The following is a 144,179-nucleotide window of genomic DNA, read 5'->3' on the forward strand; positions in this document are numbered from 1 at the left end:
TGTGAAGACTTATCGAAGTGTCTGAAATGTAACATTCCAACTTCCCCCTTAGTGTGTTTCTTGGGCAGCTTAGATAATGTCACTTCAGAAAAGAATATCGCCCATATGGTTTTCACTGCCCTATGCATAGCCAAGAAAACAGTCCTCATGAACTGGAAAAATAAAAATAACCTTAATTCTAACCAATATAGAAATTATCTATTAGATTACATTAGTCTTGATACAGCTTCTGCCACCACATCAGATCAATTGCTCTGGGCTCCTTTGATCAGCTCCATCACCTAGTGGGGGTGGGGGGTCATAGTTTGGTCCCGCCTTCACTGTTGTGATTGGTGTGGGGGTAGGGACAGGCTTAGGGCGTCGGGGGGTTCCCCGGAGGCATCTTCCTTGGGGGGCTCAACCCGGGGTAGCGGTCACGTCCGGTTAGGGGCTCTGTTGGCTCTCAGGTGACTGTTTCCTCGCGGCTGCGTGCAGCGGGGCTAGGGGAGGGTCTGTGCTGACGGACGTGGGTTACTGACCTGGTAGCCTGGCTGCCCCTGGGTGGGTCCGGGATGGGCGTGAGGTTCTGGGGGCGCTCCGTCTCTGGGCTGGGGCCCGGGCCGGGCCTCGGGGCTTGGGTCCTGGTTGGTGTGTTGCCGGGGTTGTGGGCGGGTGGGTGCATGGGGGCCCAGCCCTGGAGCAGGGTGCCGCCGGTGCATCGAGCCACCTGGGGGGCTCTTCAACTGGTGGGGAAGATTGTCACATCTTGCAGGAGCTTTCCTCTCCTCAGGGGCTCTCTCTGCAGGAGGGGGAGATACAGGAGAGGTGGAAGAAGATCTCAGCCTGGGTGTTTATTGTCTTATGTAGTCTGGAAGAAGAGTGGATGGTGGGGTGGGTGCAAATTTTCTCTGTGGTGGGGTTGGGTGGACTGTCCCGGGCTCTGTGGGGCCGGGAGGCGCTGCTGCGCTGGGCCCCGGTCTGGATGGGCCTGGGCCCCCTTTCCCTGGCGGGTCGCGGAGTATGGGGGTGCCTACTGGGGTAGGCGGGGGAGCTGGCCCCAGGGAGGGGTCACTTGGTGGTTGGTGGTTGGTGGTTCTTTGTGTCCGGGGATGGGCGTCCAGGTACACACCGGCTGACTCCTTGGCGGCCGCTTATCGGGGCCTAGGGCCTGGGGCTCGCTCGGGCCACTTCGGAGGTGGGGTGCCCCCGGCCTCTCGGCCTGGGGCTCGGTCACTCAGGCACGGCTGGCTGCCGGCGGAGCTCACGGGCGTGTCACTGCAACTCCCCCTGGCTTCTGCTCCGTGGCTGCTGAGTGAGCCCTCATCTGGGACTCTCCTCAGCTCTTTCTGGGACAGTGGCGCGGCTGCCCCTCTGTTGGTCTTCCTTGGTCTCTTGTGTTCTGGGGGCCTCTGGATGTCTGGAGTCTTGATCTCCTCCATACCTGCTTCATACCCTGGAGGACGGGGCTGTGGCCCCCCCACACCCTCTAGCAGATCATTACATGAAGGAACCTTATAAAAAAAAAAAAAAAAAAACAAGCGCGTCCATGCTCACAGGTGTACACACGGGTGATCACACCCACAAACTACACCCTTTTTGGCTCCTACCTCAAAGCACACTGTGTTCTGTTGATCTTATGTGCTGCACAATAATGTTTAATATTTAGTATTTACTGTCATATTCCCATATATCATTGTGATGTTGTTTATTCTATTACTCTTGTTCTCTTCTGCTTGTTTTCTTTTTTCTTTCTCAGCAGGTGACCCAGGTGATCGATATATGCATTTTTTTTTCTTCTTTTTTTTTTCTGCTCATTCTGTTGGTTTTTGTCTTTTGCCCTTCTCCCCTGTCCCTCTTCTCAGCTGTTTCTCTTTCCTTCTTTCTTTCTCCCCTTCTTTCCCCCAGTCAAGTCTGTCCCGTATTCAATAAGTGAAAATAAAATGAACAATAAAAGGTGAATCAAATGGACCATTACGGCAAGGCTGGGATGGTCAATTTGGTAAAGTAAATCCGTTGGGCATCTTTCTTTGCCTTTAGACAAAAATTCTGATGGCAAAAGAGCCAAACGGGACAGGCAAAAAAATAAAAAAATAAAAAAAATAAAAAAAAATAAACTGTGAAAACACTGGATGTTTTTCTGTTTTCATTCATATGTACCTTGAAACTTTTTGTTGTGTATTTTTCAAAGCTTCAACACTCAGTGAACAAGAGCTTGATTTGACGGGTTCTGCACAGAGGCTTCTAACAGTAACAAGGAGCTGAATCAAGAATCAGACAGCCAGGACCGGCAGCCACTGCACATGTCCATCACAGAGAAAATGGCAGCTGGCCCAAAAAGCCGCCGTCAAAACGCCAGCCAGTCCCCAAACATGCAACTGTCACGAGGAAAGAACTACAGCTGACAATTAGGAAGCTATCGTCATTCCCAAATCATTCTTATATGAGATTAGCCAGTGGTCCAGAAACAGAGGATGGATTTTAACCAATCATGTTCAATCATTATCGCTCACTGATGCTTCACAGAAACTTTAACCACCTGTCAATCCCGGAGATTTGGTCATCAACCACGACACCCTAGGGGCATCTGGCACATCCTCAGTGCTTCCTCCATGTGACTTTCAGGGAAACTGCAATGTCCCTGCACAGCGGGCAAACCAGCAGGGAGATGTATGATGTCATTTAATACCAGCCTGATCTCTGCACATCTGCATTAACTCACAGAAGATGTGAGAATTTGAACGAACAGCTTTATGTTGCTCAGCATGTTTTCTGTCTGGATTGATGATGCCCGATGCAGTGTTGTGTCAAAATACTGGATTTTATGGCGACAGTCAACATAAATCTCTACAGTGGAGTGCATCTGCAGCTACTGGTGACGGGTGCCACAGCACACAAGTTGTGGTAGGAGCAGCAAACTTCACAATATTCAAGCCAATCAAAGAAATGTTGATTTAGAGTTTTTAGTTTTCAGTTGTTGCTCATCTGCAAGCTGCTTTGGAATATACCTCCACCCCAGATCCTTCTGCTCACACTGTGCCAGACTTAATTAGTATCATATCTGTTGACAGCAATACCTTCCCTTTTCAGTATGTGAGTTTTGCCTATGCTCTCTGAGCCATAATATAAAATGCAATAAATCAAAATAGCTTTATGTATACAGAACTTCAACAGTAGCTCTGACGACAAAAGCCAGATCACTTTTGTTTGCGAGCTGAGACCTTGGAATAATCAGCAGAGCCCCCTTCACCAATCTAATTAAACACCCAGGCACAAAGGATTTATAAGTTATTTATTTATGGGATAAGCTCATTGAAAGCTTTAAAATTAATTTGTGACAGTTTAAAATCTTAGTGTACGTTTGTCACGGCAGGAGTTATGTGGTGATGTTTCTTGGTGCCAGTTGAAATCTAAACATCTGAATTAGCTGATGTCAGGCAAGTGAGCTTTGACTGATGATGTGGTGAAAATCCTTCCAGGTTGAATGAAGACTGATTGGATGACATTTAAATTTTTTTTATAAACATACAATTTTAAATTACTGGAGAGGAAAACAACAATTTTCTTTTGACTGTAGTAGTCCGGCATGAATACAAGACACACACTACAGTGAATCTTCAGATTCTAATTGATACTCTTTGACCACTACAAAATCTCTGCTCTAATAAAGGCTTTCGGTTGCTTCTGACCTTGTTGCATTGTAAGATCTTAAAATAAATAGAGCATGCAATGTTATGAAAATGTATGAGCTGAGCTGAGAACTTCTTGCATTGTTTTATTCAGAGAAAGTTTGTGAAGCCTGAAGAGGGAACCCTCTCACACAGGACACGAAAGAAAACGAACCTTCAAAGTAAAACTGCAAACAATCAAAAAGACATACTAAGAATGGAGACAAGGAAACACTCAAGGAACAAGGCACAAATCCTATGGAAGATACATTTAGGGAAACACTAAGGGCATTAAATCCACAGGAAATAACAATCTCAAACTGTGGTTTCATGCACTAGAAAACGTAAGATAAACGGTAATTCTAATTCAGTGAGTAGCTTCTGTACAACTGTAACAACCAAATAAATAACCTTGGGCTCTGTGAATAAGACACTTGAGAGTTTTTTTTTTCAAATACATCTTTTTAAATTAGTGAGTAAAAATGAACCTTTTAACAAAGAATCAGTGCCATCAATATTGAACTCGTCCCCTGCAGCTCTACTAAAGTGAAGAACAATTTATAGTAGTTAGTAATAGAAAGCCTCACCAGTGAGTTCACCATGATCGGTCGTTTGGAGTGGAGGTCGTTTGGAGTGGAGGGCCCACTCCTGAAGAAATTCTATGACTCTGTTGTGGCTTCTGCTATCTTTTATGGCGTGGTCTGCTGGGGCGGCAGCATCTCTGCTGGGGACAGGAAGAGACTGAACAGGGTGATCCGAAGGGCCAGCTCTGTTCTAGGATGCCCTCTGGACCCAGTGGAGGTGGTGAGTGACAGGAGAACGGCGGCTAAGCTGTCATCCCTGATGGACAACATCTCCCACCCCATGCAGCAGACTGTGACAGCACTGAGCAGCTCCTTCAGTGGGAGACTGCGGCACCCACGGTGTGGGACGGAGAGATTTCGCAGGTCTTTCCTCCCCACTGCTGTCAGACTCCATAATAAAGACTTTAACTGATCAAGCACACACATCCATACATATGCAATAATACTAAGTGCAATAATCCTTTCTGTCATCGTTGTATTTTTACTCAGTTGTATATAGTATTTGTATTCTATTTTTATCTTATTGTATATTTATTTTATTTTATTCTACTGTATATAGTATTTTATTTTATTCTATTCTGTACAGTTGTGTACTGTATTTATTCTTATTGTATTCTAATTTTTGCGTCATAACTTTTGCACTGTCCACTTCCTGCTGTGACAAAACAAATTTCCCACGTGTGGGACTAATAAAGGTTATCTTATCTTATCTTATCTTATCTTATGATCGGCAACTTTTTCCAAATAGTTTAATATTGAGTTTCAAACAGTGATACAACCTTTTGCAAGGTTAGAGGGTTAAATGAGGTTATATGAGCAAAATAGTGAGGACAGGCACAGGGTGTACCAAGCACACAGAAACAGTTGCAGGGCCTTTTACTGTAGAACGCCAAAACAAAAGCTTGCAAGCAGGAAAAATGAAATGATAAAGTAAAACTGAAACTGCTGGAACAAACAATGCAAAGGCAAAAACCAGGCTGGTGAGAACTGTTTGCTGTATAAGGCAGCAGGTGAAGTGGGTGTGGCAGATGACTACAATGAACGTGCAAACATGTGGTGGAGTGCTGCATGAGCTGAAAGTCAAGCTTACAGAGAAACTGTAGCACATGGTTGGTGTTATCTTACATATTTTTCTTATTGTCAGTAACTGTCATTATATAACAAGAGTGTCATGTAGATTTGGGACTTTCCAAGTCACAAATACAATGTCCTGAAAAGTTTCCATAATATTCAGAACACTGCTGGGAGCAATTCCAAGATAAGAAGATGATGCACTTGATATTTGGCAGCTCAATGAGGTGGTTTTTATTTCTTTTTGGACACTACAGCTCTATTGCATACACATTGGACTAACATAAAGTGGCAGGAGGTTTGTTACCAGGTATTGGTGTGTGATACAGAAGCTTTGTGAATGTGACATGTAAAGCGACATGAGTGCCTGTGTTACACCGCTGAAATGATGGGCCAACTCATCTCCCGTGCAACATATTTATTTTTACAGAAAACTGTGAAGACAGAAAAATGTCTGATTAATCAGTTCTTTCGGCGCGCTGCCTCTTCACCACTGACACTACTTCTAGTGTAGCTGACATTACTTTATACAAGTAACTTATACAGTTTCATATTGTGTATGATATAGTGTGTGAATGTGTGCGTGAATGGGTGGATGACTGGATATGTAAAGCGCTTTGGGGTCCTTAGGGACTAGTAAAGCGCTATATAAATACAGGCCATTTACCATATTCATATGTACCACTTCTGTAAACTGCTTAAATCACAAAAATACATTTTACTATACACATGAATAACATAGTGAACTCTCATTAGTTTTATCTTGTTTTTACTACTGTTTTAATCTATTTATGAACCTGTCTTATTAACTGTATTTATCCAACTCTATCCCTTTCAAATAAACATTTTTCTTAACATATTTTTACAGCATTCACTTTTCATGAACTAAACATAAAGCAATTCACATTTTCTCTTATTGTGCAAAATATATATCTTGTGGCTTTAACCCAAAAATACACCTGCAATGGACTCACAAGCTTTAGGTACAGTCTAACACTTGGGTCGGCACAGGCTAACAACTGGACCAACTTGGAAATTAGCTCTTTAGCTTAACATTCACCACAAACAAGACATTTATCATTAATCACCACTGCTGTCTGTCACGTTTAGAACCTCTGTTTTACATTATCAACCACCCAGCTTACCTGTAAAGACAGAAAAATGTCTGATTAATCAGTTCAGCTACCGATGCGTACAGGACTGAGCGCCCTCTGCTGGTGAAACTTAAACCACAGTAAAACTGACATTACAGTGGCCTTACTAAAAGAAAATGTCTCTGAGCATCAAATAAAATGGGGGGCTACTATTTTCATGTCTCTGTCTTTAACATAGTGCCACACCTGATTATCACTAAGAGTAAAAGAAGCACTGGATAAATGCAGTCCATTTATTTGCTAGAAGAATACATGAGTTATTGATTTGTGTCTTTTCATAGGATTTTGTTGACAGCCATATGCTTCAACTGAGAGGGCCTTTGACGTCAGAAAACCAGAGGCTATTAGGCATCTTCAGATCTCATTTACTAAGGTACTGAAATGATAAAACTAAAAAAATAACATTTTGTTACAAGAAACATTCAACACTCGTGTGAAAAATAAAGTATGCTCTGCTTCAAGTCTCAGGTTTTATGTGTCAGGACCAGTGTTGGTCAAGTTACTTGAAAAAAGTAATCAGTAACTAATTACTGATTACTCCCCCCAAAAAGTAATCCCGTTACTTTACTGATTACTTATTTTCAAAAGTAATTAATTACTTAGTTACTTAGTTACTTAGTTACTTTTTAAAAACACGATTTACAACCTGAAGAGGTGATAAAGTGATAGATCTTTCAGCCCAATTCTACTTTTTCTACATAATCCATCATACAAAATGTAATCAAATGGAAAAGTCTCTTTTTTTAACTTGTTTTATCAGTTTTAATCTTTTAACTTTATGCATCAAGCAAAACATTTAATTATATGCAACATTCTCTGACTTGAATAAATTAGTTTAACATTTAAACCTATTTTCTACACATTCCAGCACATAAAATAAAATATTTTTTGTGTTTTCACTCACTCTTTCAAACAGATGCAAGTAAAACACAGCAGAAAATAAATAAAGTCAAAGACTCAGCGGTCCTTTTGCTCTATTTTCACCTGTAAAGCAGGAGCAGGGTAGGCGGAGGGTTACCCTGGTGTAGGTGTGCTGCGGTCAGTTGAGGAATCCGCGCGAGTGTCTCTGTGAGTTTCCCATCACGTCGTAGCTACTCGGTGCTTGCTCGGAAGTTTAGGGTTTTTTTTCGCTGTAAAAAGAAGTTTTCTTCCCACGCACGATGGACGCTAATGTTTTTGTCACTTTTTATGGAATCAAACTCAAAGTAAGGTCAGTACTTCCACACTTTAAACGCTGCACGCTCATACTCTCTCCCGCACTCGATATATTATCCATTGTTGATCTGCACACAGCTGCTGTCACCAACGTCGCACTTGCTTACGTCACTGTCATGAGACATTCTCGCAAAAAAAATCACGGTTTTAGTAACGCAGTAACGCAGCGTTCCTACGGGAAAGTAACGGTAATCTAATTACCGATTTTGCAATAGTAATCCCTTACTTTACTCGTTACTTGAAAAAAGTAATCAGATTACAGTAACGCGTTACAAGTAACGCGTTACTGCCCATCTCTGGTCAGGATATAATAAAAACTGTCATCTGGTCCTTCAGGTTCTAAAATTACTTAAATGCAACCTCAGATGAACAACAACACATGACATATTACACCATGCCATTATTTCTTAACAAAAACGCAGTAGCTAAAATGCAGAAGTGTGAAAAACTAGCTTGTAGAAACACCTTTAGCAGCAATAAATTACAGTGATCACTTTCTGTATGACTTTTTCAGTCTCTCACATTATGGAGGGATTCTAGTCGACTACTTGTCACAATGTTTCTTCAGTTAAGTGAGGTTTGTTTATTGAGTTCATTAAGGCGCTTGTTTATGCACAGCTCTCCTAAGGTTCTTTCAGTCAGGTTGATGTTTGAACTTTGATGGGGCCACTGCAGCACCTTGAGTCTTTTTTTTTCAGCTCCAAAACAAGCCCAAATCATCACCCGTTGACCACTGTGTTTGACAGCTGGTATTAGGTGTTTGTGCTTATATGTTGATACGAACTGTGGCCAGAACCTCCAACTTGGTCTCATCGTTACAAAGATCATCATTGAAGTCATGTGGTTTATTCAAGTACAGCTTTGCAAACCTAAGTTGTGTTGCTATGTTCTTTTCAAGAGAAGAGCATTTCTCCTAGGAAGCCTTCCAACCAAGCCATCTTTATTTTTTCGTATTATTGTACTGTCATGGACTTTAAGAAGCCAAGTGAGGTTTGTAGAGTTGTGGGGTTTTTGCAGGTTCCCTGAGTATTGCAGAGTCTGACCTTGGGATAAATTTGCCAAGAAGGTTGCCGACTGTCTTGATTATTTTTCACTTAAGAATAATCTTGATGAGCAGCAACAATCATTGTTGTCTGTCCTGTTTTGTTGTTGTTGTTTTGCATTTTGTTGACACATACCTGAATACTCCAGACCTACAAACTGCAAAAACGTCTGATTTTAAAGAGGTGCGCACTCTCGCTGATGATCAGGTGCATTTGATTAGCAGCACCTGGCTGCTACTTTTCAGTCCTATGGAAGCTGTAGGGGTGTATTAAGTTTTACACCCTTTGCTTCCACTTTTGGATTATTTTGCATGAAACAACACTGTTAAATGTCACGTGTTACTATTCATCTGAGATTAAATTATTATAAATCCTATTTAATTATATGCACACAAAAGGTGTACTGTCTTTTTACATCACTCTATATAAATATCAAGTAAAACACACAGTTATGTATATATATATATATATATATATATATATATATATATATATATATATATATATATATATAAAATATGCTTATTTCACACTTTCTTATTTTGCAGAAAGTCTCTGCCTACCATTTCATATCTAGACTACAGTATTTTGAGACAAGTTAGACAGACTCCACAGGTCAGGGTTAGGAAAAAATGTCAGCAACAGTGTGAGAAAGATATAGAAAATAACCCGCTCTGCCCTATATTTAATGGCTCCTCTCTTTGACACGTTCTGTTTCTGAAACTCTTGACAGCTTGCACCAGCATCATCTTCATTTTGCCTTTTTTCTATTGCCTTTATTCTTTATCCATCTATATATCTATTATCTATCTATCTAGGTCTTACTTCTGTTCCATCGCTGTCTTTGTGTCTTCCACGCTGCTCTAATTGTTTTCCCACCTCACTCTCCGGGGATGTGTAGGCATGGCCTTGTTATCCCGGCTGATCGATGTGATTTATAGGTTTAGGGAGCGAGACATGCAAACTTTCTCATCTCCCGGGGATAAACCGGGGAAATCAATCACATGCTTTCACTTTGTGTGGGCCAATTCAGACCCGAAAACTACTTTCTCCAAAGACTATCAGGGAAGCTTTTCAAATCAAGCTCTTTTCTTATCCCAAATACTCAATTTAATAATCGTACTCTGAGCTGGGTTTTTTTTTCCTTTTTTATCCACATCTGCTAAAAATATATCTTTATTCGCTTATGACTGAAGCACATTTCTTTCCAAACGTACCATTTTGTGATTGTCTCTACAGTTCCGCTGATTAATATCCTCATGCAACTGTACTTTGTGCTAATTTGCTATGATGCAGTTGGCCTTCCTAACATTATCGCTCTGGCCCTCATGAGGACAGCAGAATGTAAAATACTGTAGCTGTGGAGAAATAAATCCACCAAGGTTGGATGATAACTGCTGTCATTTTTTAACAAACATTTTTTTTTCTTTAAGGAGCTCGGCTTCATTAGAGAAAAAAAAAGGAGCATCGCAACTGAGTCAGGCACACATCGACTGTAGATTTGCAGCTTGTTTTTTTTATCGATCTTACACATGACTCAGGCTGATAAAGGCTTCAGGATACAACAGCATTATCACATACTGTATTGGATTAAAGATGGTGGGATTTTTTTTCTTAAGTCTCTCTTGTCCTCGATAATGCATCACACTGAGTACCTGTCAGAAAGGTATGTCAGATAAGCCACTGGATCAATACCAAACAGTTAAGCATTCAGAATCAGCCTTTAGGCTCAGCAGAAGAGTTGTAATGTTTGATGCACGTACTAAAAAAAAGAAAACATCCCCATCAAACTCAGCAAACACTTTAAAGAATATTAGAAAATAGGAGGCAGAAGGATGAATATATGTCAGTCTGATTTCAATCTGCTGTATATTTTATTTTTGTCAATGCTTCTGCAGTAAAACACAGTAAATGTCTCAGTATGGCTTTGCTGAGAAGGAGGAGAGGTGCAGACACCAGCACATAACAGAGCGGGCATCAGAGACCAACAGCCATGATTAAGTCGGGCATTGCATAAAATTTGCCTCCAAATTTGCTTGCAGGCTGTGTGTGCTTAAATACTTGACATTTGCCAATTGGAAGTGTAGAATAACTTTGGCTTTGTGGCCTGCTTAAATTTTTTATCCAGGCTGATTATGCCTCAAATGAGGAGAAAATCTATAATATTCTTTTCACATTTTACTTTTGTGACCATTTGTAAATTTGAAAAATACCAAATATTGACATTCAAGCTTGTCAGAATATAGCCTATGGCTCATGTGTCTATATATAAGCCAGGTTTTAATAATAATAATAATAATAATGATAATAATTTTGGGAACTAAGCAGAGCCGAGACTTTAGTCCTTCCATAAGCAACAAGTACTTGTTTCAGTAATGCTGCTTTATTTGAGCTTTTCCAGGTTTAAAAGAGTGAAATCTAACAACCACACAGCATGAAACAGGAGACACAGTTAAGTGGAATTTATGGTCCAGTGAAGCCAGTGGGCTCGCCGTCCACTCCACTCCAGGGCCTGTCCACCTGCCTGGAGTGAGGTCTGTAGTCAGATGGAGCCAGTGTAGAAGTACGACCGGTCTTTGGGTCACTTTGCTCGAGGTGTAGTTGGTCGTGGAGAATATCGAAATTATAACACACAAAGAGAGCGAAACCGAGAGATAAAAACAATGAAAAGTGTCACTGCAGCTGCTTTCTGTACTCGTCGTGCTTTGCTTTGCTTTATGATCTTTTAAGATATTCAAAGGTGGTGGAGACCAAAATAGAGCAAAACCTAAAGTTTCTATGGGTTTCTGTGTGAACAGAAAATTAGATATTATAAGTTTATAAGATTCTGCTGCCCTGAAGTGAACAAAAATAAATTCTTCTTCAATAAATCAAACACTTTTTGTCATGGGGTATATCTGCTTTTTCAAAATGCTTTCACAATTAACTTTGGTTTTCAAGCCGTCTCCAGCTTGTCGTTTCTCTCTTTTGAGGCATCATTGATTCTCCAACATGCACTTTCACTTTGTTTGTTACATCTGCACGTTGGTGGTAATGGCTTGTTATAATAGCTTTTGATGCCATGCAATTGATCAGTCGAACTAGGATTTATGTCCTATTCAGATCAAGTGGGATGGATGGTAGAGACGGAAAGGATTTCCATGTTGTTTGTCTAAACATTATATACTATGTGTTGTGCACAGACAATACATCAGTTTGGATATACCAACAACAACAAATCTGATGTGAGGCACTCGCAGTGTTTGGTTTCAGGTATTTGCATTGCATTACATGCCACATTGGACACTTTGAAGGAAAAATTTGCTTTTTAACTTAAGGAAACAACATTTACAAGTCAAAACCTGCTGAAACTACCATGACTTCAATGTGCGGTATAAACTTCAGATAATGGTTCCAGGAAGTTATCCATAAAACATGTGGAAAGCAATGCATATAACACGTGAGCTGCAGCAGAACCCTGCAGTGTGTATGTAATTCATTTGCTCCTGCTAGAATTATGTGTCAGAACACCAGTAAGCTTAAATATTGTGAAAATTCCCAGACAATGTGAATAATGTTGATTATCTCTAGAGAATACCAAAGTCAACTTCCTTGTATTAATCTTGTTGTGGGAGAAAAAGTCAGGTTTAAAGGCCTGAAAGTGAAATTTTGATGACCAGACTACTGAGGGAAGCATCTGTGAAACAGGCGAGACTCATGGTGACAGTAGCCCAATGAGAGAAAAACTGATGACAGGGTGTTACAGGACCTAGAGGATTTTCTGCTACCATCTGGTTGACCAACATGACATGGAACACTGCAAATGTTTTGTCAGATGGTGCTGACATCTCATAGATACAACTCATAAGGTGTTCTCTGGCATCTGTCCCTCGACACAACAACCAAAGAAATGTCAAGAAACTGGTCCATTTAAAGGCTGGAGGGGTGGCATTGAAGTAATTTGCATGTTTTGGGTTTTACACTTTTCTTGCTGTTTTCACTTCCCTTTTACTGTCACAGTAAGGGTTAGGCATTAGGCACCAAAAAATTGCTGTAAGTTTTGAAAAGCATTTTGTTTTGTTTTTTTGTTCTCAAACATCCACCCATAGTGATTAAATGTGATGCTAAGAGCTCATTTTTTGTAAACATTGATTTGTGATGAGTTGGGCGTGAGAAATTTATCCCGGTATTACCAAAAACAACATTTAACACTTTAGGGAGGAGGGTGGGCTGGACTGCCAGTTACCACAGGCAATCAATAGGTATTGTTCATTGTCATGTTGGATACTCGTACTACAAGTTTCAAAGAATAAGGTCTCAGATGTATTTTGCCAATACATCTGCAGGAATATATAGTAGATTTGGCAGTGTGGTTCTATTCTGTGGTCTAGCATGGAGCACATGATGCAGGGAGTATGTTGACACCAATAATCCAATTAAACAATGTTAATTCTGTTAATCTGGATGCAATGGTTTCAGTAGGAGAAACATTTTATCACTTGTCCAAGTGACCTCTTCAGTCATCTAGCTTATGGTTACAATCAAAACCAGCACCATTGCATCACCCGTGCTTCTTAAATTGAAACCCATTGCAATACAACCAGCATAACATTGCATGAGGCAGGAAGAGTATCAAAGACCAGATGATGTATCAGAAACCAACAACACTGATGCTGATTAAGTCAGGTGGAGTATGAAAAGAAGAAGGTGAAGGTCAGGTGGGTTGCAAAGTGGCTTGTAGGCAAAGGAAGCTTAACTTGGCCAACCTTCTACATATACGAGCTGAATAAATTTCTGAGACTAGTTTTAGAGTTTGTTTTTTTACACTTGTGTCTATATAATCTCAAAGAGAAAATCCTTAATATGGTCATTCCCAAGCTCCCAAGGAGAAGTGGAGAGGAAGGTCAGCTTAAATAGAAAGGAGCTAAAAGGTCTGGCTTCAGGCAGTTAATCAGCCGATGAACTTCACCAAGGCTTAGTAGACAATAAATACGATAATAAATTATTGTTTTAAGCTGGGACTCGTGCAAAGCCACCCTAGTAGAGACAAAAATATAGACCTAAAAATAAGCAGGTCTCCTTTTTTGTTATACGTAGCTAGTATGGTAATACTGTTTTTGCTGTTGCAGAGAGAAAGAATAATCAAACAGCAAAAATCTAAAGTATAGGATCACGTGTACACATGATGCTTTAAGAACACCTTTAACAATACCTTCGTTTGTTAGTGGGAATGAAAGCTAGGAAGTGTATTTGCTGGAAAGCTAAGTGCAACACAAAGATTTAAAAAGTCCCTATAGATGACAAAAAGGGCAACAATTGCTGCAGCTGCTGCTGTTATTGCTGTGGTATTGGTATCTGAATCTAAAAGGAGGTGTGTTTTCAAGCGATGTATAATATGATGCAGAACGGGCCAATGCCATTCAAAGTACAGCAGCAGAATTGTCAGCGGGGTTAAGGAATTGAAGCTGCACTTATCTCCGGTGACTTGACATAAATTGATGTAAGACTTTAAATCCGGGACTTCTTCAGACTTTGATTCGGAGGCATATGACGAGCTCGGCTTTCATTTGACTCATCGGAAACGCTTCTGAGCCCGCGGGGACATGAGCGGTTTGATTTTTATCTGTTTTCCAATGACTCAATACCTTCAATTAAGCCCAATTAGACTTGTTTAAGGACAGTTAATTATTAATCAGCCAAGGGAGAAGCAAATATTTACTTATTCATCATACATATTTCTTGTTTTGTTCATGATTATTTGATTATGAGTCATGTGTGCTGCATTCTAATGTAACAGGCTGAAGTCTGCTGGGGATGTTCGAGCCGCAATCCTTTAACCAAGCTTCAGACGGTCTGTTGATAAAACCCAGTAAAGAGAAAAGACCACAAAGTTAATAGACTATCACTCCCCCTAAAAAGAACTGATTGTGCTGCTCAGGGGGGTCACATACACAGTGAGAGGGGTTGCAGCCAATGCGAGAACAAAAGAATAAAGTGGGGAAAAGTGAGTGGAGCGAAAGAGTGTATTTTGAGTCCTGCGGGTTAATTCAGTGCCTTTCAGCTACAATTGCCGTGTCTAAACATTCATGAGCCGTACAGGGATGGATGAAGGGAGAGAGGGAGGGAGAAATGAGGGGAATAGATGGAGCAACAGCACAGCGCTCAGACACAAGAGGGAGAGCTGTGTGTGAGCTCATCCACAGCGCTCTGAGCAGGTAGAGCGAGAACAGGACACAGAGAGAGAGCGTGCAGGAGGAGGAAAGTGAAAGAAGGAGAGAGAAAGGGAGTCTGTCTCCTCACCTGAAGATTACTTTGTCTCACACTTCATTCACCCCGAGTGCTGGAAGGAGCAGCGAGGTAGAAGCTGAGTTCATCAGGAGTTGCCAGCGCTTGCTCTCTGGTCTTTTTCTTTTCTTTTTTTTAAATCCCCTCTTGCCTGGTTTTCCCTGCGCAGGGGGTCAGCTGGACTTTTCTCTGCAAGAAAAAACCCACAGTGGAAAGACTGAGATAGAGAAACCAACACGTCGGGAGGGAAAGTGAGAAAATTGCAGTAAATCCCAGTGTCTGCGAAGGAAAAGAAGTTCAGAGAAGCTCCAAAAGGTAAGGATTTTAATTTATTCCTCTCTTTTCCAAATCGTCTAATAAAAACATAATTATCAGAACAACCTGTAACAAGGTAAGTCAAATCCTTGCATTTTAAGAGCTTGTGCAGAGTGTGTCTTTGTGCAGTGGGTGTGTATTACAGCCATCATTTACGGACTTCGAGGAGAAGCAGCAATGTGCACTTGCGGCGGCAGGAAGTTGACTCAGGAGGATGGGTTAATAATACAAGAAAAAGCAGAGGGACAGCTCGAAGTACAGTGACAGAAACAGGGGAAAAATACATGAGTGTGAAGGAGAGTTGAACTGAACGACTGAGAAAGAGAGAGGGGAATAGGAGGAGGAGGGATAGAGTGGAGTGGCGGGGGCTCGCTGGCAGCCAATTCAGTAACCAAGGCAGCTGACATGAGGGAGAGCCAACAGGGGGACAGTGGGATTTCTATTTTTCACCCTTGCTGAGATACGCCGGGGCTCTGCCAAGTCCCCTGCCTCATCCCCCATGGATAAAGATTCCATTGTGTGCTGCTGTGACTGAATTCATTAAGCATCTACATGTACTCTCCTCTGGCCGCACTACTCTCGTACGCTCCTTCCTCTCTCCAGCTTATACTCACTCTACACGACCGCTCCTCCTCTCTCGCTTTCATTGTAGTCTCAATTGGCCCAGCTCAACTTGTGTTGCATCAACAGTTGTATTTTTCCCCCCAATGCTCTGCAGTGGATGATACTGTGAACACAATTTTGCCAAGAATGACCCCAAAGTTTATTTAAGCCTGGCTTCAGGATGCCACATGGGGTCGCTCAATGTAGGTGGGGGGGTGTGGAGTGGGGGGCATGGGAGATTTATTAGATGGCAGCTTGGGAACTTTGCTGGCATTAATAACAAGAGGGGCTGTGAAATCCTGCTAAAACATGAAAGAATTTAACATTACAGTGGCTACCAATTATATCAGTAACACCTTTATACTACAGTGGATCACATAAGTGTGTTTTTGTGTTCCTTGGTCTTATTTAGCTCATGTCCACAAAACTGCTTTTGTTTGCTGTCATCAGTTTTTAGCTTATGTCTCAGGGCAAAAGCACCAAAACGCCACGTGATGAAAATAGCAGATTTACAAGAGCTTATAAATAGATGTAAATGAAAGCTAATGCTGTTCTGTTTTTTTTCTGGGTGTTTGCATTTGCTAACAAACAAATCAGTGTGTTGCTTGCAGCTCGTTTGTGCTGCCCCCAAGTGGACAAAAAGCTTGTTGCTGTAGGTTTCGGTTGGTGTTTTACGTTTTTTGTTTCGTTTTGCTCATTTGTGTGGTCAACTCACACACACACACAGAAAAAAACAAAACATTATTTGATAACTGACCTAAAGATTGCTATTGGTTGTCAAGTAATTGGTCCGAAAGAAAAAGATGAGTTTGCCTGCCAGCAAGCTCACGCTAAGGCTAACAAGAAGAAATTCATTAAATTTAGAGAAAAGGTAAAACAATGCACTGAATTAAAATTTATCTAATAAAAAATAGTCAATAACTGAGCTCAGAGCTGTTTTATCATCCCAGAATTGTTTATGGCAGCACATACATTGTGGGCTCTTTTTCTGCCAAGCATGCCATTTATTTTCTTCTACGCACTTAGGCTAGTCCCCCGGAGTTTATGTTAATTTCTCAAACTTTTATTCGACCCCATCTCTGACTTTAGGGAATCTTTAATTAGTTTCTAGAAGCAGTGACACTAGTGATTCTTGACAACATTAATTAAAAATTGTTTTTCTTAAAAAAAAGTCACAATTTATTCAAAAGGTCACGCTGAAAATGAAGGTACTGCTTCATTAAAAAGGAGAACGATTGAAGTAAGAGAAAACACAATTCAGATGTTGTTCACTTTTTGTGCATTAGCCTTTCCCTGCCTTTCTCTCCACACTGAAGACCATGTCATCACCCTTTAGGTAAAAGGCTAGTATAGCCTTTATGGGCTCCTTATTGTTTCCAAGATGTGAGGCGCTTCGCTTGTGGTGAAATCAATAGCCCAGTAAATTCTTAATTGAATGACTGCAGGGCTTGGAGCCTGATGGTGCTTTATGGGCTACCAGAAGGCGCCTTTGAGAACAGACAAAATAACAAGGACCCTGCTGGCATTGTTGTGGTCTGGGAAGCAACGTCATGTCAATCAGCCAGGCCTGGCAGGCAACAGCGGCTGTGGGACGGCGTTAGTGCTTGTACACCTGCCATGTTATGCTTGAGTTGAAGCGGGTGTCACTTTACCTCTAATTAGCTTTTCTTCCTTTGAAATACTTTTTATGGCTCATTTGATCATCACGCAGTACATTTCAGTGCTATTTGACACCGGGGAGCCGTGTCACAGGTACCGCTGCTGTGATCGAAGACAGAAAACCGCCTTTGGGTTTAAAATTTGGAACACGACCAGATATGTTTCGTGCACAGGAAACACCCGTGTGGTATTGTGTGGTGGTGCGGATCCTTTTGTCATCTGTCTGAGCTACGGATGGATTGTCTTGACCTCGGGGCGCTCGCTGCCACTTCAGCAGAAACAAAAGACTACGATGCACACTTTTGGCCAATTTGTTAAATGTCACACTCTTTTAACACTGCAGTTTTTCACCCATCAGTTTGTTAACTAGTTGGGATGAGACAGTTATATGCAATTTTTAATCAAGTCCAAATCTTCAAATATTTTCTTTATTCGGAATAAAAAAGCTGTTTGCTAATTGTTTTTTTATTATCCTCAACAACATCATCATCATCATCATATTGTAACAAAATAATTCCTCAAATCTGGGATAAATATAGTATTGTATAGTTGATGCATTAAGTAATAGCATGAAAACTGGTATTCTCTGAGCCATTCTTGCTCAATGGCGAAGAGCTCTTTTGGCAGAAGAGCTGCTCTGGTAGTCATAGAGTGCTGAAAAGCTTATTTCATGCGGGTCCTGCGTGAGCCAGTTTCTGCAGCTAGTATCCAGCATTAGTTCTCAGCTCTCTCACTCTCAGCTGCAATCGGCCAGCTAGAACAGGTATGAAAACGGGCAGAGCTCCATTTGCTTCTGGTGTTTATTGCTCATTGCTAGTCGTGCTGAATATCAGGTCATGAACAAAAGCTGCAAACTTCAGAGAAACTCTAGGCAGCAGAGTCTGTCACGACACCTCTCCTTCACATATTTAACACACTCCAGCGATGTGCACTAAGTTGCTGGGTGTTATCTTTGAAAGTGAATATTGCCCGTTTTTGTGGGCTGTTTACTGATCTGAACCCAAAAAAGGGAAAATACTAAAACTATTCATTTAAATGTGTTTTATGTTTTGAACCAAATATCCAGAAACCATAAAATGATGAAAACCGATTTGGTAAATGGTGTTAAAACAAGGCTCTTTACTTCATTCTTTAACGGCAGAAACAATAGAGCTCACACCGGTACATTCACATTTGATGCTTTAGGATATATTTGCTAACTTTGTGTTCATTGCACTTACCAGTACATAGCCTTATCCATACCAGCCAAGTGCAATAATATGCAAAAACTGGAAATATCCATAGAAAACAGGCTGATGAAAACCAGTTTCATTCAACAACCTCACACCGGCTGCGATTAAAAGAGAACATTTTATAACAAACTGTAGCAAAGAGCAGGACTACTTATGCTTTGGAATTTGCATTTTCTTTACAAAAACAGTCACAATTTACAGTTTAGACCCTGAACTCTAAAGTAGGCAAAGTTTCTCGATATTTTGTGTCCTCGTTAGCTCGATTGGCACCATGTAAGCAAAGAAATTATGTATTTCTTAAGCCACACTGGTGTGCCTTGACGCACCATTGGGAAGCCACTGCATGAGGGGGCACAGCTCAATTGGAGGTCAATCCATAGCAGGTGTAGCATCTTTTATGTAAGGGATATCATGACAGGAATGCAATAGGAGCTTGGTAGCACCCGCAGCATCCATACGACAAACAGCTACATGAATATATGTGTAAAATGTTAATGCTGTATATATAAAGTATACACATATAGCGTGACTACTCAATGGCACACAGGAAAGCCTGACTTATGTGGCAAACATTTATAATAAAACAACCACGATCAATACTGTAATTTACACCACACACACTTTTTTTAAAGCATACCACTCAACAGCACCGTTATCTGGAAAATCAACAATGATCCAATAACAAGCATACCGCAAAGTAAACAAACACGAGACAACAGCAGCTATGCACTGGCTGTTATGAAAGCCCGATTTAATAAATAGCCATCCATGAAATAGTCTCGAGCTCTACTGATTTGTCTCCCGAATATGATTTCTCATTTGTCCGGTCTCATATGTGCTCATTATCCTTTTCCCTTTATTTATAGGGTGAAAATGGCCACCTTCAAAGGTTGAGGCCTTGGTGGTGGATCTATTTACACCAGAGACTCAAGTTTAAGTCTTCAGATTTCACAGATGTTCACACTCCATTTGCATTGGGTTTTTTTTGTTTGTTTGTTTTTTAAAATATATTACAAAATAAAAATATGTCACTTGGTTAACTTTAGGCATTAAAAACTACAGGGTTAGGTTTAATATAGAAAAACTACCGTATTTTCCGCACTATAAGGAGCACTTAAAAGCCTTTAGTTTTCACAAAAATCGACAGTGCACCTTATGAATGAATTCTGGTTGTGCTTATTGACCTCGAACCAATTTCAGGTGGTACACGGCACTCAAAAATCTGTCAAAAACGTTTCAGTACGACTTTGGTAAGCTATGAAGCCGCACTGCTTGATGGATTGTCAGAACATTACGGCTACCGTAGTCAGGAGCCTCGCGGAGTAATCTGGGTCCAAAACTCCGTCTTCTTCAGGTCCCAAAGTCAAACAAACACTGCGGCATCACTGAGAGGTAAAAACTGCCTAAATTCTTTCATCTTTAACAAAATGATCAGTGTTGCTGCTTTACCAGGTGTAACAATTAAGTTTAACATTCAGGCATCCGTGAAAACAGGATTTATTAAATTTGACGGAGTTAGAAGTTAGCAGGAAGTTAGCTCGCTAGTTTCCACCTAAACATGATATAGCATGTTCTGACTGAGAGATTTCTGAAATAATTAAAACGTACAGCTTTGCTATCACTTCCAACATAAATGAAGACAGAAAACTAAACAGCAGTGACGTTTGTAGGGTTACGGAAGTTGGGCTAGCTGGTATATAATGATGTGCTACCTGATCGCTAGCTAACACAGCTTTGTTAGCATAATATAACCAGTGAAGCTGGAGGATGAATGCTAATGCTTGTTTCGCTTAATGCGCCTTATAGTCAAGTGCGCCTTATTGTCTGAACAATACAGTAGTTGGTTGAAAGTCACTAGGGTTGGTTTTGGCACAAAAAATTAGTCGGTTTGGCAATAAAAATGACATGGTTATGTTTAGGCACTGAAACTACCTGGTCAGATTTTGCAATGAAAACTACTTTTGTACAAGAAATTCCTCTGTTTATGCATTACAAGGACGTAGTAGATTTTGCAATTGGAAAAACTTTGCTATTTCTTTACGAAGGTCTTCTTTAAAACCTAACAAAGGTACTTTGGCTGTAATAATGTGGACTAAAAATGGCCCTTTTTTCGCTTCATTGAAAAATCCCAAATCGGCGTTCGGATAGATATTTACAGTTGCACCTAACTAAACCAAAATACAATTTGCACTGTTAAACATCCATCCATCCATTCTTTTCCACTTATCTTTATCAGGGTTGAACCCAGGCTGGAGCCTATCCCAGCGATCACAGGGTGAGAGGCGGGGTACACCTGGTCTGTCGCAAGGCTAACACAGAGAGAGAAACAACTATTTACACTCACATTCACACCATTGGCAATCTAGAATTACCAATATCACTTGACAAACTACATGAAAGTGGTTTTATTCATTGGCTTCTCTGAAATAAGATGTGGATATGTGGTTCTCTTTGATCACTCCACACTCTATGATCACTTCACATCCCCAGAGACTTTGGACAAGTTAAACTTGGTGCTCTTATTCAAGTTAACATTTCCAAGTTCAGTAACTGTCAGCTGACAGGTTGACAGTTGACAAGGTTGTGCTGACGTTGGAAATGTAACTTTGTTGTTGGCTACATGTACTGCTACAGTTTCACAAAGACGTTTTTGTTAGAGTTTCTGCTACAACCAGTTCTGCCCGGGGAGATGCTGTTACTGTTTTAGCCATGATTGCTGGAAGCAGTTGTGCATCTACACCTGCTTATGATTTCAAACAAATAAGCAAAAAAACTTTAGGACCTCTGTTCCTGCACCACATTAGCAGTCAGAACCTGCACATTGCCAGAAGCATCTGTTTAGCGGTTAAAGAAGAGGCACATAGTGAACAAATGGACTCAGGCAGCTAGAAAGTACAACTACAATTTAAACTGTCAGTGCCAACACAGCTAATATAGCTCTGCATCCTTAAAGAACACCTACAGCAAGTAATAAGTCCATTCCCATGGTATTCAGAGTTTTTAAATACAGAAAATATTCTCACTTTCCACCTCAGTGTATATACACTGCTATATTATCCATCGCTTTGTGCCACATGTGTGCACACAGCTGATAGTTTGGTTGTTCATTGGAACAAATTCTTCAATACCTGATCATGCACCAAAAGATGCAGGTTTTCATTTCACTGAGCTGGTCCTGCAGCTCCCTCCAAACTCAGATGGTGAATTATTCCATGCCCTCCTGAGTTAAAGAAAGCAATCATGTTTTTTTTTTCTTTCTTTTTTTTCTGGGACTGACTCTCAGGCAGTGGATCTATTTAAAATGAGAGTTGCTTACAGTAATAGACAGAAACACCTCATCTTGAAAAATTAATTTGAATTGATTCCCCGTAGTCTTTCCCCCCACTGGTCTGACAGGGTTTTGAGAAGGAAATTTTCAATATTCAAGGCCACATGTAAAAATCAATGTCTAAATGAAGCTGATCGGAGATATGAGCTTTCTCTCTCAGTGGTCCTCACTGGAGCCAGGAGGGAAAACTGAGCACATAAACTTTCCTTAACTGTTACATTGTAGAGCCCGTAGAGCTGTTTTCACAGAGTGCTTGATAGATATTAATCAAACATTTGAGCATTTGTGAACCATATCCAAAGCCCACATATTTAATTCAATTCAGTTCAGTTTTAATTATATAGCACCAAATCATAACAGCAGTGCCTCAAGGTGCTTTATATTAAGTTAGAGACCCTACAGTAATATGTGATGTTCAGTATGTGTGTTTCTGGCTTTAGCTAATATTAGTTGATATTAGTTAACAGTGTTGGTCAAGTTACTTGAAAAAGGTAATCAGTAACTAATTACTGATTACTTGCCCCAAAAAGTAATCCCTTTACTTTACTGGTTACTTATTTTCAAAAGTAATTAATTACTTAGTTACTTAGTTACTTTTTTAAAATGTGATTTACAACCTGAATAGGTAATAAAGCGATAGATCTTTCAGCCCAGTTCTACTTTTTCTGCCTAATCCATCATATAAAATGGAATCAAATGGAAAAGTATCATTTTAAAACTTGTTTTAATCTTTTAACTTTATGCATCAAGCAAAAATTAAATTGGATTACTGCCCATCTCTGTTAATATTAAATATGCATGTTTCTAACATTAGCTAAGTTTTGCTAATGATAGTCAAAATGTTTCTGGCAAAATGAACATAACGAAGAAGGGCAATCACTCAAAGTACACCTGACAGAATTGTAATTTAAATGGTGATTTTTGAAATAAAACAAAATGTGAGTAAAAAGAATCTCAACTTCTCAGCTTCTATGTCTATATTTTTATCAGTTCATTCTAATGATGTCTTCTGGAAAACAACATTTTGAGTGGTATTCAGGGTACTACAAATCCCTATGAAAATCCCTATGCAGCTTCCTTTTACCTTTAATTTCAAGGTGAGTGGCAGAATTGGGAAGATAATCATAATATTTCTAAGTCTAGTTAGAAAAACACTGGTGGGGGTTTCAGGCTTAGATCATGGAGTTTACAACACAGGCTGGTTTATGAAGAGCTCTCACAAGGGATAAGAGTCAACAGGATGATGTCAGACTGGCTTACTAATGCCAATAGAGGATTTGAGGAGACCATCACCACAATGAAATTTCACAAGTGTAATTCATGCAACAGGAAATGTGTTCACTGTAAAACCTGTTCAAACATCCTATCTGCTCAGTTATCACACTCTGGATTAGATCATCAGGAAACAAATAAAACACCTAAACTATAATCTACAATTTCATCAAAAGCAAACATCCCCTATTTAATTTTTTAACAATCCATCTTACAGGCATAGGGAAAAAATAAACAGCCAGTCGACCTTCAGAGAGGGCCAGAATGATCATCGCATTGCTTTAGGAACATAGTTCGACCTTGGTCCTGGCAGACAGTGATTACATTTTATTGGCCCCGAAAAAAGGAGCCCAATACTCACCAATGTACTCTGGCTGAATAAAATGGAGTGAGATGGCGAATGAATTATAGTCTCTGGAGTTGGTGTGCTCCAGTCAAATTTTTCTCATAGCAGTGGAGGGGATGAGCTACCATAAATCTGACCCAGACATCCATTAGGTTTCTGTACTCTGCAGTTCTCAGCATGGTGCTACTCTCTGTGAATTTCTGGTGCATTTTTCCCATACATGCAGTACGTAGTGTGCTCATATGGCTGTGCTCATTTTGCTAATGAATTACTTGAATTGTTCATTGACCACTTTTTGGATTCAATCCATAGACTCATTTTTACAGAGAGAGAGACTAAAGTAAAAGGAATCCACACTTGGATAATTTTCAAACACAGACCCGTAGAAGACTAAATGCTAACCAGAGTTAGAGCGAGATCTCTAACACTACAAACAGCATGATGCACCACCAATTAGCCAGCATTTGAAAATAGTAACTATTTACTGTGATTTGACACACAGCATGATCAAAACTGATCTAGTCTATTAAAAAAAAAAAAAAAAAAAAAGCAGGGGCATGTTTCACCAAAAAGCAGCAAGAGCAAATTCCTGCTCCTATCATAATGCTTCATTTCTCCAAAATGATTTAAAATGTACTAAAATGTACTGCAATACATGCAATACATTCGAACTTTCAAACATTCACTCAATATGATTTGGATTTTATCAAAAATACATTTAGATGCTGTGTGTATAATTTCCAATGGACTTTTAAAAGCAGGAGCTAAAAATTTCTAGATGACTTGGAGTAATAACCATAAAATAATGGCTTGGGTTTATACCAACTACTGAATGCCTGGCAACCTTGGGGTTAAACTGATCACCCACAAGATATGTTATTTATTTAAGAGTTATTTTTCTATATAGAGAACAAAACACAATAAAGATGTCAACCACAAACATAAAAAATTATGTAGCTTCCAGAGTGAATTCCTTAACCTAAAGGGTTAGAGAGCTGTGATTCTACAGAAACGTGATACTAAATCACATATCTAATTTAGTGAATACATAAATGTTTGTTGTATAACTGGAGATACCAAATTGCATTCACATTGTATTTTTAGCAAAAATTCTGTAAAAGTTCACAAGTTATTAGTGTGCTTTGAGTTGATATAGACGCCCAAAACTACTGAAGTCTTTCTTGGCTCATGGGTGAACTTTTCATTAAACACGAGAGGCAATAAAAAGAAGATTTATTTTCTGAGATACATTGTGCTGCAACTGAAGCTGTTTTCACCTTCTTTTCATGTCCAAGCTTGATGTGAAACTTGTTACTACAGTCCTAAGCATGAGAACATTTCTTTTTGCCCGTCATCTGTTCTCAACTTCACACGTGTGTGTGTGTGTGTGTGTGTGTGTGTGTGTGTGTGTGTGTGTGTGTGTGTGTGTGTGTGTGTGTGTGTGTGTGTGTGTATTTGAATCAGCGCCGATTGCTCATGAAATACGACCTCTGGAAAAGTTTCCTGTCCGCATTCTCCTCTTTGAACTCCAATCCATTATCTCCAGGTATCAAATCCATCCCAACAGGTGTAGTGTGGTAAATGATACGGGCTTGTGGCAGCTTGCCACAGATGCAAGGATGAAAGAGAGGATCGGGTGTCCGGTGTTGGATGCTCACAAGCACACATATACACAAGCATACCGTACACATTTCACAGGGCCCCTATATTGCATTTATCACCCGCATCATCTGTAGTTGTGAGACAAGCGTGTTTTCTTTTTTCTGCAGAATATGTACTCAAGGCTTAAAGATATATATTGTGTTGTATGATAGTTTGCTCTCTGATTGGCTAGAAAGCTTTTATCTGAACTTTCCTCGAACATTGTTTTTCCTTCATATCCCGAAGCTTCCGATCGATACAGCAAGGACCATGCAGACAAAGTCAGAAAACTAGACGCTCACATGTGTTTCTTTCCTGCTGTTTGCAAAGACGAGCTACTTGTTTGAGGTAGAACAATAAATCACTGGAAGTGAAATAGTTGTAGTTCATGCACTCTTCCCAAACTCTGCTATAGCAAATAATATCTGATCACAGTGTTGATCTGTAAGCAGCCCTCAGATATGTAGTCTGAAATTCTCCTGGCTGTGTCTCGTTAAAGCAATAGCTTTTGGGCTTTTAAGCTTTAATACATTTTTTAAAACACGGTGTATTAAATGCAGGCATCTAGCTGGTGAATGTAGTCAAGCATTTAGCAGACAAAGAGACAGATTATTTTTTTTATTTTAAGCCTCTAAATGCACAGCAGAAGACTTCTTTACATCCAGGTCCAGCTAAAATGGTAAGAAAAGATTTACAGAACAGTCCGTAAGAGGTCTGGGAGTCACTGTTAGGCATCATTTGAAGGTGAGACCTCCAACCTTCAATGTTTGTTGGAGGTCTTATTTTAAAAAGCCATGAATCTGAGGAAAAAGTTCCAACTAGAAGTAATAAAATAGTATTTTAACCCTTTCCTTGTAATTTAAGAGAAACAATTTCTCTTGTCTTCTAATCTCTGCCTTACTAGAGCTGCCTTTAAAAAACCTGGAACCTGTTCTTATGGTTGTCAGACAATTATTGATCATCATTAAGGGTATATGGGAGGTTGTCTAGTCTTTTTGAAAGAAAGAGTCAAATATTGCTGAACTCATTTGCACACGGCTAAATAAATGTTGATTCATTTTATGTAACAGGTGTTCTGACTGTACAACCAAGGGTCATTCTAATAATGATTTATAGCGTAGACAAAACAGGGGTCAGTTACATCTTCATGTGTTTTTGCTGGCATTGAAAAATTACATTAGATTTTATTTTACAGAGTGTATAGGTTGCAGTCTCTTTCATCTATAAAAGGTTGCTTCAGCTCATCGAGGTTTTTCGGTATTAATTTATGCACAGCTCCTTTAGGTCCCACCACAGTATTTCAGTTAAGTTTTCAGTTTATTAAGAACCTTGACTGAACCACTGCGCCACCCTTATTCTTTACTATTTCTGCCATTATGTTGAAGCTTGCCAATGGGCTTGGGATCACTGTCTGGTTGCATGGCAAAGTTTAAGCTGTTAGCCAGATGTCCTTACATTTGATCCTGTATGACTTCATGGTCAACTTAGTGAGTGCAATGTCCTATGGCTGCAAAAGAAATCACCCATCCACCAATTTACCCAACAGTTCGTATGTGGTGTTTGTGCTGATTTACTCTGTTTGGTTTTCTCCAACCATGTTGCTGTGCACTATAGCCAAACATCTCCACTCTGGTCTTGTCTGTCCAAAGTGCATTGCTAGATAAGTCTTGTGGTTTGTTCAGAATCAACTTTGCAAACCTAAGATGTGCTGCCATGTTCGTTCTCCCAGAAAGAATATGGCAGAGAGGACGCGTTCTCCTGGCAACCCAAACAACTTCTAATTGTGCTGTCATGAACTTTAGCTTTTCACAAGCTAACTGAGGCCTGTAAAATCTGAGATGTTGCTTTTGGTTTTTTACAGTTTCTCAGTGCATTGCAACCTCTGACCTTGGGTTGAATTTGCTGGAACATCCACTGCTAGTAACCCTGTGGTGTTAGCACACACCTGAATGCTTCAGACCTGTAAACTGTGAAAGCTTCTGATCTCACATAGGCATTCACGTTTGTTGATGATCAGTTAATCAGGTATATTTGATTAGCAGCACCTGGCTGCTACTTACCCTCTTAAATCCTGTGGAAGCATTAAGTGTGTACTTTACAGGTTTTTCACACTGCATCCACATTTTGCCTTAGTTTATGTTAAACAGTGACATGGTGTAATATGTCAAGTTGTTGCTCATCTTATTTTAAGATCTGCTGTGGAGATTATTTTTTTTATTATATTCTGATACGTAAAACCTTAGAACCAAAAGAGAGTGTACTTTCTTTTTCAAATGTACTTTATAAGCTGGTGCAATGTAAATGTTATGTTTGAGGCTGGCTGCCGAGCTTCAAATGAATTAGTTATAGCTCATTTATGCACCTCAGTTCGGCAGCTACATGGAGATTTTTTGGCATCAATAGGTCCCACCAGGTTCAAGAGGTGATTGTCGTTCTGCCTCTGTCCTGTCCTCCATATCCCATCTTCCATTTAATTTAGCTCCTCATCTTTTTAATGCAGCCTGGGGAACATGCCAGAATGATCTATGGGATAATCTGCCATTGCATTTAGCTGTCGAGTTTCCAGAAACTGTGCTTCACATATGTAAACAAACCAGGGTGATTAGGTCCGCTGGCAAGTTGTCCCTTATGGACATCCCTAATTCAGCCAGCAAAATGGCTGTTCCAGGCTGTTAATTTCTTTATTTACTTTCAGTCTCACTCTACGCACCAACACGGATGAGCCGTTTGATCTCACTCCACTCAAGTTAAAAAAAAAATCCCTACCCCTGAACCGCAGGCACACCGCTCCCCTGAAATCACTTCAACACCCATCCCCTCCCTCTCCCTCCTTCCCTCCTCCTGGTATCATTATTCTTCCCTTTGAAATCACATTACCTGTGTTCTCTTTGTGAGCTGAGGAGTGTATGCTAGTAGATGAGACAGAATGGAAAATGTAGAGGAGGAGTGAAGTGAGGAAATAACCACAGCTTGAGTTTTATATCACCCGTCTACAGGAATTCCCAGTCAAGTGGGTGGATCAGTTTCTCGTCTTCTTTTATTCAGGGTCTCATATGTCTCCTGAGGAGACTTATGTCTCGTGTGGTTGCCATGAAATCAAAAGTAAAGGAGAACTCTTTAACATTTCCCAGGAAGCATGGTTTTGATGTCTCACGGGTCAAAAATGTCTAGACATCTAGATTACATCTGGCCCGAATTCAGTTCAAAAGTGGATGTTTGGGGGTTGTTTTTAATACAGTATATATTGAATATATCAATATTTAACGGAAACATCACTTTGTTTTCATTACATGAAATCACCTTATGTAGTCGACATTGCTATCATGGCAGTGAACAGCTGCCTATTCAATCAGACACAACATTAGCAACATTATCATTAAGCTCACTGATTTTCTGCCATTTTAGTGGTAATTTTGGACATTTACTGGTTTAATTTTTAGTCAGTGAAAAAGCTGGTATACACAACACTGTACACCTGACATAGAAGATTAAGAAACTTTTATGCCAGATACAAACCTTACAACATACCCGGGCTTTGTTACATACACCTATCTAATCAGCCAACCACATGGCAGGAATTTAGTACATGAAGGCATGTACACGTGGTCGAGATCACCTCCTGAATTCCCACCTGAACACTGAAATGGAGATGAATGGCGATTTAGGTGAGTTTAATGTGGCATGGTCGTTGGTGCCATGGCTGGTCTTTTTCATAAACTGCTGATCTACTGGGTTTTACCCAAAGAACCATCTCCAGGGTTTATGAGAAAACGTGCACTGAGCTACAGTTCTGCAGGTGAAAATGCCTTGTTGATGCAAGCAGTCGTGACAGAGCACCCAGATTGCATTAAGCTGATAGGAAGCAAACTCAAATAACGCTCGTTACAACCAACGTATGCAGAAGAGCATATCTGAATGCAAAATACAAACTTTGAAGCAGATGGACCAAAGCTACAGAAGACGACAATAAGTGCGACTGCTGTCTGCTAAGAACAGGACATAGAGGCTACAATTCACACGAAAATTAGACAACAGAAGATTGTAAAACTGTTGCCTAGTCGGATGAGTCTTGATTTTTGCTGCAACGTTTACATGGAAGGGTCAGAATTTGGTATAAACAACATAAAAAGCATGGATCCCTCCTGCCTGATATCAGTCAGTGTTTCAAACTAGTGGTGGTGATGTGCTGATGCAGTCGTGTGGGAGATATTTTTTTGGCATCACTTTGGGCCCCTTAGTACCAACTGAGCCAATGCTGATTTTTATAATAATATTAATAAAAAATAATAATAATATTGGATGTAATTACTTTGTACACTTTCAAGGACAGAAGCACAGTGGTTTGGCATCCATTGTTCAGTGAAAAACTCTCATGGCCGTATGTTTGAGTAAGCGTCTGTCTTGTACAACAACCTACAACCACTTCATCAAGTGGAACCAGGATCCATGTTTGCAGTCTCTTCAGTTCTTAAGTCCTACCTTTAAATATTTGAAGAGCCAGACGCAAATTAAGAACAAGGAGATGAGAGGCTTTGCGGTGCACATGCAAGAATAGGACAGCATTCATAATGAATGTGCTTCGGCTCCCGCTCTTGATTTATTTCAAGGCAAACGAGCACGGCAAGTGAATAAACTTGTTTCACACGTTTAACATGCAATGTGAATAGCAATTATTTTTCCTGATCTGGAAATGCAAGGAGTGATGGTTATTTAAAAAAGAAGAATTAAACATTTCATTTGTCAGTGAAGAGTTCAGTAGATTCCAGGTGTGCAGTCTACTATAGTATTTTTGAACTCTTAGCCACTTTCCCCCTCTTCCTGCAGAGTATGTCAACTTGAGTTTGTCATTTCTGACATTTCCCAGAATATGTTTTTGAAAAGTGCCAGACAGCATGCTGCATGCAGTCGGGGGTTACATACAGTCAGGAAAAAAATGGGAGTCGTGTAGTGCGTTCATGTCTTGTAGCTGTATGGCACCATGGTCTGCTGAACCCACTGTTGTTTGAGAAATTGGTCTGTGTCTTACAATAGATTTTTCTCCGTATGATGCTTCAAATGGCTGTCAATAACTCTGAGGGTTGGGGTATTTTACAGATCACAACCCATTTATTTGGAGAATATATGTTAAAAAAAAAAAAGAATACAGCATCACAGATTTTAGGATGGACTTTTCCTGTGGATAACAACATGTCTTTTCAGAGATTAGACATGGAATTATCTGCCTGGCATGCTGGTTACATTTTTCAATCTCCGGTGGTCAAACCAACCAAAAACTAAAACAATAATAATAATAATTTCCCCCTTTTTGTGTTTGTTTTGTGATGGGAATTGAACGTGTCTATAATCATGAGAGAGCTGCTATTTTGAAAAGCAGCTCGCAGCCTTCAGAGACGTGTTTTATTGGCTCGGTGGACGCCCTAATCTGTCATTTCACCGACGACAGCTTTACACATTTGGCGTCGCTGGATGGATTTAATGTTTATTTGAGCCCCTGAAGTAAATTACTTCTCAAGGTTTATTTCCTTCTCCAACAATTACCCAGCTTCGTATGCAACACTTTCTTTGGTTGCACTGCAGCTCTGAAACTATAATCTGCAACTGTACATGATGATCTGTATTCAAAAACACAAGGAATAGAGTGTGTGTGAAAGAGAGAGACTGCAAAATGTGCCAAGAAAAAGTGAGGAACGTTAAGATGGTGTGAGTCAGGAAGAGACAGCAAGACAGAGACAGACATATGTAAACAAAGCAAGCAGAGAAAAAGCGAGGTGGACGCCTGCTGAGTGTTGGACTGTGGAATTGTCTCCTCAGCTGCTGGCTAAGTCTGTCATCTGTTCAATAGTTGACTCAACATCTGGTGAATCCTGCATAAATACAGCTCTCTGAGCCACCGACAGAGAGGCAGCGAAGGATATTTAAAAGCTTATACACTCGACTGTGTGTTGTAAAGCACCTACACAGAACAGCAGAAGCCAATGATGGAGTATTTTCAGTGCATCATAGTCAATTCTGGTGGAAGTAATGCATTATAAAGCTGTAATCTCATTACTCCTTTCTGTAACACAGTAATGCAGGATATTAAAGCTCTAATTTTAGTTATCACATTACATTTACTGATCCTATCGACAGGTCGTGACTCAAATTACACCCACAGCATTGTAAATAATTGTGAAATATCATACCTGTTTAAGTCTTATTCGTTTATGGGAGTCTTTGTTCTCGCCCCTGCATTACAACAAGGAGCACAGAAGTAGAGGATACATGCAGGAAAAATGAGAGGCTAATAGCCAGAGAAACAGATTTAACTTTGTTTTATTGGCTCAATGTGCATTTTGCAGGACTTAAGGACGCTAAATGAGTGAGTGGAGCTTTATGACTTTTTCCGGCTCCTGGTTCATCTGAGATCCAAGTCTGTTTTAGTCCTGGGTTCATTTGTTGAGTTTAAACCATGGATGCTTAGAAACGATGGACAAAGATATCGTAGCATGATCTGGCATAGCAGTTTCACCAGTGAAGGCAGTTCTGACTGAACGTCTTCTTGTTTGTCATCTTTTTTGACACTAATGGGGACAAAATTTTGAAGCAAAGAAAATCATGTTATATCCAATTAGATGTGAGACTAGCAAGTATTACTGTAAACTGTTTTCCAAGGTCACATATCAACAGAATATGAATGGAAATTGAAACAGGACAGTTTTCCCACAGACTTCCACAGCACTGTGCAGAAGTCTTGAGTCACACCTCATTTCTTTAAATTTTGTTTCGTGGTCTTAAGCTACAGTTTTTGAGGTTTTCTGAAGGTCTTTCAAAGTTTTTCTTGGGACATTAAAGGACCCGTCCCGTCTCAGCAACAAACTGTCCCAACTTCTGCAACAGCCAGAAGGTTCCGCACCATCCAGGCTAAAACAAAGAGGCTCAAGAGGAGCTTCTACCCTCAGGCCATCCGAGCCCTAAACTAAAACATGTTTTAGGGCTCAAAACATTTGTACATAATTCACTTACTGTATATAATGTTCTCTTTTTTGCAGAGTCGAGGAGCATTTCAGGACAGATTTCACTGCGTGTTGTACTCGTATAACTATGCATGTGACAAATAAAGAATCTTGAATCTTTTAACCCAGAACAGACAAGCAAGGAAACCAATTCCAAATTCTCTAGTGAGCTTGACAAAGAAGGCAGCTGGACTTTTTTAGGTTTGTGAAGTTCTTTCACAAAATATAAGAAATCAAATTCACTTAACCTGCATTCTCTTTAATTAATGCATTCAGGTTTAAGGCCCAACCCATCATCCTATATGGGATATAGCCACCCATTGGCTTGTCCCTACAAAGCAGAACACCAAACAAATGTTTTATGCCATCTTGGCATTGTGAAATCCAATGCAATAAGCAAGGAGTGAATCAGATTGAGAAACACTGCAGGGGAACACTGCAGACCCTTTGGCTAACAACCTAACAGTCAAGAGTCATAAGCCTTTTAGCAATTACAATCCACACCACAGTTATTTTGACCTGAAAGTAGTGTTCACAGAGATCACAGAAGACGAGATGGCAGGGCCATTTCCTTACAGACGTCTGTATAACTGTAAGTTTTTGGCAACCAAGCCCTTTCAGCTTGCAAGCAGGAAGCTTCAGCAGGCTTTAACAGCTTTCAACCATCACATTATAATTTATCTAGGAATTGCACTCTTCAGTTAATAATTACTTTTTTGTTTGATAAAAGGGTGGCCAATAAATCTGGAGCCAAAGTGAAATCAAAACAATCCACAAATTCGCACTTTAAGTGAGCGAGCAGGCTGTGTTTCATTCAGCCATCAGGGCCATCCTCAATGCATTAGGCTGTCATTCTATTTCTGGGCAGTGGGTAGAGAGAGATGTCCTATATCAGCGCCTGTTCAGGCTGGCTTTATGGGAGACCTCCTCCTCTTGCAGTTCAAGTCAATTGTCAACATGATTTATGGAGATGTGAGCTATCTCTAGACTGGCTCCTCAATCTTCCCCCTGACGAATTGGTACCGTTGGCCCATGCAACTGCCGTTTGTTTTCCTCACTGGCCAATTTTCATCCAAGCTGACAAATTAAATCTGCCATGTTTTTGAGGAAGCTATTTTCCCCTCCCTCCTCCCGTTTTCCATATATGACCTGCTCCACAATTACCAGAGATATGAGATTGACACCAGCGTATAAACTTTCCAGAGCAGTTTAGGAGTCTAACATGAGTAATATCCGCACTTTTAATGGAGGTATAGTGTCATAACGTTTAATGGGAAGGAACGTGGCTAGGATGACATGCATCTCTCAAAGACACGCACCACTTATTGTCCCAATCATCTCATATGGCTCACCAACACCAGTACTGCCTGATTAATGCGACTGGCTTTTATGAGCAGGATAAAAGGCTCTGCATATTACCCAGGCAATTATAATACCTGGGAAAGTCTACTAAAAACAATGGAAAGCTCATGCAATCAACTAAGTGACAGTAACTTTTTAAAAAGTTTGGCTATTTAAGTTTATAATTGACTCCTCTCCACGACCACTAAAAAGGAAATGAGAGTCCAGTGAGCAATCAGCCGTATCTTTATCCTGAACCTTTGTTGCCCTGCTCTGCCCTGACCTGCCTGCAGATTAAGGGAAATTAACAGCCAGTGGCAAGGTGGCTGAAAGGTTGGAGAGAGCTGAAAAGCCAGCAGGTTTGACCCCTGCATCTACAGCCAATGAGAGTCCCCAAAAGTAAATGTCAATATTGCTAAGAGGTTTTAATCCAGACCCAAGTAAACAACATGCTACTCAGTAGTTTAGTAGTGTAAGGGTATGTTCTCAATAGTGTAGCTACATAACCATGTGGCATTTGTGTGGCTTAAGGGGATCATAACGGTATTCATCCAACATTTTTCTCTAAGTTTGTAGTTTCATGGTGGCACTGTACTGTATGTAAATATTCATGTGATCACGGTGGCATCACCTGTTAGTAAAGCCCCTTTGGTTACCTTTGAGGTATCTTGAAACAGATGAATACCGCTCTAAGCCTAGGCCGACCCTAAAACACATCTTGTTTATTGTCCTTTTTGAATCTAAATTTGACCATAGCTTATAAAATAGACATCTTGTTATGTTTAACAAGTAGCTAAAGTTTCCATAGACTTCCATTTTACCAGTTGTGAAACTAGAGCAGTCGACGTATTCTTCTATATCGTTTTCAATGGTGAATCCACAGATTATCCACTGGTTTGTGAAGTCTTTGCTGTTTTGAAACCAGATATGATGATCTGTCACTTCTGACTGGCTAAAGCCTTGTCAGTCACGAATCTTGAGCCAATGAGGATACCAGGAATAGTCCTATTTTCTGAAACTTGAAATTACCAAAATTAGTAAATTGCACTTATTTCTTCCAAAATGAGACACTGGGGCAATAAACTCAACAGGAAATGTTTACAGAGGTCAAGTCTGAAGACATGCTTAAGTATTTTTGCAATCACAATTTAAAAGAATGCAGGGTTCAGGCTATTCTGCATTGGCTTCACTTTTCAAAAAGTTTACACATGAGGTGTTTGGAAAAGTAACCAACTGATCCAATCAAAATCAGGCAGTATGGATCTATGACTCGTATATAACATTTAACAAATATTAGGAAATTGTTTTGTGTGTCTGAAAGAAAAATATATCAGCCAGTATATCAGTTTTTTAAAAAATAACCGTATATATGTTTCAAAAGTACTATATCAGTCGGGGTCTAAAATAAGTACACAAGCAAAAAGACAACATTCACGAGACATTCTTGAGAAATGTGTTAAAAAGACCCCCATGCTTACTTTTATACTACAGCTGATTAAAAAGCTATTTTGTGTTTTGTTTTGGGGGGGTTTTTCTGAACACCCGTTATTCAGGAGAAGAATGGAGTGCCCCCACCAATGGATCTTGGTGGGTGTAACAACCAATGTAGTGACTGACTCTTTTTAGGGATTTTATTAATGTCAGCACAGGAACTTAAAAACAAAGAAACTCCACAATAATAACTTTTGATTTTTTCAATGAAAATGTGTTTAAAGTGTGCAATATATAGAAATTGTTACCTATTCCATGCATAAATGAAATAATATAATTTATTATCATAGCAAAAAACTAATGCAAATATTAAGAACATTTAAATGATACTGCAAGCTCTATGTTTATGTTTTGCTGTTGAAGACATTTACTCAGGGGAAAAGCTGTTTTTCATTCTTCAGTGTGAAAAGCATCTCTTATGAAAACAATGTATGATTCCTGCACAGGCAGAATTATTAAAAATGACTGTTCACTTTGCTCAAAGCCTGCAGATCCACCAGCAAATACTGTCAGACTTAACCAAACAAGATGCTAACTGTCAAAATTTAGGATATTTTGTATGTTACTGCTCACTCCTTCCACTTCTGCATGAGGCACAAACAACACGCACGCATTACGCACAATCCCACTCAGGAGCACCACCATCCACAGCGCCAACTGAGAGGGAAAGGTGGGGCGGCAGTGCTTTCTGATTTAGTCCGCACAATGTGGAGGAGTGATTTTCTCTGAGGCACATTTGTTGCTTCTTTTAACCCTGCGAGGGGGATACACACCCTCCCAAATAAACCCAAGCCCTCCTCCTTCCTTGCTCCAACCTCCTTGCTGCTAAGAAGATTGCCTGAGTTTTTCCCGGTGTGATTGGGGCGATAACCACTAATGGATTTGGAGCCCCGGGCACATTAAAGAGGAGAAGTGTTGGTGAATCTTGTTTTAACTTCAATAAGAAGGAAGCACTGGTAAAAATGTTAATTCAGTGCTGTAAGGTCAATATGATCAAAGCAAGATTTTAAAAAGGTCTTATGGTTTTGCATCTGAGGATCTCTTTTATTTGTGATTTATATCTTCTGTACAAATCCCTTGAATCTTCAGGATAAACAATAGTTAAGCGAGGGAAAACATGAAGATATACAGCCATAAATCTGCATATGCACACGCCGAAGACAACAAATGTGTACAAACACTGGCATGCTTGCACAGTACTATCTGTGTGCAGGCGTATTTCAGCTTGCCCTGGGGTTGGGGAACCCTCATTGTCATGTTTAACAAATGTGCCGTCAAAGATGCACTTTAAAGATGGGACATGTCACAAGGGGCATGAGAGAAGCCCGCTCGCCTGGAGGTAACAGAGACGAGCGGTCTGGAACAGAAGGAAAGGGAGGAGGAAGTAAACACAACAGGCGGCAGCAACAATCCTTGACATTTCGCTATGAGCACATGTCTTAGTTTCTGCAGAATAAATCATCTAAACAGCTGAGGAACGATAAAGATCCTGCAAGGTGGCGAGAGAGAACTTTGGGTTTGGGGTCATGGAGGAAGTAGGTCATTTTACATAGGTCTAAACAGGACAAAACCAGCAAATGCCATGTTAAGGTGATTAATTGGTATTAAACTTGTAATATCTTTGGTTTATGTAAGGCAAAAAAACATAAATTAATTAAGAAATATCTGAAAATTAAAGAAAACTATTCAGAACAAAATGTAAAACTCCTCAAAACTAGAGAAAGCAGCTTGACTCCAAATTCTAGTTATTTTAAACTACAGTAAATAAACCAAAAATAAAGCAGATTTTTGTCTGTGCCTTCTATAATTGTTTGGAAAAGATTGAAGTTTATGGTTGGGATTATACAGCAATCTGAGACTGTGGAAAAGCAGGAAATATATTATCATGTTATTAGTGTTATTTGCATGAGTCTGTGCTGTCATTGTTTCTTTGAATTCAGTGGTAATTTTTCCCTCCCTATCTATTTGTGACCACATCTATCAATCTATCAAGTCAATTTTACTGACAACCACTGTCATCTCAAGTACTTCATACTGTAAGGTCAAGGCCCACAAGACTAGAAAGAAAACCCCAACAATCAGACAATCCCCTATGAGCAATTGGTTGGTGAAAGTGGGAGGGAAGAACTCCCTTTCTATAGGAAAAGACCTGCAACCGAACAAGGCTCAGGTTCCAATATCTCATTGTTGTGATGGGTTGTGAATGAGGGGAAAAACGAGAGAAAAAAGGAGGGCAGTGAGACAAGGACAAAAGACAAACAACATGAGAGAGAAGGCAGAAATTAATGACACACAGTAGTGGCAAATAAGTCCTCAGTGCATGACGGGAAGTCCTCCAGCAGCCAGATGCTATAGCAGTATAACTGAGGGATGGGTCAGGGTCACCTGATCCAGCCCAATCCAATATTGAAAAACTGCTTTACACTGCCGTTCTCTCAGATAACGCTGGCATCACTGACATAAGGAGCTGTTAGGTGTTGTTGCCTTGAAATTCACCGCAATCCTGGATGCTGAATCCTGATAATCCTTTTCCATTACATGAGAAAATTTGGAGGTGGGCATTACCTTTTGTCTGTTACAATATGTCATCATACTTCATTACCTGAACCGCGCTAGTATTGGGTTACACCCCTTTTGCTTTCAGAACTGCCTCACTTCTTTGTGACATAAATTCAACAAGGTGCTGGAAACATTCCTCAGAGATTTGGTCCATATTGACATGATAGCATCACACAGTTGCTGCAGATTTGTTGGCTGCACATCTGTGATGCAAATCTCCCAGGGGCCTAAAGTGTGCCAAGAAAATATCCTTCACACAATTACACCACCGCCGTCAGCCTAAACTGTTGGTACAAGGCAGGATGGATTCATGTTTTCATGTTGTTCTGACCCCATAATCCAAATGATAGATAGATAGATAGATAGATAGATAGATAGATAGATAGATAGATAGTAGTTGATGGAAGTAGGCGTGGTCTTCTTTTGTTGTTGCCCATTTGCTTCAAGGTACAGTGTGTTCTGCATTCTGATATGCTCTTCTTCATACTTGTTGCTACAAGTGGTTATTTGGATGTTCTTCTCTGACCTCTGGCATCAACAAGGCACTTTTACTAGGAGAACTGATGCTCATGGGATATTTTCTCTGTAAACCAATGATATGGTTCTGTGGGAAAATCCCAGTAGATCAGCTGTTTCTGAAATACTCAGACCAACCCACATTCAAAGTCACTTAAATGACCTTTCTTTCTCATTCTGATGCTCAGTTTGAACTTCAGCAGGTCGTCTTGACCATGTCTACATGCTTCAATGCACCGAGTTTCTGTAATGCTATTGGCTCAAACCTATATAAAGCTGGCATAGAAACACACTTGGACTCTGTTAAAAATAGTAATTCAGATTAAAAAAAATTCAATCGATGACAAATACACAATAAAAACACTGGATTTTATTCATTCCATTGTCTTTAATCTGAATCCACAATTCCCTCAAATATCTCCTCATATTGCCTCAAGACAAGTTTCTGAGTAAATATTTTCCTCCTCGGTCCATCCCTCACACAGTGAGATCTCCAAACTTTCCAGCCTCGACTCCTCTGCTGATGTGAGGCTCAGGCTTTGAGTAAAATTAGCATAATTTAGAGCGATTGTGCCTTCCCCACAAACTTCTTCCCAACGTGCTCCAGCGAGCCCCCTCTCGCCCTGGCTTGCTCTGATCCGACGTGTATACAAAGCACAATGTTTCGGAGGCTTGTTTTTCTTGTTCTTGAGCTCCACAGAGGAAAAAAAGATGAAGAGGAGGCAGGGCAGATGTCAGAAACTTATCCAAACATCATTGATTTCCATGGGTTCTTGCTGGAGCTGGCACAGGTTGGTTTCCCGATCCGATGCCGAGGTATTTGACAGAACAACCAGGAAACCTGTCAGGATGATTAAAAATGATATGAAGGTGCAAAAAGCTGTCCGCCCACACCTTTCCAGCTTGCTAACACATATTTCCGTTCAGTCCAAAAGCCTTTAACAAGAGAGAGGTACTTTGATGCAGGACTCTCTGGAGTGTTTGTACACGTGAAGAAGAAGAAAAGGAAAGAAGCAGGCATAGGCCAGAGGAAAGAAATAATTGGCCACACTGGTCGTGTGTCCAGCTCTAGACCCTGTGTTGACTACACTCCTGCTTCTGTAAGTGTTTGACCTATCTGCCCGTTTGAAAAGCTCTATCTAGGTATATGTGCACCTACTGAAGCATGAAAGCCCTCAGAGGCAGCGTGTTAGACAGCCTGAATGGAGAGAGGTGCAAAGGGGGCATACGAATAGGATAACAGGAGGAGACCTGTCGAAGAAAATACCCATCTGGACAAACAGTTCAATCTAGCAGCAAACTTTTCCAAAAACAAGTGAAATAATCAGACGCTCGAATGAGATAATATCACTGCTTCATGGTTCGAGGAGAATCAAATGATGCAATCTTGACGCCACAGTGATATAATGTCACTTGTTTCCAGAAAACAACTGGTGCTGCATTTAAAAGCAGTCTCAACCCCCTGACTGATTGTTTTACTCCTTTTTTAAAAAAGGATGCAGGCTCTGCTGTCTGATTTCACTAAATGACCCTAAATGAACCAACAAGTGCTTTGCCAGGTGTTGAGATCAGCGACTCCCCACCAGCCTCCTTGTATTTTGAAGTGTTCAACAAAAGAGGCAGGTGCTTTTGTGCTGCAACAGATGTCAACGACATTTTATTTGCAAGCCAAAAAAACAAATGAGACAAATGCTGTTTTACAGCTGCCTCCATGATCACAGATTTTTGCTGTAATTCTGCTGCATCTCTGCTTTAATTATAGACTATATTAATCTGTCAAGGAGTCGACATGCATTTGGTCACTGGAAGATGGAAATTGAAGTTAAAAGCATGTTTTTAAAGGAATTTAAATGTTAAAAAAGGGGGGTCTGTTATGCTTTATTTTCTCTCATAGATACCCCGTTAAGATGGTGGACATTCGTATTAAACACAAAGTAAATTTCCAACAATGAGCTCGCTGAATGTGTGAGAGATCCCTGACTTCAGACTGCTCCAAACAGCTTTTTTTAAACTCATGAATCCGTATGATCAAAGAGAAAGGACTTCCTTATTTGATCTGAAGCACATTCTATCCTCCCACCTACTAGAGCCAATGATACCATATTACACAGATTCTTAACTCAGAGAAGACACTTAACCTGTGGAAGATATATTGTGAAATATTGCGAAAAATTGAGAATTCTGCAAATCATGTTCCGAAAGGTAAACGCTGTCAATATTTGTAATGTTAATTAGACAAAGTGTGTTCGTCTCACCTCGGCCATTTTTATTGCTCCAAAATAGGATCATAAAGCACACAGGCTGGCCAATAATGTCAGTAAAACCTGTCATAAATGTTGCATGCACCTGGCAAACTGAACTGTTTGTATTGCAGTCTAGCCCAAGTTAACTGAATGCGAGCATGTGGGAATATTGGACTGTAACAGGCATTCTGAACGTGAGAAAGCAAGTCACCAGTGCTCTGAGATAATGAGCTGTTGCACATGAACCCCGCAGCCCGTGACGTCGTCCAGGTGTTGCAAGTTAATGCAACCCTTTCTTCTGTTCGCAAACATTCCTCGACTTTAAGCTTCACTTCTCTGTGAGCCTCGGTACTGTGAAAAAACACTGTAACTGTCTGACATACCTGGGCTTTTGTGTTTTTTAAAAAAACAAGAAAACCCACCATGTCTTTGCACACGAAGGACGTGAGGTGTACGTGATATTGTGCTATCTTCTTTGCTGGTACTGAATTAGGAGATGTGTCCAGTGTTAGTTAGATTTTTGGTTGAGCTGATTTAACATTAGCTTAGCTGAGCCTTATCTCAGGGCAGTGGTGTTCATAGTATTCACAGAGTAGTCTACTTTCAGATGGCACTCCTTCGTCCCATCCCATCCGCTGTTGACTTCACTAGGAAAAGAAGAAAAAAACCTCACAGTGCCAAAGTGAGATGGGTCTCACTTCTTACTTATCTTCACGCCCTCATCCAGGAACACTGACTTCATTTTATATTGCTGAGCATATTTCAGTTTTTAAATTAAATACTTTATTTTTCTGTAATTTTTGCTCATTTGAATACAGCATAGCTGCACTGATTTATTTCTATTGCTATTTCCATGTGTTCCTGTTACTATTATTTAGTAGCAGCGCATTAAGAATCAATCATGTTCACCTTACATCCCAGACAAGTCACGTCTGCTGCTTTTAGAAGTCATTGCCGACAAGGATCAGAGAACATATTGCAGCATTTAAGCACAGAGCGTTCTTTTATTCATCGGCTATCCCTTCAGCCTTGCTTCATTTCGGATGTGCTGAGAAGGGGATTGAGACCCAATATTGGCTCACCCCACCCTCCCTCTACAGTACTTACAGAAGGACAAGAGACATGGCAGGAGGTTGAGGATTGGAAGATTCAGCTGCTGTGTAGCATTAGGACTCACATTCCCAAATAGATTAGAAACAGCATCTGAGGTACACAACAGGCCTCTCAGGGATCGGAAATACCTGGCGTGAAGAGCTGCACTTCAACATTCGAGTGTGTCCGAGAGCTACAGCTGCATATGAGCCTCGTGACCTGTGGCAGATGTGGAATTGGACGTAATGAGGGATGAGAACAACTCAGTGCAGACTGGCTGATGGGCTCGGGGGGGGGGGGTCAGAGTGAAGGATAGCAACCAGAGAAGCAAACGCGTCTCTCAGAGCTCATCAAAACACCAAGTTTCGGATGAGAGATGGAGTATCCTGCTGTTTTTTAACATGGTGACTGTAGTCGTTATACGGATGAGTAGAGCGGGAGGTGGACAGAGGACTAAATGAGGAGTGAAGATGTAATCATGGTTGGACAGCTGTGGAGGATCTGAAGAGGTAGATGACTCTACAGCTGTGCTGTTACAGTACTTCAGCTTCATTTTTTTGAGGTGTGTAGCCAGAGACTGTCAACAACCTTCTCTCAGAGGCAGAGAAAAGTGGTTCTTTGCAAAGTTTAGTTAAAACCACAAAGACAAGATGGGAGCTCCTGTATGACTGGATGAAAGGTGCATGCTGTCTCAAATTGTATGAACATGTTTTGATTTTTCCTGATCCTAATGGCTTCACTGATCACTCAATTTTACACTATATACCAATTTATCAAGTTCGCGCCGAGATAGCAGTGTTATTCACGAGTAGAGATGTTCAAATTGCAGTATTGTCTTTCAGTCTTCCATGTTGTCTTCCCTGCCAGCTGCCTGCACCAGTACCAGTGAGCTCTAATTACATTACTGATAAAACTTAATGTGATGTAGAGATGTTTGAAAAGTGCTCCAACTCATTCCTGAATGTAAACACAGACAAACTAGTCAGAGTATCTCATGACAGAGACGCATGAGCAGGATTATCTGAGAATGATGCAGCAAAATGTTGTTGAGTGAGTGGTTTCTTCACTTACTGTGGATAAGTGCAGGAAACATTTTAACTTTTAATTTGTTTAACTATTTTTTTTCCCCAAATGCTCCAAAAGGTTTCTTTTGTTTTTTGTTTTTGGTGTAAATGTAAAGTTTGCAACTATAGAAAGAAATAATAGCCATGTACTCACATTCCTTATGTTAGTAAGCTCTGTGATGATTAATATAACCAGTAGTATGAATATAACCAGAATCTACTGGTGCTAGCATGCCTACAGGCTGGACGTTTAAGCTTTAATCTGTTTGAACTTTTAGACACAGTCGTAAAGTTTGCATAAGCTTACTCGGGCATATCGGCAAATACAAATAATGAAAATGAGGCAGACAGTAAAGTTGTAGATTTTCACAGCTGTGCTTTGACCCCACCCTATGGGGAAAAAACACCATTAAGGTGGGGTTTTGCTAGTAATACCTCATTTCATTTGATTTAAAAAAATATTATTTTTATTCATCATATAGTGAACGACAATATTAACGTTCAGGTATTTGTGTTATATTTGTTTTATTTTAGGAGTATAACATCCGGTCCACTCCTAAACATGTGCTGTGGTAAACCTAAATGTAATTTGCCCTTCCGGTCACATGGAAGTGGTGTTTTACGTCACCAAAAACTGAGCTTTTAAAAATGTCTTCCAAGGTGAAGAAACTCAGTCTCAGCCAACTCAATTTCTGCTTTTAGATATGTACGAGGAAAAACAACATTTTATCTTAGAAAGTCAGATGTGCGAGTCTCTATCTACATTTGAGACAAACTGTGCCCTTGTATTGTTTGATGGCTTCTGATTGGCCAACAGCTATATGGTTGGAGTAACATAGCAAAAAGCACCTCCCATGGTGTGCTAAACAGGTACAGGCTATATGGCTGGGATTTAATGTAGACAGAGATATTTTTGAAAAGGAAAAGTGGTCAATTTTAAAACATATCCATGCACTTGTAGATTTATCTTTAGGTGCATGTAAATGAGTAAATGAGGAAGGTTGCTGCTTGTGCAGATCAGCCAGGTAACCTCAGATGAACTGAACATAAAGTTCAGAGGGTGGACAACTCAACCAAACAGGCGAAAAGAGAAATATGCAGTGGATTTCAGGCCTGAAGAGCACAGCTGAGGAGGTGAAGGGCTCCACACTGGGGTAGAGCCCAGTGGAAAGTCAAAAAAGAGAGACTGGCTGCAGGTAGACAGCGTGAAATGTTTAGAATAATTAATTTATTAAAATGAGTTCCTTAATTTGTTGGAGCCAACTGTGTGGTGAATTTTAAAGGAAGACTCTTCAATTTGTTCAAGTGAGCACTTTGATTTTTATGCCTTGTTTATTTTTGTTTCACTGAACTTAACTTTTCCATATTTTTGCTGTGTTGCTTGTTGAAACCTTTGATATGCTTTGCTTTTACACCTCTGAAACGAATCTAAAATTTGATGAAAATTAGCAACTTTAAATGGTAAATGGCCTGGTAGGTATTTAGTGCTTTTCTACTCTGATTGAGCACTAAAAGCCCTTTGTGTAAGAGCTTTAAAGCACACAATCACACTCTGATGGATGCATTTGGGCAACTTGGGGTTCAGCATCTCAGCTGAGGACACTTTGACAGGGAGACTAGAGGAGCTGGGGATCAAATAATTGACTTTCTGATTAGCAGATAACCCACGTCCTCATGAGTCACAGCAGAGATTTCCTTTCTTGAAACCTCTTTCTGCTATTGGTGCAGAAGGGAGTCAAAATGATAAGGGGGTAGTAAAACACGCTGTTGGGCTTAGGGGACATGCACAGTTTCATATCTGAAGGGTGGGACATCATAATAAAGTTTAAAAGTAAGAATTAAGATTTGAAGGGAAGCAGAAACAGGAAGTCTTTGGCACCCTATGAGCCTGCTCTGTGCCAGCTCTCACTCGCTTCAGGCTCTATTACAGCCTTGACCAACTCCTTCTGTCAGGCCAGATCCAACCATAATCCCTCTGTGGCACACTGAAGCCAGGAGCTTGGGGCTGGGAGCATGTTTAACATCTCGAGTTCTCTTATTCCACTATGGGGAAAGCCGTCTTGGCATGACTGCGCTCCAAGATCAACACAAGGTTGACGGCCATCTGGTCTACAGCGCTGCAAATCCTCAAATGGCAAATACCACCCACAGCTTGGGCTCTGTCTCCCCAACAAACACAGCAGCAGCAGTAGCAGCTCCAACAATCAGTCAGTCAGGCCGGCGGCCTCAGACCAAACGAGGGAGATTAGATCAAACAAACGCTCCCGTGTGTGGGAAGGTGGCACGTCTCTTTAAACAGAGAGGTGATTGGCTTTGTGTTCTTTTATTTATAGCAGCGTTTATCTGAGGGAGGAATAGACTCAGTGAAGGCCGCGAGGCTCAGTCATCCAAGGGGACAGGGTTTGTGAGGCAGTCAAGGCTCTCCACACCACATGGAAAGGGGCTGTGGGCACAAGGGTACTATTATCCTCCTTCGTCGACATGCCCTCTCTGGATAATCATTTCTACGAGCGCCACTATAAATCACTTTTAGTGCAATGGAAACATCTATTGTGATTGCCTGCCCTTCTATTGGCAAATGTCATCATCATAATAATACCTGGGAGGGTTGGCTTTACTGTGATTATGAGCACCATGCTGATGCGGGTAGGTGCGACACCAAATAAGTGAAGAACATCCTCAGGGGGCAGATGACTTTTATACAGCAGTGACACGCTCATGTGTTCAGTATGAAAAGTTCTGTCGAGTACAAACAGAAGGTAATCCTCAATCATCTGCTTTTACTCAGTCACTGGGATTAAGTTTTGTCACGTTGAGAACATCATTTTACTTTTATGGCTCTGTCACAGTAAATCAGCCACTTAGTGATAAGAAAAGCTTTGGGTCTTTTTAGAGGTTATGAAATAAAACACATTAAATTTTATATAAATTGTATTCAGATAAAATTTTATTATGGCTGTGGTAAGGTGTGAGTAGGGACTGATTGAACCCAAAATTTAACCTTTAACCTCCTAAGACCCGAACTCTTCCACAGCATGCATTTTTAATTTCTCTTTGATATTTGGGCTGATTGGGACCCGATAAATGTAAAAACAAAGAATTACCAGATTTTTTTTTTGCCTGATTTTTGTTCTAAGAAAAGTTAGAGGCACATATGAGGATATTCGTTTAAAATTTCGATAGAACAGTAGCAGTATAATGTCCTCATAAGTGGATATCAGGCCCCTGTAGAGCAAAATTGAGTATTTTGGTCTAAATAACCCAAAATGTGATGTTCACATATGTGGACGCCAGGTCCTAGGAGGTTAAGCGTGTAAAATGAAGCCACAGGAGATGAAAAAGAAAAGCTGCAGTTCCATTAATGTCCACATGAGGCTGTCTCTAAATTTGAGTCGATCTCCATAGACGCCAGAGTTAAACTGCCAAACTTTACAGGTAAAAAAAAATCGTATTTACAGCCTGCAACAAAAAGCAAATGTGCCTATTGTGACCACTTTTATCTTTCTTAAAACGCAACAAATTATATTTTCTTGTATTTATTAATTTTTGGTGCCATTTTTGTCCGATGTCTCGACATACAGAGCTGTAGCTATCCCCCCAGGTCCTGACAGCATTTTTAATCAACAAAAAGCAGACTGCTGGATGGTTGAACTGTCAAAGCACTTTTTTAGGTTTAATTAGCAGGCATCTGTTAGTGTGCATTGCATTTGCACAGTTTATGAATAATAATAACAATAATAATTCTGGCTCCAAATAACAAACAATGGCCAAACATAACCCTAACACAATAATGTGTTCACACCAAACATGAAACAAAGGAATTCAATCCCATTAAAAATTGCATGGCACCACCACCTGAAACTGTCAAGCAGATTATATGGATTGTTCAGTCTTTTAAGTTTTCAGTGGCGAGAACAAGCTTACATAATACACATAATTGAAATACCGCAAGACACTGACATAATTAACGAGCTAACCATGCTAACGCGTTGACGCTGTGCAGCCCTCGCACGGGGCGATCCGCGTTAACTCGCTGACGGAGATTTTCCGCATTAATGCGGTTATGGCGTTAACGTCATTTTGACGAGATTAACGCTGACAGCACTAATCCCAACACTAACCGAAAGCCAAGAATTTAAGAAGAACAAAGAACCCCAACCAAAATCGGCCAGTTACCGTGGCACGGACTGCCGGTGGGATGAGGATTTCAGTCAAAAGCTGAAATCAACTACAGAAACATATTTTCAGAAGCAGTCATACAACTTTACTGGCTTTTAGTCAAGCCCTCCTCTGTTTCCCTGATCTGTCAAAGTGCAAACCTGAAAAAGACAGCAATAGCAAAGCTTGTCCTCTATTTTCAACTGTTGGTCTGACCAGGCGAAGGCTGACAAGTTTTTTCAACACAACAGGAAATGTTTAACTTGCATGAACAGTTTGCTTTACCTCACTGGAAAGACTGTAAATAATCACACCTTCATGTTTAGTGTGAACTCACCGTAGGGCTTCAAAACTAATCCAAAGCCATCTTTTGTATACATTCTTTGATTGCACCTACTCACCAGAGTCCCTTCTGCTAATGTACAGCAGCATAACTCGGACAAACCACACACAGAACATAGTGAACCAATACTTTTAATTGCAAGTATTTTTCAAGTATGATTATAATTAACACATGTTGTGTTGATTCTTATAAAATAGCATAGGAAAAAAATATTTATACTTTTATGTAAGTAGAGGATAGAATGTGAAGACTGCAATTACAGATTTGAATGTTTTAAATAAACATAGCATCTGTTTCCCAGTATGGAAGTATTGGATAGTTATGTTGCATTTTTTACATTTTGGCAATTAGTTTACCAGAAATCTAAGAGAAGATCAGTTAAACTGCATGGCAAAGAAAAATTGTCCTTAAGGCCTTGTTGCTGCTTTTTCTAGTGCTTTAACTGCATTGAATGACCTTCTGCAGGAGATAGTGTGCTCCTTTCATGGAGATAACCAGCTGTCATTAATGCCTGGATGGGAGACTCAACCCGTGCATTGGTTCATATGTGATTTATTTTTTTTTGTTTCCTCTCTGGTCAGTGCCTCTGACCTGCACTTGCCTGTTAAATTGCTTAGAATTAGCATGTACGACAGAACTGGGACACATAAAAGCTGCTATTTGCTTAAGTCCAATGTGCCGCGTCAAACAGGCAAATCTTATGAGCAGCATGCAAAGAAAAAGAGAGAGAAATATCTAAGTTTGAAACCAGCTCCCAACAGTCTTTTGTAAACAGTATCTTCCAGGACCCTGATGTCAAACATTACCAAGCACAGAACTAACAAAAGGAGTTCTGTTGTTTGGGATCTGGGATGCATCAACTGCGTTATGTGTCAGCTACCAGTGTAGTTTCCTGCTCCCCTATCATCCTCCCCCCCAAACCCATTACACCTATCTTATCGCATTTTCCACTCCCAAAGCTTTGCAGTCACATTTTCTTTACTTGCCTTCCTAAAATTAAGGATCTTGCCTGCCTGCCAGGTTAGCTGCTCGTAGATCAATCCCCTGCCTGTTTAGTTAATTGTCGGCAATTGTGAACTGTGTGTAATTCATCCCTCGACGTAATCCATCAGCTGATCGATCGTATTGACGCACAGGAGTCTTCCTGTTTCGACGTGTGTTTATCACAGCGGTGTGGAGAACACGTGTGGAGAGAGGCTGATGGATGTTTGTCATGTTGATGAATATGAAACAAAGCACTGAAGCAAGGCATACGTTAACATGACTGTGACTTGTGCTCACTGTAATATTATCAATTAAGTTTAGTTTAATTGTTTTTTCTAGGACACTTAATCACACTGAGGCTTATATAAAATATAGATTTTTTTTTTTATCTGCTGACTCAAAATCTTCAATCAAAATCCATGTTAGAAAAGCAATGGACAAACAAATAATTGAAAAAGTATATGCTTTCATTATTTCATATATGAAAAATATTCATATTCACTCATTCTGAATGCCTGATTGTGATTCTTTGCTGTTTTCCTTTTTTTTAGACACCCTGAAGTCACCTGAAGTCGGTTAAGGTTCACATTTCGGACGGCGCCATCTTGAGCTTGACATCTTGAAACCAGGGACACGGCAGACTCATAAGGTAAGGTCGCCACTCCTTAAAACAGCCTTCTTTATTGTCTGTGTTACTCTAAATTGAAAAATAATTTCCAAAATGCACACCGTGATGTGTTAAATAAGGACTGGAATTCATGATTGAGACCATAAATATATTTGTTTAAGTGTGAACGAATGAACATGATAACTGCCATGGTACAGTAATAAAACAGAATACTTTTAATGACGAGTATTTCCAATGCCAGCTACTAAGAGCAGCAATGTTTAAACATATAGTCAAATATTTGCGCACATCCTTAGTTAAAATTGCAACTGATGAAAAAGAGTGGTTCGTGTGCAATAGTAACCAGACCAGCATTATTTGTTGACCTAAGCTAAGAACTTGGGAAGGGATACTTTTATTTTGTGGAACAAGGAATATTATTTATCTGAAAAAAGTCACCATAACAACTGATCACTAAATGAAAATCTGTAGATACCAATTAAGGGGCTTTTTAAATAAAAATATTGTTTGTAATCAGTGATGGGAATAACAGCGTTACAAGTAACGGCGTTACTTTTTTCAGTAACGAGTAATCTAACTAATTACTATTCCTATCGTTACAACGCCGTTACAGTTACTAACAAGAAAATCCGTTACTATTTTACAACAAACAGACGGTTGAAGCTGTGTTCAGTTTACCGCATCTTATCTCAGTTGCAAGGAAGTAGCTGTAAGTAATCTGGACGCTACAGCTTTAAGCAGCTGTGCACTCCCGTGGACGGTAATCACGATCACTGTCTAGCACAACACCTGGAGCTAAGGAGGCAAAACAATGGCATGAGTGCTGCTGTTTGACTGAGGAAGAGTAAAGTAGTTGTGGTAAGCCAATCACATGACCACTTAAAGACAAAGCAACAAGGTGATATATACCAGTTTTTAAATTGTGTTGATAAGCCACGTAAAACCAGAGTCATGATAAACAATATATATGCGGCGTTTTTTCCTGAATAGTTTTGTCACGTTTACTGTCTAAGGACAGCGCAGCGAGACCTCTCTGCTTATGAGCTAAAAGACAAAAAAAAACAGGGGAAGTTTTAGGAGTGACAGAGAGAGAGAGAGAAAGACAGTAGAAAAAGAGAGAGAGCAAGTTTTGAGATGTGTGATTTAGCATGTTTGGAGTGTGTAGTTAATGTGTTGTCTTGTGTAGTTAGTGTGTAGTGTTGTGGATAGTTTTGTGTTGTGTGTCAGAACAATGAGGCGACTGCTGTCTCCAGGTAGAAACAGGAGTGATACACCTGCTGCTGTCAGACCTGCAGGTATCAGGCTGTGATGTTCTCCTTTATAGTGGACAGGAATTATTTTTTTGGAGTGGCACAAATAATTTGTGTGGCATCTTATTGAATGCAGAACAGCTGATTGTTCTGTAAATAGTTTGAAATGGTTATTTAAAAAATCAACGTAAACATGTTTGTGGTTCTTACAGTAAAAAATATAACTTTTCTACTCTGATTTTATGTTTTTTGTCTGATTTTAGATCAACTGTGTTAGTACAGTATGTCAAAATGAAAACATGACTGTAAATTCAGACACGTTAGATTGTGCTGAAAAGAATGATACCAAACAAGGCAAAGGAAATAGTTTTTAAAGGTAAAATGTTGAGGTAAAATCAAAAGTAGTTAAAAATGGCCAATTATACCCTGGACCCCAGAGGGTTAAACGTTTTTTTAAAGTAACGCAATAGTTACTTATCAAGTAATTACTTTTAGAATCTTGTAACTCAGTTACTAACTCAGTTACTAGTTAGTTCTTCAAAAAAGTAACTATAATTAATTACTTTTTCAAAGTAACTTGCCCAATACTGTTTGTAATAACGTTGAACAAGAAATTTGAATACATCACTTTAGGTTTTGGGAAAGTGAGGACAAGCTATACAAGTTTACAACTGATACTTTAGCAGCAAGTTGATTTTAAAATTCACAACTGTAACAGCACCTGGTTTTCTTTCATGCGGAACGGGTATCGAGACAAATTTGAATTGGATGATCAAGGACAACCAAAGGCCAGTTTTTACAAGTGGTGTCACAAAGCATTTATAATGAATTCTAAGCACCTCAAATGCAGGGTCTGTTCAGTGAATGGGTTTCACAATTCTTAAGTTTAAAATGCTCACACTCTCACATGTGACAGCATCTGTTGTGCCAGTGATACACACAAGCCCACAGCAACAGCTCACGGTGTGAGCAAGGTGATGCCATGCATGCATAAAAACGGAATTGAATAGATTTCCCTGCATTTGCAGCACTGTAATAAAGTATTTATTTAGTATTTTTCTTGATTTCTTTTATTTTTTTTTTTACCTTTTTTGTCACACTTGTCGCACGTTACAGCGAATAAAACAAGCTTTATATCAGACAAATAAATAAATATATATTTATAGTTTTTTTGTTCATTTCTCAATGATGATTTCATTTATTATTGAGAAAGGGGTTATCCAAACCTGGTTATAAAATGGCCAGCTTCCCCCTCCGGTTAAATCATGAATTCTTTCTAATAACCACATGTTTTAAAAAAAAAAGCTATCATATCAAAGTTTCACCCTCGAAATTCTTCCAGTTGTGACAACCCAATTATTTTCTGACATCTCATAAAAAGAGCACAAAACAGCAATTAACAGAACTAATAAATTTTGATTACTCGATAAGAAAGATGAATATTAGTTGCAAAACTAATCCAGCAGTCCTATTGTATCTTGCTAATGAAAGAAACCTGAGCTCACCTCTCTTGACAGACACACTGTGCTACAGAAAACCTGAAACTGTTCCAAAAATCATTGTGTGAGTAATGAACAGGATAAGGCCTGAGACTCGTTTTTTGATGGAGATGAATTACCGAGAATGAAAGAAAGAAGACAACGAAGGGGAAAAAACCACTACAAAAGCAGCAGAAACACCGACTGACAACCCAGACTCGGCGCTCAGATCTCAGAGTCCAAGTCTCTGACAACACTGATGGCAGTGTCTGCACTGGGTGACAGGCCCGATCCATTTGGCGCAGCGCGTGAAGACACAAACACAAGCTGTCTAAAGAGAGTAAGGTAGACTTCAATTAGCTAAAAGGTGATAAAACATAATTAATTCAATCACCCACTCAGAGGACAGGGAGGGTAGAGGAGAGAGAGAGGCTGAGAGGAAAGCAAAAACCTGGAGGGATGCATTCGCACGGGCACGTTAATGGGAAACTGCACTTACTTTCTTTCAAAGCCCTTTCTACCTATTTATCCACTACTCAATAAGGAGCTTGCATCTGATTCTGTGTGGTTTCACAATACAGCCATTAAACACACAGTCGTTCAGCAGCGCTTGTGCATGCAGATAAAAAAGAGAAGGGATCCATGTTAATATAACTCATACTTAGACACCTTTATTCATTAACAGTAACCCGGATCATGATAAATGACTAACAGAGGGGACGAGTGCATATGTATGCCTGCCTGCGTCGTCCTAAAGCTGCCCGAGAGACCATTAACACCTCGACCAGTCCAGCTTTCTGTATCAGGGTCAAGTAGGCTGCGATTAGTCCACCACAACATGCACCGCACCTCCTCGAAAAGAGCCTGAAAAACAGGTTTCAATAAAAGCAAGAGCATCAGATTCCTTCTTGTCAGCCTGGTGTGAAATATACACCAGGAAAATTAGTAGTTTGTGTGTGAAGGTAGATGACAGTGAGAGACGGAGATCAGAGAAGTGAGAGTGAATCCGTGAGGGGAAGTAGATGTTCATTTCATGAAGTATATTCCTGAGAAATGGCGTACTGGTGAAAGTCGACTCCACTTCCCCAAGGCACACCGGTCTCCCACAAGAGGAAGGTGTGAGGAAGGAGAACAATAGCTCCTCAAAGGCAGAGTCAGGTTTCAGCACAATTGCTGCCCGCAGTTATACAAGGCCGTTACATCCTGTCTCCCATGACAACCAAGCCCCAAGCTCCGGGGATTGGCCTCGCCGGTCTTACCTGACCACAGCAGGTAGTCGCTACTAGAGATGAGCTGATGACACAAACAAGCTCCTATTAACAAAACATTTAGCTTTCATTAGTTTGACATTTAAAGTCCTCATACTTCCATAATTTAGCTGCCAGTGGCAGCAGTTTCTTATCAGCATGTTTTGATCCTTTGTAGGTCTCCACAAATCAATATTAATTAAATAAATATTTCATACTCACAGTGAATCAAATAACAAATGTTAAGAAAGGGCTAGTGTGCAGTTGATGAACCCAGAGAAAATTAGGCTATCAGACAGTCTCTGAATTTAACATTGAGAACAAAGTAATTTGATTCCTAAATAAAAACATTAAAGATGCAAAGGAAAACTGCTGTTACCCGTTAGCCCAGTCTAACAGCAAATCATGAAACAATCTGTTCTCGTTCAGTAAGTAATATAATATCATGTACTTTATTGTGTCCTAAGATGAATTTGTTGTGCTGTTACAGAAGTTGCTTTAACACAGAGTCAGTAAACATGGAAAGAAAAGAGAAATTTCAAAGTGCTTTAATTTTGCAAGTTCACCTGCAACAATCGAAACATGAACTGTTTGGAAAAGCGGATTTCAAAATCAGAGAACATCAGGGATAATTATCAAGGAGCACAGAGAAGGAAGACACAGCTTACCAAGGTGACCTGACAATGACTGAGACAGTGTTTAAAAAAGGTATACAAAGCACAGCTGAAGACAACGTAATGAGACGGGTGGAAGGTAAACTTAACACAAGACACAGAGAACAATAGCTACCAAAATAAAACAGAAAGTAAGACACAACTGAAACAAGATTAACTTGAGACAGGAGACACCAAAAGACAAAAATCACAGAGACTGGAACAGAATGGAACAAAAAAGGGAGCAAACTAAGTACTACCTGAAAGTCACAGTAACAGAAGTCTTAACAAGACTAGAAAATAAACCATAAAGAACCCATGAAATACAGAAGATATACAACCACGAGTGAGTAAAAACAACTCTGTTAATAGAAAACTAAATACTGACTAATTAGGACACTCATGTAGTTCTTTATGTTTGAAAAACCCACAAAAAAAGAAAACCTTAATACAAGGCCCAGGGACTAACAAAAAAGCCTCTGTAAGAGCACAAAACGAATTCAAGGAGGCAAAATACCGCACATGTATTGTCACATGGACACAAAAAGCATGCGCTACAATACAATACAAAGTTTTATATGGGTAATGTTTTGTCTAGAAAACTAGTATTATGTGTTACATCCTACAGAGAAACAAGATCTACAAGAAGATTGGGAAAAATACAAGCCGCATAATCCAGACACAAAAATACTCGACTTTCAGAAACGGTGTATTTATAATCTGCTGCTCTTTAGAGCTGATGACTCAGTCTGTTGGCTCAGTTCTAAGGACTTTGAAAATATTTGTCTCTGTCCAATGCCCCTAACTGTCTGCTGCAGCTTTATAAAAGCATAATTAACCTTGTTAGCCATGTCCAAAACCTACAAGCTTACACGAAATCTGCTATTCTGTCTTGTTAAAGTACTAGCAAATGGCACAGATAACCACCTGAATCCACCTTGCCACCTTCAATTTGCAGATGTGGGACTAAAAAGAACATAGAAGTGCTCACGTTGGCATTGTAAATCGTAACAGCTGTGAACTTACTAAATCAATAGTTCATTTGTATTCGCGCACACGTGTTAGCATAAGAGAACTGAGTTCACTTGTTACAGTGTGGTTATCTGTATTTTGGGGGTTTTTTTGTGAAAGCAAATTTTCCTCTGGGATTGTAGATGTTGTCTTTGATATGAGAGCAATTAGATGAAAAAGAAAAATTGAATAAAAATTGAATTGGGTCTTGTGTGGATTGATTTTATGTCACTAATGATTAAATCTTAATATCTAGCGGACTCGTAGATCATTTTAAACTCACTTGACGCAGATTAATGGTGAGGCTTGTTTGATTTTTCTTTTTTTTTGGTGCGACTGAAATAACATGTAAACTGACATCCACTAGATTTACTTTCGACCTGATGGCAGATTACAGCATCGCAGTCCAATGTAATGTAGCTGGCATACAGGACGGCACGCTATAATCCCGTTACAAGCTGGTTTGTTGTTGTTTGTATAAACCCCTTATAATCTTAATATCTGCCGGTCCTGCCATCATAATAAATAGCTCCTATCAAACTGTATCACTTTCTAAAGCTGCTTTGTCTGTTATGAGAATTTTGAAGCCGTAATAAATGGAGATAAGGCGGGCCACATGACAAAAATCCCCATAAATTTGTTTTAGGGACAATTTATATAATGATATGGATGGTTTCCAAAGACGACACACAGCTTTTGTTTCCTTTTGTGCGCCAGTGGATAATGTCGCTCATCAAGAAAAAGACCTGTAAGAAAAGCGAGGAAGCATTATAGTTAAAAAGAGACACAAACAATGAGACAGAGAGCAGAAGGGAAACACAGAGCAGCTTCTGTCTCAATGTGGATAATTACATTTCTACCTTTCTCTGGCAGTTGCATAGCCTTAATGCTCGTAATTAATTTCATTATTTTTGGCCCTGGCTGTTGAGTGCAGATTAGTTCTCTCTGAGTTGTGGGGATAAACACACAGTAATTGCTTATTACTCTCAGAGCCCACATTAGATTATACTAAAGCCAATGAATTAGAAAATATCCAATCACCTTTAGCTAAAATTCAAAACCCGCTTCTGTTATTGCCGGCGCTTGTTTTCATTTGTCCAATACATCCTTCACTGTGTGTGGATCAACCTGTAACGATGCTCCAGGCCCAGATACTCTGAATTACTTCTGTATTTGTTCTTTTAATGTCATCTTTTCCTGGCTTTCCCAAATTTACTGCAAGATTACTCACTTAGAGACTTTCTGCATAGGTCTATATGAGCAAGAATATAGTAGAAATACAGGTTTTGATGGTTTTTTGAAACACTGTTCTCTCGTATAGAGCAGCAGTGTTGGCAAAGATGAAAAGCCTTACTCAAAGTGGACCTCTGTGGTTGTTGCTTATCAGCAGCTCCCAACTGAGATTTTACCAGCTGGACTCGAATTGAGTGCCTACTGCTTTTAATAGTGGCTCCCTGGCATTTGTTTAATATTCACCGGGCTTGTAAAATAAGTTACTCTGTGTTTGTCACTAATTCTTCAGAGAAAACTTTAGGAGGTATTAATAGTGTGAGAGCCAGAGAAGCTTTTTTTTAATCATCCGACTAATTAATTCTCACCAAAGTTCTCGTTAAGTTAAAAATGAATTTATGATTAACCACTTTACACCCACACATCTGTTTTCACTTATGTTGTTTTCCCTTATGTTGCTCTTCCCTGATTAGATCTCACAACTTCAGCATTCCTGTGAGTTTTCTTACACTTCAGAGCAAAACTGGTGGGACTGACAGGGCCATCAGAGCTGTTATTTGTTAATGAAAAGCAAGAGGTGATGGAGATCCTCCAGATCCTCCACTGGTATCCACCGGAGCCAGGTTGAAACCCATGTTGGTGCCATTCCTTTGGACATTCAGAGCCTGGACATGCCACCTGAAAATCCCACCTGGGCTAGCACGTGCAACTTTACACAATGCTATAACAATATGTATTAACAATTAAAAACATGTGGCCCAGCAAGCCATATATTATTATCATTACCTCCTTTATTTAAACAAGTACTCTCATTGTGATCGAGAACTTAAAAGACACCTATACAAATACACATATACAAAAATTGAGACAAACAGCTACATAACAAAAGGACACATATACACAAATGTTTGAATAGCTGCAGATGAACTAATGCAACCTTTAAAATGTTCCAGTGAAGTCAAAGAATACAGCATCACAGCTGTTTCATTTATAGGCAGCACGTTATTTAAATCCAGTTTTTCCCATTTCAGTATGAACAAGAGGTACAGCTAATGTTAAAATGTCCTACAAACTGACATAGTAAGTACTGTATTTAAATTCAAGCAAGGAGTGGAGGTAAGCAGGGAATCTTTGCAGCGAAGGCTTGAAAATAAGCATCATACAATGCTGCTCTTTTCAAGTTACCAGGCGGAACCATCTTTCTTATTCATATAAGATGCAAAGGTGACTAAGAAAAGAATCGCCAGTGATGAATCGTAACGCACTGTGATGCACAGAATCAAACGGCTTCAAGGTGGATATAGAAGCACGAATATAAACAATATCACTCAATATGAGCTCAAGTGCAGACTAAATCGTGGCTTGTACAATGATCTTACGACTAGTGAATGACAAACAGGATTGGGTTCTACATAAAAATCCAGTCTTCATCTTTAGTTTTCTTGAGATTACGCCCACACATGAACAAAGATCAGGCAGCTACGTCATTAACATTATGACACTTTTATTCTAAACTACTGCGTAATCCAAAAGCACATAGTTCTTCTTATAAAAAACAAAAAGACTTAGTTTCGAACATTTTTACCGTCACTACTGCTCACTCTCCTTTTCACTCTCCTAAGAGCCCTAGCTGATATTCCTGGCACTTCCCTCCCTCTTGGTGCGTAGTGGGGAATATTTCATAATTTTATTTTTGTTTTTCTATTTATACACAACTTTTGAAGAAAGTACTTTTTGCATAATTGTTTAAATTAGGTTTTAGACACTCTAAAGCTTTAAGTACTATATTTTTTTTTAAGTATATTTTTGGGGGCTTTTTGCCTTTTTTTTGATAGCGCAGCAGTGACTAGATCAGAAAGCGGGGAGAAAGAGGGAAGACAGCACAGGGCCTTGGGTTTGAGATTAACCCAGGCTGGTGGATATTTTCCAGGGAAGGTTTGCTGTGGTTCAACCTCAGCCAATGACAAGCTGTTGGTAGTTTCGAAAGAATCAGATCACAATAGAAGCAACTGGAGGGTGCCTGAGCTCCCCCTTAGAGACAAGGTGACGAGTTTGGTTGTTCAGTAAGATAAAGTCACAACTTTTAAACATTAAAAACACCAAGTTGACGTAACTTACTTATTGCCTCCTAAGTGAGGTGTTTTGAGGAGGTCTCAAAGAGACCTCAAGATTATGCCTCTACAGCTGGAACACCTAAGTGTCCTCCCACAAGAGCTGCTGGAGCTGGCTAGGGAGAAGGAAGTCTGGGTATCTTTGCTTGAATTGCCGGCCTCATGACATGACAAAAATGGAGGGATGTTGCCAGTCAATAACAAACTTTGCTTAAAGCTACGTGTTCTGCAGAAAGCTTTATAGCTCTATAGTGCAAAAAGTGGACGTGGAATAAAATACACAAATGAAGCGTGAGTAATTATATCGGTGATGCAAACACGGTTAAACACAGAAATGGAAGGATAAAAGTGATGTGAAGCAACTAAAACCACTGGAGTTAAATACAGGTGTAGGGATCCAAAGTTAAAATTTATCCATAGGAACAAAAGCTAGTAGCAATCCAAAGCAACTCTTTTCTAAATTTCAAAAAGTATCCTAAAATATAACTTTGCAGTCACTAGTGTGGCAACACTTGGACATATCTCTGACTCAGAGCTCAATATGTGGTTACAGAAATGTGCTTATCTGTCACGAACAGGAGAAAATCTACCTGAGAAGCACATCAGAGCACAGGCTGTTATGAATGGGTCATAACTCCTGTAACAAGATCTCTGCAGAGAAACCTTGTGTTCCATCAGGCAGGGTGAGAGTTTGACGGGGACTGAGGACAGGACTTCTGACAGTGCTTCTTTTGATGAAGCCAGTTTTCAGTGTGACTCAGTGAAAAACCAACATAACGAGATCTAGTAGTTAGGAGGGTAGGTGAGACAGACACCCAATGGAAAAGAGAGGAAAGATGAATCACTGTGGCAACAGAAAAAAATGGTGCTTCAAAGAATATTCACGCGCCTGCTCTCGAGGTCCTCATTTCTGCATCGTCGTGCTTTGTTTGTTCACTTAGGAGCTACTCGCCAGAGATTTTTTTTCCCTGCTCAAGGGTTCTTCAGGGGACTAGAGCAAGATTTTAATGATAGAGGGTGTCCTGTGGTGTGTGCTTGTTAATCTGATGTTGTCTTATGATGATGTGCTGATGACCACAGTTCTAGTCACAACCCTAAAAGGATATTCTGATAGCATAGGTCTAGGTTTAGGATAATCATAGATGGTGACTTAGGTTAAAGTCCAGTTTACTTCACCCTGTTTATTTCCCATTATTGAGTTGACTGTGAACACCTGCAGACATATAAGACCAATTCAAGATGGTTTACCAGCAGCTTATAAACTTTCATGAACAGCCTTTTCTTTCTTAATTCTCTTTTTATAGAGACATTTTCTCCCACGTTCTGTCTTTTAGAGAAAAAGGATTTATAATAACTGGGAATTGCAGTGAGACCAGGTGTACCCTGTCTATCATCTATAAGTTTATAGTGGCATAAAATACAGATGCTATTTATTATTTAAATGCTCAAAATCAAGGAGTGGACAGCTGAGGACAAACACGGGGGTTCTGTGAGTTGTCTGTCTACCCAACACCTGACAAGGAGCCACAGTTAGCTTTTATCAGTAAGCAGCTGGACTGTCCTTGAGGTCTTTTGTGGAGACAAAACAGAAGGCACCAAAACAGTCAGGTCATCATGCTTCACGCAGGTTCCACAAGGACTGAGATGTCAACTCCACCTCCCGAAAAATCTAATCTAACTTTGTACTCTCCATCACCTTTGTGAAAAAAGTAAGTCGTAAGTTAGTAACTAGAAGGCAAACTGTTTATGGTCGATCCATATGCATACAATTACACAGTGACCAAAAAAATCAATAAGCACAAGCAGTAATATATGGAAACATAGAAGGCAAACAGATTATCTGACAACTGATGAGGGAAGACGTAAGACTATTTAGAGACAGAGCTGATGAGACATAGGGCAAACCACAGAGTACTTCAGTTGAAGACAACTGGACTTGGAAGTCTTTCTTTCTTCTCCAGAACTGAAGGAACCTTTTATGGGATTGCTCCCATGGAAACAAACCAGCTACTTTAGTATTGGAACTGCCAACATGATTCAGAGACTACTCTCCAACTGGTCAAGGAATATACATTTCTCTGAAGAAATGTGTGTGACGGGTTTCTATAATTTACTACAAAAAACATGACTGAAATTGCACTTGAAAAAAGGGGATTAAATATGTAGCTAAAGTTCTTGGTTTCCTCTAGATTATTAGGGAGAAGTCTAATCTCAGTTCATTTTGAGTTGTATGGAGTTTTAAAGGTTTAAAGTTTGCAAGGTTTTGCATCAGCCACAATACAAAGCAGATAAATGTATTTTTAAAAGGTGCTCATTAGTTAGTTATAGCATCTAGCATGGCTGCATTAATCTGCTACAAGGCCCCAGGGGCAAAGACGAGGTGCTGGTTCTCTCATTAACTGCCCATTACTCCCACTCCGTGCGCAATGTTTTTCAGTAATGGAATACCCCCTGACCCAAGGTTGATGGTCTCTAAACTTGATTTTTGACACGGAGATCTGCTTAAATATGTCAGCTGATACTGCACTTTAAACCTGAAAGTTGATCTTACAGCACAGGTGAACACGTCGGCTAATAGTGGGTTGATTACATATCAAGCGCAGAATGGGCCCCATTATCGTTCATTCGTAAGGAGTCGTGTTTGAGTCCAACATTCACTCTTCTTTTATCACTATCAGATTATAGAACTCCTAAGGGGGATATCTCTCTCTTTAGCTGATAAATGCTCAAATATCTTCAATCTGTTTGGATGCAAGTTTGCTAGCAGTCACTTTAGCAATAGGCATAGTTGTTGAATCTCACTGATGTGACCTTATTAGTAGTTTTTCATTTACAAAAATGAACTGGGAAAGTCTCATACTCCTGGTTTCTTCTTTAATGTTTGTGTTATTCCATATCTTTGTTACTTTCTTCTTCTTCTTTCTTTGCACTTCTGGGTTTTTTTTGTTTTGTTTTGTTTTTTTACTTTTTCAACTTTTTGTCCATCTCCTGTGACTTGACTTGTTTTCTTTGGGTGCAGTTGAATGCTCGGTTTTGCTTAGGAAGAGTTAGTGAAGTTATCATGGATTTTTGAGTTTCAGTATCCAGCCATAATCACAACTGTATGATATCTAAAAGAAGACTTATTTGGCTTTTGGAATATGTTCTGCAAAGTCTTGACACACAGGATACCAATGATTGACATATGACCTGGTAGTAATTATATTAGAGGGTTACCAACCCAAGTTAGTCTGGAATGAACGATCAGCTTCAAAGCTCTGAGTGTAGATGCAGAGCGAGACCACATTTTCTTATGTATGTAACCCAAACAAATTAAACAAAAGAGATTTTTTGGAGCAAGTAGAAGTTAAAGTTGAGAGAGAATTGGGTACTTACAAATGGTGGGAGTTTTTTCTTCTTTCCCCATTGTTGCCTTTCCCACTGTTTGTACCCCCGTGCTCATAGGGGCTCATATGATTGTTGAGGTTTCCTCTGTATTTTGTCGGGTCTTTACCTGACAATATAAAGTCCCTTAAGGCACATGTTGTTGTGATTTGGTGCTATATAAATAAAATTTAATTGAAAATTGAATTACAAATAAGCAAGATAATTTCCACTGTTAGCTCCAGCCGATTTTCTTTGTTGGCAGGCTGACCTGTGCTGTTTCTGCTGCTGCTGCTCTGGGGTTTACTAATCCTTGTGGATTCTACAATATATATACTGCATGATGTATGCAGGTGTTACATGAGCAATCACATCTAGTTTCCAGCCCCTGCAGTTCCCAGTAAAAACTAGTATAAAGGTGGACCTTGGCAAGCGTTACTAAAGAACATTGCCAACTTAAATTCAAATTAATGTCCCCTAACAGAGCCCTTCCAGAAGCTACTCTTGTTACTCAGCACCCATACTAAAATGCATTTAAAGCACTAAATTAACTTGCTTTCAGCGGGACATAAAATCTGCATGTGCAGGCCTATCTAGTCAAATCTGATATAAAACGCTTAAAAGTTTGCTGCGAATTAAAGTAACCCCGACCCCTATTAACCTTTAGTTCTCCTTGGAAAATACAGCAACTGTGTCTTTGTTGTGTGCTGAGCTAGCTAGATTCTGAGGTTCTGTGACCACAACTTTCGTTATATTTGCGTCTGCTGACACATGACAGGGATGAGAAGTTAAAAAATGATGTGCAGAGTGTGCAGGTAGGGCCTGGGGTGACATTATTTCCTCCATGGCTCGCTTGACAATGTTTTGTATTAAACTGTCTATCAGATTTAATTACTCATTAACTGAAGGTGATGTTCTGGATCGCTGCAGTCCACTTTAAACCCTCAATCCAGATACAAATACTTGTACAGAATGCATGGAGGCATGTTTAAAAGCCAGACTAAATTTCTTCTGAAGGACTGGAGGAGTTCTGGGCGGCAGCAGCCTGGCCCTGCCACTAAAGGTAATAGGGTCAGACAGCTGCATATTAGCCGCGGATCATCTGCTTTGACACAGCCTTGGATCTAACTGGCGGCAGCAACCCAGATCCCATACCTGTCCCAGCAGGCATATCCCAGAACTCGCTGCATATACAGGGGACTCAGTTGCATGCCTTTTCCTCCCCAGCTTCCCAGGTACACTTCACGCCTCGTGGATTCTCCGTGCGGGCCTCATCTTCGAAGACATCCACACTCTCTTCTTGCGAAGGTTGGCAGATACATGCAAAATGCACCGAAGCAGATGAGTTGCAGAATGTGCTTGCTCTGATATACAGCACCTTCTCTCCAACCACGTGTTTTGTTAGAGGTCCATAAGTCCCGAGGAGATAGGAGGTCTGGCCATTTATTTCACAGACACTAGAGCAGATCAGACTGAGAGAGCTCCCTCTCCCCACGGCCCCTCATTTGAACAAGACAAACACAAAGCCTGTAATTAAAGATGTAACAAAAGCTCTGTCAATTGTTTTTCCTCTCATCTCCGCTGGCGTGTCGCCTTGCATTACGGCACAAAGCTTAGTCTGGCGTGCTCCGGGACTGAAGGCTGCTACGCAAGGTTCAGCTGTCCTCATATCCACTTGACTTAAAAAAAATAGCCCAGTGCCCCTTTGAAACAAGAAACACACATTCATTTGTGTTCTTCTTTTGTTTTAAGCTTCATAATATCAGGGATGGAGATAATGAAATCCTTTGGAGCTCACAGTGATTTATATTGCATGACTGAGCAGTTTGGGATTTGTTGTCTCGCTCAAGGACACTTTGAAAGCACGCATGGTTGTTGATGGACGTATGCTGGCTGTAGAGGGAATTGAACCTATGAGCAAACTTGAGTTTGTTTTTCTGCTTAAAATATTTCTTGACGACAGCTGCTCTGAAAGCAGAGATAATCTAATTGATTACTGGACAGAGTCGAAGATCTGCAGTGGTTGTTGAAGTAACAAAAGATACAAAGGGGACAACAAAGACACAATAACTTGCATGTTTCGTAGGAGACCACTTGGCTTTGATGGAAGGTGCATCATCTCTTACTGTCACTGTCTGTCAAAGGTGTTCATTTGCAATTGGATTTGGAAGGATAGTGTTACTGAACTCCTATAAATCATCTTCACAAAGCACTTATTAAATTAGGATAAAATTCAATGCACTATCCATTGCCAGCTCACATCTCTTACAACATATTAGACAATTCTGAACACCAAATAAATTAAAAACCTAACTACTTCTGTCCTTTTACTCCTGGAACTACACCTGCATGTAATTTCATTGTCACTGCAGCAAGGTGAAAACACTGGAATTCAGCAAAGATTCAACTTTTATTTGCAGAATGTGCAACAGAAAATTACGTTTAATAAGTCCAGTGCATCAGAGTCCAATAAGGGAATTCAAACGCCACAAAGGAATTTGACCAGGAGCAGACGTTGTGACAAAGACAGCACTACATAAACACTGACGATGAACTGGGGATTACACACAGAACAAGACAAAACCTTGTGGTGAAGTCAGCTAGGAAGCAATCCTTTAAAGTAGGATATAACAAGTGTTGTAACTACCCTAGAAAACAAAGGAGTGAAAGAAACCCAAGATAAACTCTTAGGACAGGGTCTTTGATTGATTGATTGATAATACTTTATTCATCCTGAGGGAAATTGGGTTAAGGCTGCCAGCCTTGCCAGCGCCATCTTACCCTTCCGACCATACATACATTACACAAACATCACATGGGGAAGACAGGTCAGAGGGGTATAACAATGGAAAATGCACAACACGAGGAAAGACGGGGAGAAAAAAGAACTCCCCCCAGACTCAGCTCCAACAGGGGGATCAGTTTGAGAACAGAAAAAAACACCTCAGCACATGAATCATCACATCTCACAACATAGAAGACATAAGCTTCGAAGGCATTTGGAGGGGATGGGGGAGTGAGTTTAGGTCTGTGTCAGTGTACATACATATGTGTGTGTGTGTGTGTGTGTGTGTGTTTTGTGTTCAACCGAGAGAAAGTGTCCCTTCACCCGGTTAAGCACAAGTCAACAATCTTCGATCAACGCGGATGGCCTTGAAGGAGGAACAAAGAGTTCTGACAACAATCCTGTTATCATGGAGAATTTTGTTGTTCCAGCCAGCTTCGACCTTGGCAGGCCTTCAGCTGGTGCCAGTGGGATAGCCGCATGAGTGAAGATGGTGAATGTTTGGGTTTAGTGCGAACAACTGCATCCAATTTTTCCAGTTGGACTAATGTCCATCACTGGTCACCAAGTCTCTCAATTCCCGTTGTTCTTCTCTAAGATCTTATCCATATTGCTTTCAAAACACAGTCTGAGTACTCACAGCCCTGCCAATCGTCTATCATGTCAGCCAGCCTTATGAGATTTTGAACAGCTGTAGCCGCTTCTTGTTCTAAGCCAGGTCCGAGCCAGCTCCAGTCAACCAGAACTCTGTTATCGTGGTTCCGAAATGGTAGATGTCGTTCAATGTCTTCCATCGAGAGTGTCGCCAGACACACGACGCAACCGAGCATCGAGTACCCGGCAGCAAACGTCTCCGCAGGACAATCGGGCTCTCCCAAGCCCAGGAGGGTGTCAATTCCGTTATGAGACCAGTTGATCAAATCCATAATTCTTCTTTAGGTTTTAGAGAACAAGACTGAGAAACTCTTTGAGGGTTAGAGAATAAGCGAGACTATACAAAAGACATGAGAAGCCAAGCAAGATAAAGATAAGGGAGAGGGAGATGGAGAAAAGTGCGACCGCCTCCATCAAGAGCCAAGAGAGAAAAAAGTAATCTTTGTAATCTTTATACTGCAGAAAAAACTGTCTAGACTAGAGCATGTCATTATAGCAAACCTACAGCTCACTAAAGGGTCAAAGTTCTCACTGCCAGAGTTTAGGTTTGTCATCACCCTTACCTTCTGCCCATTGTCTATCCTCTTTACTATCCTAAAATCCCCAAATAATTCTCAAAAAAAAAGCATCTCTATGAATGAATATCTGCATATATGGTGGAATCAAAGGGAAATGGCCAAGAATTTTAGTTCCCTAAGTTTTCTGATTCCACTTGTAGTCTTTCAATTTGCATTCTTGCAAAAAGAAAAGTGTATTATGAGTGTGAATGTTTTCATCAGAAGCAAATCTCAAAACCACTTGTGTCATCTGATAGTAATTTAGGTTTTTATTAGCTCTTTCATATTTATCTCCATTACTAAGCAAACAGGACGTCTAGAACCTAGATGCCCTGAAAAACGCCGCTGCTGCCATGAGTAGGCAGACTAGCTGATGGGCTTCCTGACTGCTTGATTATAAACACAGATGAGTTTTGGAGTTCTTTGAGATTAGATTCGATTGATGCTCCACTGCAGAATAAAGTGCAAAACTTTGATGTGCTTTCTGTGATGCATTTTCTTGATCTGTTTATAGGTAATGAAATTTACCATTACTGAAATAGGTTTAGGAGATGGTTCATGCACTGGGTCACTTTTCCAATGAACTTTAAAGTCCCCTGACACGATTCTGCTCCTAATAGGCCATGTCACACTGACTCCCTGACTTCAGCATCTCTACTAAATTCGAAGATGTCAATTTGGTGAATGTGGAGGTATCATATTATCCCATTTTGTGCACGGGGGATGAATTCTGGATTAATTTTCCTACAGATAATGCCAAGATCAGTCCCAGAAGTGTCACGTTTAAAAAAAACTCATTCATGGCAGCAGCCAAAGTGATGGCAATTAATTCTGACTTTAGGAGCGTAGGCCTGGTTTCTTCCACGTTCGTCAATACCAAATGTTTCCACATCTCAGGATAGTTTTTGTCAGCTCCGTAAATGAGGTATTAAAATTCTTCTTTGCTTTCCGTGGCTGTCTATCCAGCACAAAAAAGACTGTTCTTTAGAAATAACTGATGGTGACGTCTCAGCTACGCCTCCAGATTCAGCAGCCCAGATTCCTACTTCAGTGTAGAGCTGAGCACAGCAGTAGAGTCATTAGAAGAGTCAGAGAGAGATGATTTCAGATCAGTCTGTCACCAACCTCTGGGCTGTCAACCGGGCATGGAGTTAATGGGAACATTATTAAATCAGCTAGAAAAACAGGTGCCAGATTTTTCCACAAATCAAGCAGCACTTCAAACCTTTGTTTTCCTGTGCTCCTTCACTTTTGCCTGTTCACTCCATTTCCATTTTCTCTTTGTAAGAATCAGTGTAACTATACAGTAAATTCATTATTCAGTATGCACTAGACGAAAACCTTTTACTACAACTTGAAACAGACTGCCAAAAACATATTAATTTGTCTTGAAAACACTGAAATAGAAAGAAACTGGCAGCTTTCTTGCCAGTTCAGTTCATTAGTTATTTATATGGCACCAATTCACAACAATAGTCAAGTCAGGGCTTTTTAAAGGGTAAGCTTAAGCCCTACGTTATAGATAGAAACCCAGCAATCCAATAATCCGCTATAAGAAGCACCTAGATCAAAATACATAAAACTACACTGAAAAATGAAATAGTCCTGATTAAATTTGTCCTTGTATAACTTTTTTTCTTTTTTAGCCAAAGTAGCTTCTCAAGCAATGAAAATGTTATCCTTTCAGACATTTAGCCCACAACCTTCAGACATTCATGTTTCCCAGAGGGTGAACCCTAACGAGTGCTGTAATCCTAAAACATTTTCCCTAAAGCCACCGTGAGGTTGACATTTGCCATGAATAGAAAGGTCAACTTTCTAATAGATAACCATGACATCTGGTGCAGGCATTCATGTTCCCCTGAGGGTGAACCCTAATGATTTTGGTTATTAGTGATTTCCCAATCACACAATTATAGGTTTCAGGTTTGAAGAGAAATGCCTCAGCAACTGTTAAGTGACTTGCTATGATATCTGCTTCAGACATTCATGTTCCCCAGAGGATAAATTTGAGTGACTATTGTTTTGTCTGATTTTGTTTTACTTGATAACCATAAAATGTTATATCTATTCATGTCCCTTTCCGGATTAGGGTTGTTTTGTTAATTTGAGAATAAACATCCAAATTTTAGGATGATTTAGTTATGATTACGAGTATAAAAACAATTTTACTACAGACAGTAAAAATAGTGGATGTAGCGTAAAAAACAGGAAGTCATTAGCAAAGGTGAGGGTAGAATCCTTGATTTTTCAGTCAGATTCACCCCTTTTATCGTCACATTGTGCATCCATTCAAATATAGTTTAACTATAGCATGTATCCCAATCTACAATTGCGTCGCTACCCCTTTATGGCAAGCAGTGATATTCTCTGATTCCATTGTTAGTCGCTTCAGTCACTCACTTCATAGTTGAGTTCAGCTTAGGGCTTGCCCACTTTGTGCTATTCAGCTAAATTTTAGGGTCTCTTAGTAGGCTACCTAATTAACGAAATTTTTAGCTCATCCAGCCAAATGGCTGATGAGCACTTATGATGTTGAGGCATCATTTCTCCGTCCACAATTCACAAAACATTACTTCTCCCACAGGATTGGTAAGAATTTCACACTTATACACAATGATCATCTAATGGGTCTTCAAAGTCGCATTTGTTACTTTCATGGGCACTTTCTCATGTTCCAGGTAATTGCTACTTCTTATACATTATTGGTCAGACTTTAGTGAAACAAGATGAATTTGTACCGGATTTGACTGTGTGGGTGCTTCCTTGACTTCTCAGTGGATTTTAATTCCTATTCGTTTGTGCAATACTGCCAACCCATGACAACAAAATCCATCACTTTCTTTCTGTACATCACAGATTACATTAACCTGTGACTTGAGTTGGACTGTGAGTCAGACATTTCTGGTATTTTTAGCCTGAGCATGTCAGCATGCTCACATTAGTGTTACCTTTAAGCTCCAAATGTGACTGTTGTAAACTGGTAGCTCATTTACAATTTTGAAAACGTATCTGTATGAGGGTTTTTGACTTCACTATATGCAAGCTGAAATGATTATCCCTTAATTTATAGCTGATTATTATATTCAGCTCCCTGATGCATCACTATTTACTGTTATCTGTGCTTTACCTCTTTCTGTGTCTTGTTATTCCCCCCTTTTCGTGCAGGAAGTTTGACACTAATGCCGTTTGGCGTACACTGCAAGGCTGCACAGAGGCTGGTTGTTGCTTATGAAGCTACACGAAACCAGACACACATATAAAATATGCGAGTACCTTTTTATTCCGTAGCAACTTGAAAAGTCACCAAAATGGGATTGTTCAACTTAATTGTTAAGTGCACTGATGAAAAAGTCATGTTCTTTGGTAAAAGGGTTCACTGCTGCAGCCCAAGAATCTCTGACCTCCAGACAGTCTCTTTGCTAGAATAAAGCAGCAGGCACAGCTCGGGTTTTTTGGGTCGTAGACCTTCTGAGATGAACGGGTCCTTTGAAGCTTTTAGTTGCCAGGTGACAGGGGTAAAAAATGTTATGCTGTGACAGACCTCACGAGTTAGACTTCAGCGAGGACTTCATAACCAACCTAATTGTTTTCATTTTTTCCGACTAACGAGGAGTCAGCCAAGACTGGGCAGCACGAGTTTTAGAAGATGATTCTCTGTTCTTCTTTTTGGATTCATCACATTTATTTTGCCGAAAAACTTTTCATGCACAAAGCTTTGAAAGGAATCACTATGATAAGCAGAGTTTGTTTCAAGGCGGAAGAAAGTGGCGGATGGTGTTGTTTAAACCCCCGCTGAACTATTTCTTTTTCTCTGATTAGTGGATCAGTGTGGAACTACAAACACACAGAAACCTACAAAAGAAGGCATTTGTCATGTGTGTCGCTGCCTCTGGCATACCTAACATGTAATGGAGCGCGCACACCTAATTGTTATTTTGTTTACTCTAGGAAGGGGAGATCAGGACTCAGACTCAGTCAAACATGCTTATATCAGCGTCGTGAGAATTTCTTAACCAGAGATGTGTGTCTATTACTTCCACTAAGTCCTGAAGAAAATATTTTTTATGCTTATGCAAAAGTTACCAGATGCTGCCAGCGTGTGATTTAAAATACTGTTGAACAGGATGCTATTTTTCATTTGGAGAAGCATGTATTCCTTTCTTCTTTCTATATTCATTTTGTTGGCTTCGTGTAAATAATTAAGCAGGAGTAGCATTGCAGACTGGATACATTCATAATTCAGGCATTTCATGTTTTGCACGCATTCGCGTTTGTTGCTTGCATCAGTCACAACGCATGTGCTCATCCTTAATTCCTACTTCAAAAAGTTGCTCCAGTCTTTCAAATTCAGCCTCGCAGACAGGGTCACAGGGACAGAGCGCAGAGTAGGGGTTATGGGGAATGACAGAACTAGGAGGGGTAAATATCAGAGCAAGACACACTGTTCCTGAGGTTTGTGGTCCTGCTGCTTCGAGGCCCCCATGTCTCCTCAGCTCCTGTCAGCTCATCAAGGCCAAGTCGCTGCCTATTCCCGCTGGAATACCTCATCAAACAGCCCGGGGAGCCTTTTATCCCAAACAGAATGCCGCCTCTTGTCACAGCGGAGTCTCTGCAACAAGGCGTACACGGATGGTGAAGTTTAACACGGTGGAGTGAAAGTCAATACCCTGCTGAGGTGGCGTAGCTCAGACACGAGAGGGGGAAATGGTGAAAAGGTCACCGGGAAAATGGGATCTGGAAAGAGGCAGCTTATCTGAGACAATAGCACGAGAAGCAGGAAGCCAGATGAAGCCAGGCAGGCAGGCACTTAATGTCACGGTTCACTCTTTCAACCCCGTGCCAGTTCTGATGCCTCACAATTAAGGCCAAACATCTTATTTTTGTCTTTTCTACCAATTACTGTAAAGGTTACCGCATCTTGGCTTGCGTACACAAATCCTCCTTCACATGTGTGTGTGTGTCTCTCTCTACAAAGACACAATGACTTCCCCGTCTAATTTCCCTTTGTTTCGACCCGTAGCCAAAATCAGACATGAAAAGGCTTGACTGTGCACCCCAAAGACACAGAAGAGCTCTTTGTACTCAGGCTTGTTCTGCTCCATGCCATTTCTAATCTCGGGCAGAAGGGAAGAGAGCTGCTCCTCTTATCTTAGATGACATGGAGGCTTTGCTCCCTCTCTCTGGAGCTCTCTCATCTTGTTCTTCTGAAACCTAACCCTCTTTCATGCTTTCTCCTTGTGGTGGTTGTGGTGGCAAAGCGATACGCTGAGTGAGACTGGCTGAATTTTGTTTAGGTTATTCCGTCTGAAAGCTGTTACATGATAAGTGAGAGTAAAGAAGCCGGGTTTTACCTTCCCGGGATGGTTTTTTTTCCATCACTTCTTTGGACCTTAGCTTTGTCATTATTTTTTAATCGGCTCTCTGAAGCATGGCAGTATTGAGAGCCGTTTGAATGTGGAAGACTAGGGTTTATCAAGTGTAGGTTTCTCTACTTTCCCTTCTAGAAGGGTGGCCTTGTGAATGTCTGTCTCCCAGCCAACCGAAGGCTTTTTCTGAGAAACAATATTTGGGCTATCTGAAAAGTTGTTTTCAGAACTCTTCAGCTTACACAAAAGATAGTGCTGTGTGGATGCAGTCGGAGAGATGGATGCAGCCAATTTCTCCTGGAGAGCACTTTTACTAAAGCAACAAAAAGAACCCCCTATGGCTCCAACCCTTTCACTAATAGATCACTATTAAAACCAAACAGTAATTTTTAACTTAGAGAAATTTGGTTTTATTTATTTATTTATTTTGGTTGTTTTGTGTCATCACAATGTGGTGTTCAATTGCAGTCAACCTAATCACTATCCCGTGAGTGCTCATAATATCTCCTTGTATTATCTAATATATTTAGTTGTTTTCTTGTTTGCACAATAATTACAGAAACATGAAGTGCGACATGTGACTGCGTGGTAAATACATGAGAGATGGCGCCTGCAGACCAGCCATTAGATACAAAGTGATGCGCAGCAAGCAAACAGCTTCCTGTGTGGACGGGGCTTTACGTTGCATACCTTTAATACTTGATCGAATTTAAACTGGATGAATAAGAAAATCAGCCCAGAAAGTTTTTTTTACAGTGGAATATTAGCTAGCATAGGTGTCAGGGGTTGACTCACTTTTGAAAGCAGCTCCTGGTGGCCAATTGATGAACTGCATTTTATAATTTTGGGGGTTGTCACTCATTGCAACATCAGTCAGGTGATTGTAAAATGTTGTAATCAAGAACAAAGCTAGTGTGACTGTTTCATGTCATTGTGTGTAAGACAAACAAAAGGCAAGCAACAAAAGGAGGAATCAATAATGCAGCTTTGTTTTGAGTTGCTTCTCTAAAGATTGGCGAAAGACTGAAAAACAATCAATAAAGCGATTAGTGGTGTGGTACCAAAACCTTTAACTTCTCTGCAAGTCTAACAACCATGACATCCGCTTTCCTCACGGACGCCTCCGTTTGTTGTAAGTTGTGGCAAAAGGTGCACTGAGGTGACATAACACGTCACGGCTTTTAAAAACGTTTAGAGAAGGCGTACTTTATCCGATGCATGAAAAGCAGCGTATCCTTATAACATCCCGCATATCACAACAGAACCAAAGTCTGGCAACATGCAGAACATAGCTGTATCCAATCTATTTAAACAGCAGGTCTGGGCCATTGTGACGGGTGCCCAAAGGGACCTGTTCTCCAGACGTCCACCAACACAGACAGAGGCCCTTCCATAAGTCCTATAGGTTCAATTTGTTCTGCCAATTATTATCCTCTGCTCTGCCACAGTGATGGAAGGTGTTGTTCAGTGTGCCTGAATGCCACCCTCTCCAACAAAGAGGGAGCCCCTGCCTTTTTTCCGGGGGTCCAGTCAAGCATTCGCTAACAGATTGGCCGGGGCGCTAACCAGTCAGGTCTTCAAAGAGACAAAGACGACGGGGAGGGCAGCAAAGGAGGGGAGAGGGGTCGGTGGTGAAGAAGAATGACCTGCCAAATGAGAAAGAAGACATATTGAAAGGGACAGAGTGGGAGAGAGAAAAAACATATTGAACCGATGGAGAAGTGCAACCTTTTGACCATCTGGCTCGGTGGGTGACAACAGCCTTCATCTGTATTTTTAGAGCTGTACAACACACCAAATTACTCTGTCAGGAAGATTAAGGAGAGTCAAAGGGCTGTCGAGTGGAAAAAAAAAGAGCAAAGTTGTCCCAGAGGGAACAGTGGATAAACTTTGCTCCATCACTTTACTTTGTCTGTAAATACAATATGTAAACAGTTCAAACTGTGTAATGAAAGAGGAAAATAGGAAGCCAAGCAGCTGCCTAGAACACTTTCTGTGCAATATATTCTCATTTCTGTTTAAACATGGTTGAGTACATCTCCAATATGATTTCACTTTCGCTGTCCTCCTCCTGAGGAGAAATATGCAAGAGACCCGACTCCGAGAACCTCTGCATTAATTCCATGATTGCTTAAATGAAACGCTGCTATTTTCTCTCTGTCGGCGCTAAACAGGGATCAGATCTCCGTGACCATGACTAATCTTCCGCTGCGCTTATTGTGTGTATTGGTGTGCGCCCGATTTTTTTCTGGCTCTTTTTGCCAATTTGGAAAACTAATTGCTTTGATTCTGACCGCGCGAGCAGCGGAATATAATGCAGTGTAAAGCTTCATCTTTCATGCCCATAAATCCCTCTACAGATCCAGCGGTGTACAACACCGGCTCATTAAAATGCATTAGGGCAGGTTTGCCGGCATTTTCCTCTTTGTCCTCCATCCTTTTTCTGCTTCTAGTCGGTGATCTTGCACCCCTGGCAGTTGCCACACTCAGCCCATGTTGTTCCACTCCACACTGGCCACTTTATTCACTTGCAAATACCCCGAAATGAAATGGGTTGCACGCCCCTCCACAGCATACTATCTACCACCTACCTCATGCCTCTCTCGTCTCATTCCTTCATCCTTTGCTTGCTTGATTTTGCACCCCCCCCCCCCCGCTGTAATTTCACCCCTGTCCTGCTCTCAGAGCCCCCACCGCTCCCATCCTCTTTCTCCACCTCTTCTCTACCCACTGACCAAGGTTGTAGATTGCTGGATTACGCTGGAGCCGGGGGGAGGTCGTCCCACTGATTGTAAAGAGAGGGACAATTGGTCCTTTAGTCTGATTGGGTTCCCAGATAAGCAACACCCGGGATGAGAGTGTGCAGACAGGCATGAGAGGCAGAAAGCAGTGGAGACGGAGTACACAGGCAGCACCAGAAGATCTATATTTATTTATATATACGGATGGAGAGAAGGGAAACTTTACAAAGAGGCCAGTGAGAGACGGAGTGTGGACTCGGGGTGACTTTAGGGAAGCTGATTCACTGCAGGCAAAAGCTCTCACAACTTTTACAAGGCAAATTTAGCAAGCGCGCAGGGAAAAGAAGAACAAAGAGATAAAAGGAGGAGAAAAACGAGCAGAAGGAGGAATAAAGTTAAAAAGGTAAGGCATAGATTTTAGTGTGTGCGTGTGTGTGTGTATGTGTGTGTGACTTTCACCGGTCACGTTTTGAACTGTGCCAGTAACACTTTCAAGCTGTAAACAGGGTACAGTTAGGGATGGTGTAGGTGCCACTGGGGATTCCTCAGCGATAACTGCACCCTCCGATCAATAGTTGGAATTTCTTTTGGTATGCATTAATTAATAGGGAGTGCTTAGAGAAACACGCATGTGGCTGTCAAAAGTAGGTCGTGGTGAGTATTTTTTTAGCAGAGGAGGGGGCACAACAAACTTTCCGTAGCTCCAATTCTCAGCACGTCTGTGCTGTCGCTGCTTCAAACAAGTCATGCCGAAGGAGAGGAATGCCTATCTGCTTTTAAAGGACCACTGTTTGGCATTCAGACCTCATTCGACAGCCTGAGTCGAGGTTCTAGTTTCTCAAGATGCGGGCTTTTTTTCCCTCCCCACTATCAAACCCATTAAGCTATCGCCTCTCTTGTAAGGCCCACAAATAAGATACTAGATTGGCAGGTGCGTCCTCGCAGGAGCTGACCGGCTTTTCTTGCCATTATCAGAAGCAGGATTCTCTGAAAGATGAGCATCGAGCGCTGGAATCCAAATTCACAACACCGTTCAGGTTTCTCAAATTACATTTCCAGCACAGGAAATGGGCCTAACGAGGAGCGGGGGCTTCTCCAGCTGCTAATTTGAAAGGATCCGTCCCCAAGACGCCGCGGTTTAATTTGTGACACTGATTGCAAACTTTTCCAGATGACGCTTATGAACTGTGACATCATTTCCATGCACCAGTGCCCGGGATGAATGCCAGTTTGTGTGATTTAATTTCTCAATAAATGACAAGGCTCCTTTTATGGCCTCTACTGAGCGATGAATGAACTGAATGTGCATCGAAGGAGGAGATAGAGGCTAAAACTACAGTAGAGATGGAATGAAAGAGCCTTACGGAAAGTTAAAAATAAGCTGGAGCGGTACAGTAGCACAGATGTTCAAAAAGAGGGAAGAATGATGAAAGGGTGAATGGATTAGTTTTGTTACCAAGCTTCTGAAGCTCAGCCAGAACACAAAGAGAAGCAGAGTGTGGAGGGAGGGAGGAGTAATTAAAAACACCTTACAGTAAATGAGCTGCAGGGAGGGAGACGCTCGTTGCGGCGCAGCGGTGGCGGCGTGCACAGCTGCACGGGCCGAGCATCCCACAATTAAAGAAGTGGGTTCAAAGCCGGGCCCACGCCAGCATCTGTGTCCTGAGGGGGTCCAAGGTTGGAGGAAGGAAGGCGAATACAGGGTAGCAGCCTGATGGGCACACACACACACAGGCATGCTGTGAACTTATATTCATACCAGCACACAAACAACTGTGTGATCTTGAGAGAGTTCGGCCAGATTGCACACACCCCCCCTCTCTTAGCTCGATGCTGCCTTTGAAGGCTCACCCTGTGAGCCAGCTCAGGAAACTGGGTCTTTGCTCCAGGCAGTGACGGTATAGAAACCACAAGAAGTGGTCAGCTTTATCCACACACATACAAACCACACCAGAGGCCACGCTGAAGTAAAGGCCTGTTTATTAAAAGTTAGCGCACGCAGCAGCCGAGTCTCCGTTTAATTACACGTAAATCAGTAAATAAACATTCAGAAATATACAAAAAACGACACTTCTATAGGGAATACAGCCCGTCACGCTCGGCCCTGGAAGTGAAATTAGATTCAGAAAGCCCTTCTGCATTTTGTAACAGCAGCCGCTCGGCTTATTGTGTTCGGCTTAGTGAAAGACACTTTCTCATGCCGGTTCTGCATCTCAAAAAAGTGCATCAAGGCAGCAACCTCGCCTGGGTCGGCGATATTCAGACCTTCCACATGACCATCGCTCTTCACCATGCAAAATCAATTGTGGTTAACAAATTGGCCGTGACGTTTTGCCCTGCCGGGGTGGGTGGATCCCTTTTTCATGGGTCCACCCAGTTTTTAAGAACCTTTTTCCACAGTCTGGGAGGCCTCTTTTTAAAGCTGAGGTGAGTGGAGCAAAGACATGGCCACTGTGAAATTAACACTTAATAATGCTCCACATAACACTTGAACAGGGTGAACCCATACTAATGTGCCACACACTGAGCTGGCCCCTGGTAACCTCACAAAGTAAAGGGTTTGAAGAATTGAAACGTTTCTGGAAAGTATTTAATAGCATTTAAAATCAAATTAGCCACATCTTTTTTATTATCGACGAATAACTGGCCTATAAAATAAATAAATATATGAAAATGAAAAAGATGACTTTCGAAATGTTTTTAATATTGCTTGTTTTTTACATAATGTAAAGTTTAGATCCCAAAAACAAGTTAACTTTTTGGAACTTTCCCTCAAAAATAATGAGGTTCCAAACTTGGAATGTCATGCTGTCCGAGCTTTGCTACAGGCATAACCAACTATGTGCTAACTTAGTGACTAAATAGTAGCTTTGTTGTACTTAGTTGTGTAGTATGTTCTATTTTGACAGGGTTGAGTCAAAGTGAACACAGTGTGTTGTGTACTTGCCAGAAGAAACTTTTGCAAACATTTGACTGTGACCGTCACGCTCGGTACTACCTTTTATAAGCTTTTGCAGCTTGTTGTGTCTCTCTGAACACTATATTATTCTATATATCAATATAGATGAACATTTAATACAAAACAACACGAAACAACACATGTAATGTGCAGTCTGTAATTCCTGAAACTACTTGTAGGTAATGAAGCATGCAATTTGGTATGGTTGCTATGGGCTCAGCATCTGCAAGCCTCTAGCGCAAATTTTGTCATGCACAGTATCCGTGTCAGAAAAGCTATGCAGATGCTTGATTTTTGTTCTGTAAACTTTTCACTGCTGCGATTTCCAGAGGGTGGGCCACGGCCCCCTGGAGTACTGTGAAGGTACTGCAGATGGGCAAAGAGTGGCCATTTACAATAAATATGTATTGTTTAAAGTCTGTTCACTGAAAAAAAGAAGCTTTTAGTCTATATGCAGAAGTGCAGAGGTAGTTTTTAGACAACGTTTTTTCCACCTAGATCGTTTAACTGATTGTTAACTGGTAAAAAAAGAAAGAAAGAAAAAGGACACTGAGTTACCTCCAACAGCAGTGTACCATTCAGTTTATATGCTCTTAAAAGAGTAGCATGAAGTAAAAATGTAACTTATTTAATCCTATTCATTCATTTTGAGAAACCTCTGTGCACAGGAAAATAAAAACGAATGTCAAGAGGATGCCAAAGCAACAGGTGTATAGAAATGTTGAACAATCAGAAACCTGCAAATAATAACCCTATGAAGTCTGACATCATGAAAGGAGTTAAAGACGCACGCGTTTGAGGCAGCGAGACAACCTTCAGTTTCAGCTTCGTTACTGAAACTTTACAGAGTTCTCAGTGACCTAAAAGGCGGCTTACATGCGGACGAAAAGACAAAACATGGAAAAGACTATGGTTTAGCTAAATACCAAATACATATGGACACGGCCTGTAAGGTAAAACTCTGAGGAATCAAATAAATTCTTCTATTAAAGATTTCTTGTGGAATCCTAAAAGACTTTTGACTAGAAAGAACTTAACTTGGGAAATAAAGCTATGTCCTCTTCACCTGCTTCTGTTAATTTTCTCTGGGGTCTTCCTCTTTTCCTGCTCCATGGCAGCTCCATCTTTAACTTCCTTTGTGTAATAAATCCACTATCCCTTCTCTGGACATAACCAAACCATCTCAGCCTTGCCTCTCTAACTCTGCCTTCAAACAGCTCAACCTAAGCTGTCCCTCTGAAAAGTGTGTTGATTCAAACCGGATTGAAACAGCATTGATGGAAGCTAGCAGTTCAATGGTCAGGCCTCAGAAGCATTCCTTCACAGTAAGTCTGTGATTAGACTAGTTTTCAATTACAGCTAGTGCAGTTCCTCCATATCTCTTCTTACCTCTCAGATTTATCTGGTACAAATTTACATGCACTGTATTTCAGGTGTTTTCTGCCTGCTGACACTGAAACCTTTGCACAAGTACCCAAAATGACCCTAAAAGTGTCTCCAAAAGCCTCTCGTAACTAACTTTCGGGACTTCTTAACTTTATGATGGCTCAGTCGGGTTTATGAGCACAAGTTCCACCAGTTAGTTCACCTGGATGGAGGTGCTTTCTGAGTGTATTCAAGCAGCAGTGACTCAGTATGAACAGGTGGAGGTACAGATTCTGTCCGTCAGTCATACCGCAGCAGTTTGTTTTCCTCCATTGGAAGAAATCACTCACCTCACTCCCTCACGCAGGAACAGTTTGATATAGTCTGTTGTTGTCAGATCGCAGCTAATGGAGCAGCAGGTGGACTCTGAGTACGATGATACGACAATATGGTCTATCATTTTCTCACACCAGCTGCTCCCTCTGACAATCACTGTCACTCATTTTCTTCCTCCAACCCTTCCTTCCAATGCTTTCTTTCATTTTAAGACAAACACTGGACAAATTGGATGTTTCTGTAGCTTCTTTTCTATTTTGATTTGTTATTTTTCTTTTGAATACAAAGGCAGATTTTTCCACTTGGAGGAATGCTTCAGCCCGGTGGGAAAATACCTCTTTGCCTTAAGTCTTGCAAAGCTTTTTCATATGATTGCTCTGCCGCCCTCCGCCTAGCTCCTCATCCCCTCAACCCTTCATCTTCCCATCCCCTTCTATCCGCTGTTCACACCAGCTGCCGTTTTGCTTAAACAGGTGAAATGCCATAAGATTAACAGAACAGAGATGTGAAGAATGTTTTGCCAGCACAATTGCGTAGCATGTCACCTCATTAGGCACGACAAAATGGAGCAAAATGCCCGGGTGCAAGCTGCGACCTTTGAGGGGAGGAGCCGAAAGGGGAGGAAGGTCTGGGAGCTAATTTGACTTCATAATGGCAACCAGTCGGCTTGAATAGGCAGAAAAGAGAGGAGCAGCGAGGTCAAGTGTCAGTCGTCCTGCCAAGCGGCCCTCGCGGGGATTGTCTTAACACACACACACACACACACACAGCTCAGCCTCCCGCTGACAATGCAGCCACGCCTCCCACCCTTCCCTGCCTTTTGTGCCTCTTCAACAATGATTAACTGAGTTTGGCGATTCAGGGACTCCACGGCAGCACAATGCACTCTCTCTTACAAAACATAATGGAGTCAACCAATGAGTCAAACAGTCTCTCTTTCTTCCGTTGCTGCAAACTTTCTGCTAACAGCCTCCTCTCTTCTTGCTTTTCTTTTCCTTTTATCCCCTCCCCTCCTCGCTCCCTTTTTCTACTTTCAGACCTTAAATCTGCCTATTTTCCCCTGAGCTCATTAATGCAGGAAGATGCGGGCAGATGCAGCCGTCCTCCTAATACATAAAACCAGGATGCAGATGGGAAGAGGCAGCGTAGGTGCCATGCGCTGCATGTGAAAAGGTATTGATTAACTCAGATCAATACCTTAAAAAGCATCTCCTGCAAAAATTCACAGACGTGACCTCGCTGATCTTAAGGATTCCTGTGATGCTCGTATCAAAAAGAGCAACATGGAGGAAGATGGTATTTAGAGGCATGAAATCCTGCAACCAGGCAGCACCATAGGGGCATTCAAAACCTGCGATATGGAAGGAAGAAGAAAAAAAAACGTACACAGCACACTTGTAATGAACGGTGTGCAGTGCTGAAGGGAGCTTGTTGAACACGGTGTGAGTAGAGCTGAGCAGGGGTGTTAACAGAAACACTACAATCTCAGAACATCACACCCCCGGGTCTTTTACAGGAGGTGTGAAGGAGCTCACCTCTCCTCATGACAGGAAGAGGAGGAAGGAAGAGAAAGAGTGTGCTTACACTTGCTGATGTTTTGTGTCCCGAGCTGGAGGGAAAGAAGCTGGAGCTGGTGCTTCATTATTTCTGTTATCTCCTCCAGGCTCCAAAACCTTACATTGCTTTAACATTTTTAGGGGAAGTTTGGGCAATGTAATATGAAATGTGCAGGCTTTTGTATGACTATATAATATGAGATAAAAGATGAAATGCCTGCATATAAAAGATGGAATTAGCCACCATTAGCAACAAATTAGCTTTTTAGGTGACTCCATCTTGGGTTTTTGTAGCCAAAAATAACCTTGTTTGTAAGAGAGGGTGGAGTGCTACAGCTACTGTATCACACAAACACAGATACCTGCTAATTGCTGCTAAGAAACAAAAATAAAGAAGTACGATTGATGGACAGATAAATGGATTAACCGTGCAGTTCCTGAGTCCTTTTCCTTAGTTGGATGCTGTGTAGCTAAGAGTGCTAATCAGTATTAATTGAAGCACAGATTAAGTTAACGATAGAAAGCAGTAGTCTTTGTTCAATAACAAATGACAAAACAAATTTCCCACGTGTGGGACTAATAAAGGTTATCTTATCTTATCTTATAATTACAATAACAATGAAGTGGAAAATGAAGCCAGCGACAGAAACTGCAGTTCTAGTGTTTGCCCAACTGCAAAGTAAACTAAACTTCTGAATAGCATGAGTAGGGTGAAACTTTTTCTCACTCATCCACCTGCATGAGTGTAGCTGCTGTTACTGACAGGAATCCTGGCATCTGCTTGGGCCCATCCACTAATATTGTACTGGACCTCTCCACGGTGTGTTTGTGCTGTTGGTGCCTTTTCGACCATTTTATGTGACTAATATTGCGGCTTGCTGTGTCGTGCAGACCATCCAAGAGGTCTGTGCATTAACTGAAATGAAACGTTTATGGAGGTTGCTTTGTAGAGGAAGCTGATAAATTAGGCTGACTAATTTTTGCTGCCAGCCTCAAGTGGCCATAAGAGGAACTACAGTTTTAGTGACTTCATCTTGTTGTCATGACTATTAAAGCTGGTTGGCTGTTGGCCTAGCTTGGTACTGGTTGCCTTACTATTAAAATTTAAAAATGCACCTGCCAGTGCTTCTGATGCTCCCTACTTTATATAATACATTCAAGTAGAAATGACAAACAGTGGTTTGGAAGTTACATTAGTCTGTTCAGTTCCTGAATTTTGTACACCTACGGACAGATTTGATGTACTTAAATGACCCATAAAAACCACAAAAGGTCATCTTCATTCTAAGGCAATCCTCACTAGAGATGTTATAGTTACACATACCTGTGACATCAACAGTCTTTTTGTTTTCATTTTATAACTTTTAAAAAGAAAAAATACAGCACAACGTTTATTTGGTTTACCTAAAAGCAACAAAAAAAAATCTGAAGAACATGTACCCATTCTCCTCATTTCTTTTCAACTCCACATTGCCAGTACAAGAGGAACCCTCTCATTCAGCCGTTATAAGGCTCACACAGATACACAGCTCATCATAAATCTACAAAAGCTCAGTAGTAGAGAAATAATCTGGAGTCAGTGGAAATGTCATTGTTGTATCCCGTGGCACTGTTGGAGACCTGTGGATGACACATATTAACAGAAATGAATGTGTCCAGAATCTGAGACTCATCTGTGCTCTTCCTTTTTTCTCTTCCAGCAGCCACAAAGACGAGACCCAGGAAATAGCTCCACTTGTCAAGAAAAAGGGAAAAGTCTTTTCAAATACTACTCCGTGTTTCACGATGGGAGACCGAGTGCATCTTCCAGCAGTTGCGTGGACCTTGCTCCCCGTGGCTCTTGGCATTTTGACCCTTCTGCCTCATAGCCTTCTGGGTACGCCGGCAGAGGAGGAACATGTAGGGAGCTCAGCACTGCTGCAACGGGCAAAGCGAAGCTGGGTGTGGAATCAGTTCTTTGTCCTGGAGGAGTATACTGGACTGGAACCACTTTATATTGGAAAGGTCAGTCTTCACTATAAGTTGCACTTTACATGTGGAGGTATAAGATGCAAAGAGTGTGGGTTTCTAGCCTTGCAGAGAACATGGTTTCTAAGTAACCTTTGAACTGATAGGTGCTGCAAAGTGAATTTAACTCCAACTCCTTCAAACAGAGCAAACTAAAAGATCTATAGGGGAGCTCTACTGCTGGAGGTCATCGGCAGCTTGGCTAGAGCTGAGCACATGAATACAAAAAGAGAAGATCATGGGTGGGCAAAGGCAAGCTTCAATAAACACAAGAAGAAGAAAAAAGAAAAAGAAATTCCAAATTTAATCCCTGGATGCACTGAGTTCTTCTGAGAGACAGCCTCTCTTCTGTCCACTTTGAACCAGAGCCAGACAGCAGTGATTGAGTTAATTGACTCGAACCGAAGCTTCAGTCGGTCTCCGTTTCTCAGAAGTGGACGGCACATCTGCAGCACCGCTGACATGCTCTCACAAGAGCAGAGGAGAGGTGCTCACAATGGAGCACTTTGATTGCTCGCTTGCTAAAGTGAATTGAACATTTGATCAATAGTTGTAATTCTAGTCATCATCGGCAGAGAGAAGCATCATTTCTGCAAGCTCAAACTTAAAAAAAAAATGCCATTATATCACTAAAAAAGATTTCTCTGGAAAGAGAGAAAGCAAAAAAATAATTTAGTGTCAAGTGCCTGCACAAATCTGAGTCGATTTAGGAGCCATTTCACTGAGTATTACTCTCACAGTATAGAAATTGTCTGCAGGAGCACATGTTTTCTTTTAGTTTCAACAAATACAGAAGTAATAATGTATCTAAATTTAAACAAAATGCTCAAGCCTGCTATTTTTTCTTACTGTGAAGCCAATTTTAACCAATTTACGAGCAACAAACAAGTATTATCAGTGCAGCTAACACCACAGACACTATGAAAGATGGATGTGAAGCCAGTGCTTATTGAAGTCTTTCTTTTTTCTGAACTCAACCACCAGGTTTGGGTCATTCTGAGTAAAATATTAACTCAATTGTGGAAGTTTTGGTCTTTCTGAGAATGCTGATTGGCTAATGACTTGTGATTGATGAATCACTCACTTATCACAGCTGGTTTCAAAACACCAAGAAAATGCTTTTTGCTATTCCTGAATAGCTAAAAGTATAAAGCCCCGATTTCAGAACTACCACTCCCTCAATATCCCTCATCAGCTTTTAAAGCACTGCAGTATTAACTGCTCATCCTCAGAAATCACCCTTTGGGAGTGATGCAAACCTGCTTTAATTAGTCTTCTGGAATAATTTCACTACCACCGCTTGGGAATACTGAGGAAAATGTCAGATTCCTAAAAGCCATGTGCTTATGCAGACAGAGAGATCTGCAGGAAAAATATTACTTCCACTTAAATATGGCGTGAAAAATTTCCATACCGTGTTTCTCCTCATCTCTAATTTTTTCACACTGAATGGATAAAGTGATTCTAACAGGCTGAGCTACAACCCAAAGGGCCACTCAAGTCCGGGGCAAAGCAGAAGATGTATTGCAGCCTCCGTCCTTAGTTTGCTTCTCCTCAGTTCTCCCTACCTCTGCTGAGGAACTTTGTATTCAGAGCCGCTGGGTTGTTGGAGGTTTGGGGGTTTGGGCCAAAGCTGAGAAGGAGCAGGTAATTGATAGCCCGAGTGTCAAACTTGCTACTTTCAAAGGCTTTGAAGGAAAGGAGGCACTGGAGCCGGAGAAGGTGGATAAGCAGAGGAAAGCTGAGCCTGTGATATATCACTACCAGACACAGGGCTAAAGTCCACAATGAGGTGCTGATTAGGAAATCTATTCTGGGCTGAGCTGGGCTTTGCAGGAGAGCGTGCAGGTGGGCATGTTGTCGGCAGTGATAGGAAAAGCTGTATTGTCTGCTTCTCGGCAATGAAAGATATTGTAAAAACTACTAGTGCATTATCACTGGCATAACAAGTAGCAAAACTTTTAGCCGTTCAACCACCTCGGCTCGGCCCCAGATGAGAAAAACAGCCAAAGGAAGTGTGTCTTGAAAGGAGTGTTTGCAGATTTAGTGCTGTGTTGTGGCCTGGCTGCACACCTGTTGATTATATATGAGACAGACTGGGGGGCATTTAATTTCACTCCGCTAGTGTGATGGCAGCAAGCACTCATCATACGCAGAGGCCCTTTAAGTACAAAGTAAAGTCTGATTGCAGATCAACAGGATGACATTTGCTCTTAGAGGCTACAAAAGGCTTCTGATTGCACTGCAGGGTCTCGGGCAACAGGCTGTAAGCTGTGATTACATGTCTACTTCCAGCAACAATATTAAGAACAACACATAAGCACACACCATCCCTGGAGGTCAAGAATTTTACAATTTTGGGGGACTCAAATCAGTTTGACAGTAATGCATTAATTTATCATAAGGACATTTCATGTTTTTCCAGATTATTTAGACTACAACGTAAAAACCATTAACAATGAGCCCTGGTGAGGTCAAAATTAGTTAATTGCTAATCACATTACATCAAATTACATCAGGAAAAGCTTAGATCCATGTGCCAAAATCATCACATACCCACTGATCTGAAGTGGGCCAGACTGGGAACTCTATTGGTACATATCCTACATATCGCAGAAAACATTCAGTGAAAAGAAGTTTAACTACAAATTGTAGTGCAGCGCAAACCCACCAGCATAGCTCGACATGCTTGTCAACACAACAAATTACAGGACAATGTTAATTTGCAAAAAAGTGCTGAATTTATATATCTATTTGTTTATTTGTTTTCTTTTTTGTTTTTCTTTTACTGTGACAAAAACTGGAAATTTTCTGTTATTTAATGTAATACGAACAATATTAAGCAATTTAACTACAACCAAAGTACTTTGATGCAGTACAACGAGCAACGTGAGGTCTTTGCCAGTGAGACATTCTGGCCCCACCCGGGTCTTAGGTTTGACACCCCTGGCTGAAGCCGTGGAGTAACCTCTGGGGCTGAAAAAAGATGAAAAAAAAACTGATAAAGCGACATCACTTGAATTATGTTCTTCTGATTTTATTTTACCTACTTTTGATTCAGAGCGTATCTTATATTCCATTACTGACGAGAGAAGAGGGAGTAAAACGGAGCAGGTGGTCAAATGAAAGCTGTTAATGAAGAATCATCTTCAGCAAGCAAATCATCAGAAGATCAAAATGAATCCCTGACAAAGGCAAAGATACTTTAATTCATCTTGTTCTCTTGAATCAAAGGTTTGAGTGCGCTGCAGCAGATTTTAGATAACAAATTACTTACCCAAATTTGACAATATCCATGAAGCATCACCTTAACCATTGTCAACAATGCCAGCATATGCATTGATTTTTTTTTTAACCTACTCAACCTACTTGCTATTCAAACCGTCTCTTTGTTAGGGCCAGTCAATAAGACTAAAGCTGTTTACAGGGGGAGGGGCTTAAATGGCTTGTTTCAGACAGAGAATCCAAAGCCCCTGACAGAGCCCTTCTAATAAAAGCCCCAAATAAAAATATGGAGCTGGAAAGGAGCACAACAAGTCCACTTTAAGAAAGTTACCCTGTAGCTGTGTTGTGCACACTGAATCTTGGCTACTCTTACACTCCTAACAGTCAGGTTGCAAAAATGTGAAATAGCAAATTTTCATCACATACTTTACTGTTCTTTGATAACTTGACTAATTCCCTAAATAGGGAGCCACGTTGTTCCAGGCATGTACTACAGCCTCTTTTCTTGTGTATCCTCATTTCTGGGTGTGTGGTTTTTTTCTGCAGCAACTATAACACATGTTTAGTTGGACTGAGATCATGAGGTTGACTTGGACGTTGCTTCATTTGTCCCAGTAAAGCTGTTTGTTTGTCATTTCTGTATGCTTAGGATCGCTGTGCTGTTGCATTTTTCTAAAATTGGAAGATACGACCTAATTATCATTCCCAAAACATGTCAATGCCCTAATACTTTTGGACTGCACCATTTGTCTGTTGTACTGTCAACTTATGACTGGTCTTTCATGCTGGTCATGAGAATTTCACTTTTAACTAACAACTCTGAACCCCGCACAGCTCCACTCAGACATGGACAAAGGTGATGGCTCCATTAAGTACATCCTCACGGGGGAAGGGGCGGGCACCACGTTCACCATCGATGACAGCACGGGGGACATCCACGCAATCCAGAGGCTGGACCGAGAGGTGAAGGCTCAGTACATACTCCGTGCACAGGCCCGCAACCGCCTCACGGACAGGCCCCTAGAGCCCGAGTCCGAGTTCATCGTCAAGATCCAGGACATCAACGACAACGAGCCGAGATTTCTAGATGGCCCATACCAGGCGACTGTGCCTGAGATGTCCAAAATAGGTAAGCAGAAGGAAAAGGAAAGGCGGGCGCATGGTAGGAGACAGAAACAAAAATGTTCTCTGTGCATGTTTGTCCATGTTTGCAGCCATGGCGAACAATAACAAAGTGCATAAAAGCCCTTCAGAGTTGACGCTGTTGCTTGTTCTTACAGCCTCGTTTCCATCTGCTTCATTCACAATTCATAAAGATACTTTTAAAGTAAATAAGCACAGTTAGTTTGTGTCTACAGATGGAGAAATCTCCACCTAAGAGAATGCTTCCTATTTATAACTGCATCATCTCCCGCTAACCTCTGCTTCCAGGAACATCTGTGATCCAGCTGACCGCTACAGATGCTGACGACCCCACATATGGCAACAGCGCACGTGTGGTCTACAGCATACTGGAGGGCCAGCCTTATTTCTCTGTAGATGCCAAGACTGGTACGAAGCTGCAAAACCACTCATTGCATGCAGAAGCTGGAAATTTCAAGCTTCACCAGCTACTAACTATTTTATGAGCTCCATATGAATTTGTAATTACTCGGAATGATGTCAGATGACCCGATAAAGTCCACAAACTTCCTTAAGATTTATTAACAGGCACCTACCACCTCTTTTTTAACACTATATCACACTGATTTTGTCTGATTTTAGCAGTCCACACCCCTGTGTATACCAAACCGACTTTGAATGTAGGAAGCTCAGCATGGTTCCTGTTGTTGCTATGAGACTACCGAACACTTGTCTGAAACGCGACGCAACTTGCCACGTCTCTAAATCCTGGCACCCGACAAAAAAAGAGCTCAAAGTGTGACTTTTCTGTTGAAAATGAGGACAGAATAAGACAGACGGCGCCTCATAGCATGGAGAGCAAACGCTTGGAGAAATATAAAATTAAATACTATGTATTTTGCAGTATACTTTTAACCATCTTGCTGGTTTCTTCTCACCTGCTTTCTCTTTTTTATCTCTTTCCAAGCAGCAGTTGAGTCCCAGTTACCAGCTTATATTTTGAGTATTTTCTTCTGAGATGATGAATCCATCAATGGTGACAGAAACATACAATTATTTATTTTTTAAGTCATTTTATTAGTAAAGGACTATTTGAAGTTTTTGAGAAACCTGCTTTAACCCACATCCTGTTAGCCTAGCTTAGCATAAAGACTGGATCAAGAAACAAACAGCATACTTGGCTTTGTATTATGTATTTCTTGCAAATGCTTTTGATCACACAGCTTGACCTTCTTCATTTCAATCAGTACCAGAAGTAATTAAAAATAATTATTAGTATACAGTAGATAATAAAAGGAAGTGTTGCACCCTGTACTTAAAGCTAAATGATATAGGCTACTACATTTGACAAAAGTCAGGGCCCCAAACTTATGTGTGGCGTACTCCCTTTGGTTGTAGCGAAGATTTAAAAAAAAAAGAAGCAGTTTTTGGTTTACGGGCAAAAACTGAGTCACTCCCCCGAGACTCTCACATTAAAATGTCTGGCTTTATAGCAGAAATAAATACGTTTACAGCTTGCTACAACCTGTCTGTATATTTAGGATAATTGTGCTGTTGTCTTGATTTAAAACTGCAACCTAAGCACCTGGGTTTTTTCAGGCTTTAAGTTTTCTATTATTGCTGTGGCGACCTTGACTTGCAGCTGGAAGCCACAGCTTCACTTTCTCTAATTTGAGTCACTGAACTAGATTTTGTGTCTTTTTTTAGTGATGTTAGTGCCTTTTACCAACTAATATTCCATTATGTTGCATCCAGTTAACTAATTAAATGTTGTCAAGTATGCAACTACACCATTTTAACACTCCTAGTGTCACACATACATTCATACAGTGTTTTTATCTAGACATAACATTACACACATGAAGCACTGGGGTAACTAGCTGGTTCAGCATCTTACTCAATGGTGCTTCAGACCATTGATGGGAGGAGCCAAGTATCCAACCATCCAACCAGCCACAGCTGCCCCCAAAAGACAGGAAGAATAATGCACGAATACTAACTGCAGATAAGAAACAGAGTACAGCAACATGGAGACTAACCAGGGACCTCAGGATGACAACAGACGATCCCAAAAAGGGAGACAGGAATATTTACACACTGAGGGTGTTTAAAAAAGTGGAGACATTTTTGGTAGTGCACTTCCACCTTTGTGTATTTATCATTTTCCTGTTTCAACATGACAGTGCTTCAGTGCGTGAAGCCAGCGTACAGCATGGTGTGGAAAAAAACTGGACTTGTTCAGACAAAGCTCTGACTTTGACCATCTAACAGCTTTGGGATGAACTAAATTATCAACCCACAAGCGTGAGAGACCTCTCCAATACTCTTGGGTCTGAATTAGATCAAACTACTGCAGCCAGGTATCTTTTCAAAGAAGAAGAATAAAGATTATTGGTTGGCCAGCGTGTTTTAAAAAATAACAGCATATAAAAATAAGGTAAACATAACTTGTAAAAGAGGAAGATTTCTTTAAACCTGTAGCTTTCTAGGATGTGGTTAAAGGATTTACTACCATGTCCAAAAATCCATTAGTACCTCTGGCCAGTGTTTAACACAGCTGTCCCATTTCTTTGTCAGCACAGAATCTGTTGCCAAACCGCTGAGGGTGCACTGCCCATCAACAGCCAGTCAGACTACTGCTACCGCTGCTGCTGTAGGTCGGCTCTGCAGCCATCAATCAGCCTCACTGCCTCGACTATAGGCACAGCTTTTATTGGTGCTGCCACAATGTACAACTTAAACACAGACAGCCTTGGAGCTGCCCGCAACTTGAACTCCTTTTCTGATTCTGTAGCACAAAACTTTTACCTTGCATGAATTGTGCTGCAGATTTAAAATAAAAGCAATTGAAAAAAGCACGCAAATGTGATTCAGAGAAATTAGGCTGTAAGCCAATAGTGAGGTTGCAGGGTTGAGGTTGGTTACGTGCACTTTAACTGTGCAGCTATGCAAAAAAATACCTTATTTAATCCTCTAGAAGCAACAATTTCTTACTTTTCTTTGCTCTCATTTTCAGTTCGAACTAAAGTAAATGTGATTATTTCCACTTCTTGATTAGGACACTGAGTGATAACTTCATTAGGAACACCTGTGCATCTGTGTAATTATGTGCTCATCTGATCACGCAATCATGTGTTTGCAGATCAAAACATTAAAGTCTGCAGATAAGTCCGAATGCTTACTTAATCTAAACATAAAACATCAGAATCAGGAGTAATGTGGTTTTTCTCCAACTGCTGATATTGTGAGATTTCCACCACAGCTGCTTCTGGAGTTCAGTTAGGTGAGAGGTCAGCTGGCAGACCGGTTGGAGCTGGCAGACAGTAGCATAGATAACCAATCTTCACGTCCGTGCTGAGAAAGAAAGCATTTGAGTCAGAGGTGGACAGGCTACAACAGCAAAGGACCACATTGAGTCTGACTGAGGCAGCAGAGGTCACAGACTCACTAAAACTGGACAAAAATGTATCTTGGTCTGATTAGTCTCCTTTTTGTCCTAAAGCTGCAGATAGCAGGCTCAAATCTATGGTCAGAGATGATGTTTTCAGTACCACAGTTGACCTTTTCTAGAAGCAAGTCACGTTAAGTCAGGTACTGCAAAATTATTTTGAAGTCCACTAAATATGAAGCCACAAAGTTTGATTCTTTTGACTCAAAATAGAATCTAAAAAGGACATTATTACATCTTCATGACCACCACCACATTGTTGTTATTTTTTTTTTCAAAGTCATGGTAGTCTTAGGTGCTTGAAGGCAACTCTTTTTTTAGGTCCTTGAAAATGATATCATCGATCAGTCGCCTACAGATATATTTTGAGATCCCATCTGTTTCAACTCCCATTCACATCTAGATGCATCTGACCCTAATAACTCTCATGATAACAGCATAAGTCAAACCTCAGGTCTACTTCCAAGGTGACAACTCCACCAGGGTTTAACTGGCTGAGAATCCCATCAGCTGTTAAAACCTAAAACCTCTTGGATGAGAAATTGGCAAATTGTATGAGTGCAACACCTATACCTGCTAATTAGTGCTAATTAACTAGATTTTCTCACCCAAACTGAAACAAAAGCTTCTTGGGCAGGCTGTTTTTAGCAGCGGCCAATATTATTTGTCAGGTAATTCAATTAGGCGGTTCAGAGGTCCAGTTCGTTGACTCCCATTAGCAGAGGTGAAGTCTACCAACTACCAAAGACAGAATAAACAGGAACATAGGAACATGATGCGTCTCACTGGTTGGTGAAGTCACGCTATACATAAATCAAAATCAATTAGCAAGTGAACGAGTGAGCATCACCAGGATAACAGTCCTTTCTGACCAATTTTTAATTTGGCTACATCGTATGTACTGTCTATGGCAAATACCTGTGCATTCATCTGCTTGTGCCAGACCCCTAACTCATCCAGGTTGATGATTCAAAACGTAGTGCCCTTTGTAGAGAAACTATCCGTAAAGGCCAGAAAAAAATTTTTATATCAGGCTATAAAGATGTTTTTGAAAGCTGCAGCTTTTTGCACATCTGTGCTAACTTGGTCAGTGTCTGCTTGTCCCACAAAAGCTCTGGACAAATGCAATCTAAAGTCATGGTATGGCTACAACAGCAAAGCAAAAAGAATGCTTATCAACATTTCTACCACATTAACAAGTAGATATGTCTGCTGCTGCACAATTAAAATTGTCCCAAACCTCTGCTCTGTGCATGTCTCAGTGCAACAAGATGATTGGCTTTCATATTTCTCAGCTTGGGCGTTGATTGACTCTTTGTGGTCTGGGACATTTGCCTGTAGATTTTGATTCATTATTATCTGAATACCATGTCTCCCCTTAAACGTTCCTGGTCATTCGCATGGTTTACAATCTCCTAATGACTGCTCTCAGCATGATAATGCACCATGTCACAAAGCCAAAAAAGTAATTTGAACCTGGTTTCATTAACATGACAATGAGATTATTGGGCTTAAGTGGCATCCACTGTAACGATGCACAGATTGCACATATGTCCGCAGGCACAGTGGTTAATCTGCATAAAAATTAACATTCTGAAAAACAGAGGATGGTTTGTGAGATGCATCATTAATGAGGAAAATATTAATTATGATTTCTAAAAAAAACATTTTTCATTTTTCATCAGGCATAAACTAGACTGCCATTCTGCTAGCTTGCACAATTTATAATTTAAAAACAGTGTACAGTTGCCATAACATCATATCATACTAACATATTGGATATCCAAATGAGAAATAACAGTAATGTGTGTTTGGGTGGGGGACTCTAAATTAGAGAAACTAATTAGTTGTGGTGTGTGGTGCGAGGATGATTTATGCATGCATGTGTATTAGGATGACACTGGACTCCTCTCAAGCCCCCCAGGCACCAGCAGATCACCTTTTGTATGTAGCAGAATGCACATTTACTGTCGACTTTATTTGGTACACCTTGCTAGCGATGGGTTTGAACTCTTTTTGCCTTCATGACTTGCGTAAATCTTCATGCACAGATTCAACGAGATGCTGGAAAAATCCCTCATGAACAGACAGAGATCAATATAAAATCAGTTGATCATCAAGGTTTTACGTTCATTTCAGGACACCATCCTTTGGCTGTTTCACCTCAGTCTGTGTCAACTGACCTTTAATTTGCCTCTCTGTTTTTAGGCGTGGTCCGTGTGTCCCTGGCAGACATGGACCGCGAGACCAGAGAAAACTACACTGTGGTCATCCAGGCGAAGGACATGGGCGGGCAGCTGGGGGGGCTAGCCGGCACCACTACTGTCAACATCACGCTCAGCGACATCAACGACAACCCGCCCATGTTTGACCAAAGTAAGCAACCCTCTGCAGATGTTTTTCTTAGTTTTATTGATTTTCTACCTGAACCCATATCAGCCTCGAGGAGGAGCAACATGTACTTTGTCTCAGCAGCTATGAAACAGCAGCGTGTGATATACTGCAGGAAAACTTCGAAAAGAAAAAGAAAAAGCCTCTGAGTATATACAAACTGTGCAGCTTTGAGCTATGACTCCCTGAGGTAATGAGGGCTGAAACAAAGCATTACTTTAAATGTCAGAAGATATTCTTCCAGTGAGCTGATTTGTCCAACCAGCAGTCCACAAATTAGCTCTTAATTTTTATCAGACAAATGACTGAACTAAAAGGAAAAACAAACAACCATTTAACTTCTACTGCAGTAAACACTTTTTTTAATCTTCATAAGAAGTCCTCTTTTCAAAGTTAAGTTTTGGAGTCTCTGGAGAAAGCTCAGATGTCGTTCTTTAGGAAGACCTTATCATGCAGTTTTGTATATTTTTATGGTTCAGCATAATACTGATACTGTTTTATTATTTTTGGTAAGAAGTAGGATTAAGTCTCGATTTTGAGCCAGTTGGTGTTTTTGCTTTCTGGAAGCTTGGCCTTAAAATGATGCTGACTTTACACTGAACTCTGCCTTGTGCATTATAGTACAGCCTGAGCGTGCTGCAGCTGAGACAGGCCAGGAACCCAAACTCAGAGCCCTGAAATGGCCCTGAGATCACTGTTTAGTTTCAGGGTTGACACCTCACTCGTGGTGTGCTTTGTGTATTTTTAAAACTGCCCCCAATAAGAACTGTGCAAAACTATTCATCTCTACATCTATCCACTTCATTTCTCTGGAGAACCCAAGCCATTAGCCCCTCTGTCCACTTCTAGCCACCAATCCCCAGTCATTTACCCTCTGGCCTCCTCCCTCCCTCCCTCTTCTCCTTCTTCCCAGCCACCAGACGCCCCATGCTGTCTCTTTCAATATACCAATTTCTACTTCTCTCATTAGGTCAGGGGTTTGTCTAACTGTCTGCGGTCATCTCGGCTTGGCCGACCGGTGGCTTCGCTCTTAGACAAAGAAAACACCCAGCGCCCACTTCCTCCTCCATCACCAGTCCCCAAACCAATTAACGCCATCACTCTGATGGAACTTTGATCGGTTGTGAAGAGCTTCAGGGATTCCCCGTCCGACAAACACAATGTGCAAGCGTTTCGCTTTAAGGCTGCGGGGAGCTCCACAAATTGGGCAGCTGTCACCTCTTCTTTGAGGTTAAACGGTAGATGAAATTCAAGCCGACCCATGAGACAGTAGATAACCCAATTGTGAGGCGTTCATGGAGCCATTTATTTCATCCGGCTTGAGATGTGGTTTGGAGACAAGAGGAGCCGAAGAGGTTTGGCTCCCTCTAGAGGACTGAAAAGTGAACCCGTTTGATTACACTCATGTTAATCTGTGTCTTCAGGGCTGTACCAGATGAGCATTCCTGAGTCGGCTCCTGTGGGGTCGGTGGTGGGACGCATCTGGGCGAAGGACAGGGACATTGGGGTCAATGCTGAGATGAAGTACAGCATCATCGATGGGGATGGAAGGGACACCTTTGACATCAGCACCGACCCTACAAACCTCTTTGGCATCATCACAGTGAAAAAGGTACAGACTAAAGATCTGTGATAGAGATAAAGATGATATTATGATATAGATATTAACTATCCAATTTCTTTTTTTTTTTTTTTAAAAGAAACAGTCCATTTTTTATCATTTACAAAAGGCTGAAAGCCTTCTTTGTCCTACACTCAAAAGTCCCTTCAGGAATCTATCAATTTAATTTCACCTTGAGTGAGGGAAAGATCACATTCTTTTTGCAGCATCTCTTCAGTAAATTCAGCACTGAAATAAATACTTAATATTTATTTTTTTATTTTGAGCTGGACAGTTCCTAGCAGATAGGCCCAGCGTTTGCTGATTTTACCATGAAATACCAGCAGTTTAACCTTTTAATCTCAATCAACGTCTTAACCCCAGAGTTCTTTTTTAAAGGTTTAAAATCTTTTTGTGTGTTACCCCATCAGCCGCTAAACTTTGAGATCAAGCCAAGCTACACTCTAAAGGTGGAGGGAGCCAACACCCACTTGGATCCGGCCTTTCGCCACCGCGGGCCCTTCAAGGACGTCACCATCGTGCACGTGAGCATAGAGGACGTGGACGAGCCCCCGCTGTTCGACTCGCCGGCATACTACGTCGAGCTGCCAGAGGACGCAGAGATCGGGACTATGGTGAAGACCGTGTCAGCGAGGGATCCGGATGCTGCCAACAACACTGTGAGGTGAGGATGACAAATAAACCACTCCAGATTTTGTGTGCTTCAGTAGTTTTGCAGTTTTACTGCAAACATGCTTACTGTGCAAGAGTTTAGTCTACATTTTAAGCATTTAAATAGGTCAATAAATACCCTTGATACGACAAAAAAAAACACCTCAAAGGCAAAGTTTCTATTTTTTGTGATAATGCTCCAGTTATGTGCTTCGTATGGTTTGATTTAGCAGAATTTCTGTGCAGATGTGTGACAGAAACAATCTGCTGAAAGTCCTCTTTGTTGTTTCTACTGGCTTCAGATTTTATGCACCAACACTGTAATATATGTAGATACAAGATGCTTGATATAAGGTGTGGCCTTATCTGGATGTGATGCTAGCAGTCACTGTCTAAACATGGACTGCACAATCTGTATCTGAGGATTTTTTCTCCATTCTTGGATAAGTGTAGCCTTCAGTGGGTGCAAAGGTCACTGATTGAGCCTGATGAAGGCATCAACCCAACATGTTCAGAGACACAGGGACTAAATGGTGGCTAGAGAAGTCTGTATATGGCACAAGCTTAGGTTGGAATGCCTCATCTCGGTAGCTCAGATTCCACCAGAAACAATCAGATCAGGTATGGTGCTCTCATGGATATGCATGCCAACATCCTGCATGCCAACAGCCCAGCCTCGATCAGCTTCTGAGACCACTGGCTTCAGAAGCAGTAAACTGAACCAATTCTGAGATGCATCAATGAGTTAATTTGTGTTCGGCAAACAAATTATCCATCCCACCATTGACTAAAACCAGTCAACTGGAACCAAGACAGACTCACAGAATGTGTTTGGGTTCTCTCAGAGATTAAACTTATGCACTGAGAGGTGAATTTAAAACAGAAGTTAAAAAAAAATTCCCACTCTTCACCTTTAAATATGGATATTTTTTAAGCAACTCTTCTATAAGCTTGGAAACTTATAAACCAAAATGTATTTAAAATATGTCGGTAATTTTCATTAATTTCATCACAATTTTACAAGCGTTGTCAATTCATTAATTTAATAATGTAATACCTGCAGTCTATCTGGAGCATCATATTTAGTTAAATCTGCATTTTCATTAGTTTAAAGTAAAATAAGAGTAAAGTAACCTGTTTACCAGCAGGGGGCAGCATCACAACACAACTCACAGCTGGCTGCAGCTGCAGGCTGATATGACTGAGCTCCCATTTATCCACATGTATGTTCAGAGCAGGACAGCTGACACGAGATAGAGGACTAATCTGTGTAACAACCAAAGACCACGCAGAAGTAGAGACGCTGACGACGTATGTCATTTATTTCAGTCTGGTTTGTGCTCAGGTAGAACAGATGTTGCGTGGTGCGTTGATCGTCCAGACTGCACCTTTCATAAACTAATTAGACATAAAGCCTTTTAATTAGGCTATTAATCATCTGAAGGAATGAGCGGCTGCGGGGGTGACTGAGTGCTTCACACAAGCTGCACCTCGTCCCAGCTTTCCCTTTTTTCCACCTCGATCAGGGTGAAAAGTAAAGATGTAGATGACTCCTGTGTGTGTTTGCTGCTCACTTCATCCATCTGCACGGACACTCAGCAGTTTAACCCGAGTGCTGTGTCAGGGTTTTCGTCCTCTTTCACTCATAGATATTGACTTCTATTGTTTCCCCCTTCACTGACAGGTAACACGTCATGCAAGTCTTAAGTCATCCCCCATTTCTTCATATTTTGCTAGTGAGATGAGGAAATAGGTGATTTATTTAAACATGTCCAAATGTACATGGACATACATGTGCATACCTGCAACACATGCAAAACAAAACACAGAAAATATTTACAGAAACAGTTTTGAGGATCCTAATGAGCTTGAGAGTCGATTTCTGGTAGGAGCACCTTTATTTTTCAACACAGCCTGAACTGTCTTAGGAAAGCTTCCTTATCATTTATTTAAGTAGTCTTTAGGAACAATTCTCCAACCTTCTTGAAGGAAAAGCTCATCTTTGGATGTTAGCTACCTTCAGATGACCCCAAACTTCTTCTGTAATGTGGAGGTCCGAGCTCTGAGGAGGACAATCTACGACTGATTGTGTTTTTCTACCCGGGTATGATTTTACTGCACTGGCAATGTGTTTGAAATCATTGTCATGCTGAAAGATTTAGCCATTACTAATGAGATAGATTCCAGATGGTGTTACATGTTGGATACAAATCTGACTGTACTTCTTTGTGTTCATAATTTGATCAATTTTGACAATTTCTCCTGTCTGTAAAGTGGGCTCAAACCACCGTGTTTTACAGATGGCTGTGAATGTGTATGAATGTTAGATAGAAAGCACTTAAGGACAGAAAAAAGTGTCTGTATGAATAGGTGAATGTGGCAATGAGCCATTTCTTCCTTTGTCCTTCATTTTCACAATCTTTTAAGGACACTGCCATGCTTAGATATATCAGGTTTTCAGCTAAAAGCTCTTCAAGAATCATCTTGTTGGTAGAAAAATTCTATTTGACAGTTTGACATCTTTCATACATTCAACTAAAGAAATGGGGAAATATGTTTATGCGTTTTTGCAACAGGCTGGTAGTGAAAAAGTGGCTAAGGAGGTGGTGGTTCTTTGCTAAGTGCTCTGTTATGTGTAGATGCAACACTGGTTCATCCCTTCAGTTAGATGCCTTTTTATCCTTGAATGACTCATAGGTCAGGATTATATGGTTTTAAAATATTCTTGCAAGGACTGGACAGAAAACAAGTGAAAAAGCAGCCAATGTCCAAAGAAAAGCCTGGAGAACTATTGTTCAGGACACATTAAAAAATACTCTCTTGGCCTAGAGAATGTGTTTTATTTTTGGTTTTTTTAAATGAACCTCATAGCAGAAAACAGATTTTTTTCTCCCCCCCATTTCCCTAAAAACAGCCCTTTTGTTTGCTGTTGAAGACTGAGGCTTCTTAAAATCACAAGATGCAGCCAACGCTCATCAATGAGGTTACCATGTACTGCTGCGACTGAAGTGGCTGCGGTATTCTGGAAGTTCTTAGTACAAGTTCAAATGCATCATTCTTTACTGACTCACTGTTATAAAAGCCTGCTATTTATTGACAGTAAAAGTTGTTTTTCTTATTATGGCCTAGTAATGAGGACCAGGAGACTTCTCGCACATGTCTGTCTATGATCAGTAAAAGCTGAGCTTGTTCACTTGAAGTTCTGAAGCTGTTGAAGAAGCTTGTCTCCAAAGAAAAGAACAGAACAAACAGTCCATCTTCTTTTTAATCAGCTTCTTTTTAACACTTCAAAACAGGAAAGAAAAATTTGTGAAACTTCACAATCATTGGTTAATGATTTGTGTTCAACTCTAACACTGGATAATCCTCCTTAATGACTTTTAGAGTAAGAATTTGAAAATGAGCTCAATGTTTTATTTTATATGGGCTGACACAAGTGGCCGAGTTTATAAAGTAATCCTCGTTTACTGATGTGACAGAGAGACTAGCAAAAGTAACTCTAAGACTATTTTTTTGCTATGGGAGATCTACAGGTAGTCATCCAAGGTTTTGATGATTAATAAAAGACCCAATCACGACCATCAGCAGAAAACTGATTTCTAATATCTGGAAGCAACAGGATTCAGAGCAGCTGAAGTTGCAGTCTGAAAATGTCGTGTCACTAAAATCTTCAGGGCTGGACGAGCGTCAGTGAGAGATTTTCAAAAAGCGAGTTTTGGCAATGGGAGCTGCAGATAACTGAGGAATCGGCTGTTGCAGCAACAGCAACATCAGATGGCAGATAACAACAAGCAGCAGGTGACCTTCAGTGTCTCTGTCTGCCTCATCTGTCATCTCTCCGTCCTTTCTGCGCTGCAGCGTGACTGGCAGATACATCTGTATGCACTCACCTCACACTTTTTCACCTGCTTTTTCACACACACTGCCCCCTCCCCCCCTCCTCAGGACTGTGGACCAGTGATATTAATAGAGATCCTTCAGGGAGATCCTCGCCAGCGGCAGACATGCCAATCACGACCGTTTCCTGTCGGCAGTCAGTCAAAAACGCGCACAGCGAGCAAGTCTGCAAGCACAGTCTGCTGCTAATGCCTCAGTGTGCCAGCAACAGACTTTTATTAAACATTTGATATCTGCATCTGGTGATGATCACAACAGCATGTGTGTTAATTAGTCATTTAAAGGCAAAAATATTTCTTCCTTCAGTATGTTGCCTGTGTCAGTATGATGTGATGCATTTAATGCGCTTCTACGAGACAAATAAAACTGGTCATATTTATTAAAAGAGAAGACTTAACCAGGGCAAGTTCAGACTAAAATATCAGGATTTGCAGCAGTGAAAAACAAAGCATATGACAGGTTACATGAGGAGGAACTGTGGTACTACATGAAGAAGTTATGAGTGGGAGAGAAAGTGGTGCTAGACATGAACATGGACAACGAGAGAGTGATAAGATGTGCAGTACGAGTGACAGATGGGTTCAAGGTGGGGGTAGGATTACATATATAGATATCTGGTCTGAGCCCCTTATTGTTTGACAGGTTGACAGATAAGGTCAGATACAAGTCTACGGTGAAGACTGGTGTTTGCAGATGACACTGTGATCTGTAGTGAAAGTAAGAGAGCTGCAGAGGTGGAGGTATGGTCTGGAGAAAAGAGGAATGAATGTCAATGGAAGCAAGACACAATACATGTGTGTGATGTACAGTTAGTGAAGGTACCCGAGTTTAAAAACCTCTGGTAAATGTAGCCGCTAAGACTGGTGGACCTAAATCTTCACCACCACGTCTGGTATACATACAAGCGAAAAAGGGGAGTGGGTGGGTCAGCGCTCAGGGCACAGAAACTAAGCTGGCTTCAAACACCATTTATTTCCATAATAAAAAAAACACAGCCAGAGTCACAAATACAAGACAAAATTCCCCATATACAATAAAAGTAGTGTTGCAACCCGCTAAAAACCCTGCCGGCAGAAATAACTATACAATATTAAAACAAGGCTAAAACATGTTTTCCATATACTAAAATTACTCTCCCATAGTCCCATAATCCCACAGTCCAGCCACACATGGGCGAATGGTCCTTATATGAAGGAGACAGGAGAGGAACTTCTCTTCCAGTATGGTAAAACTCGTCAGCAACAGACCAGGGAGGGGGCTCCTATCGCAGACCTGTCTCCTCCTGACAGCGCGTCGCCGCACAGTCCCGCCCCACTCCACACCTGAACACGGCCTCCCTCGTCTCACCGTCAGATGCAGGCAGAGGGGCATCCCTGCCCTGTCGTGCATTGCAGCCATCGCCACCCACTGTTGCCGTTCCTGCCGTTAGGACTGGATCGCCGAACAACTCGCGGCGCCCCACAGTCAGGCAGCAGTTCGTTCCACACACGTGCGGGGTTGCACGCGTTCCTTTTTCGCCTCCTCACCCTTCGTGCGTCACTCCTCTCTCCTTTGTCTCTGCGCTCACCATCCCCTTTAACAGGTCAACCTGGCGGCTGATAGGCCACCTTGGGGAACGCCCCCACCTCACAGGTGCCTACAATTATCTGTTTAGTCCACAGTGGGTTAAAGGAACATGGTACAACATTAACACCAATATAAATATGAGGATAAAACCATGCAGTATAAATATCAATAAACAAACATGCAATATAAATATCACTATAAAATCATGCAAATAAAATCAACACTATGTACCAATACACAGATTGATAAAACATAAAAACACAAATTTCCGCTGTGTAACATAAACAATCCAAAACAATGGACGATGCACAAAAGTGATGAAGGAGAGGGTGCTGGCAGGGTGGTGTGGGTGGAAATGAGTGTCAGGAGTGATTTCTGACTAAAGGTTAGCAGCAAGAGTGAAACAAGCAGATAGAAGGTCGAGCTGGAGGTGGCAGAGCTGAAGATGCTAAAACTTTTATTTGGAGGATGTTGAAGATGGAGCTGCCAGACAGGAGGAAAAGAAGAAGGCCTCGGAGGAGGTTCGTGGATGCAGTGAAGGAGAAGATGTGTTATATCTGCGTGAATGCATTGCTCTCAAATCAAATTATAAAAGTTCAAAATAGCACAAAAGTGGGTTTTTCATAAGCTATTATTGATCATCTGTGCATGCTAGTCTTGCCTCAGCATATGAGAGATTTTCTGCTCAATAAGTGCTGTCTAGTATTCACTGCTCCAATATAACTGCAGAAGAAAATCTTACGTCACTGACGCTCTGTTATACCATCATTTTAACGTTCCTTTAAGGAATTTAACAGAATACAGTTTACTTTCCTTTTTTTCCTTATGTTTGGAAAAAATGAAAGTGCAACAACATGCAAGTTATCATCAGATCACAGATTTACACACATATGCTTGTTTCCTGGTTGAAACACACATTTGCGGCTCTTCCAGGTGAGAGGAGAGCATGGCAGTGACAGGTGAGCTCCATCTCTGTGTGAATAAACTGGTTTATGCTCCACAGCCTGGAAGAGGATGCGCTCTTCATCCCTCTCCTCCTGTGTGTGTGAGTGTGGCCGGTTGTTGTTGTTGTTGCTGCGTGTCTCTCTCAAAAGAGCGTTTCTGGAAAATGGCCCACGGTGGCAGGAAACGAGCCAGGGCGGCACTCTGCAGGTCTCCATGTCCCAACATGTTGGAAGTTTGGCAGAGGATGCAGATACTCTGATTAAGTCTTATCTGGAGCCTCTTCTCATAGTTCCCTCAGGAGTTTCCAGCCTGCATCTTATCACACACATCCACGCGTGGGTCACGCACTGGATTATGTGTGCTTGCATGCATTACCCTATGAACCACTTAAAATTACACAATGGTGCATTTTATTTATCATTGTTGTCATTATGTCATCATCTTGTGTCACCAGGTACTCCATCGACAGATCCAGTGACCCCGACAAGTACTTCTACATCGAAATCACCTCCGGGTCACTGATGACGGTGCGCTCGCTAGACCGAGAGGAAGTCGGCTGGCACAACATCACCATCCTCGCCATGGAGATGAGTACGTCTTATACACATGCAAATAAAGACACATCTGGCTGTAACTGAGTTCTGCTTTTGCTGCTTTTATGCCATTACAGTGTAGTCTCTATTTAAAGACTAAAGTAGTTTTTGAACAGCATGTGCATCCATAGGTGGTATGGGAGCACTACGTGACACAGATTAGTGCTAACATTTCAAAAATATAGAAATCAATCATGCATACAGTTATCATAACCTGTAAAACTGCAGCTCAAATTTAAATAACTGTTTGAATTTAAGGACTTAACAGCAGAAAACTGTGAGATTCATTCAGCGGCTTTATGCAGAAAACAGAAACAAACAGGTGGATGGAGTAAACTTGAATGAACGCAGACTGACTGATTTTTGAGAACAGCTCTTGCAGAGTTATGTAACGCTGAGCAGGAGATGCCCCGCAGAGCCGCACACAGCTGGTAGCCCCGAAAGTCACCTTCACCCCTCCTCCCTTTGCTTTGTTTGTCTGTTTGTGCCTTTGTTTGGTAGACACACCTTAAAGGAGATGGTAATTGAATTAATGACTAATTAAAGAACTTCCCGCATGGTGGCTAATTAAAGATGTGACGGAGACGGAAAGGGCACAGAGAGGAAGAGGGAAAAAATTTCAATGTACCGGAACAAAGCAAAGCTGACGATAAAAAACTTTCTCTCTACTTCACAGTCCTTATTTTCACTTCATACTTTAAAAATGAGTAGCTTTTTATATGTTGCTGTAAATTCAAGAGCAAAAATAACGAGGAACTCACATGAAATTGTAACTTTATAGTTGTGATATAAGTATTTTTAGACCTGTGGACATAAGATTACTGAGATTGAGCCATGTTTGTGAAAGGTATGTGTGTTATGATGTGTCAACAATTTTACATTAGCTTCTTAATGACAAACTTGTGTTACTTGTAATAATGTAATTGAGTCCAAAAACTGCTAAATGTCCTAAATTAAACACAAAAAGCAGTCGGACACTAACAATACTAGTAATTAAAAAGGTGATTATGTGAGAACTGAAAGCATTAAGTGAAATTTTTTTTAAGAATTTTCACAATGTGTTTAGGATAGAGTCAACACTTTGTTACCAAAAGTGATAATTAATTTGGAGATTGTGTCAGAACTTTAATTTGTTACACAGTGTAGTTCAATTTGAACTAAACTAATTCGTAGATTATTAATTTACCAAATCTTCAACTTCAGCAAAGTTGGAGCACGCTCACTGCAGTGAATATTAAAGCACAGTAAGACCACGTGGAGCTTTGACCTCGAGAGCTAATCTCACACCTCTGATGGATGGATCATGTGATGAAAACTGAGAAAGTAGTTACTTTGCACTAATTGTGTTTTCACAGCTTATTACACAGCTGGTTAGGGTATGCAAATGGCAGGCTGTAATGGGGAATAACAGGACTGTAATCTGTGAGGATCCTGCTGAGCTCCTCCGTAAATCTTTTACAGCAAACATGCTGCACCTTAGGATTTCTCAGAGTCATTTATCTCCGTCCATCAGCCTCTGACCAGTTTGCGTTTCCCTGCAGATAACCCCACACAGATCGCAAGTGTGTCGGTGGCTGTGAGGGTCCTGGATGTGAATGATAATCCTCCGTCGCTGATGCACTACCTGGAGGCGTATGTGTGTGAAAATGCCAAAGCAGGGCAGGTACGGAGACACCAGTTTGCATCAGTGTTTGGAATAAGTCCCTGTAAGTCATTAATGATGATAAAATACTTGTATAATTTATATTCTGGTGCTCTTAGAGTAAAATCTGAGACACATTTTATACCACCCTTACCTGTACTCCAGAAAAACACATTTTTCTCCACTACATAACATCTGTTCGACTATCATTTCTTGCTGAAAGTGAAATAAGCCATTAGCAGATTTTAAATATGACTTTCATGTCTCTAATCCAGCTGATCCAGACTGTGACAGCAGTAGATCCAGACGAGCCGCTTGGTGGGCAGCACTTCTACTACAGCTTGGCTCCAGAGGCCGTCAACAACCCTAACTTCACCCTGAAAGATAACCAAGGTACACGTTCGGTCACGGTTCTGTGTCATGCACGAGTTTTCCATGCAGGCTAATTTGATTTCTAGTGAGTTGGACCAGTAAAATAAGATCGCTGTTTCTCCTTATCTATGGAAGAGCAGCATCCACAGTAAAATATGTAGTATGGAAGTATGCAGCCCAGCAGTAAATATTCATGGTTTTTACATTTTAATGCAGTCGTGGTAAAAAGCAAGTACAGCTTCCTTCTGTTCTAAGGTCTTATGAATCAGGACATAATTAAAAATAATCTGCAAGTCAAAATTTTTAAATTATTATTAAAATACAACCTCAAATGAACTGCAGCATGTGTGTTTTTTTTAACAAAAACTACACTGTATCACCGCTTCTTTTTTCGGCCAGTCTGTTGTAGAGTTGCTGCTGTATTTGGGATCATTGTCCTGTTGCATGATTCAGTTTCGATGAAGCTGCCAGACATATGGTCTCAAAACTGGCTCTAGAATACTTGGAAGTGGAGGCAGATACTCTGGAGTTCATGGTCAAGTCAAGTACTGTAAGGTGGCCAGGTCCTGTGCCTGTGCCAAATCATCACCCCTTCACCACTTGGTATGGGGCGTTAGTGCTGGCATGCTGTGATTGGTACTTGCTGTACATTATAGCCAAACATCTCCACTTTGGTCTTTTCTGTCCAGAGGACATTAATGCAGAAGTCTCGTGGTTTGTTCAGATGCAATTTTGCAAACCTAAGCCATGCTGCCATGTTGTTTTTTAGAGAGAACAGGCCTATACCTGGCAACCCTGGCAAACTAACCATCTTCCGTCTTCTCCTAGTTGTAACAGAATTTTAACATATAGCATGTTAACTGACACCTGTACAAATTGTTAAAAACCCATCTCAATTTCTTTGAGCATTGCACAGTCTGACCTTGGGTTGAGTTTGCTGGGATGTCCACTCCTGGCAACTTCCACTTATGAAGAATCTCTCATTGCAGAATGACTTCAGATTGTTTGAAAAAGATTGTGTAACTTTTCCAGACTAATGTCCAGCGATAGTTGCTTCTATAAGATCATTGCAGATGTCTTTCCTCTTTGGGTATACTTAGTATTCACCACACATGCTGTGTTTTGGCTTCATTTTTCCTAAATCAGTTATGCAAATATGAAGTGTCATTTGTATTTATCAAATTTTAGAACTTGCTAAGGACTTTTAATTCCTTTCATTAAAACACACAATTCACATTCTTATGGATCTTCATGTTCTTGATATTGTTAAAGATGATTCTTCTCAAATATCTTCATTTACTTAATAAAAAATATAATGAAGGATTCAGTGTTTCTCCATTATAATTACATTCTAGGGGCGTGGGGAAGGGAATGCAAAGCAGAATTATATTTATAGTAATTTAGAACAATCAGATAATTTTGCTAACTTTTTCTCCCTCAGGCTAGACAGAAATATTGCACTAAAGGATATTTTAATACATAATTTTAACTACAGTAACAGCTGTAGAAACCGTGGGAGATGATCAAATGTATGTGAGGCTATTAACTCATTCACTGCCAGCGATTGGCAGTGAATGAGTTAAACCCATTGACTCATTCACTGCAATTGACGGCTATAGACGTCAATGGCAGTGAATGAGTTAAAACTCTTTTTTCCTGCTATATATTGACAGTAAAGATCAGTGTCTTGAAATAAGCCTCTGTGAGTAATAGGTGTGATATTTAGTAGCTTCAGTCGACATTTCCTCTTCACAGCTGTGCTCGTCTTCAATTCTCACCACCATCCCATGACTCCTCCGCGTGTTCAGTTACCCTGAACGCAGCACATACATGAAACCCTGCTGCTATCAGCTACCTCACACTAAGCATCTTATTGTTGTATTTCTGAACACTAACTTGATCTTTTTGTGACCTCTGTGTTCGCTTCCAGACAACACAGCGTGGATCCTGACACGCCGTGGCGGTTGGTCACAGCAAGACCAGACCGTCTTCTATTTGCCCATTTTCATCTCGGACAGTGAGCAGCCGGTTCAGAGTAGCACCAGCACGCTGACTATACGTGTGTGTAGCTGCGACCAGGAGGGCAACGTCATGTCATGCAACGCTGAGGCCTACAGCCTGCCCGCCAGCCTCAGCAGGGGGGCTCTGATCGCCATCCTGGCCTGCATTTTCGTCTTGCTGGGTGAGCTGCTGTTACGATGATGTGCAAATAACCGTGTCAGCTAAAAGCTCACAAAGCCTAAGTTTAGGTGACACACATAAGTGCTGCTGCCCTACATGGTTTATTATTCTTACATATTAAAGGGAACGAACGTTTGAGTTTTAATATAAAGAGAGTGCCAAAAACTGCAGTTCCTGCAATGGCCACTTGAGGCTGGCTCCATGAGACAAGAACCAATGCCCTTAGACTTCCATGCTAACATGCCAAATTTTAAGCATATTTACAGTCTGCTACAAAACAAGATTTTATTATCTATAGTGAATTCAGATTAATGACCTAAACCTACCTGAAATTAAAGGACAAAGCACTGAGAATCTGTAGTAAAACCTTCCACTATACTTACCCTGAAGTGTCCTGTGTAACAAGTGAGATTTAAAGGGATAAGGGTTAGGCATGTTTAATATTTGTGAATATTTATAAAATGTTGCGTTTGGTCTCCATTTTGTGGTTTTATCCTTGAGTCCTGCAATCGCTGTTTTAAAAAAGAAAAACATTGGTGAAACAGTTGTCCCTGATTTGTCCAATCATGCTCTGCACAAACTGTGAATGTCATGTTGGAAACCCAGCACGACGAGAACCTTTTTCTGCACCGAAATCTTCACGGTTCGTCTCATTTTGGACGCCTGTCTGATTGACAGGTCAAACGTGAAGTGCACAAATGCAGAAAGACATCATGCAGCTGCCGTAAACTGCTGGAATATGTGGCTGGAAAACATTTTCCAAGTCAGACCACATTTTAATCTCCTGTTGTAGGATGTGAAAGAACCAGCTGAGGGCGAGCCTCAGGGGTAGGAGCGGGCCGTGATTAAAATCACTGCCGCACTTTGTTTTACACCCTGACCTTTCAGCGAGTCGGTGTGCTACTTTAAATATTTGTGATACCCCCTCTGAAGAAGGTAATCAACCCTGAAGCTGAACTTAAAAAGCAAAGTGCGCAAAATATGCAGCCTGCCGAGAGATCTTAGATCACCCAAGACGTGACACAACACAACAGCCGAAGGCTAAAAAGTCTGTTTGCAAAAAAGGAGGCATCTCCCAGTGTGACATCAGCATTGTAGGATTAAATATGGATTTATTTTCTCACCCTCGCAGAAAGTCTAGCATTCATTAGCACCAGCTGCCCTGTAGCATCACACTTTCAGTTCCCCAGGGGACGATACGGACCCGCTTTATCTCTCCCTGCAGACCTGTAGCTGCGGGTAGGAGGGCTCAGCAGGTTGACTCGCTCTGCTGCTCTGACAGGCAGCAGTAAATTTTCTTAAAACATCCTTGCTCGCCTTCTTGTGAATTTTATTTTTTTCCTCGTAGATGCAGTAATTTTGGTTTTGATGGCACAAGCGTTTCTTCTTGAACACTGTTGATGTATTTGAGCTGAAGGGTTATGAAATAGTGTTTTCTAAAAATATCTTTATTTGAGCTTTGTATCAGTTGGTAATGTTTTTATACTTGCTCCTATTCCCAGAGTTAGTTAATTATTCATAGATATGAATAAGTAAGTTGAGTCCTTATTATAAAAGTTAAAAATCTATGCACTCCTTCAAATATTCCAAAGCCATCCAGCGGCCCCATTGGAGCCTTTCTGGACCCCCGGCCTTATGTTTGAAAACCCCGGTCTTGACCTTTTGCCATGAGCTATAATAGACTGTATATAAAAGATGGGAGTCTATAGAGCCACTAGAACTTCAATTGTTGGTTTGTAGCTGCAGAGGTCGAGGCTTGGTTTTACATTTTAACATTAAAACACCAAGAATTTTAAAAATGAATAACCGTGTCTGTCACAGCATTTACTTAAACCACTGATTCCTTATGGCCTCTATACTCATTCATTTTTTCCCTTTATAACAGTGATGATCCTGCTCATGCTTTCCCTGCGGACCCATCGTAAGAAGCCCTACCTGTGTGACGAGGAGGAGAACGTGCATGAAAACATCGTGCGCTATGATGATGAAGGCGGTGGCGAAGAAGACACCGAGGCCTTCGACATCGCCGCCATGTGGAACCCTCGTGAGGCGCACCACCATCCGGGCAAGATGAGACAGGACATGCTGCCGGAGATCGAAAGCCTGTCCCGATACGTCCCTCAGGCATGTGTCATGGGCGGCGGCAGCGGGGACAGCAATGTTCACGGATACGTGCTGGCGAAGCTCCTGGAAGCCGACATGGACCCGTGCGCCCCGCCTTACGACTCCCTGCAGACGTACGCTTACGAGGGGGAAGGCTCTGTCGCGGAGTCCCTCAGCTCGTTGCAATCTGGAACCTCAAACACCGACCATGAGTACGACTACCTGAATGACTGGGGGCCTCGCTTTAAAAAACTTGCTGAGATGTACGGCGTGCTGGAGACAAACAGTCCTCCACTGTGGTAGGACGACGGGGCCTTTTCCTTTACAAACGGACGTATGAAAAGATTTTTTTTTTTAAAAGACACAGAAACAACCAAGAAGTGACAACAACAAAGCTGAGATGTACTCATGGCCACATCCATGACTGTTAGAAATCAAAATCCTGCCGAAGCCTCTATTCTCCACAGCCTTGAAGGCCTGCAGCAGGTTTTAAATCTACCCCAGAGACGGGCTTCACAGGCAGGCCGAATCTGGCAGCCTCTTGGGGGCCAAGCTGAGGAACGGCTTCAAAGCACACGCCAACTTCAACTGCCTGACCCAGCCACAGGCAGAGCCCCTTCGATTCAAGACGCCGAGCAATTTATGCCAGAGATGGGCTTGAAGAATCAAAGCGAGGAGTCGTTGCTGCAGTCGTGTTTTTGTTCCATCCGTGGCAGGTCTTAATTTATTTCTTTGTTCCACTTGCTGTATTTATATGTTCTGCTAAGTTATTTGGGTCCTTCAAGCCGAGACTGTACTTTAAGCCTCTGCCATGCGAGGAAATCTTCAAAAGATCACGCATACGTTGTAACATACATGATGTAACTGCCTTTGTTTTCAATCCGTGTGAGAAGCTGCATCTCTAAATGTCATATGACGTGCTGCGGAGACGGCGATGTCGTAGTCCCATGTGGGGTTTCAGAGTTAATATGTTTACTGTATTATTGTTTTTGTACCATTTTTAAGCTCTTTCTATTGTAACTCCAAAACATAAAGCAGGTATCCATTCATTAGGATGAGAGGGAAGCATTTTATTAAAAAAATGAAATAAAATCTTGGATTTGTCTTAGTGGATGTTTAAATCTCATCTGAGACATGTGGCACAGCGGAAAGGACTACATGTGGACAAACGCCCGACCGAGTCGCCTTTCATTTTGGATCCACCGCCGTGCCAGCCGGAGTCTGGTGGCAACGAGGCTTGATCTGTCCTGTTAGAGATACCGTGTTGCTTTTCTGTCCCCACACAAATGTGGCTTAATCCTCCGATCCTGTGGACTACAGAGACATTGAGAACCTGCATCAAGTGCCAACTGTAAAAAGGACAAATGAAAGACATTTTAGAAGAAGGAAAGAATTAAAAAAAAAACGTAAATCACACACAAACACCAAAAGGATTTTCCAAACTGGGAGAGATGTGGAGGTAGATTTTGATAATTCAATTGGATGGAGTTTACTTGAAATCTATGTTGTGAGTCATGCTACAGTAAGTGGTATGTGAATGTAGATATATTTTGTATTCTTGGTAATAAAAAGTCAAAAATGGGTGTTGCCTGCCTTCTGGTCTTCATGTTTCTTTGTTTCTGTGCACTGAGGCTCAGTGGGTAATTCTGACTTGCACAATCTCCCATTATGCAGTGCAGAGTCCAATAAATGAAGAGTTGCATGACTAAAGGCAGAACGTTCTGTCTAGTCTCTGCAAGTCCTGGTCTGGACTCTTCCATGTGCACATTTGAAAAGAAAACCTGTGGAACAAACAAGCGTCAGCTAATCTTTCATGGGTCTCTTAAAAAACGGTGGAAGTATCCACCATGATATCATTCACTGGTGTGTCAAGTCCCATTCTGAACATCTGACATCACCATCTTAGCTCTTTTAAAAGGGGCGTATCAAATGAGGGCTGTCTTTTTCTCCTAAATCTCCCACTTTTTTCACAAAGTTGCCTGTGTCTCCCTTGGGAAATTGCCACTCTTCTCATTTTCTAGTCAGGTTCAAATTTTGAGGGAGGGGGTTCTGCATCCTCATACATTTTCAATGTTTTCCTTGTATATTTGTCAGTTTTTGCATCAAATGCCTTTGCTGCTTTCTTCTTGTTGTCATTTGCTTCCATCACTATAAAGTTGCCACATTTCTCTATCATAATTTGAAGGGTTTTTTTCTCATAAAGTTGCAGTTTTTTTCCTCACATATTTTTCTCTTCCTTTAAAGTCACTTTTTTTTCCCTCTCATAATTTGACATAAAGTTTTTTTCTTGTAAATCCATCACTCCATTGTCCAGCAATTTTCTGGTTTCTGGATTGAAACCATTAACCAAGTGGCTGGGTGGGGTCATTTAGGATTTAAGCTATATTTCTGTGTACTATTGTGAAATTAATTGCAATAATCTTTTACTAAATCAGTCTTTTTTCCCTACAACTATTTTTGTGTTGTTCTAATTTGTAATCACTATATTTTCACGGCCAAGAACACTAGAATCAATTTCAGAGATACCCTTAAATAAAACTAAAGCAGGCATGCAGGACAGGCTACTTTAAGGGATTTTAAGGGCACAATGTTTGAGGCCCAATTACCCTCTGATGCTGATCTCTGTGACTGTTTGATTGGACAAACAGTTGGTAACTTTTGGAGGAAGGTCCACTTTCAGTCAAGTTTGGTATAAAGATCTAGCGGAATGCTAAAAATGATTAAAAGCTATAATTAATTAAATTACAATAATTTAGATAGTAGAGGTAGTATAGTCTAAATACTAATAGAGACATTTGAAAGCATATTAGAGCATAGTAAATGACCCTGATGTGTAATTTCTGTCAATAAAATAGTTTGGTTGGTTGACAGTTAATGTACTAAAGAATCTGAGAAGCGACTTCCAATGAAAACTTTCTAAACTGTGACATCATGCTGGAGTGCAGTGGCATACAGGTTTCTGACCAGCCTCTTTCCTTGTGTTTTTCTGTAGTCATCTTTGCAGGTGTAGGTTCAATATCTGAGATAGTTAGGTCACCTGCAGATGGCTGCCTCCTTCCTCTATCACATATGTTGGGTCTGTGGGTTTCTCCTCTACAACATTTTTGCATACTTTCAATTCCAATTTACCTTGAGATGACACAGTTTAAATAAAACTGAATTGAGCCCAGCCCGGGCAGCACGGTGGCACAGTGGTTAGCATGTTAGTTTGCTCGTTCTCCTCATGGTTCCAGGGTTCTGTCTGGTTCTTTCTGCCCAGGGTGTACCCCGTCTCTTAGCCTATGGTAGCTGAGAAACGACCACACGACCACGATAAGGATAAGCAGAAGAGAAAAAACAGATGAATCCAGTCCACATCATAAATACGCTTGTGCCAGTGGTCAGAACAAGACTTGCAGGGAGCAATCTTTTTGTAAACATGCCCCGTGAAGCGACGATAACAGTGGAATGAGGAAGACAACAAAAAGTTCCTCTCTGAGCATCTTTGTCAGCGTAATTTGGAATAATAAACTGCTTCTTTGGGCGGCGAGGAGCATTATGCAGTCCCCCGAAGTGTGACAGAAGTGTAAGTCCCTGAGAAGATAAAGCAGCTATTTAAAGTTGCAATCATATGCTAAATTGTCCTCTAAAGTGTTGCTGCAGATGATTCGCTTTTCATTACAGTTTCTCTCAAAGCGCTTAATTTGCTTGACTTATTTTGTTTTGCAGCGATAATGCTCGGCACTGATTAAAAGCTCATCCCACACACCGCCTGCTGTACCTGAGCCTCCAGCCTCAAAAATCGTTCCATCTGATTGCTCTCACTGTAACGTTTACATGAACCAATGGAATATTTGCCAATGGGAAATCAATCAATTATAAACAAGAGGCTCCACTGAATTGCTAATGTCAATCAAAATGAAGAGAAAGGAGAAGCAAAACTAAAGAGGAGGGAGGAAGATGAAGGGAAATCAAGAAGTGGACGTTGAGAGAAAGGAGAAAGTGATAATCTACACCTCAAGGTATTTTCCACTACTTTAAAATTTCCATTTGTGTTGTCAAAACAAATAACAGAAATAACTGAAATCAGTGGCTCTGGCTTACCTGCTGGGTGGCACTCAACAGTGAAATTGCACAGCAGATGAGCCTGCAATATTTCTCGGATTTAAATTTAAACTTGAATGAATTCATATCCTCTTCACACTGAGCAGAATGCTTCAATTACACAGCGGGGGTTTTCTCTAATTTGTCACTCTTTGTTTCAGCATTCAGCACTCAACAAAGGGTTTCCAAATTTTTTGTTCTTTCCCTATCTTGCATCATATCTCTGCTTCAAAATAAGTGTTTTAAACTATCGCGACAATCCAGTGCAGACTTTGAGGTAGTGGCTAAATAGCTGCCGCATACAGAAATAATTAGCAAGCATTGAAAGTGGATGAAAAAATGTAAACAACACCAAATCGAGGTTATAACTCTAATACGCCAAAGCTACTCAAGATTCAGATTTAATGACAGAAACAGACATTTGTGGCAAAAATAATAACAGATTATTAAGGGACTCCCCGAGGAGGGGTAAATTGACAGGAACAAAATTCAAAATTTTCTCTTTTGTTTTTTTTTTTATTTGAGAAAAAGTGGCAAACATATAGAAATAAAGTAACAAATTTACTGTCTAGTAAAGCTAGCTACTCTATTACCACACAACTTATCAAAATCCAATCACTTCTGGCGTCAAGAATTTAAGAAAACAATAACATCTTTCAGAGGTAAGGGGCTTTGTAAATTCTGGCATGTATTTTCAAAGACAAGAAGGACGCTCCATCACTTCTCACTATAAATATGCAGTCAAAAACATCTGTCAGCACATAAAACTCATGTCTTCCAGTCTCTTTCCTCCTCAGTGCCCTCCTCTACACTTTGCCTTGTTCTGCAGCATAAATTAAACTAACAATCCCTCCAGCCTCTCCCATTCACAGGCCGCCTCCTCCTTCCCATTTGCCCCACTGCCAGCCTCTCCCAAGGCCATTTCCAGGCCGAAGTCATGCCATCCGAAAGACACTGAGGGGGTAATTTGTCTTAAGCTCCACTGCTCTTTCTAACAGACGACAGAGCTCAAACGGTGGAAGATAATAAGATGGCTTCCAGCTCTAATCCTGCCGAGGGTAAACTGCAGCAGACCCACTGAATCATCCCCTATTGCAAAGTTTAAAAAAAACCCACCACACACACACACACACACACACACACACACACACACACACACACACACACACACACACACACACTACGCTCTGCTGGAAATTAAGGGGCGGAAAGAAAGGCAAACTCCAGGCCCCTGGAGAGAAAAGCAGGTCCGACCCATTTGACATGTAGAGTCAGAGAGCGAAACATATACAGACCCAATCGCTGCCGGGCTGCCTCCCTCTGATCCCCTTATCTCTGCATCTCCACCTCCTTTATTCACCCACAAGTTCAACTCTTAATCTTTCTTTCACTCAAAAGTCCTACATGTTTTCCATTACCTTTTTTTCTCCCCCTCTTTCTACATCTTTGTCTCCCTTCCTCGGCCCAGCGATGGGTTATTTCCACTTTATCTCTTTAAGCTGCAGCAGAACATGAGCTTTTGCCGTCAGGGTGTTTTGCTCCTGAGCGGCACATCATCGCCGTCTCAGAGGTTTAGAGGAACTTCACACTCAGCTGAGGATGCTTGCACATAGTTTTACTTCCAAGCAACAACCTGCTGATTCCTCGTAGCTTTTATTTTTCTAGCTGTTTTTCTCACATTAAGTTTGTGGAGTTTATTGGCCATTACCACAGGGCCTGCTCCCACCCTTCACATAGACAGCTACATTAACTTTAACATTCAGCATGTTGCTGGTGAACCATGCAGGACTAAATCATGTGCTAAATAAGTATGGTTTGGGGAACCAAATGTTTCTCACCCTATGATGGCAAACAGTGAGGTAAATGTGAACTAAACCCTGCTGCTGGCCTGGGGCTTGCACCAAATAGGGTGAACGTACTTCAACATATTCAGGATATATTTATCCAGCTTCATTTATCCTATCAGCCGAAATCAGGCTGAGCATAAAGGTCGTTTCCCCAACGTTCATCAATTTAGCTACCCGTATGTTTACATGAAAAAGTAGCCACAGGAGCAGCTGACCAACGGGAAACATCTAGCAAACATTTAATACAACATAATATAAGTAAAAGCAACACAGCTGCTGCAGTCTGAATGTCTTTGAGAAGAATAGTATTAAGTGCTGTTTAAATATGTGTGACCTTTAAGCAAAAGCTACTATATCAATAAAGTTGAGACTATTTGAAGCCAAACAAGAAATCTATCCACCCACATTGGCAGCAGGCTAAAGCACAGTATTCCAGGCGTTCTTCTCCCAGCAATCCTTTCTAGTTCCTTGTGGGAGATCCTGAGGTGTTCACAGGTCAGATGATATATGCATACATATAATTTCTCCAGTGCATTCTGGGTCTACTCCAGGGATTCCTCGGAGCTGAGTATCCCTGCAAAACCTCTGAAGGGAGACAAGTGCCGCTTAGTCTTCCTGTCATTTTCCCAGATCTCATAACCACGGATGAGGGTTGGAATGTAGATGGATTTCACCTTTCAGATCATCTCTCATTTTAGTATGACAGTCTGGTACAATGCCTGCATCAGTGCTTCAGTTTAGTTCACTGGTCTAAGATATACTCCACCTAAGATCCCAAGACCCTCAACCCAGAGGAATGTGATCCCACAGTTCCCAGTTACAAATCCTCTCCACTGAACTTGGATTCAAGTGTTAGAGCAATCGACCAGAAAAAGGTTTTTCCTAATCAATATCCCCCGATCTTTTAAGACATCCTGGTCTGGAGAAGTAAGCTTTGGTAGGAAGTGAAACACCTTGGTAATGCTGAGTTACCTCAATAACGCAAAGCCTGCCTCATATTACAGGCCACTGGAGAACATTTGTAAGTATTTTTGAATTTTAGAAAGTCTAGCCATACAACACCACATTGAATACTCATTACATTAAAAGATACATTTTTAAAATAAGAATTTGTCTTTTGCTGGATGCTAGACTAAAGCCATTATTGATTGAAACATCAGTCTGATAACACGAGCAGCTTTTTTAAGACCAGCTCAAAGTGAAAGCTTAAGCTTTAGTGTCTTGCATCTTAGAACTAAGTCGAAACCCCGAATTGTGTCCTGATTTGAGGAACATTAGGTTAGAGCAGCCAGACACTGTGGGAGCTGTTACAGAGTCGCCGATAGCAATGCCAGAAAATAATGCCAAATAATCTCAGGAGCTCCTCTTGTTGACGTAACCTCGAGAGAAGCACTGGGCCACAGCCAGTGAGAGCAGCAGGCTATACGAAACACAGCTTTTACATGCATTTTCATTAATATTGTAAGACAAATAATCACCAGTGCAACTTCTTTGTAGCTAAAGGAGCCATTAAGGGAATTGGGCACTTGACTATGAAGCCATCCATGGACCATTTTCCTAACCATTTATCCAACATGGGGTCACGAGGGCCTGGAATCAATCTCAACTGTCACTGGGCAAGAGATGAGTATGCCCTTTAACAAGCTACACCATTAAACGTACAAGTGCATCATACAAATATTTGCCGAATAAATTGTTATGTGTCAGGTAAAATCCCTCAGCCTTACAAACATGGTTGAGATGTCTAGTTCAGTGACTGGAATTAGTGGTGATTAGATCTAATAGTTAGCTAATAGCACCAGCTCCGTGTGTCTGCAAGCTCTCACATTTTGCAAAATGTTTACCTTCATAGCAGACCAGTAACTTTAAGCCAAAATAGGGTGTAAATGTGCTTTTTTATGCTGTTAGGATAGACATTTTCACATGGGAGTGTATAGGGATTAGCTCACTTCTGGAAGCAGCCTTAAGTGGCTATTAGAGAAACTTCACACTCGGCTGCAGACACTCGCACTAGCTTTACTTTCAAGCAACAATCTGCTTGATTCCTCTCAGCCTTGTTTTTTGTTCCTCTGGGTGTTTTTTCTCCCATTAGATTTTTGGTGTTTATTAGCCATTATTGCAGAGCCACCTCAAATCCTCCACGTAGACAGCCGGCGTCACAACATAAACATCTAACAGGTTGCTGCTGAATTATTTAGGATTAGACTGCATTTTAGCTACTTGACAAACAAGCATGGGTTTAGGAACTGAAATATGTTATCTTTCAAATCAAAATCCTCACTTTTTGATACTTATTAGATGAACTGCAGTTTTTGGCTTTTTTTCCCCTGACAAGCATGTCTTTGAACCATAGGAGGAAACCCACACAGAAGGGAACCAACCAAGCAGAAGGTCTGTATCCAGAACCTTTGAGCTGTGAGGCAAAGGGACTACCTACCGCACCACAGTGCTCTCTGAAGGCAGATACAAAGAAAACTAAACTTGAGACTTTCTGGGCTTTGTTGTTGCAGAAATAAAAGAATCTGAGGCCTCTTGGTGTGCCTGAAAATTGCAGTCGATATCAAAGTGCATATTGGATTAATCTGCAGTTCACATCAGCGAACTTCAGTTCACATTAGTTTCAGTTTGCTGCTCAAGGCCAATTTCTCCTACATTTATTACTTTTAATGATCAGAAGAAAGTGCTGCTCTCACAAAAACTCAGTGTACAGGATCCATTCTCAGCTTAGAATAAAATCTCTCTATGACAGTTTAGGACATAGGTCATGACTGGTTGTGCTGATCTAATAGACCTATCGCTAAATTATTTCTGCATAGAGCATGAAGTGAATATTAAATAGAAGATTTCAGAACTCTATCAGCTGCTATGCTGGAATCTTACTGACATTTATTGTTGTCTAAATTTAAAACAAAAGCAATATTAATATTTTAATCACTGTAAAAATATTTCACAACATTTTTTTTTCTGTTGATATCTGAATTAAGACCAGTTAATCTGTGTAAGAACATCATGAGCACACTGACATCTGCACTTTGACATCCTGCAAAAAGTTCCAGGACTAAAAGTGAAACCACTGGAGAAAATTCATGACCCTTTACGCTAAGAATAAAAGTGGTACTAAATTATAGTAATCTCAGACACTTATGGCCAATTCATATTTTCTATCTTTGTCAATGTGACGTCAGCTTTCTTAAGTGCCCATGTCTGCATGCAATACAGAGTTAGTCACAATGAAGACGGCCTTCACACTGGAATATTTCTAACATTTTGAGTTATTTTCCAGTGTTAGAAAATCAGCACTGCTCAGTGTTAGCCATTGTTAATCTTCAAAACTGACTAGGTTACTTTTAAACATATAACACTGTCAAAAGTGTTAATTTAACACTCAACAGTGTTGTATTTAACACTCAGAGGTGTGGACCCATATAGACACTCTCTAGTGTTAATTTAACACTGGAGATTTTGCTGTGTGGTTATGCTAGAAAATATTTTTTTTGTTAATAATTTAGTTGATGTTTTAATTGCCAGTGTCACGCAGGTAGAAAAGTTAATATTTTAGATTTTTGGAAAATGACATGTATTTTCCGGAGCATCCTTGTGTGGTCTTTGTCATTTCAAAGAGCCTGTGAGAAATCAACCACCAAAATCTAATTTACTGTTCTTTTTGACACTAATTTACATGACTGGGAAATGAGAACGTGCATAGCTCCATAGTCTAGTGCATAACACGTTTTGCCTGGCAAGACTGATGGTTTGTTTTCCGACTGAGACATAAGCCCAAAGGCGACGTGTCAAACATCTGGTTGTGTAAAACTGCCAAATCAAGCCTGTTTAGCTATGCGCATCACAAGGGAGGAGGACAGAACAAAGAAAAAGAAAACGAGACAGCCACAAATCCAAAACCATTTGAAAATGGAAACCTGAGGAGTATTATTGAGTAAATGCTTGAACATTTGATTAAAGAAAAAGACAGTCTTGCAGGAGAAAAAAAGGAAGCTGTACTGAGTGGACAGGTGAGTCATTAGCAGATAGAGAAGAAAACACAGACGAGACTAATCAGGTAGGATGGTTAATGGTTATCACGGAGAGAAAACTTAACAAAACTGATATAAATGACCTTCCTTCATGACAGTAAAAATGCTGAGTTTGGAGTGACAGACTCAGCTCATGCCCGATGCCTCATCCACTACCAGAGGACACCTTGTGCAGAGCTGCTTTTGAGAAAAAGCACTTTCGATGACTTTGGAATGAGGACAAATGAGTAATGTCAAACACAAGCTCGAAGCTTAAACACTCTGCATTAGGTCACTTGAATGTCACTGTATTTAGATAAAAACTCTAAAACATACATACAGAGGAGCCAAAACTGCCAAGCAGCATCAAAGCATCCGTCCCGCTTCTTGAATAAAAAAGGAGAGACAGCAGCAAAGTCCTCACACACAAGAATGTATAGGAAAGATGTCACGGATGGTGGCTATCCTCCAGGTAGAGATGACAGAAACATGACAGAGGAAGTCATGCGTGTTTTGTTTTTTCCTTTATATTATAAACTCTAAAAAAAAATTCATGACAGAAACAAGAATTTCACTCTGCACTTCAAACTGTTTTGATCCTGCATTCGCCCCCGCCTGCTTTGCACGTTTTGCTATTAATGGTGCTGACAGACACCTTTCATCTCTGAGAGTCGGTGGGAGGCGAGCCATGACCCAGGAGGTGTAGCTCGATCTATCAAAGGCAATGATTAGAAGAAGCGATACTTCCTCTTTTCATTTTGCCTCGCAGTGTCCAGTTTGTTTGCTTCCATCATCCCTGTGGATCCACAAACAGGATCTGACAAATTGGACTTGGTACACAGTGTGCTGGGTATCTGGGACCTTCACAATGAATGCTTGTTTGTACAAAGAGGAAAACAGCAAGAGGACTGGAAGGAATATGGAGTGTTTGTAAAGCTGGCCCCAAGACGATAAAGATGATGATCTTTTGGGCTGATTTGTTTACCAGCCGTCTTCCTTCTGTCTGATAGCGAAGATGAACCATTTGTGAATGTGACTTTCTTCAGAAAATATTGCTGGTTTAACAAACAAGCAGCCTCTTTTTTAGCATCTCACTAACTCACCATCATAATTTGCTTTCTCTGTAGTTTCAGATTAGGACTTAAATAAATACTGCATGTGCAAATCACCAAACCTATCTTGCACTGGGACCACTGGGACAAATCTTCTGCCACCCACCCAAACTTTAATGACAGCTCTAAGCATTACATGAGCCTGAGATGAAGTATTTCATTCTTTGTGTCTTCTGATTCACAGCTGTCTTGATGAGTTCTCCATCTCCATCACTAGGCTCAAAAATAGGCCAGGATATAAATGAAAACATTTAATCAATTGTTCTATTGTGATTTAATTTCTTAATATGTATTTTATGGTCTCTTAACATAAATAAAAAACAACAAACTTGTTTGTAAATACAGAAATCAGTGGAAACGTGTCACCTACAATCATGGGGGTTAAGCTGTATAACTTAATAATTAATCTAAAGAAAAAGGGCCAAAAAATGCAGTTCCTCTAGTGGCCACTTGAAAGTGGCTCATGGTGTAAAACACGGACTTAACTTCCAGGTCAAGGAGAAAATAAGCCAATAAGGAAATGCCTAAAACCTAATGCATTCACTCTGAAGGCCACCGGATAGGAAGAAGACTTCTGGCCTTGTGGAGTTTTGCAGATGTGGCCACTAACAACGTGACTCATATTTTAGAGAGTGGTACTCGACGAAATGGCAAACGCTAGCTGTGACGACAAAATCAGTATTCGCTGACTGGGTGTGGTTGCTGGAGGTTGATGGCACTTGCAGGAAATTGATTGCAAGTGTATACAAGCTGTTGCTAGGAAAAAAGTATATTCCCCAAACAAAATCTCTGGAAAAAAAAAATTGTTTTAATTGCTTTGGTTTCTAGAGTATTTCTGCGTTACTGCTATCACTTTTTTTGGGGGGGAGGCAGGAAAGCAGGGAAAGAAGATGAAGACACACAGCAAAGGGCCACGGATAAGATTCAAATCCAGGCTGCTGCCTTCTGGCCATGTCCCATACGGCTGCCTGCTCACCCACTAAACTAAACTGGTACTGTTTTGAGTCACATTTGATGAAGTTTAACTAACACTGTTAGTTGGCAAGTATTTGCAGACAAACAAGGAAAAACTACAGACAACTATGGAAATCTGTAAGCAAAGTCTGTTGTCCAGTACTTCCTTTGCAATCCAGTTTATCATGGCCAGCAATGTCCAGTAATCACCGGTCAGAACACACATATTTCCCAAGCATCCAGTGGTAGCATCAAATCCAATATGGTAGACAAGTCGTGAGAAATGTGTGCATGACTTCACAAAAGAGGCCCCAGTAGAAGTCCATGGGAAAGAGATTTGACTAATTTGTGATTGACCTCTGTGAAAATTCTCTTTGTTTGTGATCTCAGTGAGGGATTTGGAGTCATATACAATAGTAAAAAGAGTATTTAGTAAAGCACTGTATCATGTTTCAAAATGGAGGATAAGCTGTAGTATAACCAGATGCTCATTGGCTAATGACTTGTCAATCACAAGCTTTCAGGGGTTTTCTTTGGTTTAGTTTTTTTGGTTCTGTTTTTTTGGGAGGGTTTTGCAACCAACATGGTGACAGGGTAAACACTCAACTTGAAGCTTCAAAATGGGACAGCAGAAACCAGCGGGTGATGTCAAAGTAACTACCCCTACCTTTGACAAAGTGAGTCAGTCCTCATAAACCCCATTGTTAATGTGCCTAGTTTGAGCAGTAAAATAAACATGATCAAAGTTTCTGTTCTATTGTATATGGGATGAATTTTTGTGATAACTCAATCTGTATTTTATCGAGGCTCAAAACCAGTGGCACAACAGCTTTTTCTAGACAGCTGTGTAGACATAAGAAGCTTTTGCTTCTACTAATTCAAATCACTGAACCGGACGGTTTATTGATGGACTGTTTTGGTTCCTTCTGGAGCATTTTAAACCTCTGCCACTAACTTCTAACCGTATACCTTCAGAATATTGAAATTTAAGCTTTAGAAATGTCCCCTTTATCCAAACCACCGTGTGAGCTCTCAAAATCTTTAAAGATAGTTTTACTCTTTTTAAGAAAACTGCAACAGTAGCAACTGTTGACTGTGCTTCAACATGGCATGGAGCTGTTCCAATTTAAAAATGTAAGGTTGTAATCATTTTTCCCCCGACATATTTTTTTTGTTGTAGTTGTTGTGTTTGTTTATACTGTCAGTTTTATGAAATGCATCTTAGGTTTTAGACTATGGTGTAAACACAGGTTAACACGGCTTGAGGAAAATTACTATCTGTGTGGAAATGGAGCATAGACAGCAATTTTAACATTACAGCTGATTTCAAAGCCAGTTCACATCAGCAGATGATTCATCTGATTCCCTTCTGTGTATCCTGTTGAAAAATCTGATATGCTAAGAACCCTACATTGCCTGTCCCATAAGTTACTCCTGCCCCTGTGAGCTACTTTGCAACCCACCTCAAAATGGGCTTTCATGCCTGACTTGATATCATGTAGACAGATTTGTCTGCATAAGACTTTTAAAGATGTTTTGACAGTGATAAAAGTTCTGGGCACTTTGTGGGCTTGCATAGCTCAAAGGTCATTAATTAAGCACTTTAATGGGAACTACACATAAGCTGTTACACATGCAAAAACTGAATTATGATCATTTTACTTGAGAGCAACTAAAGCACCCAGAAGTTCTGTTTCATTTTGATCTGCAGGTTTTCATTTCAACTTCTCACCTCAGCAGGTGATTCCTCTGAAGAAGATTTGAGATTTGAAATTGAGGGTGTGCAAATCAGTGAAATCAGCAGTGGAGTCTTTGCCCTAAATTAAATCCTGCAGACTCTCAGTGGTGCACGGCTGTCCACCCCAGAGGCCAAAGCCACTGAGCACAGCAGGTTTGATATCAGTTGGCTGAAGATGGATGGAAGACGTGCAACTTGTGTACTTTTGGTCACGCATGGATCTAATTCCAGCTGTGCAAGCACGAGCTGCAGTAAAAGCACATCGTGCATTCGCTGAAGGAGCTGGACTACATCCAAACACATTATGCTTAGGAGAGCACAAGCAAAACCATTGTTAAAATAGTAAACTAGCTGAAAACACAAAGCTTTTTAAATATTCAACTCAGCATCTGAGAAGCAGCTTTTTCTTTCACTTTATCTTCATTTCTTTGTAATATTAAAGTAATCTTAAGTGGCTTTCACTTTGTAAAAGACTCCCAGAACTGTGAGTTCTTGCATATATTCATCACATTTTGTTTGCAAACAAGAGCAAAACACAGAACCATCCATCCATCCATTCGCTTCCGCTTATCCTTTTCAGGGTCGCGGGGGGCGCTGGAGCCTATCCCAGCTGTCATAGGGCGAGAGGCGGGGTACACCCTGGACAGGTCGCCAGTCTGTCGCAGGGCTAACACACAGGGACAGACAACCATTCACGCTGACATTCACTCGCACATTCACACCTAGTGACAATTTAGATTAATCAATTAACCTATCCCCACAAGCTGCATGTCTTTGGACGGTGGGAGGAAGCCGGAGTACCCGGAGAGAACCCACGCAAACACGGGGAGAACATGCAAACTCCACACAGAAAGACCCCGGCCTGATGGAGGAATTGAACTCAGGACCTTCTTGCTGTGCGGCAACAGTGCTAACCACCGTGCCACCGTGCTGCCCAAAAAAAACACAGAACCATATTTGCTGAATTCCTCCAACACTGAACTGATTTTTAAGCAGCTGAGTGTGAGAGTTCAACAAAGGGTAACCTCCATGTTTCAGCTCCCTGTGAAGTGCCACAGATATCCACATTTGAGTCTACATTTTTTATCTTGAGTGCATTGTCTTGCCTTTAATATTCTGCCAGCTCACATTTTCTACATGGAGAGCTAAAAGGTCTTACTTTTAACTCTCCCTTGAAATTCCATGGAGGTGACAGCCACGTCCATTTAACTTTCAGAAGCTGAGCAGCTCATCTCAAAGCACTTGTCTCTAGCTTTTGTAAAGAGGATGTACAAAGGGGGGAAAAAGAGGAATATGAATTGTTGTGCTTCCGGTGGGAAAAAAAAAGAATTGAATCTAAAATGTGAAACATGTTGTGTGGGGCTGAGTTTTATTTGTAGATGCATACAAGGAAGACTGGACACAGGCGAGACTAATGAGGGTGGAGCAGACATTCCCGAAGAAGGGGAGAAAAGCATACATAAACAAGAGAAGTGAATGTTAAAATAAAACAGAGAGAAACACAGAAAACAACAGGAAAACATGAACAATTAGAAACAGAAGAATACGTTTTCAGGACCATGATATATACTGGTTTATGAAAGGTTATCTCAAGTACCAGTTTGAGCTACAGTGAAATATGAAGATCCACATTTGTTAAGGATTTGCTGTGTGGCAGGCAGGATGTAGGACCCAAATGCAGCACTCATAAACGAAAGAGTAAACTAAAAGAGGCAGCTTTATTTTGGCTGTAAATAACTCACTACAAATACAAAACTCAAACTAGAAACCAAACCAGGAACAGTAACTAGGAAATAGTTGGAAACGCAGAGGGAAAACCACAGTATTGTGAAGGTTGATGGTACGACACGAAAACAAACAGGGGAAAGCTGAGGACAAAAATACACAGGCAGGATAATGAGAGGATGAGGAACAGGTGGAAACACAGCTGGGACTAACCAGACATAAAGAGACAAGGGAAGCAAAACTAGATACACTGACGTAGGACAAAGACTATCAAAATAAAACAGGAAGCATGCGACACAAACAGATGACACAGAGACGTGGAACATGACAGGCAAGCACACAGCGCATGGAGACTAAATGAGGAGAACAAGAAACAGGACTAAGCCTTCACTAGAGACAAAACACGAGGAACAGAACATAGAGCACAGAGACAAGGGTAACTAACAGTGATAGGGAGGCATGACTGACTGGGAAGACACAGGGGATGAACAAACACAGAGACTCAAACACAGGCTGAGATAAAACCAAGGGGGAGAGGACTAAGATCTCTGAGAAATAAAGAAACCCCAAAAACATGAACAACAATAATCAAAGAACATAATTACGAACCCAATACCGTGACAATACTCGAAGAACTCAACAATTCGTAAACAGATTGAAGCTTGTGTAAAACAGTTATTTTAAAATGAACTACAGATTCAAACAACCTGATGAGGTGAGGAAGCTGTTCCAAAGTTTGTGAGCGACATCCTCAAAAACAGCGCAAACGGATCAGTTTTCTAATGATGTTGGCTTCAAAGCTGGTCCCTGCTCCAGAAAACAGGCTTAGTGAAAGGCCAGAGATGAGGGAAACTCTGCACCTACTGGCAGGTTGCTGGCAGGTTCTTCTTGGCCTCATCCTGCTTTGTGAAAAGAGAAATGTTGGAAATTTTGTGCACTTTCCTTATTAATCCAGTTGATGTAGAAGTTAATTTGCAGTGCCTTATGTGGTGAGCGGATTTTGAAAACTCCATTGGATGGAGGGGCTCCTGGGCTAGAGTGGGTAGTCTATCACTTAGGAGGTTGATGGGTCAACTTCCGGCCCCCATAGTCTGCATGTTCACATATTCTTAGACAAAATAGTGAACCGAGACCTTCCCAGATGGATCTATCATATTGTACATATGTGTGAAAGTTAGTCAAAGGCTTAGATGTAGAAAAAAATCTGTGAATGAGGCACCTTTTTTACTACAAAAGGGCATTTGTGTAGTAAGAAGGCATTTTGTTTGCTCAAGTTGAGTGGAAAAACATAGCATGAGTACAGTCTACTTATATCTACAGTCCCCTGATGATGACTGAATTGAATGCTACCTTTCACTGCCACAAAACATAATTTATCTAAACATTCTCTGGTCATACATTTCCAATAAACACAGCAGACACAGACATCCGAACAAATTCTTTGTGTTGTGTTACTTGTAGATTTATCTGAAATAAAAGAATGTTAATTGACAGTGCACCTACTTCTTATTGCTGATGACTCTGATTCAAGATCTACTCTGATGCTATAAGCATCTTTAAAAAAGAAAACACGTGGGTGAAATCAAATTCAGCATGGTTTAGTTATGTAAAAAAGCAGAATTGTGTGGCCTTTTATGAACATTTCACTGTGTTCGTATGTTTTCACTGTGATTGATCCTTCGCCTTAGACCTCATGAGTTCACAGCTGTGTTTGTCATGATTGTTTAAATCTCACCAGCTGCTGATGCTGGAGGACGACAACATCAGCTCCCTCCAAAACAAGCACCTGGAGGCCTTTTAGGCAGTAGTTGGAGACTTCAGCCACACTGATGTGACGGACATCGTGCCTAAATTTTACCAGCATGGCACCACAGCAACATGGAAAAACAACACATTGGACCGTGTGTGCACAAACATACGAGGTGCATAAAAAGTCACCTCTGACCCCACCTCGACCTCTCTGACCACATCTCAGTCATGCTGGTCTGTGCTTAATGTCGTCTGTTACAGCGCCACAAACTGACTAACACAGAGGACCATCATTATGTGGCCGAGTGACTCTATTCCTGTGTTACAGGACAGTTTTCAATTCACAGAGGTGGAGCTGATACGTCTCCAAATGTATTACCCATGTCACCACCGCTAAGACCGAAACCATCTACCAGAACCAGAAACTCTGGCTGCATGCAGAGGTCAAGTCTCTGCTGAAAGTCAGGGATGCCACATTCTGCAGACTGCAGCCGTTAGGATGTGTGGATAAAGGCATGCCTTGAGAGACAAAACGTCTTGGCTTCATACTGTCTGGACTTCTATTTTTTAACTAAAATAACCAAGTGAATTAACAAAAAACAACTGTGCTCCACATGTTGTGTCAGCAGGATTTAATTTAGGGCAAAGGCTCCACTGCTGATTTCACTGATTAGCACACCCTCAATTAGAAATCTTCTTCAGAGGAATCACCTGCTGAGGTGACGCGCTGAAAACCTACAGACCAAAATGAAAAACAAGTTATTTTTCTGGGTGCTCTCAAGTAAAATGATCATAATTCCATTTTTGCTGAATTAATATTATATATAGTAAATCATGAAGATGGCAAAACCAACAGAAGATTATGTGTATGGGCATTAATTGCATCACAGACTAGGTCATCAGTGATACATACCCTCACACACCTTGAGACTAAGGACTTGTATGCATGCCTGCTCTTCCTAAATTTCATTTCTGCCTTCAATACAATTATTGCACAGACTGGTGCAAAAACTAGCAATGCTTGGCCTGAACTCCTCACTCTGCTATTGGGTCCTGGTCTTCTTAACCAACAGGGTACAGCCTGTCAAAATTAAGACCAGCTCCTCCTCCCCCATCATCTTCAGCACCGGAGCTCCCCAGGGGGCTGTGCCGAGTCTCCTCCTGTTCATTCTGCTGACATGTGACTGCTCAGCAAAACATCAAAGCTGCCATATTGTGAAGTTTGCAGATGTGGTGGGATGCATCATCAGCAATGATGAGTGTGACTGCAGGCAGGAGGTAGAAAGACTGGAGAGCCGTTGCAGGGACAAGAGTCTCTGCATTAATGTCAAGAAAACAAACTATCTTTTCACCTCATATAACTATCCAGAAATATCAATAAAAAAAACCCCTTGAATCCTTGTACTGCCTGGCTGTGCTATGATAGAAGACTAGCTATCTTTTACAACATCTCTGGAGCTTTGACAGGCTAATATAGTCTACATATGAGAAAATCAGAACTTAAATTATTTACTTTACATAAAATGTGAAGTACATGCCTACATTTTTCTTTGAGCACTTGTATCCTGGGGGGTGACTGGCTCAGAAGAGGTCTATCCTGAGATGCTTTCGGCTACTGGGCACTTATTTTGTTCTGTCACTAGTGGTGGTATTGGACCTTGGTACGCCCCTCTACAACCTCTGGTGCAAGAATCTGTAGTTGCTGCCAAGGCTTGTTCCCAATTGTGTACACCTGACAATGTGTGGATACAGGCATACCCTGGGAGAGACCAGTTCTTGGCTTCATGCTGTCTGGGTTTCTTTTTTTTTAAACTGAGATAACCAAGTGAATTAAAAAAAACCCTCTGGTCTCAGTCTCCACTCTATGGAGTGTGAACTTCTCTCTGTGGAGAATTGTGCTTCCTGTGTAAACACATTTGTACTATTAGACCAGATTTAGAAGAACAATAAATTTACTAAATAAAATGAGGTGTAAAAAGTTGACATTATGTGTAGGTGAGTACATTTCAATGCTGCAGAGACGTGGCCTATATAGATCCGCTACACTGGAACTCATGACCACATGGATGACATTTCATACTTTCTGTCCAATTAGTGCTCAGCAGGGACCTGATGAGAAAATAACTCAATTGCCAGATGCACAGCTCTTCTAAGAATCCTATATATCCTTGGCATTTTGAAAAATCTATTACTGAATCTTGTCAGGAAGTGCCCAGCAGCTGTTTCACGCACACGGATTACACAGGCAAGGTTAACTTTCGCCAGGTCTGGCTTTTTCAAGGAACCTTGAGGGTAAGAAGTTGAGCAGCCATTCCCCCTTGGTGCAGAGTTTCAGAGGTCAGTCATGACGAGCGCTGACACCCTCAGGTGCGGGGAGGAGCTGGCAGGGAAGGGCACGCTTCGGGCTACATCTTCAGAGGAGACAGGTGGAGCGTGAGGGCTGTCATCAGTCCAGGATTACTCGATACATCACAGGAGCTGCCAGCTGTATGTCAGTCACTGACACACTTTCATGGAGATCCAGCCACGTGAGTGAAGAGCAGCTGCCTCAGTCTGCACCCACCTGCAGGCGAGTTTATCTACTGAAAACCATCTGTTGAATTCAAGTCTGGATCTCGATCTAACACACAGACTCAACAATGATGTGTTTTAAATAAATATCAAATGTTATAAGGCGTATCTCATATCTGATATTAAACAAGAAAAATGCTCTTAGATATAGTTTTTCTTAAATAATAGAGATGCAACCGTTTGTCATCAGAGTTTTTCATTATTTAAAACATATTTCTAGCTTAGCCTCCTAGGACCCTGCGTCCACATATTTTGGGTTATTTAGACCAAAATACTCAATTTTGCTCTACAGAGGCCTGAAATCCACTTACGAGGACATTATACTGCTACTGTTCTATCAAAATTTTAAACGAATACCCTCATATGTGACTCTTATTTTTCTTAGAAACAAAAATCAGGTAAAAAAAAAATCTTTTCAACGGGTCCCAATATGTCCAAATATCAAAGAGAAGTAAAAAATGCATGCACGTGGAAGAATCTTGGGAGGTTAATATGGAGAGGACCCAAATGCATGATACTGCTGTCATGGTTTGGGCAGGCTCTGGGTTTTTGCTCTTACGTACTCGTGGTTATCAAGCCCTCTTTGTTTGCTGCTGTGTTTTGGGTTTCCATTGACTAACTTTGTTTCACCATCAGTCTTGTAGTTTGTTCCAACTCTGTTCCAACCCTGCTGCACTGAGGAAATCTGTGTTTACCACCATCACTTTAGGAATCTCCTACCCGTAAGGAGAAGGACTTACTTGAACCTTGCCTACCCATTCTCTGTCGTTGCACCACTCACCTTTCCGGAAGCTCACCTATCCTCCACAAACCCCTCCTGAGCCTCAGTCACTCACACTTACAAATAAGGGTTATACTTGATGTCTACGCTTTACTTTTCCTGCCTTGAGACCTAGATCTCGAGTTTCACACTTGCTCAATATTGAGAACTGGTTGCCTTTCAACAAATCCTTTAAATCTGACTTTGGCACCCTGTGTCTGAATCCAGAGTCCTACTTCAGCCCAAAAACAACAACTGCAAATTGAATTCCAAACAAAAAGCCAGGAAAGATGAAAAACGAGGGACGAGGAAGAACAGACAAGGAGCAGTTGTGGCTCAGGTGGTAGAGTTGCAAGTCTGCAGACTACAAACCCAGGAAGTGCCCAGGAGGGATGCTACTAAGGTTGGTGGACCATATGTGAAAGTATCGATGGGCAACCCCAAGTTGCCTCCAATCCATTCATGTGTAATTTTGTGAATAAGACTTGTAATAGAAAGTGCTTTGCATGCTTAAGGATCATGGCGCCTTGAGAGTTAAACCAATTGCCCAGATGCCTTAATAAATATCTTTAAAGAAACTGCAAAAATCAGAAGGTGTACCACCTGTACCTGAGGTACTGAGCTACTTGTGCCTAGCCTGGCTGCAGTGACTCAACAGGATTGTAGCCTAACCAGCTGTCCGCGTAACAGCTGATGACATTCCACCAGCTGTTCATTTCATAGATAAGGATACACTCTCAGAAAATAAGGTAACTTACTGTAACTTGGGCAATGCTGTTGTGTACTTATTTATACCCATGTGGATGATACCTCATGGAGACTAGTCTTGAATTTCTGGTAATGGTATTATGTGCAGAAATGGACCTGAAATGGTGAAAAATCAACACACCCAGAGAAACATTCAAATCTACTCAATATCTAACCTATTTTACTTTTGTTTTGGCAAATATCTTCTAATACTGTATCTTAACAGTGTCAATAAACATTTGTCAATGGTTTCCTTTACACTGGAAAAAAATATTTACCTTTTCTTTTCATATTATTATTAAAGACATTAAGGTCTGATAAGTAGCTCTAGGGGGTATACATTGTTTTGACTTTCCACACACTGAGAGAGACTCTGTGTAACACACTGGACCTAAAGTTGCTCTTTATTGCAGGCTGGAGCCTTGCATTACATCTCCAGATCCCCTGGGCCGAATGTGAGCGAGGTAAATAAAGCAAAAACGCTGCAAAGTGCATTGTGACAGCTATGGTAACCAAAAAAAAGAAGCTATATACAGTGGAGTCAATTTACAAATTTAGCCCAAATTGTTAAGTACTCTGAACGGCTTTTTCTTAGATGTTCTCTTTCCTTTTTCTAACAGTACCCTTCATACTGGCTTGTGCCCTCTTTCTGTCTCCCTCAGTGTAACTACAGTCACACAGACAGACTCTCGCCCTCTTACTGACCTTCTGAGACTCCTTTCTCCCAGTGAGAAACATGAAGTAAAGCTTTTCTCCTCACCTCTGACTCTACACCTCTCCAAGAGCAGCTACGCTAAGTCTCCAAAGAAAAATGTGAGGACAGAGGAGCTGGTGCAGACTTCTCTACAAATACTACACTGAAGTTTTCCATTTCAAAGGAGCAATTTTTGACCTTTATTTTTTGTCATAACACAGACTGAACTCTGCTGCCATTAAGGATCTTGCTCAAGGGCAACACAGCGATTTATATGCCTGGATAACTTTGAAAAGTCCAGTCTGAAGCAGGTCTCTATCCGGTTGGTATGTGTCAAGCTGATGTCAGGATGAAGGTGGATTTAGGCGGATAGGAATCTGCAACGTGAGCAAGCATCTTGTCAGGGCACGGTGCATACAGAGCAGCATGATGCATATTCCCAGGATTGCACACATTTGTTTTGAGTTGAGTATGACCTCCTTTAATCCGTCATGCCGCCTCTGCAGCCTCCCCGGTGCATTCATTAAGGCCGAGAAGCGTAAACAGATCGATAGCTAAAGAACAGGTAGAAATGGAACCTCAAATCGGGTCAAATGCAGTCACTGCTCACATGTAATTTACACTGGAGATAATCACAAATGTCAAAAACTGAAACTGGATCATCCAGACCAAATAAGATATAGGATAAATATGAATTAGTAAATTAAATGTAAAATTGAGCAGGTTCTTAAGCAGTATACCATAGACGGTATAAAAGATGGATATAGGCATTGTGAAGTCCTCTTATGAAGTCTCAAGATGAATTTTTTCTGCTGTCGCCATCTTGGCTTTTTGAAAGCTGATATGATGGGTGGAACTAATGACTTATTAAATCAGAAATCATTAGCTAATAGAGAATTCCCTGCATAATCCTCCTTTCTGCCAACAAACTAAATTTATACAATTGACTTCCTGTTTTATCCAGTGACCAAAGTGAGTGAGCCCATAAACAAATACTTACACAGGTAAGGACTAAGGGTTGTTTTTACATCGACTACTTTGATTGCTTTGCTGGCCTGTAGTTTTTCCATGTTTGCCTGCGAATACTTGTCAATTTCTAATCCAGCTCTGGTGAAACATGAATAAATGTGACACAAGAGAGAAATTCCAAAGGTTCACCTTTAAAGTTTGTTTCAACATGTGCAATTTTTACTTTGAAGGCAAACCTTCTTGACTTCCAGTTTGTCTCATAGTTTTTCAAGTTTTACTAGAGCTTAGAGAGCAGCAAGCAACAAGTCCAACACTTCCATACAAAATGCAACCAGAAATATGCTAGAGGCCAGACCAAGGAGGGAATAAATTTTTTACCTAGTGATAGGTGACTGTCAGATGATTACTGACCTGGTCTTACATTATCCTCATGATTGTCACATGTCCAAAATGGCAGACAAGTTTACTACAATCTTGCAATCTGGTGGCCATTTAAAAGAATGGCGGTTCACTTTTCAAACCATATTTTACACATAATGGTTCAGCTGATCTAAACCGAATACATCCATCATCAATATGTTTCATTACGCCTATACATTAGAAATTTTTAAACCTGATATTAAAAAAAGAACCAACACTGTTTGTTGCTCTACTTTGTTCCACTTAATAGCTTTAAACGTTTAAGCGAACCTTTTTTTGGATAAAAATTGTTATATATATATTTTTAAAGATATTCTTTATAAATCTCTATCAGCCTTTCATCTGATGATGTGTAAACGGTGGTTAAGAAAGAACCACCATCATGACACCAGCTTGTCAAGCCAGCTATTACAACAAAACCTGGCTATGTTAAACTTGCCTCAACATTCATGCACCTTTTATATTTAATTCAGTTCAATTGTATTTATATAGTGCCAAATCACAACAGTTGCCTCAGGACGCTTTATATTAAGTTCAGGGTCCTTCATTAACTGGTGCAAATGTTAACTTGGACTGTTTATCTCCCATCCATCTGTCTTATTAAATGCACATCCAACAGAGGGTTGTGGGGAGGGGCTGGAGAGACAGGGTACCCTCTGGACAGATCAGTCTGTCACTGGTTAATTAGCATGCCATTGCTACAAGTCAAAGAATCCCTGATGTTTCATGGCCTCTGATCTCACAGCTAGTGTTTTTTTCCCCGTGTTAAGGCCCCAGTAGGCAGGCTTGAACTAAATGTTTCAGATTAAATAAGTTGAGTGTCTTTGTAGAGGAAGTAGAACACCTGACAGCTAAATCAATGGAAACTAAACCTGATTGGGTGAATATTAAGCACATTCAGCAGGACCAATATATGTGGCTAGTATTTGCTCTACTGGTCCTAAATCCTTCTAATGCTGCTTTAAAGTTTGCAGCCCTGCTTATAACTCAGCATGCTGAAGTGTGTGATAGTGCTAATATCGTCTAGCTAATTTAGCTTTTTTTTAAATCTGCTATACCGTATGCTAATTTAACTTAACATCTGTGTTTTAGCACTTTTCATTTTTGCTTCAGTTATTTTTCCAATGCCTTTTCCAGCTGCACTAAAGCTTTTGCTTTTCTGAGCCAGTTATTTTCAGAACCACTTGGTCCTTTATCTTTAAAGCAATGCATGCCCGCTATTAGTTGTATCTGCTCTCTCCTGTTGTGCCATCAGATCTAAGGATAATTACAGGCTTGTTTCACAGTCTTGAAATTCTTGCCTGTGCTCTGATGTGTCTTTTTAAAGGCGGAAACTCGTAAATGCATATTTCCTGCATTCCAGTGGAAAGAGCAGCTCATTTTTGCCCCATTAGGAGAGAAACACAAACACAGATTACAGGTTTTCTATGTTTTACTTTTCCATCTTAAGTATTTATAAAAATTTATCATTTTAGCTGTTTCGTTCTGATGATTCTAGTTATTTTATTAATCCTTTATTTATCCAGGTAAAAAAATCTCATTGAGATTAAAAATCTCATTTCCAAGAGAGACCTGGCATCACGGCAACAAAAGTCACATACCACATAGGTATATAACATTTAAAACAAATACAATATCCCATACAAAGATGTGTAAAATATACAATAACAGATCAAATTAAGAATACATTAAAAACAATCACACTGAGTAAAAGAGCTGTTCTCTCGTTCCTTTAAGACAGACTTAAACTCTCCCAAGGTAACCAATTCTGATCATTTCAGTTCCTTCTGCAGATTATTCCAGGAAGCAGGGGCAGCGTATTTAAAAGCCCTTTTCCCCAATTCTGTTCTGATTTTTGGGACAATCAATTGTATGATTTTGTTCGAACGAAGGTTGTATTGGTTGCGGTTTTTATACATATAAACACATAAATAAGATGGAACCAGCCCAAGGAGAGATTTATAGATAAAGATCAACCAATGGGAGAGTCTGCGAATATGAAAGATGGACATTTAGCAGCAGCATACAAAGAACAATGATGTACACGATTTCCATAGCCAGTAATAAAACATAAAGCACAATGGTACACAGTATCCAACCTCTTTAGGTAGTGGGCAGGTGCATTCATAAAAAGCAGGTCACCATAATCCAATAAAGGTAAAAAGGTTGCACGAATCAAATGTTTTCTCACTTGGAGGGAGAAACAGGATTGGTTTCTAAAAAAGTAACCTAGTTTTAGTTTTAACTTCGACACAAGCCTTTGAATGTGAGTCTTAAATGACAAATTCTGATCTATAATGATCCCTAGATACTTGTAAGATGTGACCATTTCAATTTCAGATCCTTGAATTGTTTTAATCTTAGGAGACGTAGCTAACAACTCTTTGCCATTTGAGAATAACATGAACTTGGATTTCTCTGGATTTAACACCAACTTAAGTTGAGTTAAATGGGACTGAACGACATCAAAGGCAGACTGCCGAAATTGCAGGGTTTGTGCTACTGAAGGGGATGAACAATAAATAATTGTATCATCTGCATAAAGATGAAATGCTGCATTTGACAAATTATCACAAAGGTTGTTTATGTAAAGAGAAAATAGCAATGGTCCTAATATGGAGCCCTGCGGAACTCCTTTGGATACTGGGAGAAAAGAGGAAGAAGACCCAGCAGCACGGACACACTGTTTTCTTGCTGACAAGTAATTTGAAAACCAACTTACAGCATTTACAGATAGACCAATATTGTATCTGCAATGTATTTTTTACATCTGTGCTCCATAACATATAAATGTTAAAGTACTGAGGTTAGTGGCTTATATTAAGCACTTATATTAGATACGTGCTATTTAATGTATGAGCACAAAGTTTATTTTTGTCCATAATAATGTAGGACATTGAATATAAAATAGTTTCTAAACTCATACGTTTTGTAGCAGATTTACTTGAATTTACACAATCCTTCTTATTACACAGTCCTTTTTGGTTAATAAGCATGTTTTCCACATGTAAGCAAACTAAAGACGCTTGTATCCAAACAGCAGGGGCCCTGCAGAAAGAAGTTACCTTCAACTTGTGCTTTTGGATTCGACTCTAAATCTAAAACATGGGCAGGAAGTTATTTTCAGACCGCGGTTTAGTGACGTCAGAGTCGAGGTATTCGATTCCCCACTGGACCTACTTAAGAGAGAAATACACACACATGCACACACCCAAGACTGGGAGCCATTTTGAATAAAAGCTTTCAATAAATTGCATTTTTAAGGACACACACACAGAGGAAGACTGACAGTTGGTAGCGCTGTGGTCAGGTGGTGTAAATGTCAGAGCGGCCCATTCTCAGGCAGTCGGGTCTGATTAGATCAGAGCTGACAGCATGGGCTGACTGTGGGAGCAGGTGTGTCTTTAAAAATACAGTATCTGTGTATGATTGTGTCTCTCAGGAAATGTATGAGGAGAGTGTGTCCACACTGTAATGCTGTGGGGTCTCATACGTATGGAGTAAAATGATTTTAGAGTGTGTATAAAAAACGATGAGGCAGAGACCTGGACGGATGGGCAGATGCAGTTATTTGGTGTGAATGGATTAAATATAAAGGTAAACGTTTCACATCATAATTATCATAAATTTTAAAAAGTCGTTTTATCTTTTGCAACTTAGTATCATATGAAATCAATATCTGGGTTATAAAACCTGCAGGAATAGGCTGGCTAAACCCACTTAAAGTTTGGCAACTTTTCATGCTGAATGTATTTATTTATTTACAAATGTAAGGCAAAGTTTGCGGACGACACAACGGTGGTGGGTCTCATTAGCAACAGGGATGAGACCGACTACAGAAGTGAGGTGAGACGCCTGGCCACGTGGTGTGTTGACAACAATCTCTCTCTGAATGTGGAGAAGACGAAGGAGATTGTTGTGGACTTCAGGAGAATGCACACCCAACATGCTCCTCTGACCATTGGAGAGAATGAGCAGCACCAAGTTCTTGGGTGTGCACATCACAGAGGATCTCTCCTGGACGTACAACACCACAGCACTGGCCAAGAAATCACAGCAGCGTCTCTTCTTTCTCCGCAAACTAAGAAGAGCAGGAGCACCAGCCCCCATCATGTACACTTTCTACAGAGGCACCATCGAGAGCATCCTGTCGAGCTGCATCACTGTGTGGTTTGGAGCCTGCAATGCGTCCTGTCATAGAACCCTCCAACGCATAGTGAGAGCTGCAGAGAGGATCATTGGTGTCTCTCTCCCCTCCCTCCAGGACATTTACAGCACCCGTCTCACTAAAAAAGCCCTTTGCATAGCGGCTGATCCCACGCACCCAATGCAAAGCTTCTTCAAGCTGCTGCCGTCAGGGAGGAGACTGCGGAGTCTCCAGGCCAGGACCAGCAGGCTGAAGGACAGCTTCGTCCATCAGGCTGTCAGGAAGCTTAACTCCCTCCCGATTCTGCCCCCTCTCCCCTCTTCTCCTCCATGGTCTCACTGAACTCTGTCACACACACACACACACACACACACACACACACACACACACACACACACACACACACACACACACACACACACACTCACTGGCCTGCACCAGTTACCAGTCACTTTGTGGAGCATTGGACTGCCACTACCTCATAAGACTTTGTTGTTATGCTATCTCTTATGTACATTTCTTAATCTCCATTTGCACTATTTGCCTATTTGCACTACTCTGCCTGGTTTACACTCAATATCATTTACCCTTACCTGAATACTGTATATTGTATATTGTATAGCTTTCTTGTTAATTTGTATTGTATTTATTTAAATTTTTACTTTTTAATTATTTTATTTGCATTTTTTAATCACTCTCTTATATTTAAATGTTCATTGCTATTTCATCTAGGGTTTGAGAGTAACGAAATTTCTATTCTCTGTATGTCCTGTACATGTGGCAGAATTGACAAATAAAGTTGACTTTGACTTTGAAAAAAAAAAAAAAAAAAAAAAAAGACCCTACAATATTTGAGAAAGAACCCCAACAATCAGTGGATCCCTAATGAGCAGCAAGTGGTGATGGCGGGGAGGAAGAACTCCAGCATAACCAGGCTCAGGGAGGGACGGCTTTCTGCTGCGAGTGTTTGGGCGGTGAGGGGAAGTGCATGGAGCAGATCCTCATGTACAAATGAGAAATATGAGAAATAAGAAACCGGGAAGGAAGCTGGGGCATGAAACTGAGAATAAACTGGAAGAGGTTTGTCATATTCAGATAAATGTCAGATAAATTATCTCCAATGTAAAGTGAAAGTTAACATGTACTTTGAATTAATATCTATAAAGATACTTATTTAAGTTTAAATCAAGGATCTTATTATGGAGAAAATACATGGATGTGCTGCAGATACATCAATCCATCCATATTCATTCATTTTCTGACACTCATCTGTGACCTGGTCCCTTTAAGCAGCAGATGCCCAGACTTCCCTCTCGCCAGCCACCAGCTCTTCTGGGGACACATCAATGTGTTCCCAAGTGAGCTAAGGTACATAATCTTTCCAGTATGTCCTGGGTCTGCCCCTGGGGCTCCTCCCAGTTGAACCTGCTTGAAATACTAACCCAGGAAGTGCCCAGGAGGGATGCTAGTCAGCTCCACTGGCTCCTTTTGATGAGGAACAGTGGTTCAAATGACCAGTCACCTCACCCTCTCTCTAAGGCTGACCTCAGACACCCCTCAGAGGAAACAAAACATAATTCCTGTTGAAATTAACTGCAAACTTGTGGGGGTTTGCTATGAAACTGGTCTGAAGGGAACACTGATAATTACTTTACACATGCTAGTAAATACCAGCAGACACAACTGTGGCTGAGCGATTTTTGGAGGCAAGTTTGAGTAAACTAACCCTTTAAAGTCTGGAACAAGTTGAGAATATTTATGGAGCAGTGTTAAGATCTTTCGAGGGGCCTGAAGTGAGGACAAGCAGACAGACAGGCGGGCTGATGACTCTGACAGTGAGGGATTTAGTGAATATGGCTGGCACAGCGTTTTCCCCACAGCTGATGGATTAGACGAGCCAGAATGGGGCCCGTCTCTTAGCGAGCATGCTTCATTTCAGCAAGGAATGAAAGAAACAAGTTTGGTGTGCGTGTCTGTGTATGTTGTGTCAGGGTGGAGCGATGCAGGTGTTTGCCTGAGTGTACGTGCGAGTGTGTGTTTGCATAATTTTGCTTGTCTGCTTTTATGATTGTGAGCATAAAAAATGCACGGCTTGCAGAAATTGGCTCGCAGGCCTGTGTGATGATGGCACAACAAAAGGTTTCTACAGTCAATACTCCAGTGTAGTCCAATAATTCGCACGGGGCCATGCATCGCTGGGAACTATCTGAATCAATAGGAGCGTCAATAAATTAAAGCGGCGATGGGACAGTTGAGGAAATACATCGCCAAGTGGCAAAATAGTCAGTGAAATGGAGAGAGCGAGTGCTTTGCTCCTCCGCTGGCGCAGACAGAATTAATTTCAGTTTATGCCTCTTTGAACTATCTAAACACACACGAGCATGTGGGTAGGGGGGAGAGCAGACAAATCCAGAAGCATATTCCTGATGTAAAAATATGCTAATGAACATCTCTGCCACCTGCAGCTGAGGTCATCTCCGAACAGCATCGATCCCGCCAGCCTGTTTCACAGCCTGTCTCGAGTGACGGCAAATAATCTGCACTGCAAATCTAATTAAGAAATAATCTAATGGAGGGTGAAGTGTTTCACCAGCGGAAGGATTCACCCTCTTGGGACCGGTCAGGATCGATGTTGTCTTTATTGGGTTTTGCTGAATTCAGGAGATTGATATTGCACCTTTTTTGTTTTGGTACGACGTGGGGAGAAAAATCTATAAAGGATGTCTGGTAAAGATATTAGCCAGATGGCTGTGCCTTTCTATCAGTAGATAATCAACACAGGCTCACACGAGATGGGAAACAAAACCCAGTGGGACATCAGGATGAAGATACTGAAAAAGACAAGAGGCTCCATCTGTGGGCCATTTAGGGCAGAGTGGAAGAGCAGTGATTCTAGCCATTACGGGCACAGTGGGAGTTTACCACTCTGAGTGGAGAAAAAGCTGGACAGTACGTCACGTCAGGAGAGGTTACCTGCAGTTTGATGGACTGAGAGTTGAAGAAGAACATCCAGAAAGAAATAAGTAAGTCCCTGCTGGTGTTCAGTGTATTCAGCCACCGTCCAGTCTGCCATGGTGACTGATTATAGGTTTCCAGCCTGCAAAGAAGAAGGCAACACCTCCCCTGGAAGGGAAACACAAACACTGAAAGATAGATGGAGGACTGAAGGGATTATGACAGGTCTACGTGTAATAACCCGCCGTACATGTTGCCACTAGAGCATCATAGAACTTTTAAGAAGCAAAGTCCACTCTCCAGTGTAGTGAATCTGTGAATGTTTCCACGATGAGCCAAAAATAAAGTGTCACAAAGCAAAATATATGATGTAAAGGACAGGCTGTATGAACCCAAGCTGGAGAAGCAGTTAAGAGGATGGATGGATGGATGGATGGATGCATGGATGGATGGATGCATGGATGGATGGATGCATGGATGGATGGATGCATGGATGGATGGATGCATGGATGGGCAGCGTGACAGGATTGTCAGGATTGTCATTTAAAATAAAGCTTTAACTTAAGCTTTCTGCTCCATTAAACAAGCAAACTTTAAACTTTAAGTAGGGGAATGGGATGAAAACTATACATGATTTAAGATAAAAACATTAAGAGTACAAACATTAGAATAAATAAAACTAGAGTATAAACTGAAGAGAACGTGAGACTTACATAAACATAACAATTAGGTAGAAACAGTAGGATTATAATTGGTAAATTATTGGCAAATTATCAAACTCCTGCAGGAACGACTCTATCCGAGGATACTGACATCTGTTGTCTTGTTGCTGTCTTCCAAACAGAAGCCTTTTAAATATAAGAAAACAAATTCACATCATCCCTCAAGGTCTGCCTTTGTTTACTTTTTATCTACTGGGTTTCACTGACTGACAATAAACCCGGTGGAAACACTGCTAGTCGGCAGCTAACGAGATTTTCAAAATAGTCCCCACTGATGTTTGCATAACCTTGAAACAATGCCATTACAATGTATAAAAACAAAGGCTTTGTTTTCCAGTCTTTATTTTTCTCATAGCTCTGTTTTTAATCTTGTATCATAGAAAATAGGCATCACTGACTGAATTTGCCAAATCATTTCGTCTATTTTATTATCCCCTGTCGTCATCTAAAGGCAGAGAGGATTGAAAAGATAAAGTATGAACGGTGTGCCACAAAGACCTGAAGCCAGTCGTCGGTTTATACTCCAAACCACAGAGGTCACACTGACACAAGCTATTCAGCTTTTCTGTGGTTTGCAGTAGTGTGTGCGTGCGTGCATGTGCGCTTGCATGTGTGTGTTGCTGGGTTTTTATGCTGGGTTTTTCTTCTGTTCTGACTGAAATATCATCAACTACATCACCAAATGTAACAAGGGCAAGAGAAAATGTAAGAGCTTCAATTAAGAGGTTGCAATAGTCAGTCTGGGCCACGTTCATGAGTTCACAACAGGACTCTATGAAGTCATGTGAAGAACTAAGTACACCCCATGATTCAGTTGCTTGTAGAGCCACCTTTAGCGGCAATAAGTTCAATAACCTGAAGTAATTATTTTCTGTATGACTTCATCAGTCTCTCACATTGCTGTGCAGCAACTTTAGCCTTTACTGGTGTTGGCCAGAGGGGCCGATGGCGCGATATGGCAGCCTCGCTTCTGTCAGTCTGCCCCAGGGCAGCTGTGGCTACAACTGTAGCTGCCTCCACCAGTGTGTGAATGTGAGAGTGAATGAATAGTGGAATTGTAAAGCACTTTGAGGGCCCAGAAAAGCGCTATGTAAATGCAATCCATTATTATTATTTACCTTGGTATTTACAGTGATGATTTAGTTCATTTCATCCTTTTCTTTCTCAGCCATTCAGTTCTAGATTTGCTGCTGTGCATCCTGCTGCATGATCAGATTTTGGCCAGCCTTCAGCTGTTGGGCAAATGGCCTCACGTTTGACTCTAGAATATTTTTGTATAGAGCCACTCTTTAGCAATTTAACAAAATAATCTGGACCAAATTAAAACACTGATGCCCACTTTCCTCGCTGAAGAACTGTAAAAACTATTAAAAATACTGGAAAAAAATTTTGAGCTTAATTGTTTTGCATTTCAGAAGAATAAAAGATGTTATTGAGTGTCCTTCGTTCACAAGTTTAACTTGCGATTTAAAGTTTGTTGTTTTACTTTTTAATTCAGTATTGATCTTTTCATTCTCAGTATAAAGTTCCTGAGTTGTCATGTACAGACTTCTTGCATTATCTGCTCCAACTTGAAAAATAAATGGCACGGTTACTCTTCTATTTAAACAATGCACCTTTTCTAAGTTTGTTTGAAGAAAGGTGTAAATGTCAGAGACAACTCTGCTTAAATTAGGATTGGTTTTTTACTCCGTGTATGATTCTCTTAACCTTTAACTGAATGTGTTCAGGGGGAGGAAGATTTCCAGCTACATGCATAATTATCACGGCAGAAAAAGGAACGAACTTATTTTAGATCGTCACCCGATACAGTTTACAATTACTGCCAAGTATCCACTTTCTGATCATCTAAGACAGGTAAATTAAAAACTAAAAAACTAACTCCTTGCCATCATCAGCGGCCTCTTCCTGAGGGAAAAAAAATTAATATGTGTAAATGAACCTTTTTCACTCCACTGGTCAGCAACCACAGATCACGTCTACATAGATGACAGATTGCTTTCTCTATTACTTCTCTTTGGGACAGTTTATAAGTGGTGGCAGCAAAAACCAATGTCTTCCCATCAACTGTAACAAAAAAATAATAATAATAACAAAAACATTTGACTGTGTTTTAGTAGATAAAGGTGAATGGCTTGGACGTGAGCTGCGATTTGGGGAAGGTCTTGAAGGGGACTGGTGGCAGCTCCCGGGCCTGGCAGATCCCCGTGCACTAAATAGAAGTGAAGAAGTTAAAGAATTGAAAAGGGTGGCAGGGTACGTAAACAAGAACAGCTTGTTGAACATATTTAGATAAGAACTGTAAGGAGCGTGTTTGAAGCCGTGGTCACGCTCCTGAAATTCTGATACTTTATCAATTATTTTTACAGTTTCACACCTATATGAACGTTTTGCATGCTGCCACCAGGATCTGTGGATCCTCCCTCCTTTAACCCATTACACTGCACCTTTCATGCTGTGTTTTTTCTTTATCTTTGATTCATTTATTACTGTATATTGTTTGTGCTTCTCACTTTCTTCCCTGGTTCGGTCCACTTGTCAACCAATCAACATTCGACCGACACTGGAAATAGGTCATTTGCGTCCAGCAATGCACCACTGAGATATTGGAGTACTGCAAGGCAGCACGTTCACAGTTGGTGGAAACCCCTCTGGATACACAGACCAAGCAAAAACCCATATTCCAACAGAATATTATACTAGCACTGAGTGCACGGCTACTCACTGTGGTATTCTTCCAAAAAATAGGTACCTCCACTCAGACAAAATCTCTGCATTGGTGCTTATATAGGAGGATAATAATAATAATAATAATAATAATAATACACTTAAAAACAAAGAAATCTGAGAGCTTTTTCCAAACTTTTGTCCTGAAGTTTCATCAGTTTTCAGTTTTTAAAAGTGTAGAAACATCTCATCATGATTAATCTGTGAATCTCTGAGCTTCTGTACTGATACGGTACAGAAGGATCGGATCCTGGGAATACTACGGGCTCAGATGGGCTCTCATAATAGGGGCAGCACGGAAAGATCCTAAAGCCTTTCAATAATTAGAGATTAGATATCAAGAAGCTTCACAGCTGTAACTTAAAAATATTTTGTATTTTCAAATGCATTAATTGAATATTAAAAAACGCTGTTGAATAACTTTCTGCACTACTTGAGACCTAACCCGTACATTCTGTGGTAAGAGGGGGTTTTAAATGTTGCATGAGGAATCCGAGTATTTTAAAGAAGCTAAAGTAGTGGGCTGAGTGAAAGCTTTAAACCCATGGCGACCATCTTGTTCTCTTCCCATCTTCATCCCCAATGATGCTGCCAAGATTTACAGAACTTTCCAACTAAAGGGCCACTTAGGCAAGCAGTGCTCTCGGCTGTCTAAACTCCTTAATTAAGCCTTTAGTCTCTTAACAGGCTTCTCTGCGATCCTTGACACCCCTTCTTAATGATAAAAAGACACTGATGTGTACACAGGCAGACTAGGAAGGAAAAAGAAACACTGTCTTTCAAACCGGTAATTAAGTCAAAGCTGGGAAGTCAACTGGAGAAGTAAAATCGAGGAGAATCGAGCAAGAATCCCGGAGCAATAAAAGAGGAGAGTGTGAAACGGTGTGATTAAGTCCTTGAAGTGTAATTGCTCGGGGGAATCGGGGCATTGTCAGCGTCAGAGAGGGATTTCCAGGAGTGAAGCAGCAGGGAGGGGACAGAGCTCAGGGAGGAAGGAAGTCAATTTGGGCTTCACTTGAAGTGAACAATACTCGTGTTCAAAGAAAAGCATGAGAGCTGAGTGCTCGCCGGTGATAAAACATGCCATCTGTTCATACCCCATCCTTACCTCGTGGGCATCCTCTGAAGAAAATGAGACAAACACACAGGAGCTGGTATTTCCATTAAAACTTGAATCCCTTTTTTTCTTTTTATGGTCCCCCGATGAGCCCTTTGTTAGCCCTCAAACTTTCAGACACGGTTCTGAATTCTGTTCTAAAGTTAGCAGAAGCTCCAAATAACATCATCTCAACTTGTTTTTCAAGGCAGAAGTGCAAAGCTGCCGAGAGTATGCCATCTCTTCAAAGAATGAAAATTGGAAGCAATCCAGGGTGTGTTTGGCCATCTGCCCTGATTGTGGGAAAGGTCACAGCGAGAGTATGTCTGAGCAAAAGATTTGCTGTAGACCGCAACATGTCGTTCCCAGAACATTCCGAGGAAACAAAGAAGCAGGAATGACGTGGTGATGGTCATTTCCTGAACAGGAAGCTAAATTAAACTAGATAAACATCGGGGTATTGTGGTTTCTATCTAGATCCATAAGTAATACCGTTTTAGTTCAATGCACAAAATACAACAAAGAGATACCAACTTGAGAAATGCAAGTGCAAAGAAGCTGAAGCGAATGCAGCTTCACTGTGGTTCTTGGTTTTCTTTGGGTTTATATTGACCCCTGGATTTGTGTATTATCTTTTCCTTCGAGTTCCATCTTTGCGTGACAAGTCTCCATCAGTGATGTTTTCTTGTTTGGTTATCTCCTGTTTTATTTTGGTAACTTGTATCTTGCATGTTTGGTATGTAGTTCACTTCCCTAGCCTGGTCTTTCCTGATTAGTTTCAGCTGTGTTTCCTCTCTCCTCATTACCTCTTGTGTTTATTATCACAAGTTTCCCTTCACTGACTTCATAGTTTGACTTTGGAAGTCAAAAAAGAAGCCACAGAAAACCAACTAATACCCCAAACATGGCTGTCCACAGGCAAAGAGACCTTATCTTACAGTTTATTGGCACTGGTTTGTTCAATCTTTCTAGCTGCAGATTGCGATCCATTCAACAATCAAACAAAGTTTTTATCTTTGTAATGACCCTGAACGCGAGCTCTGTCAGTGCCATCTTAAAATGCATTTTTAAATGTCACCCTAAAAGCCAGATATGACACAGAAATGTTTCTGTAAGTACACAGCTAATCTTTTCAGGGATCACAGTGTCAAGTAGCTCCCAATGAATAATGAAGTCATCTAAAGTGATTCCAAAAAAGAAAAATCTGCAGACCCCAAATCCAGTGTGATTTTTAAAAAGCCTTGGTGTCACAGGTCAGTATATAAAACATTAAAATCATTGAGAAATTATGCAAGCAAAGGTCTTCAGCTGACTCATTTCTTTGCTGGCATTCAAGTAAAAACACTTTGGCTTGATGTTCAATCATTTCCTGAGAGTGGGTGTCATTTTTAATTGAATTTGGAAGGAAATCTGTTCATTACTTTCCCCCCTTCTCTTCCCACTTAAATTACCATATAACTAAACTCTGTCCTGATGGTGGGAGTTAAATTCAGCAGGATAAAGTGACCTCGGGGTCTGCCTCTTCAAAGTTAGCTTTAAAAATAAATATTATTAAATTCAAAGCCCAAAGAAATCTAAAACTGCTCCATTAAGAGCCCTCAATCAAGCCTTCAGCTGGCCAGAAAAAGATGAATTTCATGAGATTGATTGGTGAGGCTCTCCTGCATTGTGGATGCTGTCAAAATGCAAATGAGGGGCCATTGTACCCTGAAAAACCCACCAGCCATCAGTTTCTGCTACTACCCCACACAGGCAGACTAATTAACCTGTCATTACCCACACCTGCGCGTGCCAAAGCAACGATCTCATCAGCAACAGAATTGATTTTCTCTCGTCTGTATTTGCTAGCGAAGTGAGGGTCATTTTTCTGAGCCTGTCATTTTTCAATTTGTTTGATCGTCCTCGGCTGGGTCGGGTCAGGTCGGCTGCAGCTTCTCCC

General features: G+C 40.8%; 1 protein-coding gene and 1 long non-coding RNA gene across 4 annotated transcripts; one reads left to right on the forward strand and one right to left on the reverse strand.

The window, feature by feature from the left end:
• The first annotated feature begins 14,854 nt into the window (after positions 1 to 14,854).
• Positions 14,855 to 108,794, forward strand: LOC113029391 (cadherin-20). 3 transcript variants are annotated; one of them, XM_026180239.2, is made up of 13 exons: positions 14,855 to 15,290; positions 48,706 to 48,803; positions 81,148 to 81,451; positions 85,514 to 85,808; positions 86,111 to 86,230; positions 91,458 to 91,625; positions 93,065 to 93,252; positions 93,672 to 93,925; positions 100,775 to 100,911; positions 102,455 to 102,576; positions 102,831 to 102,948; positions 104,858 to 105,109; positions 106,994 to 108,794. In XM_026180239.2, exons 3-13 carry the CDS (start codon positions 81,233 to 81,235, stop codon positions 107,512 to 107,514), a joined length of 2,394 nt encoding a protein of 797 aa, XP_026036024.1. In that variant the 5' UTR covers positions 14,855 to 15,290; positions 48,706 to 48,803; positions 81,148 to 81,232; the 3' UTR covers positions 107,515 to 108,794. The 3 variants fall into 3 exon arrangements, with proteins under 3 accessions (XP_026036024.1, XP_026036028.1, XP_080162318.1); XM_026180243.2 differs by lacking the exons at positions 14,855 to 15,290; positions 48,706 to 48,803 and adding an exon at positions 73,353 to 73,634; XM_080306192.1 differs by lacking the exons at positions 14,855 to 15,290; positions 48,706 to 48,803 and adding an exon at positions 78,931 to 79,064.
• Positions 108,267 to 110,593, reverse strand: LOC145430985 (uncharacterized). The gene is made up of 3 exons (XR_013911349.1): positions 110,341 to 110,593; positions 108,805 to 108,992; positions 108,267 to 108,560 (listed from the first exon to the last, which is right to left on the reverse strand). It is a non-coding gene; the product is annotated as an uncharacterized LOC145430985 (long non-coding RNA).
• Positions 110,594 to 144,179: the final 33,586 nt, after the last annotated feature.

The sequence above is a fragment of the Astatotilapia calliptera genome, chromosome 9 (assembly GCF_964374335.1).
Source record: "Astatotilapia calliptera chromosome 9, fAstCal68.1, whole genome shotgun sequence".
NCBI lineage: Eukaryota > Metazoa > Chordata > Actinopteri > Cichliformes > Cichlidae > Astatotilapia > Astatotilapia calliptera.

Coding starts and splice junctions, on each gene's coding strand:
- LOC113029391 (XM_026180239.2), top strand. CDS start 81,233: ATGGGAGACCGAGTGCATCTTCCAGCAGTTGCGTGGACCTTGCTCCCC. Junction 93,253..93,671: donor GCATCATCACAGTGAAAAAG/GTACAGACTAAA, acceptor TTACCCCATCAG/CCGCTAAACTTTGAGATCAA. Junction 105,110..106,993: donor CTGCATTTTCGTCTTGCTGG/GTGAGCTGCTGT, acceptor CCTTTATAACAG/TGATGATCCTGCTCATGCTT.